Source organism: Oreochromis niloticus, linkage group LG17 (genome assembly GCF_001858045.2).
Source record: "Oreochromis niloticus isolate F11D_XX linkage group LG17, O_niloticus_UMD_NMBU, whole genome shotgun sequence".
Classification (NCBI taxonomy): domain Eukaryota; kingdom Metazoa; phylum Chordata; class Actinopteri; order Cichliformes; family Cichlidae; genus Oreochromis; species Oreochromis niloticus.
Window position 1 is genome coordinate 26,614,407 of NC_031981.2, and position 140,126 is coordinate 26,754,532.

General features: G+C 40.8%; 3 protein-coding genes and 2 long non-coding RNA genes across 9 annotated transcripts; 2 read left to right on the forward strand and 3 right to left on the reverse strand.

Moving 5' to 3' along the window:
* Positions 1-10,341: 10,341 nt before the first annotated feature.
* si:ch211-191a24.4 (MARVEL domain-containing protein 3) lies at positions 10,342-16,492 on the forward strand. 2 transcript variants are annotated; one of them, XM_005462031.4, is made up of 4 exons: positions 10,342-10,621; positions 10,985-11,063; positions 13,041-13,153; positions 14,705-16,492. In XM_005462031.4, the coding sequence occupies exons 2-4, from the start codon at positions 10,990-10,992 to the stop codon at positions 15,361-15,363; spliced, it is 846 nt and encodes a 281-aa protein (XP_005462088.1). In that variant the 5' UTR covers positions 10,342-10,621; positions 10,985-10,989; the 3' UTR covers positions 15,364-16,492. The 2 variants fall into 2 exon arrangements, with proteins under 2 accessions (XP_005462088.1, XP_003457349.1); XM_003457301.5 differs by having other exon boundaries at positions 10,346-10,621; positions 10,988-11,063.
* Positions 16,493-18,506: 2,014 nt separating this feature from the next.
* On the reverse strand, positions 18,507-38,390 carry LOC100702044 (PH domain leucine-rich repeat-containing protein phosphatase 1). The gene is given in 19 exon segments (XM_005462032.4): positions 18,507-19,984; positions 19,987-20,301; positions 20,868-21,105; positions 21,190-21,384; positions 21,487-21,606; positions 21,884-22,014; positions 22,349-22,511; positions 22,762-22,962; positions 23,080-23,210; positions 23,212-23,236; positions 24,592-24,687; positions 24,789-24,849; positions 24,931-25,133; positions 25,477-25,704; positions 27,344-27,490; positions 29,761-29,909; positions 31,239-31,364; positions 32,740-32,936; positions 36,504-38,390. Coding segments are annotated over 19 exon segments (5,130 nt in total). The 5' UTR covers positions 38,080-38,390; the 3' UTR covers positions 18,507-19,156.
* A 39-nt stretch (positions 38,391-38,429) lies between these two features.
* LOC100700685 (tensin-3) lies at positions 38,430-100,336 on the forward strand. 4 transcript variants are annotated; one of them, XM_025899939.1, is made up of 27 exons: positions 38,430-38,509; positions 44,555-44,728; positions 45,307-45,357; positions 45,441-45,563; positions 45,673-45,737; positions 47,132-47,215; positions 47,470-47,582; positions 48,455-48,515; positions 48,611-48,686; positions 49,181-49,310; positions 49,515-49,580; positions 54,986-55,090; positions 60,146-61,105; positions 64,795-64,922; positions 66,158-66,266; positions 66,353-66,421; positions 90,197-90,344; positions 92,151-92,578; positions 94,244-94,327; positions 94,475-94,603; positions 94,842-94,937; positions 95,135-95,212; positions 96,483-96,560; positions 96,653-96,821; positions 96,917-96,985; positions 97,951-97,980; positions 98,344-100,115. In XM_025899939.1, exons 2-27 carry the CDS (start codon positions 44,579-44,581, stop codon positions 98,483-98,485), a joined length of 3,741 nt encoding a protein of 1,246 aa, XP_025755724.1. In that variant the 5' UTR covers positions 38,430-38,509; positions 44,555-44,578; the 3' UTR covers positions 98,486-100,115. The 4 variants fall into 4 exon arrangements, with proteins under 4 accessions (XP_025755724.1, XP_005462092.1, XP_019202316.1 ...); XM_005462035.4 differs by lacking the exon at positions 38,430-38,509 and adding an exon at positions 39,922-40,069 and having other exon boundaries at positions 98,344-100,336; XM_019346771.2 differs by lacking the exons at positions 38,430-38,509; positions 66,353-66,421 and adding an exon at positions 39,922-40,069 and having other exon boundaries at positions 98,344-100,336.
* LOC112842712 (uncharacterized) lies at positions 66,662-70,705 on the reverse strand. The gene is made up of 2 exons (XR_003214688.1): positions 67,754-70,705; positions 66,662-67,620 (listed from the first exon to the last, which is right to left on the reverse strand). It is a non-coding gene; the product is annotated as an uncharacterized LOC112842712 (long non-coding RNA).
* A 19,338-nt stretch (positions 100,337-119,674) lies between the features above and the next one.
* On the reverse strand, positions 119,675-138,153 carry LOC100701499 (uncharacterized). The gene is made up of 3 exons (XR_267502.4): positions 137,613-138,153; positions 121,031-121,122; positions 119,675-119,890 (listed from the first exon to the last, which is right to left on the reverse strand). It is a non-coding gene; the product is annotated as an uncharacterized LOC100701499 (long non-coding RNA).
* Between the last annotated feature and the right edge of the window lie 1,973 nt (positions 138,154-140,126).

Sequence of the window (140,126 nt, forward strand, 5' to 3'; positions counted from 1 at the left end):
GCTGTGTTTGTTGCATTAGTTGCAGTGTCCGTGATGGGGGTGGTCATTGTAGCAGTTGCCGCAGTTGCCGCAGTTGCAGCAGTTGCAGCAGTTGCAGCAGTTGCAGCCGGAGGCAGGAGTTGTTGTGGTTGGTGCAGCTGTTGTTGTGGTTGGAGCAGCTGTTGTTCTGGTTGTTTCTGCAGTTGTTGTTGTTGGAGCAGCTGTTGTTGTTGTTGGAGCATCTGTTGTTGTGGTTGGTTCTGCAGTTGTTGTGGTTGGTTCTACAGTTGTTGTGGTTGGAGCAGCTGTTGTTGTGGTTGGTTCTGCAGTTGTTGTGGTTGGAGCAGCTGTTGTTGTGGTTGGTTCTGCAGTTGTTGTGGTTGGTTCTGCAGTTGTTGTGGTTGGAGCAGCTGTTGTTGTGGTTGGTTCTGCAGTTGTTGTGGTTGGAGCAGCTGTTGTTGTGGTTGGTTCTGCAGTTGTTGTGGTTGGTTCTGCAGTTGGTGTGGTTGGTTCTGCAGTTGTTGTTGTTGGAGCAGCTGTTGTTGTTGTTGGAGCATCTGTTGTTGTGGTTGGTTCTGCAGTTGTTGTGGTTGGTTCTACAGTTGTTGTGGTTGGAGCAGCTGTTGTTGTGGTTGGTTCTGCAGTTGTTGTGGTTGGAGCAGCTGTTGTTGTGGTTGGAGCAGCTGTTGTTGTGGTTGGTTCTGCAGTTGTTGTGGTTGGAGCAGCTGTTGTTGTGGTTGGTTCTGCAGTTGTTGTGGTTGGTTCTGCAGTTGTTGTGGTTGGAGCAGCTGTTGTTGTGGTTGGTGCAGCTGTTGTTGTGGTTGGTGCCGCAGTGGTGGTGGTTGGTTCTGCAGTTGTTGTGGTTGGAGCAGCTGTTGTTGTGGTTGGTTCTGCAGTTGTTGTGGTTGGTTCTGCAGTTGTTGTGGTTGGAGCAGCTGTTGTTGTGGTTGGTGCTGCAGTGGTGGTGGTTGGTTCTGCAGTTGTTGTGGTTGGAGCAGCTGTTGTTGTGGTTGGAGCAGCAGTTGTTGTGGTTGGTGCTGCAGTGGTTGTGGTTGGAGCAGCTGTTGTCGTGGTTGGTTCTGCAGTGGTTGTGGTTGGAGCAGCAGTTGTTGTGGTTGGAGCAGCTGTTGTTGTGGTTGGTTCTGCAGTGGTTGTGGTTGGAGCAGCAGTTGTTGTGGTTGGTGCTGCAGTTGTTGTGGTTGGTGCTGCAGTGGTTGTGGTTGGAGCAGCTGTTGTTGTGGTTGGTTCCGCAGTGGTTGTGGTTGGAGCAGCTGTTGTTGTGGTTGGTGCTGCAGTGGTTGTGGTTGGAGCAGCTGTTGTTGTGGTTGGTTCTGCAGTGGTTGTGGTTGGTGCAGCTGTTGTTGTGGTTGGTGCCACAGTGGTTGTGGTTGGAGCAGCTGTTGTTGTGGTTGGTTCTGCAGTGGTTGTGGTTGTTGCAACAGTTGTCGTGGTTGTTGGAGCAGTTGTCGTGGTTGTTGCAGCAGTTGTCGTGGTTGTTGGAGTAGTTTTCGTGGTTGTTGGAGCAGTTGTCGTGGTTGTTGAAACAGTTCTCGTGGTTGTTGGAGTAGTTTTCGTGGTTTTTGGAGTAGTTTTCGTGGTTGGTGTAGGAGTGGGTGTGGGTGAAGTACAGTTTGGTCCACTTGTTATCTTACCAATGCTCTGCATGAAAGGTAGAAATTTCAGGCTCGAAGCAGCTGCACACACGTTTGTAGATGCACAACCGTAAGCTGGGAAACTGTTGGGGCTATCCCACACTGCAGATCAAAAATCACAGTTTAAACATTTTCAGATTGCTTGAATGTGATCAATTATAGGAAATTACCATATCTTCCTCTGAAAAAGTAACTTATCACCTGTTCTATTACATTTTCTATTTGCTGACATATGATGCTGTAACTTTACACCCTGGTGCAGCGACTCTCAGTTTCACTCAAGGACCTGATTTTTATTTTTGTGTGTTGTTACTGCCATTCAGTTCATCCCATTTAATCCATACTATTCAATTCTACTTTTATACAAGTATGGAATTTAAAACAAGTAATGGTACAGAGAAACTTTTTTTTTTTATGGACAATGCTTTTTCAATGCTACACTTTTAATAATCTATAGAACTTTCTTCTGACAGGCATGTTTCTGTTACTGTGAACCATGGTAATGTCTTTATTTTTATCTTTTAAGCTTTAAGATATAAAATAAGAATTATTATAAATACTAGTAAAATACTTCAAATTTTACTTTTACCATTTTATTTTTTATCACATAAAAAACAAAAATAGTAGAAAATCCTGAAAATAGACTAAACATGAGATCTAGAGTTAAGGACAGTATTTTCCGTAAAGACTCACTTATCGATTGAAAGCATTTGTCCTCCACTCCCTGGCACTTTAATGGAGTGTTGCACTGAGAGGTGGTACAAACGTTACATAGTAGGCCGTTACTTGACTGAGGAGTAGGATCTGAAACAGAAAAGAACATCATTTAATTTTAGTACAGAGAACATTTCAGCAAATATCAAAATTATTGTTTCTTATGTCTTTCTATTACAGTTTCTTTAATAAAACACTTATTGATTTGTGCTTACCAGGCAGAGTGTCTGAGTTGCAGTTATCCGTGTTGCAGCATCTGGCAGATGCAAGAGCACTTTGAACACCCAGGTGAAATGAAAATGTCTGATTGCCCGTAGCTGGACACAGGGAGGATGGTGCACATGCCTTGTAGAATTCTGTTGCCATAGCTCCAGATGAGTTAGCTGCAAATTCAAAGTGTATTTTATTAATGTTGATGGAAAGACACATAACTTCACAGTCACTGAAATTTACTGAAGTTTATCAGATAATCTGAAGAAAAGATTACCTAAAATAGTAGCTGTAATGCACATCATATTTGAAGAACATTTTTCTGATTTTGAACACTTCTGACCAGTGCAGGTTTGACACCAAAGGGCTCCAGCTACAATCAGGAGAGAAACACAGAAATGATATTGACATTTTGAAAATAACAAATATGAGGTATTTTGAATATTTCTAAAAATGTAAACATGTTAAATACATTTAAACACATGGCTTAAACGATAACATGCATTAACATCATTAACATGGCTCTAATAAACATTCCTTCAAAATAAATAAATAAATACATTTTAAATTAGCCTGAATTATTACAGGAATATGGGTTACCTGTGCTGGCGAGTGCCCAGAGGAGGATCAGAGACAGGCTCAGCTTCATCATGACGATCAGGTCAGTACTGCAGCTCTGTATCTGAGGGCTGTGATGCTGAACCGTGAGCACCACTTCAGTTTATATACTCAAACAGGTGACCTCAAGGTCTAGGCATTTGAACATTCACACAATAATCTTCTGTTTTGCGAAATTATGAACGCACACCTTACCACACCGGTTTGTTTTGGTTTACTTTTGTTTGAAAACAAAAGACGGTGAACAATGACGTGTTTAATTAAATTAATGAAATATTTTCTCTCTGAATCTATTTTAATTGTTTGTACAGTTCATTTATGTACTTCCTTATTTTATGTCGGACTGGGAATGCCTGTTTGTGCTTTGTTAATGGCTGGCGAATTTTACAGAGTGCCTGAATGATCAGTGTTAGAAGTCCTGAAATTGTTTGGCACTACTTCACACAACATTTTTTGCACACCTACACAAACCTCGATTGCAGTTGCTGTGTTGCCCAGAAATGCTTTTGCATTCCTTTTAAGGTACATATCCTGCAAAATGGTCAGTTAAGCATTCTGTCTTTTGTATTCTTTGTACCTCATTCCTCCTTTATAAAAACTGTAAGAATCGGAAGTAATGAAACTTCTTTGACTCTATCTCATTAGTGTAAAATCTTTTTAAAAAAACTGTTGTTGCTGTAATTTAATAGAGAGCCATGGGTAGAGCTTTGGCCAAAGCCGTGTTAAGAAAATTGTTTCATGTATTGACACAGGGTAGCTAGCTTACCTGGTGATACTATCGTTTTAGAATTTTAGTATTTTACAGGAAAGAGAAGGTATAAAAAGTAGAAAGTAGAAAATGTGACTACTGAACCAATGACAAAAGTTGTTGTCTTTTGCTCCAAAAGCTATCAATGAGGTATAAGCAACTGATTTGTAATCTATGCTCTATCTGCAATAATAATGTGTTGATTGGTGTTTATTTAATGTGCAGAAGTGTTGTACATTGAAAAAGTCTTTGTTTACGATCTTCTTTGCGAATGTCTTTGTCTATTGTGATCACGTTAATCATTTTGATGACTTTTAATTCCCTGAGATTAGAAAAAAATGTGTTCATCTTGTTCCATGGATCAGTAAACCTAAGATAAATGTCTACGCTTGAATTTCTACCTTGCTTCAAGTTTCTCTGGCACTTACCGATTTACTCTTGGGTCCTCATTTTGTTCTGCTGGTTCCAGATGTCAGAGTCCAAATGTCTCATGGTTTTTCAATGAGAAGAATGTTTTAATGAGTAGAACAGAAGTTTTTATAAACCTCTTGAGCCCAAGTTCTTTTTTTAAGATGCATTTTTAATTTCTCCTGGTAATTGTGATTAGTAAGAGCTGATAAGTGTATAAACTAAGCTTCCTCCCTGAACAGGACTCATTACATTGTTACATAGTTGCTCGTACTTATTGCCCTCATATGGGGACAATGGGTATTGTACAGCTTAAGACAAAGTCAACATTGTTTAAAAAAGCGTAAAACACTTTATTGAGCACAAATAAACAATGTGCAGAAAACCCCCAAAATAACTTCCCCAAATTAGGATACAGAAGGTTGATATTTTATGAGTATATACGTGTACTTAGTTCTGTTGAACCACAACGTCACACAATTAATAACATTATATTATTAGAACCACAGAACTGGGAACTGTTGTACCAAACCTGTTGAACCTGCTTTTTAAAACTATCATGTTAATAACTCTTTACACAACTAGCCAAAATGTCAGCACTATGAAACTGAGTTTATTAGTCTGGGTGCGGTAATTGTTGTTTTGACACAACACAGCAGAAGCCTATGAAGCGAGATCAGCATACCTGAGATATCTCTTCTTATTCTCGTTGCCTCAACACTTCAAAACTGGCAGTCACGCTAAGCCATGAGAAGTTGTTTAATAATTGACAAGTCAAGAGTTTCTCAATCTTCTGCATTTTTACACCAAAAAAAATATGTTTGTTTGTGTGTGTTTGTATGTGTATGCATATGTGCCTGCTTGAGTCTCAGCGTGCAGGCCAGGAAGGGGACAACTTTGCACCTTACCTTTAGAGATTAGCCTGAAAAGAATTCCATGATTGCTAATTGCATATTAGCAATTATGAAAAACTTCAGGGCCCTCTTGTTGTACTCCAATCCTTTTGTGTGTGTGTGGGCGTACAATTTAGCAGTAAGCCAAGCTCCCTTCCAAAGAACGTGGGAGTCGAAACATATTGTCAGGTCTCTAGGAACTTTACCTTGAAAAGATTGTCTTTGAAGGCATAAATAAGAAAGAGGATTGCCGCACACAGTTAAAGCCTTTAGCAAATGTACAGCTGATTGCCCCAACTAAAATGGCCAACTTCCTGTTCTGGCTTAAATCTGTTTGTTAAGTGGTGACGTATGAACCCTGCTTCCAGGTCTAAACTCTGCGTTTATTAAGGCTGTTGTGTTTTTAACATGTTTTAATGTTTGTATCTTGTTCTATTTAATCTAAACAAGCCCCCCAAAATAGTCAGTGATCACTGACAGCCTCTCTCGGTTTTTATTGTGGCTACTCATGGGCAGCACGTTTTAAAGCTGAGTTTTCAAAAGCTTACAATGTAACTATAGCCCAGCCCAAGCAGCAGTATATTAATCACTAACCGCGTATTGTGGATGGATTATCTCAGTTGTTCTCCCGACTGAAGTTTGGTCTGTTTACAGCATCCTGCCATGTGATTGCATTTGTCCCTAACCATCTGGAACCCTTGCCTTAACTTTTATCAAGTAGGAAAAAAAGGTAGTGTTCATCCTCCTTCTTCACTGTGCTAATGTGTTTATATTAGGCTAACCATGGCTGTGTAGCTAGCCACCACATAGTACATCATTATATACCAGCTAGCACAACTTTAGTAACCCTACAAAACATCACTACTGTTTAGTTTTCTGTCTTTATTTATGTCAAAAGTGACAGCAGAGCTGTGTGTTTCAAATTTTCAGAAAGTCCTCAGTCAGAAACAGGTATGTCATCTTTGGATGGGAACTAGTGAGCTAGCTCCTTTGTTAACTTCGAATTCTGTTAAACTACATAAATTCTGTTTTCGTGGATGCCTGTATGTTAAACGTAATTATTATAGCAGCCACGCTGATCATTTTATTAAAGATGAAAGAATTTAGACAGTTGGTAACTCACAGTAATGCCACAGTGTTTGTTTGATTTTGGGACCTGCAGCGGAGTTTGGACCTGAAAAAAGACCGGATTGCATGTCAAACTAACAAGCCCCAGAAGGGGACACTAAACTCAAGTCAGAATACTCCTCGCCTGCCAGTGTTGGGCAAGTTACTTTCAAATAGTAATTCAATTATAGTTACTAGTTACTTCTTCAAAAAAGTAACTGAGTTAGTAACTGAGTTACAATATTCTAAAAGTAATTAATTACTTGGAAAAGTAACTATTGCGTTACTTAAAAAAAAAAACAAAGAACGTTTAACCCTCTGGCGTCCAGGGTATAATTGGCCATTTTTTTACTACTCTTGATTTTCTCTCCACATTTTACCTTTAAAAACTATTTACTTTGCCTTGTTTGGTATCATTCTTTTTAGCGCAACCTCACGTGCCTGAATTTACAGTTATGTTCTCATTTTGTCATACTGTATAACCAGAATTGATCTAAAATCAGACAAAAAACATAAAATCAGAGTAGAAAAAGTTATATTTTTACTGTAACAACCATAAACATGTTTAATGAATCATATTTTATAACTTCAAATGCAAATATTAATTGTCAATTTTAAAATCCTATGCACAAGTTTTGCAAACAACAAAGTTATTTGCATCCATTTACCTTTTACCCTTTTTTTAAATAACCATTTCAAACTATTTACAGAACAATCAGCTGTTCTTCAATAAGATGCCACACAAATTATTTGTGCCACTCCAAAAAAATCATTTCTGTCCACTATAAAGGAGAACATCACAGCCTGATACCTGCAGGTCTGACAGCAGCAGGTGTATCACTGCTGTTTCTACCTGGAGACAGCAGTCGCCTCATTGTTCTGACACACAACACAAAACTATCCACAACACTACACACTAACTACACAAGACAACACATTAACTACACACTCCAAACATGCTAAACGTCACAAATCTCACATCTCAAAACTCGCTCTCTCTTTCTCTCTCTCTCTTTTCCTGCTCTCTCTCCCTCTCTCTTTCTCTCTCCCTCTTTCTCTCTCTCCCTCTCTCTTTCTCTCTCCGTCACTCCTAAAACTTCCCCTGTTTTGTTTTGTTTTTTTGCTCATAAGCAGAGAGTGCTTGCTAGCGCTAACGTGGCGAAACTATTGAGGAAAAAACGCCGCGTATATATCGTTTATCATGACTCTGGTTTTACGTGGCCTATCGACACAATTTATAAACTAGCACCTTGTTGCTTTGTCTTTAAGTGGTCATGTGATCGGCTTACCACGACTACTTTATTCTTCCTCAGTCAAACAGCAGCACTCATGCGATTGTTTTGCCTCCTTAGCTCCAGGTGTTGTGCTAGACAGTGATCGTGATTACCGTCCGTGCGGGAGCGCGCAGCTGCTTAAAGCTGTAGCGCCCAGATTACTTACAGCTACTTCCTGCAGCTGATATAAGATGCGGTGAACTGAACACGGCTTCAACTGTTTGTTGAAAAATAGTAACGGACCGCGTTACCTTGTTAGTAACTGTAACGGCGTTGTAACGATAGGAATAGTAATTAGTTAGATTACTCGTTACTGAAAAAAGTAACGCCGTTAGTAACGCCGTTACTTGTAACGCCGTTATTCCCATCACTGTCGCCTGCTACCTGTAATAATGACCCATAAAGTAGCTGAAAAAAAGAATTTTTCGTTTTACTTTCTCATGAGGAGAATGATCTCAGACGTAGGCCTGAGGAACCTTTCATTTGATTCGTTCCTGTTTGCATCGCCTCCAACTGGTGCAGAACGCTGCTGCTCGCATGCTGACCGATTCCAAAAAGAGAGACCACATCACTCCGGTCCTCTGCTCTCTCCACTGGCTCCCAGTTGCTTTTAGGATTGATTTTAAAATTTTACTGCTGGTTTTTTAGGTTCTTAACGGTACTGCACCTCCTTACCTGGCAGAGCTTCTCAGCATTTAGTGCCCCAGGAGATCTTTGAGGTCAGCAGACTTGATGCTTTTAGATGTTCCCAGGTACAGATTAAAGACTAGGGGAGAGAGGGCTTTTGCTGTGGCTGCACCCAGACTGTGGAACAGTTTACCCCCTCACATCAGATTCTCCACAAGCCTAGGAACTTTTAAAACTGCTCTTAAAAATCACCTCTTTTCATTGTCTTTTAGCAAGGTTTAACCTATTGTTTTAATTTATTGTTTTATCAGTGAGGTATTTTATGTACCTGTGTTTTATAGTATTTTATATTTGTATTTTATTGTACAGCACTTTGGTCAGCCTTGGTTGTTTTTAAATGTGCTTTATAAATAAACTTGACTTGACTTGGTTCACACGTGGTTCTGCTTTGTGAACTCTTCCATCATCACTGGGAAAAATGTTTGTAATGAGTTCTATAGGCCAGTCATTGCTGTCCTTTATCATCACAGTGTCATTCTCAATGTTAGGATTTGAATTTAGCAACATATGACAACCTATAGGTATGTGTCTCTGTTTTTTTTCACTGACTGGTCTGTGTCTCTCCACTTTGAGTTCTAGGAACCTGAGTTCAGCTTTTGTAACATGAAAAAAGATTAACACAGTTTGAATGGGAAAAATACTAGGGTGTTCGGGAAAAACACAAACAAAAGTTGTTAGTGATAATATTTGATAATCTACATTTTCAGATACAGATTCCAAGTAGAATATGTTTATTTCCAAAGATCTGCAATCACAGAAAACATGCAAAGTCTTTGAGATTCACAAGAGATGTGTGAGTGACATTGAACATGTGTACTAGCCTGTGGGTGGCTAAAGCAGTTTGGCAGATAGTGAAATTACCTCATTGTGGGACATGAGGCTTCAAGGCTATGGCTGAGATGTTGGGTGATGCATAGAGGAGAGATAGTGAATATACTGAACAAAAGATAGTAAAGATGGAGCTGCCATGCAAAAGTAAAAGAGGAAGACCACAGTAATCATAAGTATATGTTTCTGAACTCTGTACTTTATCACCTTTCTAAAGGCTTTTTATTAAGCACCTTATTTATTGCATGAGGCCTTGGGGATCTTAACCATGACAACCACCCTCTGGTGGTGGTCAGAGGGCCCGGTGGCGCCAGTGTCCGGCAGCCTCGCCTCTGTCAGTGCGCCCCAGGGTGGCTGTGGCTACAACGTAGCTTGCCATCACCAGTGTGTGAATGTGTGTGTGAATGGGTGGATGACTGGATGTGTAAAGCGCTTTAGGGTCCTTAGGGACTAGTAAAGCGCTATACAAATACAGGCCATTTACCAATATATTTCTGGCATGATTTTTTTAAAGCAAAATAAATTACTTCATTTTCAAGCTATTTTATTTATTTTTTAATTTACTAAGATTAAAAATATCCCTTTCAAGAAGACAGGAAACAATGTAACAACTTAACGCAAACACAAATTCAGATGGGGCTCATCACATCCAACTGAATACAATATCATCACATGTAGTAAAAGATCAAGGATTTAAACTGATATCAAGGCCTTAAAGCTGCATGTGTTTTTACAATACAAGCAGATTACCATCTTAGGGCAGTGGCTTACAGAAACAGAAGCTGACTGCTGGAGAACTCTGGCTGATCACCTGACAGCATCAGCTGATCATCTAATCACAGCAGTTAGAGAGGGAGAATAGAGAAAATACACTGGAACAATCACATTATAGGGTTATATTATGCCAGTTTATGATGTATACTTTTTTTCAAATGTTCTATGTATCTATAAATATTTTATTACTAGAAGATAATAAAAACCGTTGCATGTGAGAACACATTGTTAACAAAAATTAAACCGCCTGTCTTATTCACATCGAGTAAAAAAGTGCTCCAAAAGTGCCTTTAACGGCATTATAATGCACAAAAAAACTAAGTGGTCCCGGTAGAAACCTTTGTATAGTCTGATATCGTGTGCAGGGTAAAAACAGATCTTTTAGTTCCCCCTTCTGGCAGATTTACGTACGTGCACGCAGATAGAGACGACAGCTTTTGGCCAATGGTATGCCGCTCGACGTCACCGCTCCAGCATGCTGGTAATGACAGGCCAACCCCCCCCCTCAAACAGCGAGTAAACAGGTGGCGTGAGAGACGGGACAGACAGCGCACGAAGCTCCTAGTACCTTTGACCTCATACCAGAAACTCCTCTGTTCACCTGTTGGTTCCTCTTCCGCCTTCTCCTTGTAGGGTGGAGTTGTTTCTACCTGGATCCTGACAACAGAATAACTATTTTTGGATTCAGTAATGCCATTTCAGGCTGAAGTGCTTTTTATCGACCTCACAGTAAGTTTGTCTTTGATAACGCTTATCGAATCAATCATTTTGGCTACTTTGCTGACGTCACGCATAAGCTTGTCTTTGGTTTGGAAGTAGTACCTGCTCTTCGGGTGCTTGGCGGGACATATAAGCGGTCATGTAAAATAACAATAGTTTCCATAATTTTCACTTTGTGGTGGGGTCAACTGTAGGCTATACTTCTATGCCAACAGGAGCTAAAAACATTAGTCTTTTCTTTTTCTTCTTTTTTTTATTTAAAGAAAATAAATATGTTGCACATTTAGCATAAGTTTGCTCCTATAGTATACTGGACGGTTTTCGTGCTGTTCAAAGGTCGTTTGTGTGTTTAAGTGTGCCACTTTCGGTCAGCAGGAATGAGCCAGCAGCCGCGATCAAACCGGGGACACCGGGAGAGGAACGGAGACCACCGGCAGCACTATGACGACAGGTGTGCATTGCACTCACCATTGTTTTAAACCCAGACTTTGAAGTGAGGAAGACTGGGGGCAGTTGTCTCACCTTGTCATTCCTCAAATCAGAAACGAGAGTAATTGCACTTATTCTGCACATGCTCATTAGGATTGTCTCTGCCTGTGGGAGAAGTGCAGGAACTTCCCTTCACTTCTCAAGGGTAAAACTAATTTTCAGATAAGGAAGATGTTTTTTGAATGCACAGCATGTTTTTTCTCCTTCCTGAAGTTTAGATGAGTCTGAAGTTACATTTGCAGCAATTTTATGTTAAAGTAGTACTTTAGTAAGTAGCCGTGGTAACATAGGTGTTGTTGTTTAAAATACAAGATTGTAAACATGGACGGCATATCAGGGACACCTTGTTTAAGATAAGAGAAACACAATGAAATTCAAAGATGGCCACATAGCACAGACACAACCTGGAGAAAGATCATGCATACTGGAAGTGCATCGTTTGGTCAGATGAGATGAAACTAGACCTCTTTGATCATAGAGATGCTGCATATGTCCAGAAGGTGTACAACCCAAAGAAACACAGTGGTGCGAGTATTATGCTGTGGGGATGCTTCAGTGCATCTGGAACTGGGAATCTCATCAAGTTGGAAGGAATCACGGGGAAAGAAGGATATATGAAGATTTTTTAAAAAACCTCAAACAGCAGCAAAACTGGATCTGTGTCGTTGCTTTGTTTTCCAGCACAACATAATTCACTCCTGTGCAACATAGGATAGAGTTGTTTTGTGTGTGTGTGTGTCTACACAAATACATTAACTGAAAAATCATCCAGCTGCCAAACAGACACATTTAAATTGATCTTAATAGGAAACTGAGAAAGCTTGAATATGTTCATCGTGAAGTTTGGGTATTTTTTTTGCTTAAAATGACTTTAACTCAATTTTCCAAACATTGTTGAGCCTAGTCAAACAACTTTAAACATTTCCAGGTGTGGTCTTCTAAAGTTTTTCTTTTGGTCTTGGACCAGACTTGACCCACACCTATGGGTGAGTTAGAGTTTGCAGTCTTGTTAATACTGATGAATTTTGTGCTTCTGTTCACACCAGAGCACAACCAAACTCTGCTCTCCATTCTCACCGTCTGGTTTTATTAAAGCAATCGCAAATTTACTCGTGGTTCAAGCCCCAGAGACGTAAGGTTTTCAGAGGAAGATTGACTTGTAATTCATTACTGTTATATTGCTTTGTTGTTCTTTTCTGAGTACTTTGTCCACTGGTGCCGTCATAAAATCTGATAGAGTCTTGAGTTCAGATTTTGCAGTGTGGCAGAACTCATTTTAACACTGCTTCATACGCATCTTTGTAATAACTGCCTCTTCACTTTAGTTGTCAAATTGTGGTTCACTGTTTTTAGTGTAGAAAAGATTACACTATTACTATACTTAGACTATTTTTAAAAAATGAGCTAAAATAACAATAACTATACACTGAGTCATGTTCTTGGAAGCAGCTCAGGGAAGGACATTTCACAGCTGACTGCCCCTCCCTGAGCCTAGTTCTGCTGAAGGTTTCTTCCTGTTAAAAAGGAGCTTTTCCTTCCCACTATCCCCAACTTGCTCATAGGGGGTCATTTGATTGTTGGGGTTTTCTCTTTAACATTGTAGGCTCTTTGCCTTACAACATAAAGTGGCTTGAGGCAGCTGTTGCTGTGTTTTGGCACTATAAATAAAACTGAATTGAAAAGGAATATATAAACTGCATGCTGTAGAAGGCTCTGTCGAAAGCTTCACAACAACATTAAATGAACCTTATTTTAAAGTCATTTTCTCAGTAGGTAAAATATTATATTTATTATTTTGTTATAATGTTTAAAAGGGACTGAAAAATTGACTTAACCATTTACTTTAGGGAGAAAAAATACTTGTTCTTGTTTCATTGACCTTTCTGTCAGTGGTTAGGATTACTTGGCTGATGATTTCCTCCATCGTTATCTTTTTCAGGTCTTCCTCTTCACCCCCATATTACCCCCGAGAAGATGACTCGCATCATGTACGGGAGGTCCCTCGGGTGGAGAACAGTGACTCCAAATGTACCAACATTTGCTCCAGAAGAGGTAGGTCAGGATCTCAGTGGAAGTCCAGTACTGTGCAAAATCCTCAATTCTTTATAGTTTGCTAGGGAAAAAGAACAGTGATTTATTGAAACGTGTCCACAAATATGTATGGAAGTGCAGAATATAAGGCAAAACCAGTTTCTGCAAATCTAATGAGCTTAAAAGTCAATATTTGGTCTAAGCACAAAACCTGACTGTTATACATACTATATACTCATATGTCTTTAAAATTGTTAGCTTTTGAATATTTCATAGATTGAACTAAAGTGTTAGCTGCTAAAGTGTTTAAAGATACAGTGTCAAATTCGTTCTTTTTTTCTTGAGTTGGATGCCTTTCTTGAAAAAGGATTCCTCTGAGAATGGTCAGGTATGTCAATGTCCAAATAAAAAAATAATAATCCTGAAAGCCTAAAAAACTATTGCTAAAGAGCACTAGAGAAAGAAATTTTGAAGGCAAACTATAAAGAAATGAGGAGTGGCTCAAGACTTCTGCACAGTACTGTGTGTGTGTCAAATCAAGCTGCGGCTTCTAAGGGCGGACTTTAGTTTCAGTGCACTTCATTCTTTCTATGAAAACTGAACTGACCGGTTTTCATGTGTTTACTCCATTTTGTTTTCAGAGGTTAGGCAGAGAAACACTGTTCTAAAGAAGGAGGAAGCTGGGAACTTGAAATCAGAGCAGATTAGTTTACTCCTGTGGGAATAACAACTTTCAATGTAAAGCTGAAGTGAGAAGCCAGGAGAGAAAACATTAGTTGAGTTTTTGCTTTCAGCTCTCATGTCAAATCAAGTCTAAAACTGCAGATGAATCTTAGATTTAAACCTCAGCTGAAAATCTTATACTACCAACGGGCTCAAAGAGAGGTCCAGATTTTTGCTCTGTAGCTTGGAGCTACACAGACTTGCTCACCATGATCATTAAAATCTTTAAAACAAATCTAACAGCTATAGTAAGAAGCTTCAGTGCAACATTTTGAAATACTCAAAGCTCAGAGTGAGGAAGTAGCAGTGGTTGACAAAGCATATATATAAAAGCTGGATATCACATATCTGTTTTAGACTGAGTCTCTTAAAGCCTCTCACACTAATCCTTGTTGTTGTTCTTTTTTTTTGTTCTTTTGGAGGAATAAGTGACCGTGACGATGGCAGGTTTAAGTTATGAGTTGTTGCTGGTGGGCTTAATCAAACAGACAACAGCACAGATACCTGCTGATTGGTAGTAATTGGATATTTAAATACTAGGATTTCCCCCAAGCACAAACCTGTGGGATTGTTTGCAGCATACAGAAATACATGACATTTTTTATTAAATACATTTGGTGACCGTGGGGACGAACCTGCAGGCACTTTTGGAAACCGTCTCAAGTGGCAGTAGAGGAACTGCAGTATTTGCAGCTTCCATGATGGCTTCATTTTTAATTCCTGGAGGTTTCTTCTCTCTTCACATTCAAAAGGAAAAAAACCCATTGTAACATTGTTGTAAACATTGTAACATTTGTTGTTGTTTTCTCTGTAAACTGAACTCCAACGTCTGTTCTGTTTGCTAACAAGGCATTGTCCTGATCTGCGCTGTGCTGACCAACGGTCTGGTCCTGATATGTGTGGTCGCGGCTCAGATGGTTACGTCGGGAATGTCCTCGGCAGCCAGCATGGGCGGCTTTAACATCAACTCCAACATCAACTTTCAAGGTACTGAGCTGCAGAAGTTACGAGACCTGGACATGCAGTACAGCCAGATGAGGGCGCCGAGCATCTACGGCGGCATCCCCTTCAGCCTCACCTTTGGAGTCCTGTCATTGCTGTTTGTGGTGTCCGGGAACAAACCCCCACACCTGATGTCGCGGAAGCTCCTGGTCGGAGCGCTGATCTTTCAGGCGGTGGGCGCAGTGGTGTACGTGGTAGCTGTCGGTCTCTACTTGCACTTCGTGATCAAAGTCAACTCCACAGATGTGTGCAAGCAGCGGGAGATTCTGTACTCGCGGAGCGGGTACACGTGGATGAACTGCGACGTGAGTGGGGCCGATGCAGCAGTGGCTCTGTTTGGACTCATCACTGCCATTCTGTACATTGCTGGCACAGTGCTCACTTTCCAGACCATTCGCCACGTGAAGCGTTACCTACAGGAACGAAAGCGGAGGGAAGCGGAGAGAAAGCAGAATCGAAGCAACCCACAGAGGGCCCCGCTGAGGGCCGAGACCACGTCTGTGTGAGGGAGGCTTGTGTCCTGTGGTTAAGGGGACACAGTTTCTGCGACCTGCGCTGCACATCTGAACTGCTTCAAAGAGGATCGGCTCCAAATGTGTCAGACAGACAGATCACAAGAAACATTTAAAGTTACATCCCTTCATTTACCCCAAATGGACACAGCTACTTTGTAGTACAAACTACTTGTGTGTTACTCCCCAAAACTGACAGCTCACACAAGCTCACAAGTTTTCTGACTCATTGGGGCTTTGACACATTTGTGTAGTGAATGAAAAATAGCCTTTTATATAGATATATATATATATATACACATATGTAGATACACAGATCTTTGGCTGTGAGAACTGGGCACTTTGCTGTGGATCAGGGGACATAAACAGTACTGTGAGGTAGCACTAATGTGCTGCTGTGGCTTAGATGAAAATGAATAGCTAGAATACATTTGTGATTGAAACGGTACAGTTGAACACTATAGCTATTGTATGACAACTAAAGCTTCCTAGTACTAAATGAATGTAACGTTGTTTCCTCAGGCACTGTAATACATGGACGAATATTAAAGCTTTTCCACTTACGGAGAGAACTAGAAATGAAGTGAAGACTCAGCCATCATTCATCAGCCCCACGTTGTTAGTTAGCTCAGAAAATGAAAAATGTATTATGTTGGCTTCTTGTGCACGTTCTCTCACTTTTGTCGATTTTTAAGTTTTTGTATGCATCTTTTTTTTTTTTTTTTGTTAAATCTTTTATCCATATGTAACTTTGTTCTCAAAGGTGTCACTTGTCTCAGGTCATGCTGAACATGACCAGCTCGAGTATCTAAGCCTGTTTTACTGTTGGAGACAGTTTTTTTTTTTTATTGTAACATGTACACTGCTTAATGTGTTTTCTACCAGTTTGCAACATTTTATCTACTTTAATTAAACTGATTATGATTCCATTTAAAAGCTGAATCGACTGTCATTAGAGGGCAACAGAAGTCTGTTCAGCATCTGCTGTCTGTGTCCCACTGTTCTGTGCCAGCCATGACATCACTGCTGTAACAAAATGCAGCGCACACGTACAAAAAGACACCAGTAATGCAACTGCTCTGACAAGACTGCGTGACAAACGAGAAATTCCCCAGTGATGAAATGACCCAACTTCCAAATTTACCATGTCAGACAGCCTGACCATCAAAGCAGCACTAACAGTCATTTGTTAGTGCTAAAAGTCATTTCAGCTCTAGACCAGCGGTCCCCTACCCCTGGGCCGGTCTGTGAGTCGTTTGGTACCAGGCCACGAGAGTTGAGGCTCAGGTGTGAAATTTATGGTTTTCATTGTTTTTATCGTTAACTCGGTCTTTTCCCGTGTCGTAGTTGTGTGTCTTATTTTGAAAGAAATATTTATGCGTTACCATGGCGACCAGAGAACATTAAGGGGCAGAGAGGAGGATGTTACTCTCAATGTTTATGGCGCATTTCAGGAGGTGCTGTAGTGATGTGTCGGTCGCGAACGAAATGGCTCTTAGAGCCGGATCTTTGACGTGGACGACGCGAGCCGGCTCCTTATCGCGAGCCGTGGGTTCCCCCCCTTTCTCTCACCCTCTCTCTCGCACTTTTTTCCGCTTCACTCCGCATGCCAGCCTTGTGCTTTGCGCTGGGATGAGGGGGGAGGGGCGGTAGTAGCACAGGAACAGAGCGGGAGGGAGAGACAGAGAAAGAGAGCCAGGGACAACAACATCACATTAGAAAGGTATAGTAATCATCCACAACTATTTTCAGTTGCGGATGATAAAGGATTCAGAAGGTTTATTCATGCAGGCCCATATGACAGAGAATGTGCATCTTCTTTTTGTTTTCATATTTTAATTTATATTTAATTGTGGTTTGCAGTGTTTTGTGTTGTTTAATTTTAAATTTGTTTAAAAGGTAAAGCTGAAAATTTAAATAGTTAAAAGTTGAACTGTGACTAGTTGGTTTTTGTATTATATGATTTATTTATTACATTTTATGTGGAGTGAATAAATAAAAGTATATTTACGGTGGCCCCTAGAGACAAAGCACGTACAAACTTCAAAACACGTACAAAACACAACAGAAGTGCTCCAGGATGCTAGGCGCAGTGTTGAGCTTTTGTTACCTAGAGGCTACACAAGCCAGGAAGTACCAACGACCGGATTTCGTGTGTGGTAGTAACAGGTAAATGAACTTTTTTTTAAAAAAATTATTTGAATATATATATGAGTGCTTGTGTATAAATACACAAACAATACACATATGCTTTCAATTGTGTAATTTAAGTGATCTAGGTAGCTCTGTTTTGAAGTTCAGTTAATGCTAGAAATGTGTTTTGGAGTTTGTACGTGTTTTGTCTCTAGGGGCCACTGTATATATTTATATATAAACATATATAAATAAAACCACTTTTTTTTTACAATAGTAATTCCTTTTGTGCATAATTTTATATTATTGTTAATAATAAATTAATTACAGCAACAAAACAACCTGAAGAACCGGTTTGGAGCCGAAAGAGCCGGCTCTTTTTAGTGAAAAGAGCCGGAAATCCCATCACTAGGACGCTGCTAATAAAGTTACACAGTGAATTCTCGTTTATTATTATATTTACAAAATACCACAGTTTTTGTTTTGGTCGTATCATTTTATTTTGATGTATTTATCCGCAACACCTTAATGGCCGGTCCCTGTAAATATTGTCTGATATTAAACTGGTCCGCAGTGCAAAAAAGATTGGGGACTGCTGCTCTAGACAATTCTTGACTTAATCTTCCTGTAAGTTAGAAATACAGTTTGCGCTGACCATGTGTCCTTGGGCAAGATACAAAATACCTGAGTTACCCCAATGCATCAGTGTGTGAATGTAAGAAAATGAATATAAGTGCTGCGCGCGTGCGTGCGATTAGGTGAATAAGGCTTCTAGAAGAAATGCACAATAAGTAAAAGTTGAATTCTCGAAATACAATAATTTCCTCTTTTCAGTGCAGCTATACACACACGTTAAATTAATAAAAAGAAATGAATGAGAATGTGTGGACTGTATGCAGGTGACAACCAGAAGCTTGAGAAGCAGATGTGTAAAAACATAAAAGTGAAACTCTGTGGATGGTTCTGAATGAACAAGATTTTAACCGATAAACACAAGTCCGACATTTTTTGGTTATCTGAAAACTTTATTATATAGCAAAAGTAGCTCTCTTGTGCGGTTTGCTGAAAACTAACACTGTTCTGAGAACATTCATTAAGCTGTCAACCACTGATCGGCATGTAGTCAATGCAGCACCACTGGACTCTGCACACCCCGAAAAACAAACATCTGGAATATCAGCCTTCACAAATAATCATCTTTTCTCTCAGAGAACATTAGCACGCTTCAGTGACGAGGTCACTTAAAAGTATTCAACTCCTAGGGGAGTTAGTCCAGAAGTTTTGCTAACTCCAATAACTTTAAGGCCATCAGCCACAACCAGCAAGGAGAGAAACAGTCTACTCCAAGACAAAAACAGACAGGTCCAACTCTGAGTACCATTAAACATAGAATCAGTGAGGCTAACCCAAAGCAAAGTGCTTCAAATCAATATGTGGAACAAATGAATTACAGGTGAACATTTCATCAACATGAGTGTTAGAAAAGTTTCATTGGTTTCAAGGTGAAGTAAACAAAACAAAAGCTGTAAGGAAACAGTCTCAAAGCCGGGTCAGAGTATCTTGAGGTCTTGGAGTGAACTTAATGCTGAACTTGTTCACAAAGACTCTGCGGTCTTGTGTGAAACAGATTGACTCCAGTTGTGGAGAGCAGCCGTCAGAGGGGTGTGAGGAAGTAGTCTGCAGGATTCTGGTAGTTGTGTGCTTGCTGGCTGTGTGTCTGTAGCTGCTGTTGCTGTTGCTGGATGATCTGCCGGACTTCTTCTTCCAGCTCTGGGGGAATGATGAGCTGATCATCAGGGTCTGGCTGGGCGGGGGCGTTGAAGTAGCCCCCCTGCTTCTTGACGGGAGCATCGGCAGCCTCCTCAATGAGGTCCTGGCTCCTGCCTTGGCAGGCCACAGAGCCATTACCTCGAGCCTTCCGGCCCAGAGTGCCTGACCGAGCCTCCCCACCGAGGTAGGGAGAGGAGGGCGGGACGGGGGAGGCAGATGGAGAAGGGAAGGCCAGAGGCAGAGACTCACTCTGCAGCGTGACAGGGGCAGGGCTGTCTGTGCTTTGCTGAGACTGAGCGCAGTTGTGTCGTAAAAGACAGTGGACGTCAGCTTCCACCTCCACTCGGCTGCCATTGGAGAAGACACCAGCGATGGGCTCCTCATCCTCGCTGTCAAGCCCGTTATCAGACAGTGCTCCAGAGAACTGCCTGTGGAAGCTGCTCCCCCTACAGGTGGGCCTGTGTGTGCCAGCTCGCCCTGGGGGGTTCAGTTGAGAGGATGAGGGTTCAGTCTGCGTCAGTGGCTCCTCCGAGGACGCCGTTGATCCCACCTCGCTGCTCATCTCAGATGTGCTGAACTCGCTGCTTAACTCGCTCACTGTTCCTGAGGAGGCGTGCGGCGGCGGGGCAGCGGCACGCTGCCGTCACTGCTTCCCGAATAAGGATGTGCGCCGAGCTGAGCTGCTGGGCCAGGGCTGGGTGGCGGAGGCGGTGGCTCGCAGAAGCAGCAGCAGTCTTCAGTGATGCTGAGCTTCACAACGACGGCACTGAGGCTATCGGAGCAGCCGTAGCTCTGGGCCAGAGTCACCAGCTTCTTTGCAGCAGCCAGAGCGTCTGGTAAGTTCCTTACCGCCTCCACCGCCTCGCTGGGAGACAACATGTCCCACAGTCTCCGGCTGCCCAGGAGAAAAAACTCGTCCTGTGGGGTAAGCGTCACCGTGGAAACATGGGGGCGGGGTGTCACTGATGGGCAGAGGAAGGAGTAACCCATAATCCTGGTGGAGTCTGTTACACCGCTGACTTTGTTATCCTGCAGAGAGGATAAGGACGAGCAGAGGCGTTTGTATTTTCTCCCGGACAAAACTCGACAATAACAACATTTATTTATGGTTTTGTAGTGTTGAAAATGAACTGCTGACAGTTTCAGTAATAAATCAAACAAAACCAATTTTCTCTTGTTCCAAAGTAAATTTTTCTTTTTGTCTGTTTAGATTCAGTATTTGTGTGCTTTATATTGTTGGTCTCACCAAACTATTTAAAAAAACATTACAAAACAGTCTGCGAATAGATTCGCCACATCAGTAGTCCCAAAATGACAGATGTTCTGTCCACAGTGGTTTAAGACAGGGAATAGCTTAAGCCAGACAACATTTAGTTCAATTAAACGGCCAGATTCTGCTTTTCTTTGTTATTTTCTATTATCCATTTATATAGTATAAGCATGCAAATTCTGGCTGTTCATATTAACCATGGCTAAAGTTTCAAAAATGCAAAGCAACTCCAGTAGAGTCCAAAAATACAAATATGGAGCTGGAACTGAGAATCACAGGTGGACTTGTTTCAGCATTTTGTGCAGCATATGAAACGTGTTGTTACCTCAGTGATAATAGCGTTATGCTGTCGAACCCTCTGGTACTCGGCCTCGTCTTTGACAGTGTGGATGTGTGAAAGTTGCATAGCTTTGCCATCTCGGCACAAAACAGCCTGGCACCTGCCGATGTTGGCGGCTTTCAGAGTGAAGCAGCCGCCATGCTCACTGGAAGCTACCGGGTCATGTCTGATGTGACACAGAGCTGCTGACCCACCCATCCTCTGGCCTGCTGTGCCCAGTTTCCTGCAGGAGATGCGCACACAACATCCTGAGTGAGGTGAGGCTGTTTCCTTCCGAATCACATGTTGTTTGGAGGTCAGTGTTTACCTTTGCATGGTGAGGAAAGTGTTGGTGATGTAGTCCTCTTGCCTCTGGCCCCTGTGAAGTTCCTCTGCGAGCACATCTCCCATGGTGCATTGCAGCAGATAAGGCACCTCGACATTCCGGTCTCCATCAAAAACTCCATACAGAGCTTCGTTAATGCCACAGAAGCTGTCCAGAGCCAGAGCAGCCACACACAACCTGAGGACAGCAAGAAGGAGGCAGTTTAGAACAAGAACAATGACGCAAAGCAAGAGATGGGGCATAAAAAACAAAAAACTGAAGCACCAAAAAAAGACTGACTTGTTTTTAACTCCAGAGGCCTCCGTGTAGCCGTGACTCCAGACTGCAGGGACTCCTTGGCTCTCACTCCCACAAGGAGCTGAATGTGAAGGATCCACCCTCAGACATCGGATATTACTGCTGAGAGAGGGAGAACAGGACAGGTCAAGCAGTTGTAGATGTATACATATACACTGCTTTTTATTCTATTTATTTATTTATTTTTATTTTTTCAGCCTTATTGTATATTGGTTTCTCTTCTTCTTATTTTAGCACCTTTGTGGTCCAGCTACCCAATTTCGCTGTGCAAGAAACTGCACAATGACAATAAAAAGCTCTAAGCTCTCTAAGCTCTAAGCTCAGTTGCTCTTTTATTCCCAAGCTCAGGCGGTGGTGTTTTTATGCTAGTGTTTCATACTTTAGGTGTTCCAGGCTCTTGTGGTCGAGGCTGAGTCGAGGATTTCCTGTGAGGTCGAGCTCCTGGAGTTTTGAAGGAAGGATCTCTGGCAGAGTCACCTCAGTCAACTCGTTGCAGCTCAGATCGACACACTGAAGAGAAACACAGTGTCAGTCCTGACATGTGCACACAACAGATTAAATTAAGTGTCTTTGTCTCATTTTTCATCCTTTTCCAATTTGTTTTATAAACTGCATAAATTCAGTTTTCTTTTTGCAATTCTTGAAGAATGATGTCTTATAGAAACATCTTATTTTCTTCTTGTTTCTCTTCTGTAACACTGGATAATCCACCCAGCATTTACATTACCACAGCTACGTCCTCCTCTCAAATGTTACTTGTGGCAGGTGAGCATTAATTCATTGAGTGGTATTAGTACACTACAGCTACCTCCCTATTACTAGGTGAAAAAGAGTTAAGAGTTACCTTAATCTCAGGCAGCTGGAGGACCTCAGGGAAGGCGCTGATACAATTGGAGTGGGCAGAAAGCGTGTGCAGGCGCTGACAGTTGAGAATGGTCGTGGGCACTGCTCTCAGCCTGTTGCCACTCAAGTCCAGCTCCTCCAGCTGCTCCAGTCGAGCTAGTTTACTGCAGGACGTGGAGGTAAAAAGGAGCAATCATGACCTGCACCAAAGCTCAGATTTTATACAGGATGATGAAGGATGTGTAACATTTACTTAGGAATAGAACATCTTGTAAAAGCAAAGGAATGTGAGATTTGGTGGTTAGAGGTGGAGTGAGTGAGGGAACCGTACAGTCAAGTCTAACATGTCCAGATGTAAAGAAGCCTTTACGGTCACATTTTAAAGCTCAGTTTATATCAAGTGCAGTATTTCACCTGGCAGTGAAGGTTTGCAGCTGGTTGTAGGCGAGGTGAAGCACTCTGAGGTGGCCGTGTCCAGTCAGAAGAGGGATGCACTTGTCGGTCAAGCTGTTATTAGTCACATAGAGCTCTTGAAGGCTGCTGAAGGCATCCTCTGATAGGCTGGCTGCAGGGAGGTTCTCCAGCTTATTGGCTGACACATTTAGGTATCGCAGGCTGGGAGGAGTTTCCAACAGAGGGTACAAATTTAGTACAAGATAAATAACGGATACATGGGATGGGAAGAAACACACAAGAAAAGAACAAAAAGAGGGAAGAAAAAGATGTGTCCACCTCTGCGCTTTGATGAACAAGTTGTGTGGGAGCTCAGTTAGATGGTTGTGTTGGAGGTCCAGGACTTCCAGTTGTGATCGCTCCAGCCTCTCATCCAGCTGACACACATCGTTCCAGCCTGCCAGCAGCTTTTCTCAGGCTCCCACTGGACAGCAGCCTAAAACACAAACAGCACAGCCAGCTCAGTGTGTGCGCTGTATATCTGTTAGTGGGACCACCATGCTGAGCCCCCATCTGATTTCCCATGGAGGTTCAATGAGTTCACTTTGTATTCAGTTAATCTATGCTTGAGATTCATGTAGCATGTAGCTGGAAACTCATCAAGCATGAATGAACCCAAATAACTCTGACTGTGAATGCAGCATTACATCATACGAATGAAAGAAAATCTGTCTGTCCATCTGTTTTTCACCCATCTCAACAACTATTCATAAGATCTGCCTAACACTTCGCAGGTGTGTTGCTCTAGGTCTGAATAAATGAAGTGGTGAGTTTAGGTCCGTACCAACTTGATGAGCAGTTCTTATACTACGGCTAAAAGCTCTTCTCTGTTAACAGTGTTTCCCTTGCTCTGCTGCCTACTCCACTCTGTGTATGGAGAGGTACACACACACACACACACACACACGTTTGTTTTGTTAACTGTGTGAAGACATTCACTAATAATAATGCCATATTTACCCATAATTGCAATCATCACAAATAAGTGCAAAATAACTAACCAAATATAATTCTAATAATAAACTTTAAAAACATGTTTTAACCCTCGCACAGGCCTCTGAAAAGGTGTAAAAATTGAGAGCTGGCGAAATTTGGAAAAGTTAAAACTTCCAAATTTTGAGAATTCCAATCAGCAGAAATGTAAGCTGGTTCTCACAGAGGAAGCTCAACACGTTTTATTTAAATGCATCATTATGATGTCTTTGGTTTCCTGTGATAAAGCCTCTAGCCACTCATGTGGTTTGGATGAAAAGTTCTACAGAAAACTGCAACCCACAATCTCCTCATTTCGCATAGCCACGTTTTAAACAGAAGCACGCATGCACAGCCAGACAGACACACGCAGTCAGTGGATCCTTTTAGCTGTCCTCCTTTCTAAACAGTAAATTTATGATAGTATGTGATACATTTAAGGGGCATGTTTAAATTGTAGCTAAAAATGTTAGGTGATATCCCTCCCTCTAGTTTCATACAGAGTCACAATTTGAAAAAAAAAAAAACTGCCTGAAACAGAGATGTAGTTTTGTATATTTTCATTAGTTTTTATTTTCAGTAATTACTTTCTCTTCAGTTTAGTTTAATTTTGCAAGTTTGATTCTTTAAGTCTTTTTAAACATAATTTAATATAGTTTAAGAACCACACCACAGGCACATTTAAGATCAAGTAAGTTCTAGTAATGCATTATTATCAGCTGTTACATCCAAGCTGCTTCCCATCCCTTTGATTTTTGTCATTTCCCCACCTGTTCTTTCATGAAAAGCATAAGAGTCATGTGTCTGTGCGATGCTCACCGTACAGGCAGCTCAGTGACACAGTTATGGCTGATGTCCAGCACTTCCAGTCTGCTGCTCTCCCACACCCAGTCGGGGACACATCCCAGCTTGTTCCTTTAGGAAAACAAACAGAGTCAGCACCCAGCTTACAACAAGCACATGTTCTGTTCTTCTAGATTGTAAATAGGACAGTGAAGTATTCTTGGTTTTAATACCAGGATAAATCCAGCACAGTCAGATTCTCTGGAACAGGCTGCACCTCCAGCTGCTTCAGCTCTAAAAACACAACACAACTCTTTATGGCACGAATGTCTTTCTGAATTAAATATCTCTCTAGAATAAAGTAAGTGGTCGTACTGTTGTGTGCAGCATGCAGGCTCTTGAGGGCGTGGCCACAGACTCTGAGGAGGGCGAGAGTGTTTCTGTCACAGCGGAGGAGCTCCAGCTTGCAGAGAGAGCTGACATCCAGCTCGTCTAGACCTGTATCCCTCAGGTCCAGATGAACAATGTGGGCCAGCTGCTCCACATCTGCCACTGTCGCCTTCTGAAGCTGGTTCAGCCTGTTTGAGGTAGACAGCACAGAGAGGAACAGAGAAGGGGGAAATAAAGGAAGAGGGCAGAAAGGACCAGAAGAAACAAACACTTTAAAACCTCTGACCCGTTTCACATTTCAGAACCTGAGAAGAAGTTGTTAGGCATTCGTAGTACGATTGACCGAAATTATAATTAACTGACAGGTTCCCTTCCTTCACTGTCTACCTCTTTATTTTGTACTTCAAAAGACTAAATTAAACCTTTGTTGTCGTTTCAAAGACCACCAAACATAAAAGGGGAGTCATGCAGAACTGCAGTATTTGTCATTGGTACTTCTATAAATGTAAGCTACTGCACGGACATTCTTACCTGAGATCTATGTAGCGAGCAGACAGCCACTGCAGGCCAGCCAAATCCAGGACAGAGAGCTGGTTCCCTGCCAGACAGAGTCTCTCCATCCCTCCAAGTTTCTCTAGGACAGGGGGCACACAGCTGAAACCATTGAAGGATAAGCCGAGGTAGGTCAAGCCCTCCAGAGAGCCCAGCTCCACAGGCAGTGAACTCAGAAGGTTACCATCCAGGAGAAGAGTCTGCAGGCTGGCCAGAGCCAAACAGAGGGAGGGGCGTTTAATCAGAATAATACAGATACTGTGTGTAAAAAACATACACCAATACTGTGGTCCCTCCTTAATCAAAACAAAACAAGAAAGACTAACTATTATCTGGTTAACTCTGACTGCCCTAATTTTTAAAAAGGAGAAGAAAAAAAAAATGGGGGAGGGGTGCAGGGAATATAATGAAAGTCAACAAGGCGTCTACTACAAAAATATTTTCAGGTGATGACCTGAAATGAGACATGAGTCTAAGAAGAGCCAACAGCTTCACAGTTCCCTCAAGCCTCAAAGACCCTTTTTGTGGTCATCATGAACCCTGTGATCTTTCAACTCATTATCATCGAGGGACGCGGCACAACGCCTGCTGGGACTTATTCAGTTTGTTGAGTAAAGATAAAGACATCAAATGTAAAAACAGCACAAAGTGTTTAAGTCAAATACTGCAGGTGCAGCAGTTATTATACACTCACTGTATAATAACTGTTAGGTACACCTGTTTAACTGCCTGATAACATAAATGCCTTTAAAGATGGTCAAGATGACCTGCTGAGGTTCAAACAGACCAATAAATTGGGGTTGTCAGTACCAGACAGGCTGGTCGGAGTATTAAGTACTTCTGGAATTTTCCCACACAAACTTTTACACAGTTTACACAGAATGGCTTGAAAAAAAGAAAATATCCAGTAAGCAGCAGTTCTCTGGGTGAGAATGGTCAAATGGCTTCAAGCTGACAGGAAAGAAGCAGTAACTCAAATGACCACTTGTTAGAATCGAGGTATGCAGAACAGCACCTTGAATCAGATGCGTTGCAGCAGCAGAAAATCATTTGCCTGAGAGATGTAGGGAAGGTACAGAGCAAGACAGACAACAAATCCAAAAAATCTAAGGCTTTTCAACTTTAGCTTCAGAAATCAGCTGATAACCAGAGAGTGCGCAAGTTACTTGAACAAACACAATATAAAAGATCCAGCATCAATCTCTAAAAGGAGAAGCAGGCAAATGTTATGGAAATATAGTGTTAAGGCTGAATGAACAGAATAATCTATAACATACACTAAGAAAAGACTTCAGACACTGAACAGGACTCTGACACTTATTTACTGACTTGTCTATAAGTATAAACAATCTTCATTTGAGACTTTTTAAATATTAATTTATATTCAGCTATGGAACATAGCCGAGTATTTTACATTAAAAGTAAAATACTGTTTCCAAATAAACACACCGATTCCAAGTTAGACATAAAAATTGTGTTTTGCGTGAAAAGAATGAATCTTTTGAAATTCCTAGAAAAAACTAAACTAAACAACTAAAAGTTGTAGAAGAAAAAAAAAGCCAGCATATGGGCAGAAACTCCAAACTCCCACATCACACAGAGACAGTGTTAGTGTCACTGTGTACAGTGACCACCTGGACAACACCTCTGCACGCTCAGGACAGAAGTCTGGTGCACAGCCAGCTGTTCGCTTAATACAGAGATGGATTAATCAACGCTGATGTAAGGGTACTGACAACAACTCCAGACTGATGTCTCTGTCAGCAAAATGCAGGTCAGTGAGGACACATCCCATTTTAGGCTTCATCCTTATGAAACTGCAAACCTTGGATCATCATTTACTTACTTGTGCATTGTTCCTAGTTCTGCAGGCACAGAGGAGAGACGATTTCCAGACAGGTTTAGCTCCGTGAGGGAGGTGATGTCACACAAGGCCAGAGGAAACTCAGACAGAGCGTTATTTGACAGACTAAGGCTTCTCAGTTTACAAAACCTAAAGAAAAGGGGAGAGAAAGAGAGAGAAGTATTCAGCAAGAGTGTGTGAGAGAGAAGGAGGGAGGGGCAAGAGGAACAGGGCCAGACAAAGAGAGACAAAGATATTCATCTCCGAGCTATAATCAGACTCTGGCCTTCTTTAAAACACAAAAGACACACAGTGAACAACTATTTTTACACAACAGCTGCCAGATTAAAAATGGAAATCAGCACAGAAGAAGCTAATACAAAGCTTCAAGGACACAAAGTATCAAGTTTTCAACAGAACAACGCAGCCTGTGCTTCAGGTAGGAGCTTGTGTATATTCATGGTGCTCTTTTCCTCTAAACTAATCCAGTTCACAGAGCAATCAGAGTGACAGGCTGATCCAGGCCTACATTCTTCTTAGTTAGACTCACCTGCCGACCACAGCAAGAACACAGTGCCTAAAACACTGCATGGTATGCATATGTTTGTGCAAAAACAATGACGTGTAGAGGTTGGCATCAGGCAAATGTCAGGTTTCGATGTCATGTTGCCTTGACAGGCATAGATGCAAGAAGCCAAAATAAAGACAGACTGAAAGGAAAACGAGGCTGTTCAGATGAATGCTGCTAATCTCTGACTGTACATAATAGGTCAGTCAGTGCTGGTCACTTTACTTACCCACTTTACCATGAAAAGTAAAGCTGATCCCTTTACAAAACAATCTAGAGACAGTTTATGCTAAAAGTGTAATCTATATTTGAGGATCAGGGCATTTTTACTTATCTAGAACTCAACATGCAAATTTTGTACAAAAACTTAAGAAAAGAGAGATTTTACTCTCATACTGATGTCCTCATTAGCACAAAACTGTCAAAAACAATGTGCAACCCCCATCGTCATCATTTTCATCCAAAGTGACAAGTTTTCGTGCTCTACGTTGCAAATCAAAGCTTACAGAATGGTCAAATGCCTTTGAAATTGCTGCCAAGATAACCAAAAGACACAAGGACCAAGTCTAAGTTGCTGAGAATACATCTCATTGATGCTCAGCTGTAAAAAGAGTAAAGTGAGAACGTCTCTAAAAACTAGGAATGCTCTTATCTGTGCACTAAGGTCTAAGTGATTTTCTAGAAATAATTAAAGGGCATTTCCAGATAATCAGTCAGTTTGTGGTGTTATATGTATCAATCCATTATTTAAACAGAGCCAGTTCAGGAGCAGCACACTACCATGGCAAAGTACAGTTGGGGAAAACCACTTTTTGATCCCCTGCTGAGAGACGTTAAGCATTATACAATTACCTTATTCTGAGTTTTAGTCAGTGAGTTTCTTTTTAAATTTACTTTATAAAAACAAAACCTGCTTTTAGTTTTTTTTATTTTAAAAAATTTAAAATAAAAACAGCCTCCAAAAAAACTATAACTGAGTAAAGCAAGGGACTAAAGAGTGAGCCAGGCAAATTTTATTAGTGTTTTTCTGATGAGTTTACAGTGTGAGTTAATAGTGTTTTATCTGTTCAGCTGATATGTTACATCTTGCATCTCACTGTGTAAACAAACTGTAAGGTTTGGTGCTTTCTCTGTGATTCATGAAAGCACCAAACCCCACTTTCCCACTTCTGCTATACATGATAGCAGAAGTGGGAAATAAATAGGGTCAGTTTGTTGTTTATAGATGAGAGAAACTGATCAAAACTTCCATGATGAACCAATTAAAAAGTAATTAAGAAGTAAATTCAATTCGTATTTATGACCTGGAAGGTTTTCCTCCTCGATACTAAACAGGTTTCAAGACCTAATACTAAGGCTTTTGTAAAAGCCTGTTTGTACAACAGTAAAAATGTGCAAGACAATTTTCCAAATTTAGCCACATTATACTTTGGCTTTTTTTCACACTACCTTCATCAAAAAATATTGAGATAAACGAAAGTCAGAGAAAGACTGCTAAGCCTCATAAAACCGTGACATCCGCAGCTGACGTCACCTAATCTGACCTGGAAAACACAGAGAAGCCTTCTGCCCAAGAGACCAGACAGCTGATGTCAAATCTCTCATCACTGCTGCAGCTCTCTTTTAATCACTCAGACACACACACCCAAAAACCATCATGCTTCCACCACCCATGGATAACCAAACACACACGCACACATGCATACACGCGTGCACACACACACACACACACAAAAGAAGAAACTACACAAAATGTTTACTACCAGATCCTCCCCGTGCCGTATCATTAAACACAGGAGGAGATGTGCTCTGAGAATCAGTGTGTGCAGGAGAGCTGATGAGAGAAACTGACCTGGTGAGTGCTGGAACACCTTTGTGAGGGGACATGAAGTTGTTTTTGAGGTTGAGGTGGGTAAGGTCCTGGCTGTAAAACAGCTGAGCAGGCAGCTCCTCCAGGCTGCAGCATGACAGGTCCACCGAGTTCACCCTCTGAGAGGCAATCTGACAGAGAGAGAGAGGAATAGGACCATACGATACCTTGTAATGACAACAGCCATGCAGTTACTTCCATGACACATCAAACTAGCCTTAATTGGGATCCATTAAGTTCATTTCAGACTAATTTTTATTCTTGTACTCTATTAAACTAGCTTTACATGACTCACAGTCCAAAATAATCCTTATTTTCATTATAATAGGCCTTGGTGCAGCCCTTAAGCCTCTGTCTTGAACACACGATTTTAGCTCCTCTACTTTTCAGCTAACTCTCTTCCCATTGGCTACCCCTCATAAGCAGAAGGCTTGAATAGTGAGTGGGGCTGCTCTGCTTACACCCATCTGTTTGCCTGAGATGACCTTTTTAGGAATATTTACTGAATATTTACTAAAGATTTATTAAAGAAAAAAAACCCAACAAAATAAAACAGTATGAAACTGTTTGAGTATTTAGATCACACTGATTACTTGTACACATGCTAAACTCAATCATTAAATTCTGATATTGTAACAGTAACAATGGTGTGACAGGAAATAATGAAAAGCAGAATCGGTCCTCTTTAAAGGAAACATTCAAAAGTCTTTCAAAAACGAAAGCAAGGTGCTCATACGAACACCAAAACCGGTTTTGTGTTACTGGAATTAGTTTTCCTGTTTACACAACACTCCAAAAGTATGTCAACTATGAGGCTAATGCTCATATTTGTCAAATGAGTTCACAGATCAACCTTTGACTCCTCTCATCCACATGCTTAACTGTCCTTTTAGCACATAACTGAGACACAAGTTGCTCAAGATGGTGATCACTGTTCGGTGGTATGCAAGTGTAAATGGGTCCGTATGAGCCACAGAAGCACTCTGCTAACCCTAACCCTGTAACATCTCTAAACCAGTATCTGCCACTATACATTAATGAAATTAGAATTATAGATTTAAATAGCAAGTACTTCTGGAACCAACAAGCATGAGCTGCAATGCTTAAACATAGTCTACTAGCCACACAAATCCATAGTTTTATAGTGTTTTAATGCTAAATTCAAACCTTAAATTCACACACACTAGGAGGGCACAGATGATGATGTATTTTCTTTAAAAATGTGGACAGTGTACACATACTTGCTTCTTAAGTTTGAAACTCAATATCCAGTATTATTCTTTAGCAGAAGAGATACTAACACAAAAAGGCAATTCTGCACTTGAGAAGCTGTAGATTTACACTTGCATATAAAGCACGTTAGCAAGGGAACTACTAGTAACCAGTACAGACAGAAGCAATGATGACAGCAAAGTGTTTGAATGTTCAGATGTGCCTCTGACTACACTTGCACTTTGTACCTTTGAGGCTGTCCTCTGCCAGCGGAGGTACTCGGTGTAAGAGTCATAGCTGATGTAGTAGGTCTGACTCTGAGGACCAGCTGAGCTGAAAGCCAGACAGTGGCTGTGTCTTCTCACTTCCTCCACCTGCATTAAAAATTACATTCAATTAAATCAAAGTAATTAATTAATATAATCACAGCTGTCTCTCCAATGACATTCTCATAATGCAAATGAAATGCAGCCCTAAACCATGACAGACCCTCCACCATGTTTTACATATGGCTGTAAACACTCACTGTTGTACCTCTCTCCTAAACTCCAATTTAAACCAAAAATTTCAAATATGGATTCATCACTCCATAGCTTGTTGCCACTTTTTTTCAGTCTAGCTTTTTTGATATATTTTCTCCCCGTTTCCCTCATTAAAATGCATTCTTAACCTTACTGATGCAAAAATACCCTTTTATACTTGTCACACCTATGGGATTTTTTTGTAGATTCAATTGAAGAAATGGGAACCAATGATGTGCTTTTGCAACAAGTACTAATGCCTAAAGATGCAATATAAACTTTTTCTTTGCCAAGTTGTCTATCATGTGTAGACAACACTGGTTTATCCTTTCAGCTTGGTGCCTTTTTTAAGCTTGAATGATTAGGTCAGTATTAAGTGCCTTAACAACAACAACAAAAAAACTCATTAATTCATGAAATGGTCAGGTACAAGGACTAGACTGAAAAAGAGTAAAAGACTTTGAAAGGTTTTCAGAAAGCCCAGTAAACTATTGTTCAAGGACACTTTAAACAATTTCTAGAAAGTCTGGCTTCTGGGAAGCGAAATATAAAGAAATGAGGGTGGCTCATGACTTTTGTAAAGTACGTTATAGTTTCATAAATGTAACAATGAAGCCTTTTCAGTAGGTTCCCCAATCAGTGGACAGACTAACGTCACTGTTAAATTACAGCTGTCACAGTAGTCCTTGTTCTGCTTTGTAGTCCTGGTGAGCTCTGTGTAAGGAAACCAGCTCTACACCAACTGCAAGTCCACGTTAGCATGGCCACCCTTGCTGCGGCTCTACAGAGCAGAACAAAAACTGCCATAGGCTACTACAGTACAAGATGTGGATTTGCAGTCTGTCTCATCACAGGACAAGAGACTGAAGAGAGCCAAATACCATCAACAACCAACCCAACCTGAGACCTGAGCAGCTTGCCCATGCAGGAAAAACATTCAAGACTGGTGGGGACTGAGATGCTTAACAGTGACTGAACTTTCAAAATAAGATTGAGAACACATTGCTTATGTTGCTGTTGTGCACAGATGTTTTATGTGGGAAACACTAGTCTCTGGCCAAATCTCAACAAAGGCTTACAGTCAAGCTAGAAAGAAGACATCCTGATGCAGCAGGAACAAAAAGACCTCTGGTCTAAACCACAGAGTATTTTTGTCCCTGATAAACAGATACCCAGCCACAGTACTTTCTTGTTGTGTGTCAAAGACATGAAACGTCTCACAAAGTACCTTTCCTCCGATGAGAGGGAGGATGTGCATCTTGCCAGTGTGGGCATGCTTCACAGACGAGACAATGAGGCAAGTTCCACTCAGAGTGACCTGACGTTTTGACCAGCGGTTCACGGGCAGTGCCAGCTTCCCTTTCCGCACGTTGAACACCCCAGACAGCTGCACGCGCTCAGAACCTCCCACACTACGAGGCTTACCTGCAGAGGGAAAGAAGACAGTATGACAGTAACAGACTTTTCATAACAGCTTTATAGAGGTTACGGTCTTTGTTGTTGTTGTTTGCTCTATGGGATTTTGTGAATCAACTCTCTCTCAATGGTCTTCTCTTTCACAAAGTGAGAGCTGTGTGGTTATGTAAGAGAACTGTAGCTCAATAGCCTGTGGGCTGGCAGAGAGAGCAGTCACTCAGGCATCATTTGTTACATTAACCCTTTGCTGACACAAATTAGCTTCAGTAATGAATTGGAGCTACTTTTGCCAGTATAAGCCAGAACACATTCCAGGTCTTTTAAAGCACTGACTAAATTGTCCAGAGTTTTTAAAATCTTGGAAAGTCAGAGTTACTTTATATGCTCTTAGCAGTGAATAAGAAAAAGGGAGACACATGAAGAGTCTGAGCCACTGAGAGGCCTGAAATCAGATTACCTTGTTATGTAATGTCCTACAATGCCAGCACCTACATCCTCCCTACTGCCTCCTCCAGTCACCTAGGTTTCACCAGCCCTAGCTGACTCATCAGTAATGCCTCAGTGAACCTCAGTGCTTTACAGATTTCATTCAGTACCATTAAAGTGCAAATGATTTAAATCTGTCAGGTACAGAGTCTTAAATTGAATCTTTTCTTTTTTTAAATTAAACCTGTTTTAGACTCTTAATTCAGGCATGTAAGTGTTTGGGCTACTTTTTTCCAATTCAGCTTCATACACATCATGATTTATTGTGTTCTAGCATATCATAGAATCGCTGTATCATCATGTAAAATATACCTTATGAATTACTCACTGACTCCTGCCTTTGCTGGAGATTATATTCTTTATCAAATCATTTGAAAATCATTTACATCTTTAGACCTCGATATTTATATTGGATTTTTACATCACCAAACACTGGCATCAATTTTAAAAATCCTATATCAGTGCAATATCTTCCAATTTTATGCTTTCCGTGATCAGCAATAACACTGAGGTTTGTATCTTATTACAGTATACCAACAACCCTGAAAAAGTTATCCAGAACTTTACTGTCACTGTATCATCTCCAATTTCAACTAATGGAGCAATCGGTTTTTTAATATCAAATTTTATCATCCATCATCAGTTGGTTACCAAACTCTATACTTTTTAATGGTACCGACTGAATTACGTCTCTACCCTCATTAGCACCAAATTTTAGTACCAGTAACATCTGATGGAGATTACAGGGAGAGTGACACCATGATGTCACTTCTGCAGTGGGTTGAAATCAAACAAAAACAGTGCAATAATGGCAAGCTCAACGCCACCTCAGGTATGGTTATACTTTTCAAAACCCGACGCAGACATTTTTGGGGCTAAATGCAAGCCGGCCCATGGCAACACACCTAATCTGAGGAAACTCCTGGTCAAACACAAAATAAAAGCTAAAAGCTAAAAAGTGTCGATTAATTTTCCATCTGCAAAATGTTATATATTAATATTATAACATATGTTCTTATTATATATTGTAAAATATGTTATGCTTTCAATGGACGAAGATTATATACTTAATTTGCTGCTTTACACACCAAACATTTCAGTTTACTGCTAAATATCAGATAAAATAGGAGCAAATCCCACGGAAGGTGGAGGTAGCATGTCTCAATCATAATTAAAATAAATAATATTATTTTAACTTATCATTCAACACTACTTGTGCTTGAAATCATTTAGGAGACTGACATATAATTAAGATCTACCAACATGTCCTTTTCCAAATTCTGTGCATTTCCTCATTACAGACAGAACAGTGAGGTCTGACTTTACAGACACCAATGCACTGAAATGTAGATAAGCTAGAAACTAATAAAGGAGAAGAGTTTCTCTGAAAGTGAAACTAAATGTTGAAAAGAAGACAGCCAAGAGTTACTATAGTTCATTTCATTAGCCTGCAGCTTTAGAAGACAAGATGTGTGTGAACTGTTGGGCTTAAACTAACAAACCTTATGACTGGTTGGTAAAATTGTTGTCATTATTTGTAGATTGATCAGTATCTAGTCCAAAAAATAATATATGATTAACATAAACATGAACACAATGAACAAAGCCCAGTTTACACTAAACAACTTTGAGGAATGTGCATTGTGTGTGTCCACCCTTTCCTAGGCGGAGGAGGTAAGATGTTGGTTGTTAATATACACACACATACATGCCCTTTCCGTCCGTCTAGTTCTCTGAATGGGGAACATCCTGTCTCTCATAAAGCAGGCAACAGCCACACCCTGCTGATGCTAGACCTCAAATTTTTCTTGCTTGTGTCCCCCCAAAAAAGCATCTGACATCCTGAGCCACCTCTCTTGTTAAGTTGCTGAATTTTAGCCAAATCTGAATGAGAGTTGTAGTTTCAAGTTGGAAATGCCACTCAGACTTAAAAAAAAGTCTGTAAAGTCTGAGTATTTAACCTTGAGAGAGTAAAGCAACAACCTCTGGATGCTGCAGTTTTAGGCTAAAGAGGAGCCTGCAGCTGCAACTGTCTCAGAGGTAGCCGAAACACTGAGGAGGTGAAATTTGAGTTCCACTAAGGTCACTTTTCTCTTAGCTCTTAGCGTCAGCACAACGTGGCAATGTGCATTTGGCTGCTGGGATTTCAGATGAGTCAAACTTCTTTGGCTCAGCTCGGGACATCAGAATTAACCAACTCGTGCTGTGCAAACACATATGGGACAAAAAACGTAGAGCAAAAATGTCTTCTCCTGAATTAATAGAAGGGCCCTCACTGTCAGCTGCACAACTCTACGTAGTGTTATGGGGGCAGGGGAATCTGTCCAGCTGCATTTTCAGAGTACAGAGAAACCAGTTTTATTGCATGTCACGAGTGTATGGTATGTGTAACGGTCTGTTTATTTATTTATTTTTATTTTTTTTTTCTTTTGTGTGTGTGTGTGTGTGTGTGTGTGTGTGTGGGGGGGGGGGGGGGGGGTCTCCTAAAAATACAAGGAATTTTAGCATATATTAAAGTCCAACCATTTCCTCCCGACTCTTATTTTGCAGCCTTTGCTGATGATGTCAAAAATGAGGTCAAAAAACAATATCCAGTCATGCTAATCCCATAAGAGATCATGCCTGTTTTTCCATCCTCTTACCATGACAGTGGAAAAAACAGGATCTTTTATCAATAACAACAACAACAACAACAACAACAACAGCAACAACAAGAGGAGGAGGGAAGAAGACAAACTGATTCTATAATGCCTCAGGATTTGGTCTTTGCTGAAAGAGCACACCTGTTACCTCCAGATGTGTCTCCCTGCTTGAGCCGGTTTACAGGCACAACACAGCTTATTGTGCTGCTGGGACAATTGAATCCACTTGTTTAACAGTCTGAATGACCAAACACAATGACAGCATTCACGGTATGTTGAGAATAGAAGAACAATGACTGTGTAGAGACAAGCCACCACTAAAGTGGCTTGTAGTAGTTTGTGGTGCTCTGACATCTAACACTGCAGGATGTTTTAATAAGAATTGGGACAATTGTTGTCTTTACTGAGAGAAGATACCTTTCCTTCTCACTAAAAATAAAGTGCTCACCAAAGTAGAAGCGGATCAGGCAGCCAATTTCAGGATTCATCCCCTCCTCCTGCACTCGCCATGGATCTTCAAACCCCAGATTAGTTAGGTACTCATTTAAGATCTGCAGAGGTCTTTCATCATCCCCAAGCCGCCTCACAGCTCCACCGTGCAGCTGGATGTAGAGGGTCGGCATTGGGCTTGTATTGATGGGCTCAAGCCATCCTCTGCTCCCCCCAGGGACCTCTTGCTCAGGCTGGGCAGATGCTTGGCTGGTCAGAGGGCGAGCCTGTGAGCTGCTGGAGCATTTAGAAGGAGGTTTGATTAATATGTGTGTATCTGTGTTGTCATCAGCCCCAGCTTCAGTGTCAAAGTTTGGTCTTGTGGATTGGTTTGAAGTCTTGGGGATGTCTGGGAGAGAGATAGCTGAATGTGAGGGAGAAGAGATGAGGTCTGTTTCATCAGAGGAGCTCTCAAATGGGTCAGGTCCCTCTGGGGCACTGTCACAGTTTGGGCTCAGAACAGAAGAGTCAGTGCCCAAACCCAACCCATCGCTGAGTGAATCCCCGTGCTCCATGCTTCTTGGTCCCCCTGCACTGAAGTCCTCACAGGTGCTGCTCTCTATGTCAGAGCCTGAGTAGACGCCATAACAGTCTCCAGTACTCAAATCCACGCCAATGTCATTCAGGTAGACCTCAGATGAAGAATTACTAGCAGTTTTGTCATCAAGTAGCAAGTTAGAAGGCAGTTCCACATTTTTTGTGAGTTCATTCTCCTCACTTTGGAGATTTTTAACATCCACACTGTCACTGAGACTTTTCATGTCATCAGTATGGCCATTAGTATCTTTGCCAAGATCACTGAGGTCACTTAAAGCAGTAGGTTTGCAGTTAATTCTCAACACAGCCCCGGCTTTACTTCCTTCGAGCTTACAGGCTACCTCTTTAGAAGTAGTGTCCACTGTACACAGCACTGGTCGCGGGTAGGAGGGCGTGAGCCAGTCGTGGACGTGGATGCAACCCCGCCGGAGGTCCGATCTCACCCATGTTTTATCAGAGGCCTGAAGCTGCTTCGACTGCTTCTGTCGGAGGAAGGTTTTTCGATCAAGACTGAGGGTGCTCAGCGGCGAGGATGAGGGAGCTGGGCTGGCCGCCTCCGCAGACGACGCTCCGGTCGAGCCGGTGGTCGGCGGAGCCCCCAGAGACAGATTCCTCTTGTGCCTGTGCCGCCTCCTGCTCAGCATAGAGTTTACCGAGGTGGAACTGTTCACCGATGTCAGACTGTAAATGTTGGCCGTTTTCACAGCGGACATGGTTGCGTTTTTGGCCGCTCCACCGATAGCGTTGGCAACTTGGCTTTGATAGATCCCGTTCCTTATCGCAATCTGGAGAAGGGAGGTGGCCGCAAGCCCCTTCCCGAAGAGTTTCGCCTCTGCGCCTCCTCCGTCATCCTCCCCGATAGATGGTCTCTTTCCAGAGTGCTGCGGCGATAATCCGCTTGGCTTCAAGGAGTTACTGTCACTGCCAGAGTCAAGTGTTCCCTGCAGTGTCGAAGAAGACGAAAGCGCTCCACATTCGTTTTCCTTCACACTTTCCATTCTGTTAGCTTGCAAGCGGCGTAGAGTAGTTAGCAGCAGCCCGCAGGTAAACGCTAGCAGTTAGCTTAGAGCCGCTAGCTCCCCTAGTCACTGCTGGCTGGTAAACGTGAAAGGCTCAACATTAGCTTAGCATACTAATGTACAGCGCAATTGCTCTAAAGAGTTAGTACGCTACATCTTCTCATGACATAGGACGCCCGTTAGCTCTCTAACGGGAGCTTACCGGCTGGTGGAGATGAGAAAACGCATTTCTAGCTGGTCGCCATGGAAGCTAACGCGAGAAGGCGCGACCACTACTGTACAGACTGCTTACGAATGGTCAGAGGCACACCGTGGACAGGGCGGGGTCTCATCGGATATGAATTATGACACATTCGCTTGCTACCAGAATGCTCGGAATTTTCCCAGTGAACGCACGAAAAGCTTCACGGTCAGTCAACGTAGTTAAAATGACTGGGAAAATCCTATTTTCCCCAACGCTGTTTTTTAAGGAACAAAAAGACCTGACAGTTAAAGCTCTGCACCACACCCTAAACCTTTACTCGTGAAATTAAGAAATATTTACTTGGCTTTTTATAGTTTTATTTAGTTTTATTTTATTTTATTTAATATATGCTTTTATTTTATTTACAATATGGATATGAAATTATTTTTTAGACGTCAATATTTGTAAATCTATTATATGTTTGGGGCTTTGTACAAAACAAGCTAGGCATTAAAGGATCTGACGATATTTTGAAGACTATCCAGAAGAATACAATCAGCAGACAATTGCCAGTTGCAGTTTTTATATGATTTGCAGAAATGTTTTCATCTAACCCACTTTAGGACCTGCTTCGTAGGAGCCAGTGAAGGAAACATAAACTGTAGTTGATTTTGTGTTAACACTCCAGGAGTGTTACGTTTCAACAGTAAAAGTGTCTTTTTACTGGTATTAATGATCTTTAATTTTTCAACAGATATTTATAATTGTTCTGTCGAGGATATTTGTGCTTAACTGCCATAGAGGTCTTATCAATCAGTAACACGTCATCTGGCGCCATCTAATGGAAAATGAACGTTATTGTTGAGATATTGGTGACACCAATATATGTCATCATAGTCGTTGTACTTTTTTCATTATTCTTATTGTCCTCCTAACCTTGTTTTACCATAACGATCAGTTATCAGTCTCTGGTAAAGCACTATGAAATGCATTTTATCTGTATGAAACTGGCTATAGAAATAAATTTGTTACTGTACAATAGCACCACTACAACGGGGAAAATTGTGTATTTAAAATGGAATTGCAGTAAAATGAAAGCATCCACTGAAGTAGCCACATCATTGCTAAAACATTGTCCTATTTATCTAGTGGTGGGTCTTGCGTACATTAGATTTAACATTACAACTGTTCAAGTTCATGCAAAACAGTCATTTTCCACCAACTATTGAGTTTTACAAGTCAAATCAACCTAACTCAGTTTATTTCATTATCATTATCACATATGAAGGTTCAAAGGGCTTGACAGACATAAATCATACAAGCAACAATTTATAAAGTGAAGTTACAAGATAAATCATATCTTAGAGGACTCCACTCTCTAGTTTAAAAAATGTGTATAGTTAACATTAAAATGTTGGGAGATTATACAGTAGATTTGAATAGAGTTACCCTGGAGTGCAGATAACTTAGAACAAACATTTTTGTCAGCTCCCATGTGTGTTGCTGGCTGTTTTTTTAAGAGTACTGCGATTGGATTGTTCCAGCTGTCTTTTTCGCAAACAGGGGTGGACACACAGTGAAGTCACACTGCAGTCCAACAGAGGGCAAAGTGCAAGCAGTGCTGTAACAGTGCAGTTTATCACGCTCTCTCTTGCTCTCCATTGCTCCCTCCTCCCACCTCCTGTGAAGTCTCTCTCACACACACACACACACGCACATATGTACACAGACTTTCACTCATCAGGCTGTACATTTGACTTCTTGTTTGCAGCACCAGAGGCCGAGGTAAGCTTTTTCCTGTTCTCTCTTAACACGTTACAGTAAGTGTGCGGCAGTATTAACCAGCACCCTGCTTTCCCACTTGAAAGATTTCCTTGAATGCCGGTGGCCTATGATGCTAGTCCAAATCACTTTAGTGGTAGCATGTGATGGATGGTAAATTCAAAACGGGGGGAGGGAGGGCTAGGATTACCAGTGAAAAATGTCTCCCACGCAGATGCAGAGATTAACCCACTGACACATTAAGACACTGAACCCCAGGAGACGTGTTTCCACTGGGCTTTAGTCCGTCTTAAGTCATTTAATCTTATATTAAGTCTTAAAATCTTGCCTACACTGCCAGTGGGGCTGTGATAATTGCACTCATTTCCAATGCTAATAACTTCCTTTGACAATTCCTTTGAGTGAAGTGACATGATTTTGATACAAATGTTGCTGCAGGATTCAATTCAGTGTATCTCTTGGTGGGGGTGGGGGAATGTGTAAGTGAATAAAGAATCTCTGTGGGGATCAGTTGGACTAAAGGGAGATTAGCTTAAAGCTCAGGACAAGGGGACTTTAATGGAGAGCACAGGATTGGACAATAGATCCTGACCACCACAACCATGGTGGGACATCGCTGTCAATTTCACTTGTGGTATTTTGTGCAAACACTTTCAATTTCAAACAATCCATTTGGCTGAGTTAACAAATCGAACCCTGGCTCTGCTCCTTCTGCATTTAAGAGGGAAGTCTTTCGCTTGTGAGGAGAAAAATAGAGAAATAAAGATGGCTAATCCATTTTGAAATGCCTTCCTTTAAAAGGGGAAAGAGAGGCTGTAATTGGATGTGACCAGTTTGGGCTCCCTATGGCAACGTGTGTATATGCATGCGTGTGGTTAAGTCGCACACTTCCGTTTGTTTTGCTTCCACAGGCGGAGCGCGGACAAATTTAGATTGCAGCAGTCTTAAAACGTTGGAAAAACAGCCCAGAAATACATCATTGGAGAGCAGTCACTCATTAAGATTGTTTGCCCAACCCTGTCAGAAAGGGCTCACTCGAAAACAGCAGTGCAACAAGTCCAGTTCACAGACATTTAAGATTTAAACCACCATGCTGTATATGTATGCATGCATTATGAGGCAGACGGGTACCTGAGCACAGACGTGTAAAAGCCCCCCCTCCACCCCAGCTCCGCGTCTTTTTTGTGTGTGTAGTAGTTTGCAGTAGTTTAATGATTCTTGGTTACCTTTATGGCTGAGTAGTTGTTTTATCTCTTTATAGTAATTTTGTAACTCTATCTGATTTGTATCTCATTTTAAGCATTAGCTATCTCTTTTTAGTCCTTTTTTGTCTTTGAGTTGTTCTTTGTCTCTGTCTTTATGTTTTTGCATCTTCTCCCCTTGGTTTTTGGTACTCCGGCTTCCACCCACAGTAGAAAGACATGGAGTTAGTGGGGTTACGTTAATTGGTGACTCTGAATTTCCCATAGGTGTGAATGAGAATAGTCGTCCGTCTCTAGGTCTTGGCCCAGTAACAGGCTAGTGGTCTGTCCAGGGTGTACCCCACCTGTTGGCCTGTGGTACCTGAGATAGGCCGTAGCAGCCTATTGCTTCTCTTTAGTCGTTTTGTGTCTCTTTGGAGTCATTTTTGCATCAATGTCAGCTCATTTTGCATCTCTTTGCAATTGGTTCATGTCTGTTTGCACTTATTTTGCATCTCTCTGCTGTCATTTAGTGTCTCTTTGTAGCTGTCTAATCAGCTTCCAAACAAGAAACGCAAAGACTCACTTCAAAGAGAGACTGTTTGACTGTAGGTCCCTTGGACCTCAGGGCCAATTTCCAGTAGACCTGTTCAATAATTTATCTTTGGCACAGGTGGTATAGAGCTACACATTTGCACCATCCAGCTTTATGTTGAGGCTACAGTAAAGCTATCAGCTATCCTAGCATGTTAATTTCTTTGATTGTTGAAGAACTGTAGATTCTCAGGTTCAGCCTTGAGCAGCTTGTGATTTACAAATCCTGGTCCTTTGCCGATCTTTTTTGCTTACTACACTCAAAATTGGAGACAACATAATAAAAAAAGGTGTATCATTCTCCAAAACATCCTGAAGACTTTTTTTTGACTCAGTTCTTGCACACGCAACATAACTTAGAGCTAAAATTTGGGGTGCTAAATTAAAAAATTGTAGTTCCTTTAATGACGTAGGCTGCTGCTGAAGTAGATTATTCCAGTGTGTGAATGTGTGTGTGAATGGGTGGATGACTGAATGTGTAAAGCGCTTTGGTGTCCTCAGGGACTAGTAAAGCGCTATAGAAATACAGGCCATTTACCATTTATTCCTGTATGTTGTTTCAATTACAATGACTGTCTCTGTTTACTTTGCTGTGGTCACACGGTCAAGATAAAAGCAGGTCAACCACTGCTCTTGTCACACTAATTTCTCTTCTACTGTGTGTGGGTATCACTCCTGTAGACATACATGGGCATGAATGTAAATTCCATGCTCCATATACTCATATAACCCCTCTGAAAACACAGAATTATCCGAATTTAAGAATGGGCAAAGAAATCACATTGTTTTGGATCTCAATTATATTGTGCGGAAAAACATGAGAAACTTTTTTTTGAACAGAAGGCTAGATTAACCTATAGACTATCCAATGGATTTTAAAGGGTAGACCTTCTTTTTTCTTTGTTCTAATTTTAATATAATTTTGTATGTGCAGCTTTTCAACTGGCAAACATATTATATATATAAACATATATATAAACATATTATTTCCACTTTAAACCAACAGTCAAACGATACCTCTCTGCTATCGCTTTTAACATGTTTTTATATTTTTTTTTGGTATTGTCCTGTTCGCTGCCCATTTTCGTTTTGTTGTGTCAGCTGCAGCACTGTTATAAACAAAATAAGGACATAACATAATTAGCATTGGGCTACTAACTAGCAAAATTACCCACCTATTCCTAGTAAATGTCAAGCTACAGTTCACCTCGCCATGTCTACATTTGGTGAACCCAACCTAGTATCACTATCTAATAGTTACTGAATTGTAAATATGACATGATAGTAGCCTTTTTTGTCGCTGTTGGACTTCTAGACATCTTGTGTTCCAAAGATAAAAAAGATCAAAATGGCCACTGTGACATGACCGTGTGGTTTGGGAAGATCCATTTTAAAGCCTTGAATTGAGCAGTTTCAAACTTTTAAATGAGAGGTGATGAGTTCTTACTATGAAACAGCACATTCATTGGTTGAGCATATCTAGGATGATTCTTCTCTGAAATTCTTGGAAATTCATGAAAATTGACATAATGTTCTCTCTTTGACCTGAAAGTAAGAGTAAAACCCATAAACTTAAAATATATACTGAGGTCATAGAAGATGGAAGCTGCCTTTTTGTAACTACAGGTTATATCCACTGGTGGCCATTTACAAGCCATTTCCATTTATCTTCAGTCTTAGCTCACGCTAGCTTAGCTTATGCTTAGCTAAGTCTTATACCAACTTCTAGCTTCTAAAGCAGTTTACACTTATGACAGTGGTCTTATCATGGGAATGCTGGTCTTTATCACTGTCAATAACTTTAAGTGATGAAGAATTCTATAACTTGTTACAATATTTGCATTAATGTGACAACATTTTGATATGTGACTTGCTGAGTTGTTAACATCATATATGGTCTAAAAATGGTGTCAAAAGTAAATATCTGAAACATGTTATTAAGGACAGAAAGCTACTTCTACATTTTATACTAATATTACATGTGTAATATAGTATGAATATTAGTTGCTGTCCACATAGTGAACTGTTAGTTAGCAAAAAGCATTTTTAGTAGTAAATCTCATCAGGTTCAAAACATTTATTTATACACTTGAAATAGATATCAACATGTTTAAAAACTCTAAGAGGTGCTACTGTCTTTCTAGAATTATCAATTTTAGTACCCACTTGTTCCTATTTTAAAGAGAAACTGAGTTAAATGACTGACTTTGTCAGCTAAATAACGGAACAGAAAACAAAGTAGCACAGCTAGTCAAAAAGTTCCTGCTGATATGACTATTCTTTTTTCGAAATATAGGGTCAGTAATGCTTAAAACTTAAAAAAAAGACCTCTGACAAGCTGTTCCAGTCATGAGACTGAAAACAGCTCAGTCACATTTTCCATGTCTTGTCAGAATCATAGTTTTCAGGTTTAGTGCTGATGAGTAATGAGGTTAAGATTTGGTGTTTGTGGCTCATTGTTAACTCTTCTGTGGTCGCAAGATCAGTAAGGCTTCCAGTGACTAAGCTTTTGGTTGTCCATGACCTCACTTTGTTTTAGCAACACATCATGTAAAAAGGCTTTGTAAGACTGATCACACTTGAACTCAGTCCCCTGCTGTGTAAGCTGAAATGGGGAAGTGCAGCCGATGTGACACAAGCAAGTCTCACTTCTCTAAATCTTCTTTAGCTACTCTTTTTTTCACCCCCTGTATCACTACTTGGGTCTTTGCAGGCACCCGTGTGACTGAAACTAACTATGGAGGAAGCACATAGAATGGATCTGACCTACATCACTGAACGTATCATCACCATATACTCCCCTCCCGGGTGTCCAGAGAAGATCTATCTGCAGAACCTATGGGAGATTATTCCCATGCTGCAGTCCAAGCATGGACACAACTACATGGTGAGACAAGTAGATGAGATAGCAGAAGAATTTTATTTTTAAAGGTAACTGAAAAGCAAACCAAACTGATTCAGAGATTTCAGAGACAGTGACCTGCTTTTATAAAAAAAAATTAAATATCATTTAAACAATTATGAAGCTTCCCATTCGTACATTCAGTTGTTTTACTAATTTCTTTATTCCAAAACAATATGGAAAGCATCAAAACAACCACAAATAACAAATCAAATGCATACTATGAGAAACTTAAAACATTTTATTTAGTTTATCATTTTTTCTCATTAAACTCTTCCTTTCATTGTAGTATAATTTGTCTTATGTTTGGAAGTTTTTTTTCTGTCCTTAAATGACTTGATATGTTTTATAAGTTACATCTAGCTCTATATTAGGATATATATTATAAAAGTTCCTTACTTGACCTTGCTTCCCTAATCATTATTTTCCCCATACCTAGATGCACACATTCAGGTAACTGTAAGGTTAAATATTAGTTAATTGTTAGACCACAGAAAAATCTTGTATGCAACCAGCAGAAGTGATTTACTTATTTTATCTCATGCAAACAACCCTTTTTTCAGCTCATCAACCTCTCCCGGAAGCATGACATTCTGAGCAGAATCAACCACAAGGTAATTCTAATGCACTCAGTTTAAATGTCACTTTGTAAAACTGTAAGCAAGTACTGTAGCGCAAGCGGGGCTTTTTCCGTCAGGTTTTGGACACGGGATGGGTGGATCTCTTGGCTCCTAGCCTGGATCAGATCATCGGTGTGTGCACAGCGATAGAGAACTGGCTGAATGTCCATCCAAAGCATGTCCTCGTTTTACACTGCAGGGTAAACATCACTGTAATCACCGACACTGGCATGTACTCTAAAGGCATTCATCCAATGTACGTAAGCGCCTAAACTTTATTTATCCTGATCTTTTGACTATCCCTAACAGGGAGGAAAAGGTCGACTTGGAGTTTTGGTGGCATCCTACATTCACTTCACCTCCATCTCAGCCAGGTAACACTGACTTTTTAAACAGCAGGGAAAGTTTCTGCTGTGCTGGATATTGGTTGTGCATAGGGACTAAATAACTGCACTGGCATTATGTAAAACAAAGCAATATCACATGGCTTAGGTCTCATCTTACACTAGTCTCCTTGGGGTGAAGTTAATATAAAGGGATCTAGATCACCCTAGTCATCATACTGGGTTCAGGCCATATTTGTTTGTAAAATGTAGCCTGCTGTCAGTTTTCAAGGTTTTTCAAAGGAGTTCATCCTACAGCAAGATAATAGGCCAGGGGTGGGCAACTCCATGCCTCGAGGGCCGGTGTCCTGCAGGTTTTAGATGTGTTCTTGATCCAACACAGCTGATTCAAATGGCTAAACAACCTCCTCAACATGTCCTGAAGTTCTTCAGAGGCCTGGTTGCCCAATCCTGGTCTAGGCTTTATATGAGAGAAGTGTTACACATCTCCAGGGCCAAACCTTAAGTTGGTTTTTGGATTAACTAGAGAGAAGGATGAAACCAAGCAGGTCTAAAACATTTTTGAGACCTTCTGCAACAGTGTTAGTATGAACCTTTTTTTTTCATTTTGGTGTTTGGCTGCTGAACTCACTCACATCTTATGTTCTGAAATAAATCAAGAAACTATGCACAGATAGCTGGATCAATAAACTGTCTTTTAAAATGTGGGATCAGGCCTAAACACAGGCCTCTTTTCTTCTTGAGAGTATAACCTTAAATTTTGATACAGATATTGAAGTTTTGCAAAGGATTTATTCTAAATTCTCATAAAATGGACTTCTCAGAGTGATGCAAAAAGAATATTTTCATATGTTGTTGTGTCCAAAAAACCTTTCAGGCTCTGGACTTCCCATGTTGCTAATGTTATCTCTGATTACATCAAAGTGAAGGAAATGGAGCTGTGAAGTATTGCGCCAGTAGTGACATTTACTGCTGGACATGTTTGCAGATCAAAGAGTGCTGACTGAACAATAGACAGAGGGAATAGTGGCTGATCTGCTGCGTGTCTCCACCAGGCAAAGGGCAGCACGGCTGACAGCAGAGACTTTGAACTGTGATTATGTTTGATTTTTGGGCCGGGATCCTGTTTCTGTTGGACACCAGTGAATACATTTACACCGACTCTGAGCAAACACAAGAGCCTTCATAGCATCATCCTATAGCTTATGTGTGATTTTATGATCCACAGCTGAACTATTAAAATGATGTTCTTGTTTTGCCACATCTTATTATGGCATGTTGGGAAAGTTCAATTTGAGGCAAATCACTAAAAAAAAAATGCAGAAAAAGAGGAAACTTCAGTCACGTTGACAGTGCATGTGTTCCATACTTGAACAGCTCACTCTGATATGTATATAATGTCTAAAAATGTGTCTGTCTCTCAGTGCAGACCTTTCCCTCGACCATTTCGCCATGAGGAGGTTCTACAATGACACGCTCTCTGCTCTTATGACCCCTTCACAGAAACGGTAAAGATTTGCATGACTGATTCCTGGAGGTCAAAGTTCAACTGTGGTTTAACTCTAAACCTCTGCTCTGTGACCAAAACATCTGCCATTGATCTCAGACCGCATGCTCATTGATCACCTGATTGACAGTTTTGTGAAACAGTTAACATAATAACTGTGAACCAATGGAACCAGGGAATTCAGTGAAAATCTAACTATACTGTCTTCCATTTCTAATAATGTTATAGATACAGACTTTCTTTCTGCTTTTTCAGGTATGTATGGATGCTGGGCAGCATATTAAAAAGCAGACTAAAGATGTCCCCTTCTCCGTCTTTCCTGCTCTGTGTTGTTCTTTATAGTCTCCCCAAACTAAGACCAGATGGAGGTAAGCAGCACAAACAGTTTTGGTATTTTAGCTCATGCAATCTTGATTTTTTTTTTCTTTTTTTTTTTTCAATTAGTTGTGACCATATATTTAACCTGGGATAGCTGGGCTAGCAAAGCACATTTGCAGTTCACTATAAGATTATGGGACGCAGATATTAGCTGATTAAAAACAGACTTAAGACACACCCCAAAAAACTGAATGTATAACTCAACAAGGTAAACTTGTGCATTACTTTATGGCTTATTAAAATTAAAACAGGTGAGCTAAATAAACATTAAAAGTGAAAAAGTAGCCATAGAAATCAAAACCTTTTTTATACCAGTCTGTTTATTTCAGCCATTTTGACATGAAAATCTATGGATTTTTTGTTTTGGAGCGAGCCTCAAGTGGTTATTTCACCAACTGCAGTTTGTGGCATTTCCTTGCAATGGAGAGGAAGGAGAGCTGTGATTTGAGCCTTTATGAGCCTAGCAAGATACCCATTGTTTTAATCTAGAGATCCTCAACACCTCGATCAGATCTTTACACATAACATGACACAATTTCAAAATTGAGCAAGGTAGTGAAAACCAAGGCCTTGCATGTTATTGTAACAGAAAATGAAAAAAATTCGGTAAATGGATTCTCAGGGTTCTCTGAGTGTTCCTAGTGTAAGGCTGTGTGCCCAGCCTGTACACCAAAGACTGCTGCTGTCCACTGTCCACTGTGAAGTGCTTGAAAAGTGACGGTCTAAGTCTTTACCTTGCTATATAAAGTGCCTTGGAGTCACTGTTTTTGTGAACTTGCTTTATCTGTCTATCTTTAGTCAAAGTTTTCTTAAACTACCCTATTTAACTTGAATTATAATATCTCTGTTGATGTTGTCTCAGGATGTTTCCTGTTCCTGAGGGTCTACCAAAGTCTACAAGCTGTTTGCACGTCTCCAATTTAGTAAGAAATACATAATTTACACACAGTAAACACAGTAACCGCGGAGCTTACATAAAGCATAAGGTACTAATATGTGCATCTCATGTTCATCTCAGCCATGTTAATGCAGCTGAGACAGATCGCCTCTACATTGTGCTTCAGCCAGCCCAGCTGCTCAAAGGGGACATCATGGTGAGTTGTGATACTCTGTATGTTTTGATTTTTATCAGCTAACTGATGAGCAGATGTTTACACAAGAGTAAGAAGCTATTGTTTAACTCTGTAAACAATTTTTTGAACATGTGGACTGATTTTTGAATATATAACCCCATATCTAACCCCTCCGGCACTATTACTACTACTAATAATAATAAACATTTCTGTAATTGGAGGACACATCTGTGTTGCATTAGTTGAGTATTACACTTGCAGTTATATGTATTTATACGGTTTTAATGGTTTGTGCATCTGCATGTATGCATGAGTGTATATTTTTTTTACTTGAGCACCAACAGGACAAGTTAAACAGAATTGACCATTCTGTCTAATACCAGACCCAAACCTATCTTTGTTTTAATCTGCCTAAATTTTAAATGTAACTTGTAAAAAACTCTTTACAAAAAAAAATGAGCAGTCATGTTTTATTTTTTATTTGTTTTTATTATCGTCTCACTGTCTGTTTGTAGGTGGTTTGTTATGACAAAAACAGCCGGTCAGGCAGTCGTCAGGTTGTCTTCCGGCTCCAGTTTCATACGGGCCTTATATCTGGACACACCCTCACTTTCTCAAAGGCGGACCTTGACTGTGCCAGAGAAGGTATTTATGACCTGCTACCTCAGCCTACACACTGCCAGGTGCTGACTTAGTGCCGCACCACTATCAAGCTTAATCAGTAACTGATAAATCTATCAGTCTAACGCTGGAACCATATCAGCTCCGCAGGTGTGAAGGACACATGGAAATATGCACAGAATGCCAAGTTAACTGTCCAGCTCTCTGATCTCTCCCTTAACATTCCAGATGCCCGGTTCCCAGAAGATGGAAAAGTAGAGCTGCTATTCTCTGAAAGTCCTGAAAAAATTGCAGGTAGGCTGTCTCTCACAAAAAACTTTCCTTTGATGTGTTCTTCAGTAAAGCTTGTATATGCATAATCATAATTCTGGTTAAAATATGATACAGGTGTTACAGTTTCTGGTGGATATTAAGAATTCTCCTTGAGCCAGCTAAAGTCTTTTGATCTTGTTTAGAAACATAAAACATTTTTATATACCCCACCACTCATTAAAAGCAGATTGTTTGGCAGCTGCCATTTGTAGAATAACTGCAGTACTGTTCAAAACTCTTGATCCACTCCTCATTTCTTTATATTTTTCTATGAAATAGAAAAAAAGATACAGCACTTTATTGAAATATTTGCACAAGTATGGAAATACAGGATATAAGGAAAAAACTGAGTTTGTGCAATTCTAATAAGCTTGAAAATCAATATTTGCTATGACAGCTTATTCTTCAACACAGCCTGAGCTCTCTTAGGCAAGGTTGGGTGTAATTTCTTAAGTAGTCTCAAGGAATAGTTATCCTCTTCAAGGACATTCAAAGCTCTTCTTTGAATGTTGGCTAACTTTTGTTCTGTTCTCTGTCGAGATGAGCCCACAGTGCTTCGATAATGTGGAAATACATTATCGAAGCAGTGCGGGGAGGCCAGTCTGGGGAGGCCAGTTCATGATTGAGAATATTCCGTTTTTCTATCCAGGTATGCTTTTACTCCACTGGCAGTGTGTTTGGTATCATTGTTGTGCTGAAAAACTAAGCTGTTGCCAATCAGATGCTTTTCACATGATACTGGATGGTTGATCAAAAACAGCTGGTGCTTTTCTGTTTTCATATTTCCATCGGTGTTGTCAGAATCTTCAACACCACTGGCTGAAATGCAGCTCCAAACCATGACAGAGCCTCCACCAATGAATCAGACTTTCTTCTAAAAACGTTCTAAGGCTTTCAGATGCCTGGAAAACTATTACTCTAGAGCACTTTGGCTCCTTGGAAGGAAAATATAAACCAAGATAGAATGTACTGTATCTTAAAAGAAATGTATTTGCAGGTCTCAAGCAAAAGATTTCTTGTATGCCTGTGTAGGTTCTCAGTCATCCAGCTCATCGTAGTCTAAGGAGCTTGGAAAGAAAAAGCGTCTGGACTTCATTAAGTTGCTTGAAGATGTTTCACCTCTCATCCGAGAAGCTTCTTCAGTTCTAGGGTCAAATGGTCAGCAAAGATGCACAGAAAAGAAGATCAGACACCAACTAGGGAGGTTAAGAAAGACAAACGCAACAACATTGTCATCCCCTATGTAGCTGGTGTATCAGAAAAACTCAGGAGAGTTTTCTCCAAGCACGACATTCCAGTGTATTTCAGGCCCAGCACCACACTCAGACAGAAACTGGTTCATCCCAAAGACAAAACTCCTAAACACAAACTTAACGATGTAGTGTATGCTGTACAGTGTAGCGAGGAATGCCCAGGCCTCTACATCGGAGAGACCAAACAGCCACTTCACAAACGCATGGCACAACATAGAAGAGCCACCTCCATGGGACAAGACTCAGCAGTCCATCTGCATCTAAAGGATAAAGGTCACTCTTTCGAGGATGCTAATGTTCACATTTTGGACAGAGAGGACAGATGGTTTGAAAGGGGAGTAAAAGAAGCCATTTATGTCCACTGTGAGTGACCATCTTTGAACAGAGGTGGTGGTTTACGACACCAACTGTCTGCCATCTATAATCCAGTTTTGAGATCCCTTCCCAGACGCATTAACACCCACTCACATCCTGGGCCTGTTGACCTCAGGAAATCACATGATAGGGTGGGGCTAGGTTTCACAATGAGCTCTCCCGAAACCTTGGCTGATTGTGACCTACACCCATTTTCATACCTTGGCTCATGTGATTAGGTAGAGGATCATCAGGGGATCCATTGTCCCTCTCAGTGGGTTACCCCCAAAGAGCTTAAATCTGGGACTCTCCACCATTTGACCTTAGAACTGAAGAAGCTTCTTGGATGAGAGGTGAAACGTCTTCAAGCAACTTAAAGAAGTCCAAATGCTTTTTCTTTCCAAGCTCCTTAGACCAAAAGATTTCTTCTTCATATAAGACTTGATTTGACTCACGAATGTACCAGTGCCAAGTTAACGCTGCATGACAGTTGTCCTAGAAGAGCATAGACATAGTGGGTCAGTACCGCACATGGGTATTCGTGTCAGGGTAGAAAGAGATTACTCATATGAAAGCATTAGTCAGACGCAGATTCCTAGAAGTCAAGCATACTGTTAGATCAAGTCAAGTCAAGCTCACCTGCACTGATTTAATTGCCAAACCACATTTGTTTTTTGTTTTTTTTTATTTTTGGCTCAGCTTGTACCCTTGCAGTCTTTTAAATCTCACTGGCCGATGGAGAAAGAGAGATGAAATATTTGGTGTCTTACAGAAACAGAGGAAGTTTTTTTGTTTTTTTAAATGGTATTTGATTGCAGTCTCTTTCACAGGCATTTATAATTCAGGTCACAGAACACACTGCGTATCATCACACTAACTATGAGAAAATATGTCCTGTTACTCTTTAAATGAGTAATAACACAATAAGATACAGAAAAGATTAGATTAGATTGTTAATGCCAGATCCAGAGTCAGTGTTCTTTAATGTTATCAGTCTTGGAGTCATTACTCCAAATAAGTAGCACATTACACATTAGTTATTATTTACTAATTATTACTTACTAATGTGTAATTATGTGTTAAATTATTCAGTTACTTCCTGGAGAAAGTCATTTCTTACACTACTTTAGTGTTATTCTCTAACAGGACATGAAATGCACTGTTGTATAATTATTAGCTAACAGTACAAAAGTTATGCTAGAGTCCCACACACTGACACAAATCTCTATCCCGAGGACGAGGAGGCACAAGGTCTTTCTTTTAGTGTTTATATATCAACACAAAACCCAACAGCAAAGTTGAAAAGCAGCACAGAGAGCACTTCACAGCCATCCTCACATCGACTGTACTGGAAATGGAGGCTACAAAGTCCTACTGCGACCTGTTACCTGTTCAAGTTTAGGCGATAGCTGGGGTCTGGGGTCAGCATACAACTTGAATTAAATTGATAATCCAAAAAAATGAAACATATACTTTTTTCATATATTACCAATAAAAGTAATAAAATAGTGGAAATTTACAACGAACATATTGATGAGAGTTTCCATGTTAAGTTAGATGGTAACTCTGTATTTACATTTTTAATGTTTGAATTACTAAAAATGAGTAATCTTTGTATTGATTGTGCATTTTGTTGTGTAACAGCTCTTTGCTTTTGTATGTGTTTGTGAGCTGTCATGAAGTGTGGAATCAGAAGAATGCAAATGCGATACTCGGTAACCAGCAGATTAAACCGAAAACTAACCTTTAATTAAGTCTGTGATACAGTAAAGCAAATGTCCACAGAGGGAAAAGTCAAAATCCAAAATTCTGCAGAGAACAGGGAGCAGATGAGGAGAGCTTAACAGATGATCTGAAAAAGAACAACAGAAATTGGCTATAAATACACACTTAAAGGAACCAGGCAGGGTTGAAATTAATCAAGACGGTGATGCGAAAGAATCAAAAATGCAAGACAGAAGACTACCTGAATAAAAGAGGAAGTGAGAAACAACAACTGAAATAGAGATAGACAGAGACAAGAACTTTATAGAATTAATAACCTGAAGGCCCACACAGAAAAGCACTGAGGGAACAACTTAAACAACTTAAACTCTATCATAAGGACTACATAAAATTTATACTTCCAAGGGTTCCTGCAAAATCTCATGGTGATGGTGATGGTGATGATAAAACAAGACACTTAGACAAGTATTGCAACCAGATATACAACACGCCTACTTGTAACCTGCTTGATTGTTGTGCAGCTGTCGATGCTGTATAGATAACCTTTTAGAGTTTTCATCTTCAGTTTTTCAAGCATCAGCGCTGCCAGCCAAACAAACCATGTTTAGTCCTTTGCTCCAGAGCTGCAGTTAGCTAGTCAAATCACGTTATAAATATGTTCCAAGAGGAAATGAAGAAGAAAATGAGCTCTGTGCTGTGCTGTACGGTTAGTAAAGGATAGCTAGCTTAGCTCATGCTAATGGCTCAAAACTCAAAATCAAAACTATGCTGGGTCTTTTTTTGGATGTTCCTATGGCAATCATGGCAGCAATGATATGCCCCAAAATGTCACTTATCACACCCATCTTTAAGCACTGAAATATGTTAAATATATCTTAACTTCAGTTAGCTTGGCTTACAGACTGGTCAGTCAACAACCTAATGGCAACATTTGGACTTTGTTAAAAATGGTTTTCAGTTATGGCTCTCCAGGTTTTCTTTGGATTTTGGCCACTTTGCTATTAATTTTAAGTGAAAACAAGTGGCAACAGGTCCTTTTGAGTAATGAATCCAAATTTGGAATTCAGGTTCATGCCAGTGACCCCAAACACACTGCCAGTGCAGTAAACGCATACCTGGATAGAAAATCACCCAATGCAACACTGTCGATCATAGATTGGCCTCCCCAGAGCCTGGACCTCAACATTATCACTTGAAAGTGAAGCAAAGATCCAAAGAAGAGCTTAGTAATGCCCTTCAAGATGCCCGGAGAACTACTCCAGAGACTACTTAACCAAATTATACCAAAGCTTGCCTAAGACAGTTCAGACTGTGTTGAAGAGTAAAGATTTTATACAATATCTTATACTGACTTTTATTTAGGGAGGTTAGGTCAGTTGATTATTTTAAATTGGCCATAGGAGTGAATGTGAGTATGAACTGTTTTTGTCTCTCTGCGATACCCCTCAGATATTCTGACTTTTATTTTCTTGTTTGGTGAAAAACCTTGAAAAATCCAAACATGTTGCCTCTCTAATAGATGCAACAAGACTATATTCATATTATTTGGATTAAAAGGCTGCACTAGGCTTCAGTGTGTTTTTAATTCAAGCAGACAAGACAGGAATCAAACTGAAGAATAACACACTCTGACACATTGCCTGTGAATGAAATGTTCAGTCAGCCAGGTGGGGGCAGTGTTGGACACCACACCGGCCAAACTGGCCATCATCAACTGTGGTCACACTCCTTTCCTCTCAACAGGAAGCAATACACAGAGTTATCACACACACACACACACACACACACACACATCTGACAGGAATTCAGATTGTAGATACTGTGCACACAGGAAATACATACAGCTGGACTCACAAACACACACATCCAGACACACACAGATCTTAATGAGCTGATAGAAATCAGAGTCAAACCCCAAAAAAGGCTCACAGCAATATTTGAATCAGATTTGCTGCGGGATCGGCTGTTGGGGATTTGCCCTAACACCAGTGTTTGAGTTTGTGTGTCTTGTTGTTGTTTCACTGACTCCTGACCAGCACTGTTTGTCATGTGCAGGCAGAGAGCTGTGGCACAATGGACGGTCTGTGACAGTGGACTATGACACCTTGGACCCTTTGGTTAGACGAGACTCTTATCAGGACACATCTTGTCTAGAAACAGGTGAGGTGTATGTTAATATTTCCTAATCAGAAATCCCCCACATTCTTCTCCTTCTTTCAGTTTCTTTTCCTGTTTTTTGGAATTTCTGTACTTCCTCTGAATTTATTATTAGCCAGGGTTGAACAGGATAACATTTTATCTGAATACCCCTTTTGGGAGATAGATTAGCTTGTCTTCACTGCTTTAACATAGTATATATAAATAAAACAAGAAAAAACAATAAAGCTATGTCTGTGATCGAGAAACGGTCGCAAAATAAAAGTAAAAATAAATACTTTTAAAAAAAGGTTACACATATCTAAGCAGGTAGTGAACCAGTAAAGATGCAGTTTCCATATGGGCACACAGATAGCTTTACTACCTGCTTTACAGCCACCCTGTCCAATGTTACAAAATCTAGGATTACATTATCCCTCTATATTGTGCTCATGTTCACACAAAGGCTTTTGGTGAAATAAAGCAGACCAGTCTAAAGCATAAAAAATATCTGGGTTAACTTTGTCCAAAGTGGGAATTTGTGATTTATGTTATTCACCCATTCACACACCTTTTTACAAGCCCTTGTTTCTACACCCAAGTAGAGCATTCACACTCCACAGCAGCAGAGAGTGCTTAGGGGTTCAGTATTTTGCTTTGGGACACTTCGGCAGGTAGACTGGAGCAGCCAATGATCAAACCACCAACTTTCTGATTAGTAGATAACCTGCTCTACCTCCTAAATGCAGCCACACCAATAGCAATAACAAAGACTGTAAAGAATATTTTGCGTTGAAAAACAAATGTAAAATAAAGCTTACAATTGGTGAAATAACCCTTTACTAAAGCAAGCATCATAGTCATGTTCAAGTAGCCTAATAGTAGGGAAGGACACAGTTGATGTGTCACTGCAGTTTAATTTTTTGGTTTTATTGACTGGAGATTATTATTTCATTCACCATCACAAACCCAGACTTTTAAGTTATAGCATGTGCTATTCCAACTCTTTTAAGCTTTCTCCATGCCATTTTATGTGATTTCTGCATTATTATACTGAGCATAGAAAAGCAAATAGAAGCACTGGGTTAGCTAAAGCATAAGGCTCAAGAACTGTAGATGTAGAGAAGAAATCAGAGCTAATTTTGAGTTTTTAAAAAGTGATTGCAGTGCCTCCATAGTCAAGCAGAGTTAAGCCAGCTTCCCTCGACAGCAGCCAACTGCAGCCACAATTACAGCTACTAACAGTAATTTAAAGCAGCATGCAGGTATCTGAGGAGCTTTAAAAAAATATCCTGTTTGAGATTAAGCGAAATTGATCACTTTCATTTAATGTTTTTTTTTTTTAAGTAATGTCCAATGTTAGATTTCACTGGGCGGGGACTGTGACCTTGTTATCCAAATGGAATGGTGTAACTTTGTGTTGTTACTTTTTTAAAAGAAAACTTCTCTGACTTTGATGAACTCCCCTTCAATATTATCTTCTTTTCCATCTCCAGTTTTTAACATAGCCCATACTCTTAAATTGTGTCCTTGTAATCCTTTTATGGCTATTTGCGCCTCTACCATGTGAGCTGAATCTTCTACAGAATTGAGACCCTTGAGGTTTATCTTTTGAAACTGTAGGGAGTCCGAGGGAGTGGGGCAGCAAATCTCCACTCAGTCCCTTCAATGTGCTCTCACCTAGTTGTTTCCCCCTGTATGCCATATTGCTGCCGAGAGCCTTTTCCCCAAGGGACCAATGTATGGTGCCCTGCTTTGTTGATATGAAAAATAAGGAGAAGAATGTTGCTGTCCCCACTCCAAACCTGTTGTGCTGCCTTTGGACTAGAAAGGTCTTTTGTTGACACTTGCTGAAAACTACTGGAATATTCCAGAGATACTCTTTAAATAATATTTATGTCAATTTGAAAGAGAAGGTGATGTTTGCTGTCTGAAGGTTGTGCTGAAAATGCAATAAAGTGGTCCAAGGAACATAGTTCTTCCAAGCAATCTGGAGATGGAAGAGACCATGCCCGCCAATTTTGCATCAAGCATATCTTTTGCTTTTAAGGTCCAATCCCAGAATTTTTTATAAGGTGATGATATGTCAAATATTTGTGTATCTGTGTGTTTTGTAGCTTTTTTGGTAACCTTTCCATTACAGTACCTTTGGCTGTTATGTAGTAGTTAATACCCTTAGATCCCCGAGATTGTCTGTTTGGCCTTTGCTGTAACCAGTCTTGTGGGTAATTGCCTGGTCATCAGTGTGACAGCTTACAACTGTTGTGGTCACAAAGGCCTCTTTGACATTCCTGGGAACGGGTGTAATGCCAATCTTTGAGAGCGCAGCCAGACCAGAGCTGTGTGCTTTGGAGGCGGTTGTGGGTTTTTAAATTTTTTTTATATGAAGTTACCTTTAGGTGGAATAAATGTTCACACACAGGAAATAAACAATACAAAACAAGACCTCAAAATCGAGACAGCTGAAACAATCACTTGTAAGTGGAAGGTTAAGGTTTTGGTTCCAGCTGTTTTATGCCATTGCTAAACCTGCCCATGGTCAGCCATGTAATTTAGATAGAGCTTTTACAAGCAGCATGTAAACACACACGCTCAGATGAATGCAAACAAATAGCCATTACACGTTACACATAAGCGTAATGAAGGTGCAATGCCGCTTAGCAGCACAGACACTTGCAAGAACATTGTTCTTAATCGCAGGTGGTTCTGCTTTGCCCTCCCACATACTCCTCCCCACTTCATCTCCTCACCTTCTTGTACTCTCTCCCTTCCTCTTGTCCCCTTTATCTAATCTCCTATCTCACTCTTTCTACCTTCAAGTTCAAGTTGCAGGTTGCAATTTGTCCAAATTGTCCCCATCCCCCTTTTCCAGACAATCTCTCCAAAGCCCGCCTCCATGTTTACATTCCCCTCTCCATATTTGGAGAGCTCAAGGTCCTTATGCTTTGTTTGCTTTTTGTTTTTGTTTTTTTGGTGTGTGTGTTTTTTTTCCCTTGAAAGTGCAATATGTGTGTTGTACACACTTTTCCACCTGTGTGTGTGTGTTTGTGTGTGTGTGTGTGTGTGTGTCTAGTGAATGATCCACCCTTCATTTTCCTTTCTCTCCAGTTTCCCCTTTGGACATAAAAATGCATGAGTGCACTCTCTCTCTGCCTACCTGTCGCAGCCTGGACAGGATGCAGGGGGGAGGGCAAAAAAAAGGAGGCAAAGCAGAGCGAATTACGTGTTGACGGCAAAGGCGGGGATTCATAGTGCAGGGACTGAGTGCAAGAGTGACATGAGAGAGGGGAAAGAGAGAGTAGGAGGGGGGACACTGGAGAGCTCTTAGCACCTTAAGAGAAAGAATGTTCTTTGCTTGTCTTCGTGTGGCAGCCTGAGAGACAGTGAGGACGACAAACACTGGAAGAAGAAGAGAAGCTAGCCTAAATCTTTTTTCACTTTGCTTTCACTTCCATCCTTTTCATTCTACCCTCGTCCATGTGTCTCTTTCCATTCTGCTTGTCATCTGTTCCTCTTTTCCTCTTTCTGTGACTCCGGAGGTTAGGCTTGAGCAAAGCATTTCCATTCTGTTTCTAGTCTGCAGTGGGGCCAGTGAAAGTTTACTCCTAGCAGTCGAAAAAGTAAGCTCGACTTCATTTATTTATTTATTTACTTCTATTAAAGTGATGAAGTTCTGTAAACTGTGGAGTTATGCAGTATGTTTGGGAACTTTGTGCATCTCTCTGTGAGAGAGCTATTAGACCAGCTGTGAGGGTTTACCATGGATGTCTGGTATTTGAGTTTTATTGCCTCTCTGGACTTAAGAGGCTATCCTCATACAGCTCTGGTATGCACTGTACGTATTGTTGTATTTACTATACAGGGCAGTCCTGTCGAAGTGCAGCAACCTGTTTTGGAAAATAACTTGCTCTTTTAGTCATACAGTACTGTTTAGTTTTCTGTGTTTCACGGATACAATTTGCAGATATTTTCATTTGGTCTATAACAATGTCAAACACCGAGCTTACTGTCATATGATATACAGTGTTTAACAAATGTATTGGACTGCTTTTATGTTCTAACCATAAATACTTTATACATAAAAGTATGTTTAAAGTATTGAAAAAATAATATGATGCTATATTATATGCTTCAGTGGTTAATCCACCAGCATGGATAAGCTCTTAAATCAAAATAATATTTTTAATGCTAAAATAAAACTATCAGTAATGATTGTTACACTGAATTACACTCATTCTGTATTGCAAAGCACTCTTTTGTTGTGAAAAGCGCTACCTGAATGAACCTTACTTACCTAATTTGTGACTTCTCAGCAAAGTATAAAAACATGAATTCGGTCATTATTAGTTTTACACAGGTTTTCAACAGATTTCTAACATATTTGTTTTTTGTTGTTTTTATGACAGGTGGTCTAATGAATTTGTTAAGCACCGTATATGACAAAAATTAGCAATTTGTCCCATTTCTAAAGCTATATCTAAATAAACTAGTTCCAACTAGTTTATTTAGAAATTGCAGCAAGACAAATACATTATCTTGTTGCTACACCCAGTTAAAGGATAGAAAAGCTGTGTGCGTGACCATGCTATCGGTTGTATCTGACCCAAGGTAGACGTCTATGAAAGACACGTCCTTTGTGTGACACATCTACCAGCAAACACAAAGGGGCTCTGTGTTATCTCCATGGAGTGTGTCTGGCGTAATGAATCATGTACAGTAGTTGTGCAGGCACAGAATCCCAGGTAGCAGGAATATGTTCAATTACAAAGTGCTGTTTTCAGCTTTAAATACAGTTTTCCGATTGCAGCTTTGACCATTTTACACTGAAACATCTCATCTGTGTGCTGCTGACGTAATACAGTTTAGCAATTTGGTTTTTTTTAAGAAAAAAAATCTGCTTCAAAAGAGGTAATTAGCCAGTTGTCTGTTGTACTCTCCTGTAATGGCAGTTAAACGTTAAGAACTCCAGTGGCATAAAAAAATCAGAAATATGAATGCCATATTATCTCTGACTAAACTACTTTCTATTTTATTTTACTTAAAAAATTGATGGCATAATTCTGTTTTATGTACCCACAGCTCCCCCCCATGCCCTGGACCCTGGAAACATTGTTTTGAGTGGCAGAGAGAGGAAGACGAGCAGTGAGGAAGGAGCTTCATTCCCTTTAACTACCCACAGTCGTAGTTGCAGTGACCGAGCTCCGTCTGCCAGCAGTGATTCAGGCTTGTCTGTTGCCTCACAGGGGCTGACTGGAGCCAGACTGAAGAGAGAAGCCAACCAGGAGAAGTGCACCCAAGCAGGGAAGCTGGTCTCTGAGGTGGACTTTGAGCTTCCTCAGCCTCTTCAGGAAGTCATGACTGAGCTGGCTTCAATTAGTGGAAGAAAGGAGGAGATAGCTAGAGATGAGTCTGGATTGGGACACACAATCAATGGAGAGGCTTCGTCCAGCGAGAGGGAGACTGACATATTGGATGATGAGGATGAAGCAGACAGTGGTGCAGTTCCTACTCTAGACATTCCGAGCTCAAGTAGTATTTGCTCCCTCTCGTCCGAAAATCTGCCCAAAACTCAGAATCTAGCCCAAAGTGAGTACTTGACGCACTCCTGGGTACAGCAGCAACAAAAGGCTGCTGTCAGTGATAACTTCATTACAGTTGATGGGGATGGGAAGTCGAGCAGGATGAAGAAAGGGAGGCCACCACCTCTGGCTTCATCTCTGGCTGCTCCAGACACTCCACCTCGAGGACTCAGCAGCAGGGAAGCAGTGCAGAGAGGGCTGGTGCATGAGAATGATGCACATATCACAGATAGAACACAGAACATACACTCTGCTAATACCACACAAATGTCATCTTGTCAAGAAGAGGAACTAGCGTCCTTATCCACAGACATTGATGAGTCCATAGAGCAGCTCAATCAGCTGATTCTGGATTTGGATCCCACCTTTGTTCCTGTTCCTACCTGCTGTTCCCCTTTAACTCGCTCTGCTTCCCTACACAGCAATGGCCTCAGCCACAAGGGAAGAACTCATCAGTCAGGTAAAAGCAAACACAATGCATGGCACATCAGCTATTACACGTATTACATCAATCAAATTTTTAGAGGTTGAAATTTGTGTGTTGGAGTGAAAGACCACCACACAGTTGTAACTATGTTCCCCTTAAGATTAAGTTTAATACATTCTGTAAGCAAATAAATGGAAATTCCACTTATTGTACACATGGAAGTGTGGCGAATACTAAATATTGATTAGCATCAGCGTTGACTTTAACCTTAACATCTAACCTGATTAGAATAGGTGATTTTATAAAATTGTTCTCCAGATTCTTGGCAATTAGAGGACAAATGATGGACATCAGAATGATGGACAAAAACAATTTTAAAAAAACCAGATGTAGCAAATACGGTACACATTCATACCACTGTAGGAAAAAAACACACCTGTGCCAATTACTTGTGGACAGATGAAACTTGTATTTTATATATCGTTAAGCTCAGTTCAGTCTGAACACATGGAAGCTTGTATAACCCTGCCTGCAGGGCCGATGCACTCTTTGGTTGTGAGCTACATCTGCATTTCTTACAGAAGGTATGTTTGTAAGTGTATTTCCTGAGAAGGAGGAAGCATTTGAGTAAACAGCCTTACATACTCTTACTATGTAAGCAGTGTAAAATCAGGCCCTCACTGCTTGCTATGCAATGATGTGTTTGCCCTCCAGTCTGTCTTATTTTGAATGGAAATATACAGAGGCAGAAATAAAAGGTTACATAAATAAGGTATGTGTGGTAACAGACATACTGGACCTCTTGCCAGTGAAAGGAATCAAAACAATCCTTTTTCATAATTTAATTTTATCAAAATTCAGTCGGGAAATCAGATGCTCTTGGATAAAGTTAAGATATTATACATTTGTTAGCAGACAGTTTAGTCTTATTGCAGATTTAGGACTAAGGTTTACTGATTTACTTGTTGTTAAATAGTTACAGACTTTGATGTGGCCCTATCCCCACAGGTTAACTCAGCAGACTACTTGATGTAAGTTTTGATTGGGTTGTTTATATCTGGCATGCTTAACTCTAAAATCTTTGTGTAACGCAATTGAAAGTGGTTGCACAGAGGTTGAACGTGCAACACCCTCGACCGCTAGGTGAGCAGATGGTTGCCGCAATTACTTGCAATCAGTCACTGAATGGGAAATAATTCAATGCAATCACTGGCTAAACACTGAGTTGGTAGTCATTTTCTTTCTGTGGTGAGTGGGTTTTAAGTGTACAAGTGATGTTATCATCCACCAGTGGCTCATGTAAGACCACCCCAACACTTGAGAGCTTGCAAGGTTGACAGCTCCTAAAGCGTTCATATCAGCTCTACTTAAAACGTGTGTTTGTAGCTGATAAAGTATATCAGTAGGCTGGAGGTTGATCTTTCTCAAGAGCATATTTTGAACAGTAACTAACACTTCACTTGCTTAATTACTGTGGAAATGTTTCGAGGTAGGAACTTGTGAGCAATCAGGAATGCTTTTGAAGTTGCGACACAACACTTTGCTGTCCTTCTCCCTCTCATCATCTTCAGAAGAGAATAGCCCTCTCACAAACACGGTGGGCACGAAGTGATACTCGACACTGCTCCCTCGGCAGCCCCGCTGGTGTGTGACAGACAGTAACTGGATTAGTTTCAGTTGGTCCACTTTAGCTTTGCTTTCATGTGATTCTGAGATGATGAATGCTCACAGTGAAAGCTGAGCTCACAGTGTTCCTTGTCACTGTTTATACATGAATCCACAACTGAGGGTGATCTCATGTACAGTATATCTGTATTATGACTCATCAGTCTGTGGTTGCTGTGTTATGGTGTGGTTTTGGTGATTGCTGTTGAGTAAGACTGTTTTATAACTTACAATAATCCCAAAATATTTGCCGTTTTAAAAAAATCCGCCTTTACTTTGTGGCCACAATTGCATGTAAAAATATTTTTCTTCTTTGGTTGAAACATATAGAACTGTGTGTAATCTACTGATGTAATCTCCACAGCATAAAACACTGATTTCTGGACTCAATGTCAGTGTTCTGCTGCTGTTTTTCGTACCTAGAAGTGATCATGCTGTGGTGAGAGGAAGGAGTGTACTCAGTGTGTTCTAGTGTTACTAAGCACTGTTAGCAAGCTGCAGGCAGTGCTGTAAACTGTAAACATATAAATATAAAGATAAAAATTGTAGAATTTAACTTTAACAGTGCCTGTTTCAGTGAAAACAACCATGATCCTTCTTTTTCCTTTCTTTAGCTGTAGATGTTGCTTTTTAATGCTTCTAAATGTTGCATTTTAATATGGGAACCTATGGGAATTGACTCACTAGGACAATGACCCGAAATGAGTGTCTGAGCCCTCAAACTCATCAGGAAAAGTGTTTACAGAGGTCAAGACAGAGACTTAGACTTTGTCCTTTTGCAACCAAAAGTTATCACCATTCACTTTGTTTTTCCAACTCGGGAATTGTTTCTTACTTTTTTTTTTAACTTTTTGTGTTCTTTAATGTAGACACTCCACGAATGTCAGTTTGTGGCACTACCACTTTGACTTTAAATATCTGTCAACAAATTTGGGTAACTGATTTGTAGTTACAATATTTTATTTAAAAAACAAAAAACAGGGATACAATCCTCTATTACAACACATGACAGAAGAACCTAGTGAATGATTGGTTGGTGGCGTGGGTTGCTGATGAGTTTTGCACATGGGGAGGCAAGCACTGCCATTGTGAACAAAGCTGTGGCGTTAGATCTGGTTTTGCAAGACTAATACTTTGTAAGACTTTAAAGCTGTTCATTGAAAGAACCAAGCAGTGCTGCCTTTTTGCTCCATCCAGATGTGCGTAGGTTGGATGTTGTTGTTTCTTAAAGTGATCTGATTTCTGGAACTGCAAGGTTAACCATAAGGAAAGGGGAATGTGCTAAGCAATAAGCCGATGGTGAGAGGCTTCATACAGTCTACATTTGGTTAGTCAGCTCAGGACGTATCTAGTTGTTTTTCTAAGCTGTGTGCACTCAGCGAGGTCAATACTAAGCTAACTGTTGCAGGCTCTTAGGATGATTTAAGTTACAGTAATATTGTAGGGATCTCATACTTCCTATTCGAAAGGTTGACTTTTGGTTCTTTTTGAATCTTTAGCTATCAACTACACTCTCTTCATAGTTCCATACAACAAATGTTGTACTTCCTGAGAAACATCATTGAAGTATTTCTGATGTTAGATAAGATCCAGCTCAGGGGGCTATCCACTCATATCTGAAAAGAGAACAACTGATTGTTTCAGCAGATGTTTTCCAGACAAGCCGCCCCGATGTTCCACCATCTGGTCACAGTGAAGTCTTGCTTAGTCATATAAGCTCTGCCCTTATGATAGTCTCCCTGCTTTCCTGATACATGTATACTAATAGAAGCTTTTTGTCAGAGGCAACACGTCAAAGAAGAATCACCGTCATCAGCTTTTCTTTCTTAATTTTCAACCGGTCAGAATAAAGTGCAACTACTGTTCAGTGTTGTTTGTATTAGAATAGAAAAAACTTTATGCATATGTAATGGAAAAGAAAAAGGCATGACTGAATTTGAATGTGTGGTTGACTGCATTTCAGATCATAATCTGACTGTCTGTTCTCTCCCTTTCTTCCTCACACACCCCTGCCCTCCCCAACCTCAACCCTCTTTATCACTTTGCTTTCCAATCAGGTTGGATACAACAGAAGCAGGTCACTGATGTTACAAATTACGCTGGTCATCATAGTCCAGCATGGAGAGAGGGTGGACATCAGAGCCTAAGGAGTTCGCCAGGCTACAGTCCCTCCTCGCCCTCTCAGGTAAACACACTTTTTAGGTTTGACTTTAGTAAAATATATACTACATACTGGGATATATCTGTAAAAACAATTTTATTTAAACCTTAATACATAAAATAACACATAAAATAACAGCACAGCAAACCTGCCAACGATCTAGCCTCAGTTAAGGAGCTTAATCTGAAATGAGATGTAAGCTATGGTAAGTGGGTTATTAGAAATGTAGCATTAAATAAAACTGATAAACTATCAAGAATGGAGCTAAAATATTTGAGCTATAGCATCAGCTAGTGTGACACAAAGGTAACATCACATTCGTATACCACATTACTATGAATGTAATATGCAAAGCTAAAATATCACCAATGGAACTAAGCAAAGAGCAGCAAATGATCATCGGCTAATTTGAAACAACACAAAGAAAATATAAGCAGTGCTAGAGAATCAGCAAATCTAATACAGTAGGTCAGAAAGTCAAGCAGGGGTAAGCTAAAAGCATGAGCAAATTGGCTATAAAGCTAGCATTGCATGGGAAATTAAAAGTTATTAAAGTTTGAACATAAACAGGGTGTAAAAAAAAACAACCAATCATCCGCTTTCAAAAGGCTACATTCTTTGAAGTAATCACCCTAGAAACATGCTATAAATTTTAAAATGGATGCCTGAGTAAAAGTAGTCAATGTGTCTCCTTCTGAATGCAAGGCGTATGCCCAATCAGTAGTCAAACTCATCCCATTCTTTTACAAGCACATCTGGGGTTATTCCAGTGACTGCTGTTGTTATGCTACCTGCTGGCAACCGCATGAAACCGCATGAAACGGATGAATGCCCTCTTTCCAAAAGTACATGTTTCATTCGTCACTAGGGAACGGCCAAAATACCCATGTGGACAGGGCCTTACTCAATTACATCAAGAAAACTAGATGTAGCACTTTCAATTTTGTTACAGAGAAGGAGATAAAGAGATCCTGATTGTGCAACATTGTCTACATCTTAATGTTGATGTTTCTTTGTCTTTGCTGTTATTTTTATCTTTACTATCAGTCTTTTAGTTTTGCACTCAGTCTTACAGCTGGGTGGAATGAATGGCCCAAGTGTTTACACCAAAACACAGGCTGCAGCCACACACAGATCACAAGACTGGTGTCTGCTTGTGTGTGTGTCTTGTCACCTTTTAAGACTTTGGGGGAAAAAATGGGCTTTTTACTTTTCTCCCCTTTTTCATACCTCTTTCTTACTTCTTTCTTTTTAAAAAGCACGGACATCTCTATAAATCCAACAGTGTGGACTATCAAGGACGGACAGTTAGCCCTGACATCGTCCCTCCCACTCCAGCCTTCCCAGTGTCTCCTCCAACGCCTTATGGTAAGAGATAATGTCAGAATGAACACTTGTGCTCGTGGGTGTGTTCGCATTAGGAAGTCTTATCAGTGTTCTCCTTCTCTTTCCAGTGAAACATTTCTCAGAGTTTTCCCAGCTCAGGACAGGCAGGCACTTTGACCAACACAGCTTGACACAAGGTACATTTTGCCAGGAGTGTGTGAGAGACCAAAAACATAGATGAGTGTGTTACTGACAAAAGCACTAAATCCAAACACTTGAGCTCCTGATTGCTGTTGGACAAGGTTCAAGAGTTGGCTGGAATGTCCTTCTGGCATAGGATACCAAAAACACACACTCATACACATACCTACCCTATGCTTTGTTGCTATTGGCTGCATATGCGGGCACGGCTTTTGTTTTTGGTCATTTGTGTGTGGTCAAGGTAGATATATGGCTGATTTCTAGACCTTTGTCTTCATTATTTTCATCTATGTCTTTATATTATTTAAACCAAAAGGATTTGGATATCTTGTCATGCAGGATAGTTGATGCTGGATATCCGCTAATAATAGTTTCTCGGTAACAGAGGAAGAGACCACTGCTGGCAGGATGTCCACTCATGTCCTGTTCTGGGAGGGGACAGGGGGAGAGGGGAGGGTCTTTTGTTGTTGGGACATCCTGCTTGAGGAGATGTGTACCACATAGCTGCTGGAGGAATTTATTGTGCTGTCAGAAATCAGTAAAAATGAGCATTTCATCATACTAGGGCAACATGGTGATGTTGTCTCAGGGCCAACCGCACATTATATGTACAGGAGTTGCTCTGCTATTCAAAACTATGCTGTGAAGGGTTAGGGTGAAGCTCCTGGTGCACAGTTCCTGTGCTGATGGCAATGCCAGAGGCGGTTTGGAACACTGGTTGCAATGGTGATATCCTATTATAGAGACAGTGATTAAAGTGATATTTATGGTGGCATTTTGCACTGTATTGCAGGCAGATTAGTTTGAGCTTTCAAACAGCGGGTCTGCCTGTAAACACGTTTTTCAGAGCAGTGGCAGCAGGATGGAGTAATAGCTGCTGAAAGAGTAATCATCAGTTATGTAAAAAAAAGGCTTTTTTTCTTTAGTGCATGTGTAAGGAAGAGGACTCCCTTACTACATTTATTTGTATTATATTCTCTGTATAGCACTTTAGAGCACACTTTTCACTTTATTAAAAGCACCTTATCAAGCACTTTATTTAGCATTGCACTTTAGGCATGGATTTGCACAGTAAAACATTTGCACACAAGAAGTTTAAATATTTATTGATTATTTATTGGGAATTTTAAAATCAGTTGGTAGCCTTGATTCAGATCCTGCACAGCTGCTCCTCATCAAGGAATGTGGTGGTTGTCTGTCAGGAGAAAAGAATGGTGATTGAGATTGTGATTAAGGTTTACCAGTAAGGAAAACTAATGCAAATGTGTGTGTGAAATCTAGGAAGAAAAGTGGCGCAAATAAGTGTTTGTAAGATAATGATTACTCACCTTGCTTGCCTGTGTCCTCTTCAGGGTGTTTGGGCAAATGTTTCCCCGGGGGTCCAGACACCATTTAAAGGTTCCGGGAGAGACCATTGGTAAAGAGAGTGTGGTGAATCTTTTTGTGCTTGGGTTTCTGGGTTTTTATAATATTGGGTTTGGTGTAGAATTAAAGTGTGAAATATTTATTAATATGAAAATGTGAAATGTATTTATGTATTTATTTATCCTAATTGATATATTGTATACTGTGGTGGAAGGTTGGGATTTAAGAATTTACCTAAGAGTGGAATAATGGTTTAGTCTGTGACAGCTGAACATATTTAAGGCTGCTGGTTGTCATTAGAGAGGGATATATTGTGCTGTGAAGAAGCTCGGAGTTAATTGTTGTAAGGAGAGCTGTATGGCAAATAAATACTTTTGTTCCACTGCACTTGCCTTCGTCCAACTCACTGTGTTTCCAGCCGCTAAGGGCCGCCCTATTACAAGTGGTGTCAGAAGTGGGATAAGGATTTGTCACGTCAGGAGCAAAGGTGGAAAAGCATGCAGCATCAATTTCAGCAAATCCAGCTACAAGTTAATGCTGTAATTGATAAGCCTGATCCACCAGAGGCGCCAGCGCCCCCTATAACATCTGAAGAACAAGAACATGGATTCAATGGTGAAGACATTCCAGTGGCCAGTGGGTCCAGGTCTTTAATTGAACCAAAACTTTTTCCTCTGTCACCAGAAGATGACATTGAACATTTTCTGACTACATTTGAAAGAATGGCAAATGTGTGTCGATGGCCCAGAGATGAGTGGGCTATTCGTCTGGTTCCCCTGTTGACAGGTAAAGCCCGCACAGCCTACATTCTTATGGATGTAACAGACTCTGAGAACTATGATAAAGTGAAAGAGGCAATTCTGGCAAAATATGAGATCACTGCTGACACCTACAGATGCCGCTTCAGATCTATGAAAGTTGAACCAGGTGAGACGCCACGTGAACTTTATGTAAGATTGAAAGACCTGTTTTCAAGATGGATTAAACCTGAAAAATCAACTGTAGAAGAAATATCTGAGCAGATAATTCTGGAGCAGTTTTTAAGAATGGTTAACCCAGAGCTGGAAATCTGGATACGTGAGCATGACCCGAAGACGGCAAAGGAAGCAGCTAGCCTCGCAGAGGTTTTCACTTCAGCCAGAAAAGGAAGCAAGAGCACCTACTTCAGCCGGGACACCCACTACGCCCAACCAAGTAAGTCCATTGGGGGTGAACAGGGTTCTGGTCAAGTTCAGGCTAGAAATCTTTCTAGTTCTAGACAGTTCCCTTCCCATAGACCTCACAATGTGAAGAAATCCTTTAAGTCTTCAGTTCAGGATATTAAATGTTATCACTGTCATAACTTTGGCCATACACAACAATTTTGCCCTGCCCTTAAGTCAAAACCATCTCTTTTGTGTGCAGTTCCAAGACCAGCCACAGAGCCAGTAGGAAAGAAAGCTTGTACTGTCCCTGTTTTAATTAATGGGCGCAAAGAGGAAGCTTTGCTTGACTCTGGGTGCTTCCAAACTCTTGTACACTCTAGCATAATTTCAGGAGAAAAGCTAAGTGGGGTTGGGGCTACAATAAGTTGTGTGCATGGAGATGAACACAGGTACCCTACTGCTGAGGTTTACCTGACAGTGGGAGGTCAAACCTACTTGTTAGTGGTAGCTGTGGTTCCCAGTTTGCCATATTCAGTGATACTTGGTAATGACATCCCCACTCTCTTTGATCTAATACATCAGTCAGATTATGACCCTCAAATGAGTGCTGAGAAAGACATTCTAGGTGATGAATCTGGAGGCTCACTTCCTCTAGATATGACAGTTGAACCATTTAAACCCTGTCATGTAGTCACAAGAGCACAAAGTGCAAAGGAAATGATGCAAGAGCTACCCTTTTTTGAGGAGTCTCTCAAAACAGAGCCAGGGAAGATTAGAAAGTCTAGGGCTCAGAAAAGAAGAGAAAAGTTCAAAGGCTCAGAGGAAAAAGGTACAGCATTGTTTCCTAAGCCAAATAACCAGCTTGAGTTTGATGTTCCCTCAGATTTAGGTGCACTCCAAAGAAGCGACCCTACTCTAAAACCCTGGTTTGAGAAGGTAACAGAGGTAGAGGGGGCTAGTCAAGGTCAGGTAAGCTGTCTTGCAGATACTGTTTACCTAATTAAAGGAGGCATCTTGTACCAGAGAAAGGGGATATGCGAAGCTGTAGCACTCCCACAACAGTTCAGAAACAAAGTTATGGATTTGGGTCATTCAATTCCATGGGCAGGTCATATGGCTTTTCACAAAACATTGAATAGGATCAGCAGCCGTTTTGTTTGGCCAGGGATGTATGTCCAGGTTTCTGAGTTTTGCCGTTCCTGTGAAAAATGTCAGTTGACCTCAGGCAAAGGAGTAGCACGAGCCCAGTTGCAACCACTGCCAATTATTGAAACACCATTTGAGAGGCTAGGCATGGATATTGTGGGCCCTTTAGAGAGGAGCTCCACAGGTCATCGCTACATATTAGTCATATGTGATTATGCAACACGGTTTCCTGAGGCCTTCCCACTCAGATCAATTAAAGCCCGTCACATTGCTAATTGTCTGCTGCAGCTTTTCTCTAGGGTAGGCATACCAAGAGAAATTCTGACAGATTGTGGAACGAACTTTCTATCCAAGTTGTTGCAGCAGGTTTATACGCTGTTAGGGATAAAGGGACTTAAGACCACCCCTTATCACCCCCAAACGGACGGGCTAGTGGAGAGATACAACCAGACTCTCAAAAGTATGCTGCGCAAGTTTGTCTCTGACACAGGTGCTGACTGGGATCAATGGCTGCCATACCTTCTGTTCGCCTACCGGGAGGTCCCGCAGGTTTCCACTGGCTTTTCGCCTTTTGAACTTTTGTATGGCCGCCAAGTGAGAGGCCCCCTGGATCTGCTTAAGGACTGCTGGAGGACCCCAAAGCAGAGGGCGAAAACATCGCAGCCTACGTCATCACCATGAGAGAGAGGTTGGAGAAAATGGCATCATTGGTGCAAGACAATATGAAAGCTGCACAAAAACATCAAAAGACATGGTATGATCAGAAGGCCAGGGATAGGGTCTTCCTTCCAGGTCAGAAAGTACTGTTATTGCTCCCCACCAGCGATAACAAGCTGCTGACAAAATGGCATGGACCATATGAGATCGTCAGACAAGTGAGTAAAGTCACTTATGAACTGAATATGCCAGAAAGAGTTAAAAAATATCAGACATTTCATGTGAACTTGTTGAAGGAATTCCACAGCCGACAAGAGCCGGTCCATCAGTTACTGGTGCGTTCAGTTAAGGATGAGGAGGTGACTGAGAAGTTCTTTCCAACTAACATTCAAGTTTGTGCTTCAGTTGACCTTTCTCATTTGTCTCATACTGAGCAGGCTGATATTAAACCACTTGTGGACCAACAGCTCTTTCGAGAAACACCAGGCTTCACATCACTGGTTCAGCACAAAATACGGGTGAAGGAGGATGCACCCGTTCGACAAAAGACCTACAGAATTCCAGAACGGTTGGTGCCAGTGCTGCAGAAAGAAATAAAACTCATGTTGGATCTGGGAATCATTGAGGTGTCAAGTAGTGAGTGGTGCAGCCCAATTGTTTTGGTACCAAAGAAAGATGACACCCTGAGATTCTGTATTGATTTCAGATATTTGAATGCAGTATCCAAGTTTGATCCCTACCCAATGCCCAGGGTGGATGACCTGTTGGAGAGAGTTGGATCAGCAACGTACATTACGACACTCGATCTGTGTAAAGGATACTGGCAAGTGGCTTTGGCACCAGAAGCGAAAGAGCTGACAGCCTTCAAAACTCCTTTTGGTATGTACCAATTTAAAGTCATGCCATTTGGGCTTCAAGGTGCACCAGCGACATTCCAACGATTAATGGACCATGTACTGAGAGATGTGTCAGCATTCTCTGCAGCATATCTGGATGACGTGGTGGTGTACAGCCAGTCCTGGGACGAGCATGTTACTCACCTACAGAAGGTGCTACACTCCATCAGAATGGCTGGACTGACTATTAACCCCAAGAAGTGCTCCATAGCCAAGAGAGAAGTGGAGTACTTGGGCTTTGTGGTTGGCTCTGGGAAGATAAAGCCGCAGGTTGGAAAGATTGAAGCAATTCAGTCCTTCCCAGTTCCGACAACAAAAAGGAAGGTGAGAGGTTTTCTTGGTCTAGTAGGCTGGTACAGGAAATTCATACCTTCTTTTGCAGAGCGATCCACTGCACTGAATAATCTCACAAAAGGCTCAGCCCCCAACAAAGTGCGTTGGACAGAGGACTGTGAGCAAGCATTCAGAGACCTCAAAGAAGCAGTTTGCATACATCCAGTTCTACACAGCCCAGACTTCAACAAGCCATTCATCTTGCAAACTGATGCTTCGGGAGTTGGCCTTGGGGCTGTCCTTCAGCAAGAGGTGGATGGTGAAAGACGGCCTGTGGTGTTTCTGAGTCGGAAACTACTCGACAGGGAGATGAGGTATTCGACGGTGGAGAAAGAGTGCTTGGCCATGAAATGGGCTATCGAGGCCTTGAGGTATTATCTTCTGGGACGTCACTTCACTCTAGAGACGGATCATCGTGCCCTCCAGTGGTTGAACCGCATGAGGGATGCGAATGCCCGCATTGCAGGATGGTACCTGTCTCTGCAGCCTTATGACTTTACGGTCCAGTATAGGCCAGGGAAGTCAAATGTGGTTGCTGACTGTTTGTCTAGGATGACAGAGGACTAAAGCACTTCGCGCTTAGGAGAGGGAGGAGGAAATGTAAGGAAGAGGACTCCCTTACTACATTTATTTGTATTATATTCTCTGTATAGCACTTTAGAGCACACTTTTCACTTTATTAAAAGCACCTTATCAAGCACTTTATTTAGCATTGCACTTTAGGCATGGATTTGCACAGTAAAACATTTGCACACAAGAAGTTTAAATATTTATTGATTATTTATTGGGAATTTTAAAATCAGTTGGTAGCCTTGATTCAGATCCTGCACAGCTGCTCCTCATCAAGGAATGTGGTGGTTGTCTGTCAGGAGAAAAGAATGGTGATTGAGATTGTGATTAAGGTTTACCAGTAAGGAAAACTAATGCAAATGTGTGTGTGAAATCTAGGAAGAAAAGTGGCGCAAATAAGTGTTTGTAAGATAATGATTACTCACCTTGCTTGCCTGTGTCCTCTTCAGGGTGTTTGGGCAAATGTTTCCCCGGGGGTCCAGACACCATTTAAAGGTTCCGGGAGAGACCATTGGTAAAGAGAGTGTGGTGAATCTTTTTGTGCTTGGGTTTCTGGGTTTTTATAATATTGGGTTTGGTGTAGAATTAAAGTGTGAAATATTTATTAATATGAAAATGTGAAATGTATTTATGTATTTATTTATCCTAATTGATATATTGTATACTGTGGTGGAAGGTTGGGATTTAAGAATTTACCTAAGAGTGGAATAATGGTTTAGTCTGTGACAGCTGAACATATTTAAGGCTGCTGGTTGTCATTAGAGAGGGATATATTGTGCTGTGAAGAAGCTCGGAGTTAATTGTTGTAAGGAGAGCTGTATGGCAAATAAATACTTTTGTTCCACTGCACTTGCCTTCGTCCAACTCACTGTGTTTCCAGCCGCTAAGGGCCGCCCTATTACAGCATGGATGAATTAACAAACAACACCAAATATCTTTTGCTCGGGGGTCAGACAACAGTTTCCTGTTACCCACATTAAAATTAAACTGCAGTCTGGGAAACAGTTTGCCTTGTCTGGACAAAACAGTGACGTACCTCATTTGAAATATTTTTTTAATGTTTACAGTCATTACTGTAATCACAGTCTGACCTTAGGCTACTGCTGTGGACAGCATCAGGCAGCTAAAAAACAACGGTGCACCGAGTCAGACACACTAACGCTCCAGTTACGACTACCAAGGTATTCACAACAGATCCTCGTGTGTCATATGTGCTGGTATTTTTATGAGGCTCATAGAATTATAGTGTACATTTTAGTATGCTAAAATGTTGCTTCTTTGCCAAGAGTTTATTGAGATGCTATTATTCATTCTATATCTCTGGAGTTAGAAGGCAGTGAGCACTTGAGCAAAAGTATACAAAGATAAAAAGCAGCTACACATAGGCAATATAGAGTTAGAAAGATAATAAACCAGAATATGAATTTGAAAGTCTTACCTAACCATAAAAATGATCAAACTATAGTGTTTAAAAGAAGAAAAAAAAGGCAAAACTTTCAAAAAACCTGTTAAACAGGTAAAGCAGTCACAGAATTTGCCAGTTACACTTAATGCATTTACTAGCACTCTAATAGCACAAAAGCCAAATCTAAAAGTATAATATAAAGCAAAAAACAACAAAAGTTTTCTTTCTAAAAGCTAAATAGCCAAAAGAGAAGAGCTGCTGCATCATAAGGCTGAACCGAAACTATAAAGTTGGGGACCTTACCCACCCTGAAATAATAGTAGGGTAAAACGACTTGATAGAACTAGGGTTGATTTGAGAGTTAGGTGGTACTTATTCCAACATTGCATATAACATATGGGATGTCGTTATAAAAAGTGTTTTAACCAGTCAATGCATTGCTTATATGTTACTATATCAGTGCCTATAGAGATTGCTTACCAAAACAGAGATACCCCACACATGCTATATGCTTCAAGTCTGTTGAGTAACAACACTGATTTTTAAAATGGACAGCAGACTTTCCCACATCTAAGCCTTTGGGAAGCCAACATTACAGTACCAGGCAATCATCAACCCAGAGATGAACTCTGCTGCGGTCTCTGCACTTGTGTACTTTCATATCCTCATGATGGCAAGCTCAAATTCAAGTGTTATGTAATGATAATTTCTGTGTGTACTTTTTGGATGAATCAAAATAAACACTGATATATATACAGAAGGTCTCAGCCAGCGGAAGCAGGCTTTAGCCAAGGAATGTAGATGTAGTTACGAGCTGAGGTTTAACAGAGTCAGATGGTTTGCTCAGATAGACACTTGACTTTCTGAACCTCAGGGGTGAAAGGTCAGGAGAAAGTCAAAGGGTATAGCACAGAGGGGAGCACACCTCTTCAAACGGTTGCTTTTGTTGTGCTTAGTGAATAGGAGTCAGCTAAAGGGCCTTTAGCTAAATATTTTAACTGTCATTGTGTAGACATGCAGTATGTTTTTTTTGTCAGCAGTTTTTACATTTTTTTTAAACACTCTTTATGATCCAGATGTCAACAAAAGACTGAAAGTTGCCTTTGCTTTGAGAGTAATTGACAGGCTGTAGTATGCACAGGGTCATGCAAAATAGCTTGCATAATGAATAATGTGATCATTTCACTCACTACACATGTGTCTCATCGAAGTTATGTTTATATACAAGATGGATATACAAAGCAACTAAAGTACTTTGCTTAGTTTGTCACACTCGGGGTGTCCCAGTGCATCTCAGCTTGGAGTCTGATAGTCAAAAGAAGACTGTTTTCTCATTTGAAGTAATTTATATTTGGCCATAAAACTCGACATTCTTCCACATGCAGAGCAACAGCCAGATCCCATTACAGAACAGAGCAGGCATCACTGATAAGAGATATGATAATGATGAAATCAGGAACACCAAAAAGCAGCGGGAGGTGGGTTTCAAAGTGGCTTGCAGGCTGAGCTTGAGTGACTATGCGGCATGCCTGAGCTAACACAACACTCGATAACTCTTTTTGATGGTGTTTAAGGTGTGTGTAGATGAATAATTGAAGTCAGCAATTCAAGTCAACTTCAAGTGTACAGAAAATTGAGCAGTAAAACTAGCATGCAAATTACAAATAAAAAAGGAAAAAGAAAAAACAAACAATAAAGATAAAACTAAAATCCATTCCATCTCATTTCCTGTCAAAACCAGGCATGCAGTGCATGCTTCATCTAAAAAAAATAAACACAATTCAATTCATCAGGAGCTTTATGGTGTAATTTACGAGGTGCTAAGACTAGACACATGGCAGGAGACACTGTCAGTGTGTCTGCATGCCTTTTCCTTTGCATTTGTAGTGAGCAGATGGTGGGAGTGGACACACATGCCCTGACAGAGAGCTCATAGAAAGTCTTCAAACCCCACCACCTCCTCCTCTCTCTCTATGGTCCATAAAAGGCCACAAGTGACCTCTGACCCTTCTGGTATCCACTCTGATTGGGGGAAAGTGCTCACAGTAGCCCAGCAGGAACAATGCTCAGTGGTCAGTAAGAGGGAGGGAGTGGGGGGTTGGGAGGGCGTGGGGGATTCCCTACCTCTTCTTTCTCCCTCCCTCTCTGTTTCTGTCCCTCCCTTCATACAAACCCAGAAGTTGTGCGGAGTCACAACACGCCAGGAACAAACAGGGGAGCTCATTTTTCCATCTGGGATACGAAAGGAATTGGGCATGGCAGCGAAACTATCCAGCCCCTGAACACACACACACACACAAGAAACCTCCAGTGAGTTGAGTTCAGATTGCTTTGTTGCATACAGAAGTGAAAAAAGGGAGAGAGAGAGAGAGAGGAGGAGGAGATTCTTGGTCACAGGGAGGCTTTCATTCACGCAGGGAGGCAGAGCGTAGTAGAAAGAGATAGAGGTTTTGGAACAGGAAGGGGAGATCCTGGAAGTTTGGGGGTAAACAGGAAACCTACAAACAGCAGGACAACTTCTGAGAGTGTCACCGTCATGACTGCATCTCTTGGTATGTACGTGCACACACACACATGCCAGAAAGCCTGAATGATTGTGTGTGATTGAATAGTTTTGTTCACAAGTGTGCGTACACACTGGCTGCAACCACCTACAGTCATGATACATCGGTGAGCTTTTAACAGGTTTCCTTGTGTTCTTTATTTTTATTCTTTCAGTTTTCCTTATATTCTGTCTCATGTTTATGAAACGTTATCTCTCCCTCAGTCCCTCGTGGAATTTTTAAGGAGGCGCACATGCAGAGAAACACTTCCCCTCTCTTCTCTCTAATCCAGGTCTCTACAACACTTTCTGGAATTTTTCCCTTTTCAGCCACCCCCATCCCTCCTTAAAAACCCCTCATTCTGTCTCTTTTTGTGCATGAAAAAACGATTTAGCGTGCAGCCCGTCTGACATCTCACACTCAGTGGGATGGTGAGGTGGTTTGTTCCATTGCCGTGCTCATGATGTCATCCCTTTAAAGGCTATTATGGCCTGTGTTGTGCAGTCATGGAGGCTGATGTATTGGTGGTTAACCGAAGGAGGCCCCGTTTCCCCCTTTTTTTCTGCCCTACTGACCTGGGTTGAACTGAAAAGTGTTTGAAGATTTTCATTTTTGTTGGGGTGCTTATTGCTCCTAGCATTCCCCCGGGATGTCACACTCAACAAAATAAGCCACAAGTAAACTTCAGCAAATTTTACTTTTCCTCCAGGAACAATCTTTGTCTTGCTTTTAATTTCTAAGTTTTAAAGTCAGGTTTTGAACTTGGAGTAAGTACAGCTGGTGTTTTTGATATTTTTATAATACTGGATAACTGAAATTGCAAAATGGTGCATCCTTTGAATTTGATGCATTTTACTGCTATTTCTGGACATTTGATAAGCAAAAATATATGAAAAGCTTAAGGAAATGAGATACAAATTTACAAAACTGGTCACCAGGACTTCTTCACTGCAGTGGAAATAACCCGTCTACCAGTTTTGCAGCAGAGAAGGATAGTCAGGCACAGACATAACTAGAGAAGAGTGACACATTAAAAGAAAATCACCTGCTTTGTTATCAAAATCACCCCTTGAAAGGCTACTCGGAGTAACCCTTTTATGAAATGGGTGTTTTCTTTGCCATATTTCAGGCCAGCTTATAGAACAAAATGACTGAGTTTACATCAGAAGTTAGTGAGGGGGATCTCTACCTATGCAGCTATCCTAGAAAAAACTATTCTAATTATCATCAAACAAAATCTTTATTTATATATACAGAGGTGCCAAAACTGATCATTAAGGGTACTTCTTTATGGTGGAAAGAGTTCAGGTCTTGAGTGTACCATATGCCTCCAGAACAGCTTCAGTGTGTCTTGACTTGGATTTTCCACATCTCCGTAGAGAAGAGATGGAACACTATTCTTCCATCATTTTACTGGTATAGAGTTTTGCCAAACACAGTGGTTCACAGTCTCCCATAGGCAATCAACTGGGTTGAGATCCAGTTTTATGATTCATGTGATTTGGATTTCACATCATTCACATGATTTGGATTTTCAGTCAGTCTTTCTTCCTATATGAACAGGGAGCATTGTATATCGTGAAAGAGAGCACTACCTTGGCCACAGAATAAAGGTGATCACTCAGAACAACTTTGGGTTGATTTGTAGTGCAGTTTTGGTTCACATATCCCTTCAGGATAGACAGGAAACTGCCCCCAACAGCATGATGACCAGATCCCTAAATAAAACAGGTCAAAAGCATTACTATTTTCCCTTTATTTTGATACCCACCTGTGGTTAATGAAAACAGTCCAACATTTATGGGTAAAGAGACAGATAGTCTGTCAGGCGTAGGCAAAGAACAGGTGTAATTCCATTACAACATGTTAAATTGCTTTAAACTGCAGACAAGAGTAAAATACCAAAAAGCACGAAATGTCTCAATAGAAACATGAAAACTCAACACCACAGAGAAAGAACAGCTACAAACTAACAAATAAACAGAGTCATCTCTTTATGATGATTGTTATGATGCTGTTATGGTTGATGCATTGGTAATTGCATTGGTAATTATGACCATGGTTATGATGCTGTTATGGTTGCTGCATTGGTAATTGCTGGCATGATGTCAACACTGCCCTGTAGTCAGGATAAAAGAGAAAAAAGTGGTTTCAAAGTTTTTGGCACAGGGTCTTTTCCAACTACTGCAGCAGTCTCAGTTTTTGAAATCTGTCTCCTCCAGTATCCAGACATCATTGCCAAAACTATGTCACATGGAACATTTATGCGCTGCTTGGGAGGTGGGTGCTTTTCTTTTTGTTACCACTGGCAACTTACAAAAGTCTCTTGCATGACATGCCAAAATAAAAGCCACGGCCACAGAAATGGTTGAGTCTTATGGTGAAGTGGATGTGTCATGATGTTTCCTCTACAAGGCTGGACTCTTACTGATATGTCGATGTTGCATTCGGAATATGTTTTTGCTGCCCTCAAATGGCCAAGTATTCTGACTTTAGCCCTTTTACTGTTTAGTTGCTTTTTCAAATACTAATAACTATAACAGTTAACTATTTTCAGTTAATTAATTCTAAATAATCACCAAAAAAGGTATTCACTAAAGAATTTGGCACTATTAAGTAGTAAGAATTAAGGTTAAAGGTTAAAGTAGAGCAACTGCACACTAAAATTAAGTACTATCACTAATCACTAAGTTTTTTGTTTGTTCTTTTAAATTTTCAGTTCAGTTGTATTTACATAGCGCCAAATCACAAAAACAGTTACATCAAAGCATTTTATATGGTAAGGTAAAGACTGGACAACAATACAGAGAAAACAGAGAAAACCCCAACAACCAGATGAGTCCCATGACCGAACACCAAAGTGACCACTTGCTGCAACCAGTTGGGGCTGAAGGGAGGAAGACAGAACAGGACTAGACAAAAATATCAAGGAATCTGCAGATAGTTGTTGTTAGCATAAGTGGCTGCACAGTGTCAATAACAGGTTCAGAGTTTAGAGAAGTTTAAAAAAAAGCTTCATTTCCCTATGCGACAAATTTATTGACAAAGGCTGTTCAGAGACACTGTGCAGATGTTTGACTTTTGCTGTGGTGCAGGAAAGCAAGGGCAAAGATGGAGAAAATCAAACCACAAGATGGAAACTTTTGACAACAGAGCAGACAGAGGGCCTGTTCAGGACACAGGCACCAAGATGGAAAAACCGAAACAAGGATTTTGTTCCTCCAACCATTAATCAACAACTGGTCCGTGTTAAAGCTCTGGCTATGTGAAACTTACCAGAGCATACATTGTCTAGCATGCAAATGCTGATGATGCAATCATTTTTAGTACATCTGCACTTTGGAACCATATGACAAAGCAGGAAGTATGGAATCTATAGGCAGTCCATATGACATGATATTTGCACAAGGGTGGAGTTTATGGCCAGAGGTGAACAGAGTAAGGTTTACCTTTCAGAACAACTAAACAATCATATAGACTCTTATGGAGCAGCAGAAATGCTCACAGAAGAGGACTTACATCGAGTTATTTTTTATTCATTATTTTGCTGTAACCATTATTTCCACACAGACAGGTTAAAAAAAAGTGCAGCATTTTATTTACTTGTTTTAAATTAATTTGAATTTAATTTGATTTAAACTGAATGAATGGCTGTATTAGACTTATCACCATGCCTATTTGACCTACAGTGATTTGAGACAGAAAAAATCAATTGACAAGTTGCTTTTTAGTTACCATCATACTACTACATGTCTCTACTACTACGGTGTTAGAAAGGCTGCAATCCAGGAAGATGAAAAGTTTGCAAATGCAACTCGGCAGTGGTAAAAAAACAATTCCCAAATCGGTCTCTGCTATTCAAAACTACCAACATGTGTGGATCCAATACCAGGGGAAAAAAAAAACCATGATTACTTCTCCAGACGGGTCAAGTTTGAGGAATTTCACTTGAACTGATCAAATATCTGGGTTGTTTACATGCTTTACTGATACATGAAGAATACTGATATTCATCTTCATCTTGAGGGAGCTAAAACTGAATAATATGAGCATGTGATGATTGATTTGCATAGTTATGTCATCATATTATGAGTGAAACCATAGCACTCAATCTGACTGTGGTCCATAAAATCATTGTCATCATGACAATTCTCTAATAAAACCTGAGCGATGGTCTAGTCCTTTCAAACACAGTCTTGATTACTGGACTTTATTTACAGTGTTGTTATTCTTCACTCCCTCTCTTTTGCCATTTTACTGAGTTGATAAAACTGTCAGTCTGAACACTAACAGAGAGCAAAGGAATCTGTTTCACATACAACCTCCTACTAGTTTGTCCTCCCCACAACTTGGACACTAAGTTTCTGAATAGCTGAATGGGAGGAGGAGGAAGGAAGACACTGCCGGACCTCAAAGTTATTGAGTTTTTTTTTTTTTTCAAGTAAGGCCTTACCAGACAGCTGATTGCATTCTGATTTAGGGCCAAGTGATACCAAGGAGAAAGCTGCATGCCCTTCTCTCCCCACACTCAGACAAACAGTTGATCCAACTGCAGAAAAATGGGCTAAATTTGTTTAAAGTTGTTTTTGGAGATACTTTTGGCAGCTTATCATCTTCAGTGATGGTTAGGTCCTGGCTAAATTGCCCATGCAGTAAGGAGACTTAATCATAATTGTATTGTTCAGTTTAGAAAATCAAGGAAGAAAAACAGAAGCAAATGTTTTACATGTGCCAGATGAATTGGATGTGGAACAGATGTGCGTGACAGTCAAAGTTAATTCTGGCCCAGTTTAAGGACAGTTGTTGTACGGTTCAGCTTAGGCTTACGTATAGATTGCTATGGATCATTTCTGGCCCAGATCTAGTAGAGGTGCCATCACTCCATGCAATATGTGAGCCAAGTGAAAGTGGTCTTGATTCTCTTATAGCTTTGCTTGACTAACTCTTATCCCATATCTAGCAAACAGGAGTGGGCTGACCATGAATGGGTATCCATACCCTGACAGGTAGTCCACGCTGTAGCCAATCAGTGTATTGAGGTTTCCATGTGATTGCTTTGGTTGCTGGCACATTGCTGTGGTTGTCATTTGAAGGGAAGAAACTGACTTGTCTACAAACACTGATCTGTAGTGAAAACTGCAAAACAAACAGCAAATTGACAATGTTTGGTTTCAAAGTAAAAGTAGTATCTTTTGAAGCCCATTAGCTAACTTTTAACTTGAAGGCAAATCTTCTACATTTCCCAAGTGCTACTACCGCTCGTCTAGTAGTTAGTGACTGTTTGGAGACAAACATGAAAAATTATAGGCAAGCATTAAAATCTGTTAGCACCAGAAGCAAAGATTAGCAGGTTTTTAGCACAGCAACCAATTTCTCCCAATGAGAGTGAGCAACTTCCAGGAACCATTCCCAGCCACTCGGTGAATACATATTTTTCCCCAGTTACCGGTGGTGGTGTCACATCCAGTATGTTAGACAAATCTCAAACAGTGTGCATGGCATCACGTGAGAAACCTCTATACCAAATATCCAGAGTTATGTTGTTTCCCACTTTCCTTGATTCCACCAGATGATTTTGAGCTTGTGTTCGTGCATTTAAAGAAAATATTCTAAAAAGATGTTGAAATATACTCTATACTGAAACTATATACTGAAATTTGGCTTTTAGATAAAAAGCAAAACATAACAAGAGCCAACTTAGCAAAACCTGACTTAAAATACATCTGTGTGGAGATTCTTCACAGAAATATATTAAACAAGCTGAAAAGATATTTCCATCATGCCTTCTGCCTTTGTTTAAGAGGACAGACGTCTTGTTAGAGATGTAGTAATTGTTGTTCCTTCTTCTGTAATGAACGAATACTCCTCAGCTGGAGATTTAGCGCCAGCAGTTTTTATTCCCCCAACCTAAACATCATCAGTTTGCAGATGGAAATGGGGATTCATGTGCTTTGTTCAATATGCTTTAAAAATTGCTGTAGTTTTTGCACATATATACCATCCATTGTAAATATTTTTGGTAAACTACAATAAGTTTGGTACTTACATATGCTAATGTTACTTTGAACTTATTTAATAGATTTGCTGTTGATTTCTAAACAAATGCAGATTTCATTTTTGTCTTTTAAGTCATTGTAAGTATTTTGCTATTTATCATTAAAATTCTACTGCATGCTGTCAGGTATCGATCAAACAGGCAAAAAAGTTTGAGAAATGCTGTGTACGCACAGAAAAAGTCCATCTGTAAGACTGCAGCATATTTTCAGCCTTCCTGTTGCACACTCACAGTTGGAGTTGTTTATAAACAGGAAACCAGTGCTTAAATCATCCAAAAACTCACGTTGGCAGATTTATATATAGAAATTAAGCTTTAACTCGGGGTTTGACTTGTTCTCATTAAAATGAAGGTTTCTGCTGTCAGGGCTAAACTTTTAAATTTACCGGAATGAACAAGAACCTTACTTAAGCTAAACTATTTTTGACATTATTATTTCTTCATAATACATAGCCTCACTGGGTGTATGGGTAGCAGCAGGTGTCTTCCTCCCCCATTGTTTCTCTGAGAGGCTGCAGTCTGTGATCCCAGTGAACAGCTGTACTGTAACATACTGTGAAACTCCAGACGTGCCAGCCTAAGTCACTCTGTGTGTGTGTGTGTGTGTGTGTGTGTGTGTGTGTGTGTGTGTGTGTGTGTGTGTGTGTGTGTGTGGATTGAATACTTGCACTCTGCATTCCTGTGGTCAGCATGCCGTTTGTCCAGCAGAGCTGCATGCATCCTTGTGTTTATGTATGTGCGTAGGCTCAGCCTTCTCTGCTAATAATGCACCACACAAAGTTCTTCTTTGTCAGATAAAACATTAGCCCGCTGTATCTTTCCTAATTTATTCAGCAGGCCCTGCAGTCTCAGGAAAATATCTCCAGATCAGGTTTTATTTTATTGAATAGAATTCATATTTGTTCTAGGTAAGAAGGTATACAGTACACGCATTCACAGTCTGAGCCATCTAACCATCACTCACTGTGATCAGAAAAGTGTGTGTATGCCTGTGTATATGTGTGTGTGTGTGTGTGTGTGTGTGTGTGTGTGTGTGTGTGTGTGTGTGTGTGTGTGTGTGTGTGTGCATGCATTTGGAGTTGGAGGGGTGGAGGTGCTTGGCAGTTGTGCCCACATGGGCTTGTGCCATCTGGAAAAGGTTTTGCATGGTTTAATGGTAAACTGAAGAGGCTTTGTTCAAGTGAGAGCAAAACAGTGCACAGGAAAACGCTGAAGGAAAAAAAAAATATCATCCTAAAGTTTCAATGCATAGTTTGTTCAGCCGCTCAATTGGTTACCAACCAAGTTTAGCATATCTCGCTAAGAGCTGAAACTGATGAAATGAACAAATTTACAGTGCAACAGGAAAGGAACTGAAACACAAAATGTCATGTGAAAACTTGAGCTCTTTTGGTCTGGACCAAAGTGATGGACCCACCAATATAACTCTGGTATCTTGAGCTACTGTTTTAGGAACAGAAACGTTTTTTTCATGCAACACTTTAAGCAGCTAGAAGTTACATGTTTCCTGACTTCTTTTTAATAAAGCACAACATTCAAAGACTAAAACTATTTTTTCTGTTCAGCAGTTCAGGGTAAATAACTGTATTTTACCATCTTAATCAAAAATAAAAATGTACTTTATGTTTTTTTCTCCTATGTTGTAAAACTGTAAATTTGGAATTGGTAATTACCAGTACAGTTCAATTAGGGAAGTTTAAGCTAAACGTGGTCTAATAATATGTGCACTGTATGGTAGTTAACAAGAGTCTAGCGTTATTAAATGGTGATTTTAGTCAGAAGTATACTTGATTATTGATTAATTTATTTAGCAAATTAGCAAAAGACCATTTTTCACCTGAACATGAGCAAGGATGACACAAGGAATCTGATTAAATCATTAGTTCCAGCAAATAACTGAGACTTCTAGCTGCTGTTGATAGTAATGACTCTTGTTTACTGTGAGCGGAAACACGAAACAGTGTGAACCACAGGTTGCTGAGAGTGGAGGTTGGCTCAGCAGTTTGGATTTGGCAAAGAGTTTGTTGCTTTTTCTGTTTCCAATGAAGAGGTGACTATCCTTCCCAAAACAACATCTTCTTCTTTTAACCCACACTATTAACATAAGTTGATGTCTTACATGCCAACAGATTTATTTCTTTTTTTTTTTGAGCATCAAATTATTATCATTTTACTTAAAGCATCAGAGTGTACAGTATAGCGCAAACCTGGATGGTTAGACTGTCCATTTAGTTTGTTGTGGAGTGTATTTGACTCCAGACTTCATTGGCAACATTCAATCCATTAATTTATACATTTTTTTCTATTGTATGTCTATGTCTGCCTTTATTTGGATGATAGCTGTGATCTTCCTGGACTTGGATGAAAGCTGTCTATCAAAATTCAGTGGACAGATGTTTCACACATAATTCCTTTCAGCTGCTCTTTCCTGGAGTTATTTTTCTTTCTGCTTTACCTTCTTCCAAGCATCTTTAAACTGGCAAGATTCATTATACATCTATAAATGTCATCTTCCAGCATCTTTTGCACTCAAGCAGCCTCTTGCCTACACACTCTGTTACAGTTAGCACTAAGCCTGCTCTTGTTATACCTTCTGCACCTGTGTTTTAGCTTATGTTTATTTATTCAGTAGATGCTTCAAGTGAATCCATGTTGAATGAGACACAATCCAGATAAAAATGTGTTCATGCACTTCAGTCTATCCGGAGAGATAAATGCAGATTAACTCACCTTTGTTGCTTGGAAATTGTGCTCTGGGTTCTGTAGTTTTGATGTATCCAGTCTGTTTCTATGTAATTATACATAAGGTTATATCCTATGATTTGACTAATAGAATAATACAGTTGGTCTAAGGTGTTATATTTTTGTATCTTTAAAACAAGCGAGGAGATTCACCAAAGCCCAGTACTACTTGAACAAGCTTTATTTTGAACTGACAATCATGCAAAGATGGACAAAGCAAAGGATCAGTAATAACAGATCAGATAAGAGAATTTGGTATATATGTATATATATATATATATATATATATATACATATATATATATATATATATATGGTAAGAACAAGATCCGGGCCATCAACACCTACGCCCTGCCCGTGATCAGGTACCCTGCTGGGGTAATAGGCTGGCCAAAGGAGGAGATAGAAGCCACTGACATCAAGACAAGAAAGCTCCTTACCATGCATGGAGGGTTTCACCCCAAGTCTAGCACCCTGAGGTTGTACGCTAAGCGGAAGGAAGGGGGCCGAGGACTGGTGAGTGTCAGCACCACAGTCCAGGATGAGACAAGAAACATCCACGAATACATCACGAAGATGGCCCCAACTGACAGTGTGCTCAGTGAATACCTCAGGCAGCAGAAACCCAAGAAAGAGGAGGAAGGCGAGGAACCATCATGGAAGGACAGGCCCCTGCACGGTATGTACCACCGGCAGATAGAGGAGGTGGCTGATATCCAGAAATCCTACCAGTGGCTGGACAAAGCTGGACTGAAAGACAGCACAGAGGCACTAATCATGGCAGCACAAGAACAAGCTCTGAGTACAAGATCCATAGAGGCTGGGGTCTATCACACCAGGCAAGACCCCAGGTGCAGGCTGTGTAAAGATGCCCCAGAGACAATCCAGCACATAACAGCAGGGTGCAAGATGCTAGCAGGCAAGGCATACATGGAACGCCATAACCAAGTGGCCGGCATAGTGTACAGGAACATCTGTGCCGAGTATAACCTGGAAGTCCCGAGGTCAAAATGGGAGATGCCCCCAAGGGTGATGGAGAATGACCGAGCTAAGATCCTGTGGGACTTCCAGATGCAGACGGACAAAATGGTGGTGGCTAACCAACCGGACATAGTGGTGGTAGACAAACAGAAGAAGACGGCTGTAGTGATCGATGTAGCGGTTCCGAATGACAGCAATATCAGGAAGAAGGAACACGAGAAGCTGGAGAAATACCAAGGGCTCAGAGAAGAGCTCGAGAGGATGTGGAGGGTGAAGGTAACGGTGGTCCCCGTGGTAATCGGAGCACTAGGTGCGGTGACTCCCAAGCTAGGCGAGTGGCTCCAGCAGATCCCGGGAACAACATCGGAGATCTCTGTCCAGAAGAGCGCAGTCCTGGGAACAGCCAAGATACTGCGCAGGACCCTCAAGCTCCCAGGCCTCTGGTAGAGGACCCGAGCTTGAAGGATAAACCGCCCGTAGGGGCGTGCTGGGTGTTTTTTTTTTATATATATATATATATGCTCTTAAAAATACATATCCTGCAATGCAGTCTTATAAGAAACTTATAAAGAAATATATTGCAAGAAGAATCTGTTTTCTATTTTCATACGTAGCACAGGTTGTTTTTTTCATCTTTAATTTGTACCTGCCTGAAAGTGTGTAGCTATGGATACTGTGTAGCATAACTACTGCCATTAAAAGGTGTAATAGCAGGCTGTGGATGCAGTCACCGAGCTAAGTCACTAAGGTCAGAGGTCAGGTTGGGGTCAGCTGGTGTTGCCACACGTATGGCTGTTCTGTAATTAAGCAAACGTGCTGGGATGAGGCGCGATGAGCCACAGATGTGAAAAATGACAGTGAAGATAATTGACCGTGGGAACGGTGGGGAGATGAGAATCGGCTGCATTCTGGGAATCATCCCCAGAGAGGAATATAGACAGTGACTGTGGGAATGGCTGCTGCCCTCGCTTCAGTTTGCGTGTGTTCAACACAGCCCGGGATTATCTTTGCTGTCTGAATTGCACATTATTGCTTATGTGTGTATGTGTGTGTGTGTTTGTGTGCGCCTGCTTTTACTTATGTAACTTTTTGTGCACTGAGCTCTTGACCTTTAACCTTCCAGAGTTCAATTTAAGTGTCAACTGTTACTGTTTGGTGTATCGGATACTGTGTGGGAATGTGGTGTTTGTCAACAAGTACATTTCTTTACGTATTTATACATCTTATATTTCTGATACTGCACCACATTTCAGTAATTGGAGTCGCACTTATTCCTCTACAAAAACTGATTCACGGAAGATTATTTCTTAATTTTCAGGCAACATACCAACTGTTTCATGGTGTTAGGTTTTCAGGAAGAAGAGTTCACTGTTTTTCCTTCATTCTTTTTAATTTTTCAAAAATAATTTAGATATTTAAATTCTTTTAATTTGAATTAATTTGAAGAGGTCCCTTTTGGCTCTAAGTATCTGATGTGGGTGCTTTTGCAATAAGTAATGATATTATAACACTAATCTATTTTTTTTTTTGCATGAACTACTTCTATCTTTAACTTTTATTAGTATATTTTCTGGACTATGATGCACTTTTCCTTGTAACATAAAAAATAGCATCTTTGCATATGTAAGAACCCATTTATTTTCTCCAAGACCTGCAGACAAATAGCTGTAATGAATAAGCATTCAGGTAATGACTCTGTAGAAGTCACTCTACAACACAACAAAAGTCCTTCAAAACTCTGTAAGAAAATGAAGCCATTTTAGCAGAAGCAGAGGTCTGTACCTAGCTTCTATTCAAATTTTCTTATTTATCAGATGCGTTTAGAAATTCAGTCACCAACTGGCCAGAGAAGTGCCAATTCAAGTGGCACCAGTTTATAGTTTAAAGCATACAAAAGAAACTTTTTGATGTGAGTCATTTCCACAGCAGCTGCCATTACATTGACATTTTACATTTAAACTTTAGGACATTATGCCATACAGAGTGTTGGCACTGTAAAAATGTATGTGAACATTAAACTATGGGAAATTCATAGCATCATGGCAAGAAGCCATAGCATTTCACTAGTGGCTGATGAAAAATACGCTCATTATTTGCTATATTACTCCTGGATTTACCTTAGAAATGTTCCTTTCTTCTGTCTGTTTTTTGTTTGTTTTGTTTTTTTGTTAATATGCACCAGAATCCAGACACGGTTAGTTAATAATAACAGGACTTGTCACCCAGAGAGTTGATATTGTTTTTTAGGTTACCTTAGGAATTTAGGGACTGATAAAATGTAAGCTAGTTAACTTTAAGTTTTACTCTTTAAACTGTTGCACAGTTTATTCTGTTACACACACACACACACACACACACACACACACACACACACACACACACACACGGTATACTTTACACACTGGGCCTTATTTGTAACAAATTCTTTGAATTCATTAACTCACTGTCAGCATGTAGGATTATATAATCCACTTGAGACGATGCCGCTTGTCCAGTATGATCACAAACAAAGCTCAGTCCAAATGCCTCCATCTTCCAGTACTTGAATGGAGAGAACGAGCGGAAGGGGGGGGGCAGCCGGCCAAACAGGGAGCTCTTTATAGTGACTGACTATTTTCACGGTGACTCATCGTACTTCACAGTCCTGTCTGCAGCCTGAGGAAGCCTGCCCTCATGTTTGCTGAATGACACACTGCATGTTCAGAATGCCCTGCTGGGATGTTTAGAGTGACCTCCATCCCTCCTGGAACACACACACAGACACACACACACTGTCAGTTCACAGAAATGTACTTTCTTGGCAGATTAGCTCCGATAACCTCTCACTAACTCTCTTCTATATGTGCGATTTGAGTTGTAACTGAATGTTAGTCCCAATGGTTACACAGAATGTTTTCATGCTGAAAAACGAAGCCTAAAAAATGGTCAGTTTGGTAAAGTCGGCACTACTGAAATATCAGTCATGTGTCCTTTACATTTAGCTCTTTTATGTAGCAACTTAATTAAAAACAGAAGCCATGTGGGCCTGTTATGTGTTCCTCTTTTTCTGTGATAGTCTGGCCATTTAGCAGTCCAAGGTGATAGTCCATCCCAGCAGTACTGAACAATTGCTAATTCACATTGTCAATAGTCAACCAAGAAAAGCCATAGGTTTGACCTTACCTACATCTTTAGTAAAACAACTATAGACTGGGACATTTACAAATACAGTATATATGTTGGCCAAACTGTTGTGAACTGCAGCCTCAACTGTGTGCATGTGTCTGTGCAACAATGTGATTGGCTCATATATTTTTGTAGTTCAGCTGTTGATTGGATCTCTGGGGCAAAGGAAAGGAGAGCCAGCTTTGTCTTTATCAATGCAGAATTCTCCCAGAGATTTCTAACTGGGATTTGTTGAGTGTCCAACAAAATAACCAAGTGCTGTTCAAACCTTCTGTTTGCAAAAGGCAGCCAATCAGAATAAAGTTGGCTTAAAGGTTGTGTGATCTTAGTATACTGTGTGACGTGAGCTGCGCAAGATTCAGTTTAGGACAAACAAGAATTATTTTGAATCATGAATCATGCAAAGCTAGTCTACTAGAGTCCAAGAATAAAATATAATAACGGAAATCTAGGCAATCTAAGCAAGTCTCCATAAAAACTGAGAACAAATAAATAAATAATAAATACTTTAATATACTTTAAAGAATTATTCCTTAAATGAAAAACAGTTTCGGTCAAACCTGAACAGGTGTGTTTCAACTCTCAGTCTATAATCCAAACAAAGGTAGGGTCCCAAACAAAAGCTTAAACAAGCACCAGTTAGCAGTGATTTTGTGGGGTAGTTTCTTGAACTACGTAAAACCCTGGGATTGTTTTTCTTTTTGTTTTGGACACTAAACATAGTAGAATAGCAATCACTTCATTTTGTATTCCTTATTTTTTTTCCAGATTCCCGAAGTTTCCTGGACAGCATGAACCACGGCAGCAGCTCCACAGAGGGAGAGATATTCAGATCAGACGTTCCTGCTTCCTGTCAGAGGATCTTTGGCTCCATGTGCTCAGTGTCATCAGGCAGCCCCCTCCCACACGCAGACAGGTACACAGACACTTCCATACCCATACTGACCAGGTATGTTTCCAAAAAGCAGTTTAGAATGACCATATTAATGCAGAAGTTTTACAGCTGCAAATGCTGTGAGTCTCCACTCCTACCACACCCCAAAAGCACAAAGGTGTTCTTTTGAATTCAGATCTGGTCCAGCCACAGAAGCCCATATTCATGCTCAAGGAACCAGTTTAGGATGAATGAAAGAGCCAATATAACATGATGCACATAGTCAATAAGGATACATGCTAAATTTAAACAAACAGATTGTGGCTTTTGAGACATGATTGATTGGTTGATAAGAAGCTTAAATTCTGCCAAGTAAACATTCCCCACCCCAATCCACCAGCAGCAGGAGCAGAAGCTAGACTGTTGATAGAAGGCATGCTGGGGTCATGGATCTCTTCATGCCAAATTCAAATTCTAAAATCTGCAGCCTCAGCAGAAATCCAGATTAGTAGAGATTACTCTCTTGTGAACTTGTGCCTTTTAGGGCCGCAAAAATGAAATGTGGGCTTGATAAAAAAAATGTGATAGATCTTGCATAGTTGCACGGCAGTTAGCGCTGCCACCTCACATCAAGAAGGTTTGAAAGTTGCTGCGTTAATAATTCATCATCTTAATCATGTTACGTTGTTAAACTGATCATGGGATAGTAATAATAATAAGATTAATTATTAATTTTAACCTACACTATATTGTCAAAAGTATTCACCCACCCATCCAAATCATTAGAATCAGGTGTCCCAATCACTTCCATGGCCACAGGTATATGAAATCCAGCACCTAGACACGCAGACTGCTTCTACAAACATTTGTGAAAGGCTCTGTCGCTCTCAGGAGTTCAGTAAATTCCCGCATGGTACCGTGATAGGATGCTACCTATGCAACAAGTCCAGTCCAGTCATCAAATTTCCTCGCTACTAAATATTCCACAGTCAACTGTTAGTGGTATTATAAGAGAGTGGAAGTGTTTGGGAGTGACAGCAATTCAGCCATGATGTGGTAGGTCACTTAAAAACCACAGAGCGGGGTCAGTGGATGCCGAGGTACATAGTATGGCGAGGGTGCCAAATTTCTGCGGAATCAGTCAGTACAGAACTCCTTCATGTGGCCTTCAGATTAGCTTAAGAACATATGCGTAGAAAGCTTCATGGAATGGGTTTCCATGCCAAAGGAGCTGCATCCATGCATTACATCACCAAGTTTTCTGGAGTGATGAATCAGGCTTTGTCATCTGTCTCTCTGATGGACAAGCCTGGGTTTGGCGGTACCAGTAGAATGGTATTTGTCTGACTAACAGTTTGCGAATAGCCCTTTCCTGTTCAAACATGACTGCGCACCAGTGCACTAAGTAAGATCCTTCAAGACATGGATGAGGGTGTTTGGTGTAGAAGAACTTGACTGGCCCAGAGTCCTGACCTTGGGGATGAATTAGAGCGCAGACTGTGAGCCAGGCCTTCCTATCAAACATCAGTGTCTGACCTCACGAATGCGCTTCTGAAAGAATGGTGAACTACTCCCATAAACACACTGCTAAATGTGGAAAGCCTTTCCTGAAGAGTTGAAGTTGTTATATCTGCAAAGGGTGGGCTGACAGCATTTTAAGTGCTGTGGATTAAGAACAGGATGTCACTCGAGATCATAGGCCTGTGAAGGCAGAAGCCAGTACTTTTGGCAATATAGTGTATGTTGGCTGTAACACTTCACACTGATGCATTGCCTGACTTTGTGTTTATCTTTTGTCTTTTTTACGTGTATGCCTTAAATTCCACATCATAACCTTCTCTCCTGCAGCTCCACTCCTCCTCCAGTGTGGCACGACCATAACTCCCTGAACTCCCCGTATCCTTCCCAGCCATCACCTCCTCTATCTCTCAACTCTCCCAATGCCCACAGTTCTCCTCATGGGCCTGCAGTGGCCCACAGGGGGACGGACAGCACAGACTTGTCCTCATTATTGTTGGGGAATGGTGGCCTGGAGGAGAGCCTGCTGGAGGCAATGGAGGGCCTTGGTAGTTTTAACCTGCTCGGAGAGGAGGGCCTTGCTCCACTGTTGCCTGAGAAAAGAAGGGGAGGTGAAGGGGGAGAGCTTAGCTCCCGCTCCCCTTCACTGAGTGGATATTCTAGCCCTCGTAGTGGAAGCAGTCTCAGCATCCCTTTCTCATCTTCCATGACCCCTGACCCCCTAAGAGGAATCAGTGGGACTTCGTCACCTGGAGCAGGTAAACTGTCCCACATAGATTCTCTGAATGTGGCACTGATAATTTATTTTCTCTGTTCCCGACATGAACATCTCAAACTATAAAGATAGCTTTATAAAACTTCATATGGAAATTTCTCACCACCCCAAACCCAGTCTTACTATTAACAACTTTTTGAACCAGAACCACACAAATGCAGCAAGCATCCCAAACTGAAGATGACTTTCATTTCCTTGACCAGATACATCAGACTGTACACTGCACCAATTGGCTTTCTTGAACGGTCCTTGTCAAATCAAACATCCAAAACTATCCTTTTGGTTTATTGAGCTGGGGTTGTTACAGGATATGGTAAACACAGGAGAGATTTATATTACAAAGTTGATCCAGTGGGACATTTTATGCTTCCACCTCAGGATTGAAGGTGGATTCTAATATCAAAAGAATCTTTGTTTACATTAAAGTAAAACAGAAAATGCTTCACTGAGGTGACAACAATTGAAGGAGAAAAAAAGGCTAAATGCACACATCAGGGAAAGCACCAAATAACAATAGTTGCTTCAAGGTGCTTTATATTGTAAGACAAAGACCCTACAAATAATAGAAAGAAAAATCCAACAATAAGATGACTCGCTTTGTGCAATCACTTGGCGACAATGCAAAGGAAAAACTCCCTTTTAACAGGAAGAAACCTCCAGCAGAACCAGGGCTCAAGGAAGAGTGGCCATCTGCTATGACCACTTGGAGGTGAGGGAAGTGAGACAGAACAAAACAGATGCTGTGGAAGAGAACCAGAGATTAATAATAGCTACTAAATGAATGCAGAGAGGATTGTAAACACATAGTGTGTGAGAAAGGTAGTGAAGAAGAAACACTTCTGCATTAAGGGAAAGCCCCCAGGAGCCTACAGCTATTGCAGTGTAACTAAGTGAGGATTCAGGGTCACCTGATCCAGCTCTGACTATATGCTTTATCAAAAAGGAAGCTGGTTCCACAGAAGAGCGGCCGAAAAGCCGAAGGCTCTGCCTCCCATTCTTCTTTTAAATGTCATAGGAATAGAGGGAGCAACAGTAATAGTGATCCAGCAGTCTGAGAGCAGTCTGTGCTCTGTTGGGGTGATATTATGGTACTATGAGGTCTTTAAGATAAGATGGGCACTTCTCCTCATTTACAATGAGAAGTGTTTTTCGAAAGCTCAAATATGTCAAAACAGGCATCACTAAATTGAACAGCTAGCTAATTAAGGTGTAAGAGTGTTTGAAATGTAATAACAAAGAGCCCAACATAATAATGTGTATAATGTAAAGCTGTTTTCAGAGTCAAATCTGGGAGACAGAATTTGTTTCATTCCAATTTGTTTTCAATCTAATTAGCTAATTTCATGTTTTATATTATAATATGTTAAAATGATCAAGGCTATTTAGGAACATGATTCAAACGCGACCACATGTTGGGTGTTAACTTGCCATTAGGTCACTAGTTAGGTTTTGTTATAGAAAAGTTAAAAGAAAATTTTATTCACCTGAGTTTTAAAGTGGTGGCACCAAAAATCACGAATCAGGCTAACTGAAGATATTTTTGTCTGTGTGGCTACACGGTGTACTCACGCTTTAACTGTGAGTCTGGTCATATTTGGCTCAAAGCTGGTGTGAAACCTAACAGAGAGCTTTAACCTGTGTCTTGCAGACTCTGGCAGTAAGCAGGACACTGTGAAGTTTGTTCAGGACACTTCCAAGTTCTGGTACAAGCCCGACATTTCCAGAGACCAAGGTAAATATTGGTCTTGGACCACAGCGGTTAATGGCCACTTGTGAGAAGATAATACACCCTTGTGCAAAGGTTTCCTCTATGTACAATGCAGACTGAGTCTAACTTTAGCTTATCTCTGCTTCCTCCTTCTGTTGACCTACTGAACAGCCATCGCCGTGCTGAAGGACAAAGAGCCGGGCTCGTTCATTGTCAGAGACAGCCATTCATTTCGTGGCGCGTACGGTTTGGCCATGAAGGTGGCCACACCTCCTCCATCAGTGATACAGAGCAAAAAAGGTGGGTTGAATGCCATGTTCTGCGTACACAAACTTTCTGTGAGCTGCCAAGAGAGCACTGCAAAAATGATATTTAAAGGTGCAAACCTCAGCACTGTGACTCAGCTAAATGGGAGTGTGCTTCCTTGTATTTTGGACTTTTATCACTATTTTAATTTACAGTTCATGTTAATTAAATATTAACCTTTAAGGTCATTTATAGATATGAATAAACTAAGCCATGAGGCCATGTTTTGCAGGAGGAGATCTGTCTAATGAGCTGGTGAGACACTTCCTGATAGAGTGCACACAGAAAGGTGTTCGGCTTAAAGGATGCCCCAATGAGCCTTACTTTGGTGAGAACACTGCACACGCTATGATCCAGATTTTTATAAAAGTAAAACAGCTTGGAGAGCAGCATGCTTCCTCATAGCTGTTTAAAGTCCATCCCAGGTCATAACAGACAAGCACCATGCTGCCCCCTACTGGTCAGTATACTGGAGTGCAGCTGGCTCATCTCAATAGTCATACGCATGATGATTTTTGTTGACAGGAAGTCTCACAGCGCTGGTGTGTCAACACTCCATCACGCCACTGGCTCTGCCCTGTAAACTCATCCTGCCTGACAAAGGTAACGAAATATGAATTTATATGACAGAATGGGAACACAAGTGGAGCTGGGAATCGATTAACTCAGTCAGTTAAGCACAGAATATTACAAAAGGGGCACTGCAAAGAGAGATGCTTTAAATACAGTACTGTGCCCTAATTTCTGTATATTTGGTTCAAGTGATCCAGACTTTCTTGTCATTTTCAAAATGGTCTTGATCAGTAGAACTGGAGTTCTCTGGGCTTTTTGATTGGCTGTCAAAGTTTTACTTTGGACATTGGCTGCTTTTTCCTTCATTTTCAGCCCAGGCCTCGTCCCTGACCATTGTCAGAGCAAGTTTTTTGTTTGTTTGTTTATGAAGCCACTTAAATCATTCTAGCATAAAAAGTCTCTGCTTTTCCAAAATGTTTTCATTCTTTGTCTGACATCTCTATATGAAAAAGGACTTCACAAAGCAGTGCAGTAAATGCCTAAATACATTTCCAAATGGAGTGTAGCAAAAAGAAAAATGCTTTGATACATTTTGCTGAAGAACTCATGGGCCATATCTCACACTATTAAATTTCTCTCCACACTTTGCTTGGATGGAGCTGAATCTGCTGATATAGGCTTACATTTATTTCCACCTATATTTTCTTATATATTCATTTTGTTTACTTTTTCCAAAATATGCAAGACGAATGTTTTCAAATTAGTTCCTTGTCTTTGAAAGTCACTCGGATTTCCAAATCATGTCGAAAGATTATCTGGAACACGCTTGTCATAGTTATTAGGAACTGAATTTTATGAATGGATTTTATGTTGTTTGCAAATAGCAAGAGTTTGATTTTTAAAAACCAATTGTTGTTTTCCTTTTTGCATATTTTTGTGCAGTTATGGTTACAGGTTCTCCCAGCGTGTCAGTACGCTTGTATTTTTAGTTATTCTTTTACACCAAGCTCACCCTGAATCAACTCCATCAGTCAAGACTGACTATGGCCCAAAGAAAACTGGACGGGCTACAATTGGGCTAAAGAATGTTGCCATGTACAGTCTTTGTATTCGCTTTCTGACATCTCGACATGTGACTACGATATATTCAAACAGCCCAAGCTGAGAAAAATACTTCAGTTAGATGGTTTATCCCCACGCTTCTGAATATTCACAAACTTTTACACTACCATGTACTAGAGATGAAGCAGGAGTTACGTACCTCGTGTCTGCTTGGTTACAAATGCAGTTTGTGTTGTTAATGCACTGGTGTAATTTGTGAGTTTTTCCAAGAGAGCTCATCACTATCTTGTGTTTGCAGACCCGCTAGAGGAGCTGAATGACTCCTCTACACAAACAGCAACAAACTCAGCAGCTGAGCTTCTCAAACAAGGAGCAGGTACGACACTTTAAATTAATTTATGCGCACAGAATAATCATTTATTATCAGCAGAAGCTTGTCAGACTTGTTCTTTCTTTGTGTCGTTGTAGCGTGCAATGTGTGGTACCTGGGCTCTGTAGAGCTGGAATCTCTCACGGGACACCAGGCGGTCCAGAAGGCGACCACAGTCACGCTCTCCATGGATCCTCCACCTCCCTCCACTGTCGTACATTTTAAAGTCTCAGCGCAGGGAATCACACTCACTGACAACCAGCGGAAGTGAGCATTTTGTGTACCTGCAGGCCAAACATACACAAATACACACAGATTAGAAATCTGATGTGTTCACACAGACTCTTTGTTTGACCCTGCAGGTTGTTCTTCAGGAGACACTACGCTGTCAACACCGTCATATTCTGTTCTCTGGACCCACAGGGCAGGAAGTGAGTACTGGACATGGATAACAAAAATGCAGCTTTGCACACACTTCAAGGCATCTGTGTAACAAAACAAAGAGAGGTTTCTCCAGGTTCAGTCTGTACTCATGAAGTAGGTGTCTGATACTTACAGGAGTATGGCTGAAAAATGGCTTTCAAACAGTGGAAAAAAACGCTTCTTGGGTCACTGTTAACATCCCTTCATGACCCACTTTAAAGTCATTGTGTGAGAAACATAGGATGCTAACTGCTACTAAAGACAAGATGAACAGAAAATGTGCTTTGGAATAACACAACTAATATAATTCAGCCATGGTAGCAGCATGCATATTAGTGCATATCCACTTATGCATTTCCATAAACTGCATATATAAGATGGATATAACATCCAAGTCTAAAATGTCTCTAAAAATGATTGAAAAAAATATATGATTTGTTATTTAATTTTGTATTTTTCTCATATAAATGGATAATTAAGCCATGCTGTTTCCAACTCTAATTCTAAAAAGAGAACAGAAGGACCATAGGTCACTTCTTGCAAAGAAAACAAAAAAAACAAAAAAAACCCCAAACAAGTAAAGCAACTGAAGTTATAAAAGCCTAATAGTCCAACATTACTGCCAGGGTAAGATGGGTGCGGATGGATACCTGGGAAGAATGTGTATTTTCCAAATCAGGAAACGAATTTTTAAGAATTCACAGAGTTTAAAGAATCGAAACAGACTCTGGCCAATGTTTACAGGAAAATGGGTACAAAAAAGTGAACAGGTTATATTACTGAAGAATGGGAGACGTTTGATGGAAAAGTGGTAAAAAACACATCCTCAGTTTGTACCTGAAATGTCCTTTTTCGTATCAATGGGACTTTAATTTCATTCATCAGGGTTACCTTATCTAAACTGAACTCATTGAATATATTGTGTCGAAAGCTGACGCAAGTGTCATGATTTTAATTTGTTCTGTCAAAACAGGTGGACACGAGACAGCGGCTCCACTGCAAAGTAAGTCAGCTTTAGAAAGGGTCTTCTTATGCATGTTGTCAGTTAATCAGAGTGTGCATCATGGTTAGAAAAATCATATGAATTTCTTTTGTAAATGTACTAAAGCTGATTAAACTGTAGAGCAGGTTCAATATCAATATCAATCAATATCAGTGGTACTCGTTTTAAAAATCCAGTTGTTTTGTTTAATCTTTGAACTATTGCTAAAAATGTCAAACAAATGGGGTCTTACTGTACTTTTGGGAGGACCACAGCTCGTTTCCATCTAATCCATGTTTGGCGTTAAGTCTCTGTTCTGAGAGGTGAAAAGTTTCCCTGCTGTTGTGTAAATTTCTCTTGTGTGTCTCTCTCGTTTTCTTCCAGGATCTTTGGATTTGTTGCCAGAAAATCTCAGAGTGAGACTGAAAATGTGTGCCATCTGTTTGCTGAGCACGACCCTGAGCAGCCGGCGAGTGCCATTGTCAACTTTGTCTCGAAGGTCATGATCGGGTCGCACAAGAAGTAGCGAGAAAGAGACTTGAGCAGTGGAGTAAAGAACTTGGACTTATAGGAATCCTGCCCAAAAGTCATATAAATATGAGAAACTTTGAACCCTTACACTCCAGCGCCTTCAGCTCCTATTCCTACCTGCGGAGTACATTTGTCTTTTGCACTGCAGGATGTTAGCACCGGAGGGAGCCAAAACTATGAAAGTATGAAAGTCAGTTCACATTTTGGCTATTTTATTGAACCTTTATTTTGAAACTTATTCTAAACGCACTTATGACATTGATCATGCTTGTGGCAGACAGTGCAAACTGCCCATTGTAGCACACTTATTTCAAATCAAGGAATATTAGATAGTCCGCACACAAACACATATTTCTAAACACAATTCCAATTCTGATTTTTCTGTGTTTCACTTGTAAAAAGAGTCAAAACAGGTTTCATCATCAGCTTTGTGTAAACTAATTGTTATGTTCAGTGAAACCAACAATATTTTAGCATGACAGGCAATATTTTGGTTTCCCTGTACTTAAGATGAATCATTTCTGTCATGTTTATGTATTGGTTGAGATATTTATCCATTTTAAAGATGTGTCATTGTCTTTATTTTCCCAAAATATATGTCATATATTTTTTGTATATTAACACATATTGTACATTAGCATTAAAGGAAGTGTACTTAAGAATTTATGGAGTTTTCTTACAGATGGAAAAATACTGTTTTACACAGTGAGCTATTACATATACAGTTGTTCATGTGTCTTTTATTGATCCGGTTTGTGTGCAGTTATTATGCCCTAAATTTTCTCTTTGGATCTTTTGATAAATGTCGATGAATGTCTGAGGTATTGTTATTGTTTCCATGTTACAAAATGACAGTTTTTTTCCATTCAATTACTGGAGCATGTCAAAGATTAACTTTTGTTTGTTTCTGTCGCTCTGATGTAAAAAATCGAGTGTACCGTTTCAGTCCACCGCAGCTTAACAGTTTGATCCTGAGAGCAGACACATGTCCCTTAACAGTTGTATCTGCCCATTCAAACTCTGCCCAATCAGACATGCAGTACGTCCCGGTGTGGTGACCCCTTATGATTAAGCAAGCTGAAAGTAACTTCAGATAACTGATCTCAATGTCATCACATTGGCTCACTCATTTAGGTCACAGTATTTAAGCTCCTGTTGCCTGTCTAAAGTTATGTATCTGCAAGCCGTTTTGCAACCCACCTTCCCCTCAGATCCTTCTTTCTAGCTCCATCTGAGTTAATCACTGTCATCTTCCCTGTGCTGGTTTCTTCATGTGAGAAGTCTTAGATCAGAGCATACTGCAAAATTTAAATCACTGCAGGTGGAAGTGATTTAAATGGGGACAGTGCAATCAAACTGGAGAAGGTGGAGTGGTAAATGGACTGATTCTCACACATTGCTTTTCTACTCCTGAGCACTCAAAGCGCTTTATATACTTGCCTCATTCCCACCAGCACTTGTTTCTGTGCTTTTTCTATCTAACATTCACACTGTGATGGATGCATCAGGGAGCAACTGGGGCTTAGTATCGTGCCCAAGGATATTTGGCATGCAGACCGGAGCAGGAAGGAATTGAACTTTCAAAGGAACTTTCAAATTAGCAGATGATCTTCTCTACCTCCTGAGCTACAGCTGCCCGAGTCTGGATGAGTGTCAGAAATGTACAAAAGAATGGAAATGCCATTCTTCTTTAACTATATTGTTACTGACTAAAATTTCTTTTTTTCTATTTTTTTTTTTTTAGCAAAAATTAGCTAACTGTGATGATTATTTTGAAGTTCCTTTCAAGATTAATTTCATGTCCTTCCTTTTCTGAACTTTACAATATGATAAAAATCCCACAAGAGCTTCCTCTTCCTCTCATTCTTAGGAGCAATAATAATGTTCCCTCTGCTTGGTTTAATCAAGTTTTAATTTGGTTTTTAACACTTTGAGAATGACTTAGTGACTGAACAGAAACCAGAAACAGTAAAAAACTATTAAATAAAGATGATTTAAATGCCATTTACAATTTATTATATTTCTACCAAGCCTTCTTATGGATGAGTTGAGTGCATAGATGAATACATTTGACTGCTGTTGTAAAAAAATGAAGAGGAATTTTTCACTGATGTATGTAACCCGAATTCAATTTGGTTTATGTTACTTATTTAACTATAAAGAGTGTGTTTGGTGTTTATAATGTGAAAAACGATGTTCAGTAATTTTGGGTGAGGATTTTAAAAACCATTGTGTAGTTTGCAGCATTATCAACAGATGGCAGCAGTCAGTCGCCATATCTTATACTGAATCCAGAACTCTCAAGTATTGCTTAATTTTCTGATGTTTCTTGGTTTCGTTTTTCTGACTGCACTCGTTTTCATAATAGAATACTGCAGACCAAACTGAGCAGGTCTGCAAATGCGCGAGGAACCACTCTCCTGAAAACCAGCCGATGCCAGTGTGTGTCCAAGCTTGTGTCTCAAGAAGAAGAGTATCTTTGGGACACTTGTCATAAAAGGGTGCTATACATGCCTGTTAGGTCTCAGGGGGCCTCACAGATTGGCTGATGTCTGTCTGTGTCTGTATGTCGCGCCTTGCTTTAGGAGGCCAGATCATCAGATACCGGCTCTATTCAAGTTCTTGCTCAGTGGGGAGTGCCGAGGAACTGGAAGTGGGACACGCTGCCGTCCTGCAGTCCTGCCTGGCTTGGAGGGACAGCATGGAGGGTGGGGTGGGGGTTGGGGTAGTTATGGTGTGTGTGTGTGTGTTGGGGTGGGGGTAGTTGCTGGTGGTGGATGACCTCACCATCATGGGAAACTTTCCCACAGCCTGCACACAAAGAAGGCCGTCAAAAGGTAAAAAGGATGAGAAAGAATAGAAATTTAACACAGTGTGTAAAAAAAGGAGGCAAAGTGCGGAAGAACAGTTAGTGGATGAGAAAGAGGCTGTTTCGAAGGGGGACTCGTGTTCCCTTTTCAGCAATTCAGAGATTTGGAGGCTTGATAGAGGCTCTGCTTTCACTCTGACAGGCCTGACACAGACTCCGCTCACAGCAGCGACCCTCAACCCGGCTCTTATTCCCTCTTTGCTGAGTCACCTGCCGCCATCTTGTTTCCCAGCTGGACATCTGCTTGCACTTCCTGTTGCACTTCCTGTCAGACAGCCCGCCGGCACCTGGTCGCACGGTGGTTTTCACAGTAGCCACCGCTGCCGCCGCCGCCGCTGCTGGACGACACCACATTCCTGGCATTGCTCGCCCCGAATAGTGTTTGGAAATCCAAAGACCAGCTTCCGTTGGGGAATGCCACCCTCACAGAGTCCCTCTCAGCCTCTGATCCCCAACCTCGTCTCACTTTATTTGAGTTAGCTATTTAAAGCCCATGCTAAGTGTGCTGCTGGCTGCACAGGGAAGCAAACACACGCTCCATCTCGCACGGTAAAACCACACCACAAATAATCCCTCTCCTATTTTTATTTTGAGCAGGGCTGAAGGGATACAGCCTGCAGGGATGACTGGAAAGATGGACTGATTTTGTTTATGTGTCATTTCATGATCATCCCTGGCTGATTAGACGGTATATAATAACTAAGCAGCTAATTACGGGGGAAAAAAGTCAAGTAACCAACATGACTAAATATTTAAATATTGACTTTTTTTAATTTTTGTTTTTATCTGACAGCTATGGTAACATTTTGAATAGAGATATTGTATAAGGAACACATTCAACTTAGAAATGTACAGCATTGGCTTACTAAGTTTTCTGATCATTCAAATGTAGAATTATATTTAGAAACTTGTCTTTAATCAGCTTGGGGAATCAGTCATTAGGCATTTTTAGAGTGGAGTGTGCATTTCTTTGTGTTTTAACGTAACAGGAACTACCAACCATCAAATTACTTGGAACCCTTTATTACTTTGACCATTTTATTGGTTTTTTTTTAGCTCTTACTTTCGAGTGGGCACTCTAGAAAAGAACCTGGCATAGGTGTGTGGTGACTGCTCAAGGTGTAAAGATATGTTGACTGCTGCTGAAAGGGTAACTGCAATTTACCCTTTGAATTAAAAGCAAAACAAAACAACCTGTAATCATTCAGTCACTAGACTAGCTGTGTAGACGTAACAATGAAACAAACATGGCACATCAGTAAAGTCCAGGTTTTACTAACAGTTCCTGCAACTGAGGACAAACAACCCTGCTGTAAATGTAAAAAATTGCTAGCACTGACTCTCAACTGTCTGGGGCATCCCCAGACTGTGTAGATGTAGAGAGTAAATGATTAAGCAGAAATTAAAACTAGTATCTTTTATAGGATGTTAGGATTCTTATACTGGTAACGTGAGCACAAAGCATTCCTTAGTCAGGTTTTTGGCAGCATAAGTGGTACAGTGAGCTGAAGACCACCAGAAGAAGCTTGCTGTAAGGTTACTGGCGTCTTGCATGCACATAAAGAAGACAGTCTTGTTGTAATGTTTTAGTGTGTGTCTTAAAACAACATCCACAGTCAGCATGAAATCCAGTAACCTTGACCTATTATTTGCCACTTAAGCAATTTTTAAACATGAACTTCAGTATTTCAGTATTTTTTTGCAGTATTTTCCACAGCTGTCTTTTCTTGCTCAACAGCTGATGACCTCTTACTATGGGAAATACTCCATAAGGATTCAACAGTTCAGCTTCCTGAAGCTGCATGAGGCTGCACATTTGGTAGCTGTAAATTCAGGAGGCTATAAGCTGTGCAACCTGGCATCACTCTGACTTTTTACATGTAAGCTGGCAGGTTAAAGGAAGGCTGAAACAATTGTGTCTCACATTTTCTTACACCTCTTAACTACTAGAGAAGTTACGGTCTGAGGCCCATACTGAAAATGTAGTTATAAACCCAGCAAACCAGGTCATTGGAACTACATATTGTTTATTCAGTGGCTTACTGGCAATGCACCCTTTGCATTCCCATTTGATGAACACAGAACATGAATGCATCATAGATTTATGACTCTGAGACATCCAGGCGGCAGTATTTTGTGTGTGTGGCACACTTTCACAGATTTCACACAGCTATGTCTCATGAGCTACACACACACACACACACACACACACACACAAAGTGATATATGCACTTGCACACCAATCAAGGTTTGTGGCCTACGTGAGCTCCGGCACATGCTGAGAAAACAGTGCCTTTATGGCTGTCCTCCTCATTGCTTTGTCTCCAGTATAACTGATTGAAACACACTGTTTCACACACATACACAGGCACGCACGCACACACAAAAGGTTTGGTACTTGGGTATCAGCGTCAGTCTTAATGAACCTGTCTCCAGGGGGCGGGGCTGGGGTAATGTCCCACACAAAGAGCTCCCGCTGGGCCACTGAGCCAACCAGAGGCCAACAGATTAACTTGCATTACATCAGCATCTCCACAATACACCTAATGAGGGAGGGATTATGTCCATATGCCCAAGTGTGTAAATGTGTGTGTCGGCTCTCCTGGCACTATTGCATCACTAATTAAATGCGATGACTCACTTTTGCTGATTCAGTGTCCATTGATAAGTGCAAATTTAAGAAGCACACACAGATGTATATCTTAACATATATACTGTGTGCCCCTGAAGCTGCATCAGAGGTGGGAAACAACAAAGTGCTCTGCTACTAGGCATGGGAATCGAAAAGTACAATTTTGATTCCATTATCGATATCACTTCCTTGTTGATTCGTGTATCAATTCTCATTGGGTTCTCATTGGCTCCGCTTTGAGTATCACCACCATCAAGCAGCAATAAACACATTCATGCAAATGTTTGTGCATGTAGGAAGTATTTGCCCTCTTTCCTGTGATCCGTGTTGGGGATGTTATTCAGAAAAAGTAATTATTTCTCATACTACACAGAAAACCTTTCTTGAAAGAAATTCAGTGCATTACTTACATTAATTACATTACGTTCACATTTTTAGCTAAAATGGCCTGTAACACATATTTCATAACTTCATAATTAGCATTTAACGAAATAAAGCTGAGGCTACAGTCCCACACATCAACACATATCCTAATGAATACACACATATAATATGGTCTTTCTCTTAGTATTTATGTAAGAACGCAAAGCCACTAACACCACCAGCAAAGATGGAAATGATCGCCACAGTGATTCTAGTTTAGAAATATGAACAGATAGAAATGGAGGCTGCAGCCTGACGGCTCATCACTGCCTTTTAATCACAGAAGATCAGGCTCTGCTGTGCGGGAGTCTGCATACGATAATATACGAAAATCACTTTGAGTTCTTGGCGAGCTTAGCGTTAGCGTGCTGTCTTTGCATGGCGCTCGCAAAGAGTTGAAGTTGTGTTAGCAGCATAATGCAGTTGTTTCTGTCCTTGATGCAGTTTTCACTTTACCATCACGCCCTTGTACTTCTGTGTAATGAAAATTAAAATATTTTTCATATCTGCACTGAAGATTGTGCCACTAATTTCCTCCTCCAGCAGAAGAACTGAAATCAGCTGATTGTAGCGCACAGGATCGATAGGCGAGCAGATTAACAATGATAAGGAATGTGACTACGATTCCCATGCCTATTTGTTACTGTACTTAAAAAGAGGTATATGTTCTTTACTTTAGGCATTTATTTTTATGGCAACTTTTAACTTGTATTCCCTAAATTTTAACACAATCATCTGTACTTGCTACTGCTTACACTTTCATAGCAAACTTGTTATTTTAGGTTTGCATACAAGGGAAGTTTTTGTTTCATGTCACTGCATGCCTTCCAGCCCTCAAACTGAATTCAAACTAAAAGAAGGGACAATAACAAAGACAACCCTGTTGGTGTAGCCATCACTGGTACTTATCGCACATACCAAGATGATGTGTTGTACTATACTCTGCGCTTAAAGTGTGCCGGAATGATCTGGAATGTTATTTTTGGTGCAGGTGTCCAGAAGTTGTATTGTGGTAATTCAGCAGCTACTTAGCTTTGGAGAAGATGAGCGAGCATAAAGGGAAGAACATTTTTTCAAATGACAGGTCATTTTAAATGCAATATTTCTAACAGCTCAAAACATATCAGCAAACACACAAACTGTTTCTGTGTAGTTTGTTGCAAATCTATTTATTAGCTAAAGATGCAGCTTCTATGTTTCCCAGGGAGGACAAGAATATGAGATAACTTAGACATCGAGAACTATGTAACAAAGACAGGACAGGAGAAGAAGAACTTAAAAAAAAGAGTTATTTTTAAAGGTGAGGATCCCTCAGTGATATTTGATAAACTGAAAAATTAAAGCTAACTAATTAAAGCTTCTGTGCAAATCACAGTTTGGCCATAACGAACACCTTGTTCGAACATAAGTGTCCATAAGTGCACGTGGCACCAGGACGCTCTAGGCCGCAGGTCGACGATCGATTTTGTAATCGTATCACCAGACCTGCGACCATATGTTCTGGACACTCGGGTAAAGAGAGGGGCTGAGCTGTCAACTGATCACCACCTGGTGGTGAGTTGGATCAGGTGGCGGGGGAGGACGCTGGACCGACCCGGTGCACCTAAACGCGTAGTGAGGGTGTGCTGGGAACGTCTAGCAGAGGCCCCAGTCCGCGGGATCTTCAACGCACACCTCCGGCAGAGCTTCAACAGCATTCCGAGGGAGACTGGGGACATTGAGTCCGAATGGACCATGTTCAGCGTCTCCATCGCCGAAGCTGCTGCATTGAGCTGCGGCCGCAAGGTGGTTGGTGCCTGCCGTGGTGGTAATCCCCGAACCAAATGGTGGACACCAGAGGTGAAGGGAGCCACCAAGCTGAAGAAGGAGTCCTATCGGGCTTGGTTAGCCTGTGGGACTCCGGAGGCAGCCGACAGGTATCGACAGGCCAAGCGGAATGCGGCTCGGGCAGTGGCTGAAGCAAAAACTCGGGTGTGGGAGGAGTTCGGAGAGGCCATGGAAAAAGACTTTCGGACTGCCTCGAAGAGATTCTGGCAAACCGTCAGGCGTCTCAGGAGGGGAAAGCGGTGCTCTACCTGCACTGTGTATAGTGCTGGCAGAGCGCTGCTGACGTCGACTGAGAAAATTGTCAGGCGGTGGAAGGAATACTTCGAGGACCTCCTTAATCCCACTGACACGTCTTCCAAGGAGGAAGCAGAGTCTGGGGATGAGGGGAATGACCCGCCAGTTTCCGGGGGCGAGGTCACTGAGGCAGTTAAACAACTCCTTGGTGGCAGAGCCCCTGGTGTTGATGAGGTCCGCCCCGAGTTCCTGAAGGCTCTGGATGTTGTAGGGCTGTCCTGGTTGACACACCTCTACAATGTTGCGTGGAGATCAGGGGCAGTACCCCTGGACTGGCAGACCGGGGTGGTGGTCCCCATCTTTAAGAAGGGAGACCGGAGGGTGTGTTCCAACTATAGGGGGATCACACTCCTCAGCCTCCCTGGGAAAGTCTATGCCAGGGTGCTGGAAAGGAGAGTTCGTCCGTTAGTCGAACCTCGGATACAGGAGGAACAATGCGGTTTTCGTCCTGGTCGCGGAACACTGGACCAGCTCTTTATCCTCTCAAGGATACTTGAGGGTGCATGGGAGTTTGCCCAACCAGTCTACATGTGTTTTGTGGACTTGGAGAAGGCATTCGACCGTGTCCCTCGGGGTGTCCTGTGGGAGGTGTTGCGGGAGTATGGGGTGTCTGGCCCATTGCTACGGGCCATTCGATCCCTATACAACCGTTGCAAGAGTTTGGTTCGCATTGCCGGCAATAAGTCGGACTCGTTCCCGGTGGGTGATGGGCTCCGGCAGGGCTGCCCTTTGTCACCGGTTCTGTTCATAATTTTTATGGACAGGATTTCTAGGCGCAGCCAAGTGGCGGAGGGCTTTCACTTTGGTGGCCTCAGAATCTCATCTCTGCTTTTTGCAGATGATGTGGTTCTGTTGGCTTCATCAGGTGAGGGCCTCCAGCTCACACTGGAGCGGTTCGCAGCCGAGTGTGAAGCAGCGGGAATGAGGATCAGCACCTCCAAATCTGAGGCCATGGTTCTCAGCCGGAAAAGGGTGGAGTGCCCACTCCGGGTCGGGGATGAGTTCCTGCCCCAAGTGGAGGAGTTCAAGTATCTCGGGGTCTTGTTCGCGAGTGATGGGAGAAGGGAGCCGGAGATCGACAGACGGATTGGTGCTGCGGCTGCAGTGATGCGGACGCTGCACCGGTCCGTCGTGGTGAAGAGGGAGCTGAGTGTAAAAGCGAAGCTCTCAATTTACCGGTTGATCTACATCCCTACCCTCACCTATGGCCACGAGCTGTGGGTAGTGACCGAAAGAACGAGATCGCGGATACAAGCGGCAGAAATGAGCTTCCTCCGAAGGGTGGCTGGCCTCTCCCTTAGAGATAGGGTTAGAAGTTCGGCCATCCGGGAGGGGCTCAGAGTAGAGCCGCTGCTCCTCCACATCGAAAGGAGCCAGTTGAGGTGGTTCGGGCATCTGACAAGGATGCCTCCTGGGCGCCTCCTGGGTGAGGTGTTCTGGGCATGTCCCACCGGGAGGAGGCCCCGGGGCAGACCCAGGACATGCTGGAGAGATTATATCTCTCGGCTGGCCTGGGAACGCCTTGGTGTTTCCCCGGATAAGCTGGAGGAGGTGGCTGGGGAGAGGGAGGTCTGGGCTTCTCTGCTTAGGCTGCTGCCCCCGCGACCCGGCCTCGGATAAAGCGGATGAAGATGGATGGATGGATGGATAATTAAAGCTTGTGATGAAGTCTGCTGTAGGGGACTATGGTGGCCTGCTGCATAGTGAATGTGGTGTTCTAAATGAATGGCAGGAGACATCTATTTAAATTTAAGTTAATAAAGCAGATGAGATTCACTCACTAAATTCCACCTGCATGATAGCCATGATAGATAATGTAACATCAGCTCCTGTCCTCCTCAGCCTTCTGTCACCACTTCATACATACCACCTGCCCAACATGAGCTGATGTTGAAATGCTTCTTATCAGAATTTTGATAATGGATTTTTTCCCAAACAACAAACAAAACAAAACAAATATTTCATAGATACTCAAATAGATTATGTTTAAGTATGTTTTCAGTACTTCCACACAAACAAAAGCAGGATGTGTTCGGTGACAAGCACCAGGTTCTGTTTGCAGACTGTCATTTGTTTATCTAGCACATTTCATTACACATTAAATGTGCATTAAACATAATCTGCTTATCATTACAAGATTTTAAAAATCTTTTTAGCTCTATAAGGGAATAAAAAAAATTATAAAACAAAACTTTACAAAGAAATCTAATGTTTTATATATATAATTCTCTGTTGAACTGGGAGTCAGTGAGGTGACTTCAATTCTGGGGCTATTATGTTTAAATTTCTGTGTATGTGTCTTTACATTATAATATAAAGTGCATGGAAGAAACTGGTACTAGTATTTGGCATTATATAAATAAATTTGAACTGAACTGAACTGAGATCACTGTCTAAAATGATGCCAAAGTGCCTGACCTGCTCGCTGTGTTTTAGAGAAATAGATGATGATAAATGATAAATATGGACACATTTTCTATCTCTGACTTTCTGGACCAGGACCATTATTTATGTCTTGTCTCTGTTCAGTTCTAGAAGGACATTATTATCTTTATCTTAGTACCAAGCAAGAGTATGTAGAGGTTAAAAAGAGTAGAGCTGAGGAGAAATGACCCTTTGGGAACCCCTGATTAAATGTGTATTTCTGCAGATGCAAAGTGCTAATTAAAACATAACAAATTCTGCACTTAAGGCATGATGAGAACCAATCAAGAACCTGACTTAGTTCCCTGACAGACTGTTTTTGTTGGACTGCCTATGCAATTACTGGCTAAGTCTATCCATAACCTTGGACAGACATGTTAAATTACAGATTACAGAAACTTGGTGGCAACTTTTCTGATCATCTGTGTTTCTTGTTTTGTCACTATTTTCTGTGAGTAAATTGCTATGCTAACTGTTAGAAATTGTGGACAACATTTCAAAAATCCTGTATGCAATTGCCACAAAGTGCAAATTGCATACAGGACAGAACCATTATTGTTAATACAAATTTGCAAGCGTCTGCACAAATAGCATGCAAATACAAAGCTAGCAAAGAACCCACAGTGATGTATGCAGACATTAGCTCAGCAGCCAGAGCCTGATTTTACTGATCTTATCTGACCTTGTACATGTTTCTATGGTGGAATCAATGTGGCGATCTCACTGAAGGGATTTGTGTGGGACTGAATCCTATGATTTATATTGTTAGCTGTAATTATGAGACAATGTGTTTCAGGTCAATTTATGTAATAATGAGAAAGAAACGTAATGAGTAGTGTAACGAATTACTTTATCTAACAGTAATTAATGTGCAGCATTACTTTTAAGAAGCGCAACCAGTAATTTGTAGTACATTACTTTTTTTGAGTAATGATCCCTACACTGCTGGCACTATAGCAGCCATATGTGACACAGGAAAAGTATGGAAAGATAAACATGTGTGTAGTCTGATACTTGCATTAGGTTGGAGTGTTTCCTAAAATCACTCTCTAAATTAAAACAGCCTAGCACCCACGCTCGCATCCACACCTGTGGACAATTTAGAATCACCACTTCACCTACTGTAACAAGCCTGTCTTTGGACACTGAAACACCTAAGGAAACCCACAGAGCAGAGAACCACACAGAAAAGCCCAGTTTGACCAGAAGATTCTTCTGACACTAACTATTGCTTCACAACTGTAATTTTAAATGAAAATAACAAATAAATGAACTGTTTTCAAATTAGGCTTCGCAGGACTGTTGTTTAGCTGGAGGTTTTTAAGATGAGTCAAGCCAGATCTTTAGCTGATGTTATTCTCGTCATTTCACTTTGTTAACCTCTGTAAGTCATCCAGTGTTACGGGAAGATGAGTCACCAAAACACTACAAATAATCAAATACTGAAAATTACCAAATGTGTTCCTGAAATGGCTAATTTGTGTCAGAAAGTCTTATCAGAGGCTTCTGGATTAGAGCTCATCTAACCTACCTGGAACAGCTAATCATGTCAGAAAGAACTGATGAAATCTCTTTTCTCTTTACTGAACTTGAGCCTTCAGCTTGAGCCCAGCCAGTGTCAGCTGTCAGACGCTTTGTCCCCCAGTGCTATTTGGCCCTCCTCCTTCAGACACTGCTATGATGTAATGCTGCAGTGGGGGCTTTTAGAGGTGGAAGGCACATGGGCTGTGTAACAATGATGCCTGAACCCTTGACCTCCTTCTCGTGACCCTCTAACACTAAATCAGCTGGTAGGTGGAGCTTCTTCTCAGCAGACCATCCCTAATATGGCAACTAGCCGGCTGTTAGCATTAGCATGTGCTTGACCTCCAAGCCAGAAGGTTGAGGGAAGACCCTCAGCCAACACTTCCTTTCCTGAGTCCTCACATGACTGCATACAATCAGCTGCATTTCCACATAAAACAGGAAACAAAACAGAAAAACAGGTAACTTGATGCACATTCACTCATGTGAACTCACACATTTTTTCAGCCACAAATTCAGGAACACATGCACGCATAGGCAATCCCACCCAGGTAGAGTTACCTTTAACATAAACATCTACACCCAAAGAAAACAACACTCCCTCTCAGGGACACATTCCTGTATCCTGTATCCTGAGCTGTGCCACTGATAAGCGTCCTGTGTGAAGCAGATCATGGGCTGAGTTTGGGCTAATTCAGCACCTGGGAAACCGTCCGCTCTGGTCCTCCACCCCTGTCTAACTCCTTCTTTGGGAACAATCCCAGCCTTGTGCAACGTCAGTGACACTCTACACTGCACCATTGCCACTAATTGTTAGCTCACAATGCTTCCTGGTATTGTATTCAACAATGCCCACTCTGAATAGAGAGTCTAACCTACTTGTATTGTTGCTAATTAGTTTCTTGAGAGGAGTAGAAAATGGGGAGAGAAAGGCAGCGAGAAGATGTTGGTAATGGACTGCAGTTTCATTGGAGTTGCCAGTAAATAGAGTTGACAAAAGGCTTTGTGGGGTCGAGGGGCGAGGGTCAGAGGTGAAAAAGAAGAGGTGCACCTGCGCTCTCCACGGGTCGACAATGAGCTTATTCAGCTGCTCTGCCCAGTAGGACGATGGAGGGCAGGGGTACTGGCTGAGCACCGAACAGACTACTAAACACAGGGTTAAAAGACAGAAAGAGGGATAAGAGGAGTGAAAAGACTGTCTTACCTCTCAAAGTAAGGTCACTATGAATAAATGGGCTTCATTTCAAAACAATATACTGATGCCTTTTTAAAGACAATGGAACAGAGAAGAGGCAGGGAGATGACAAGCAAAGGAAGTTGAAAAAGAGTACAAACTATAACTAACACCATGGAGGTGTATGTCTGCCTTTTGAGTCATGTTATTGAATAATGATCACATCATGATGCCATTATGAAACTGACCCTTGACCTTTTTGACAGAAAAAAATCTCACCATTTCATTCTTCGTGTTTCTTGAAATTTATGGTAAATTTTGAGAATTTACTCGTGAATTCTTGAGCAAATGCTAAAAGTGTGAGTAAAGTGGTCACATACTTCACCATTTAACCTTTTACAATCAAATTCAGATTCAGAGTAGTTCATCCTGGTTTATTGAGAATGAGATCGAAGAAAATCTGCAAATGTAAAGCCTCTAGAAACTACAAAGAAAAAACACAGAGGACAAAATCTGAGGAACTCAAAGAAAAATGACAGAAAAAGTCAAAATGAGGGGAAAGAATTAAAATAAGGAAAAAAGACACAAAGAAGAAAAGAAGAAAAGGGCGGGATATGAAGTCATTGGTGTTGAGTGTTTCAAAAAATGTGTTACTTTATTCACTTTACAATGTACAACAAAACAGTAATGTCACGTGTTACCGTAGTGAATTCAGTAATTAAATTACAGTTACAAATATGCAGTGATGAGTCAACTTGTAGCCTACCTTCACATCTACATCTACAGTAAAAACACTGTGGCAATGATTTGGGTTCGTTTTCAAGTTTGATCTGTGTTATCGACAGAATCATATCGTATGTGTCCCAATGTTGGTCTAGTTATTTGAAAATAGTAATTAGTTACTAATTACTGATTACTTCTCCAAAGAATGTAATCCTGTTACTTTACTGATTACTTATTTTCAAAGGTAATTAGTTACTTTATTAGTTTGTTTTTTAAAAACACGATACACAACCTGAATATGTAATAAAGCGATAGGCCTTTCAGCCCAATTCTATTTTTCTGCATATTCCATCATATAAAATTGAATCAAATGAAAAAGCCTCTTTTTCAATCTTTTAACTTTATGCACATTGCATCAAGCAAAAATTTTATTTTATGCAACAGTCTTTGACTTGAAGAAATTTGTTTAACATTTAAACCTATTTTCTGCATATTCCAGCATATCAAATAAAATAATGTTTTGTGTTTACACTCACTCTTTCAAATAGATGCAAGTAAAACACAGCAGAAAATAAATAAAATCCAAGGCTCAGTGGCAAGTCCTGTCACTCTTAAATCTATTTTCATCTGTTTAGCAGGAGTGGGGCCGGTGGAGGTTTGCCTGGTGCCGCAGCAGTCTGAATGTGAATTTCACATTGCCGGACGAACCAAAGTCAAATTCATCGTATAGTTCTTTGAGTACATCTGGAGTCATTGTTATGCTGCCTAACAGTACAGTATGTTACCTACTCACTCACTGGGCAAAATAATTAGTCCACTGCGCGTCGTAGCCGATTCAAAAGAACGAGGCAAAGCACTTTCCCGGGTACCGACAGCAGCATATTGCCCTGCCAGTTGTTACAGTCGCTTAAATCGCCTTTCTTTGGAAGTTTGATAATGATGCCTTTTGTCCAATCATCGGGTACACGCGATGTTGAACAACATGTGTTTAGGAGTCTTGTAAGGGCATCTTCCAACTGGGCTTCAGCATTTCGGGGAGGATCTCGTCCAGGCCAGCGCCCTTTCCACTCTTGAGAAGTCGGATTGTAGTTTTTACTTCGGCGATGCTGATTTGTCTTATATCGACAGGAAGAAGGTTCATGGAGGGTGCCAGGTCTTCGGCCTCGAACAGGTGGAGTGGCTCGGGTTGGTTCAAAGTATCGCGGAAGTGTTCGATCCAGCATTGCAGTAAGGAGGACTCATCCATTTTTGTCTCAAATTGAGATGCCGCGGCCACCATGAGCCCCGGTTTGGGTATTGTTCCGGTCGGCTGCTTCTTGGTCTTCCATACCTTTAGCTTCCATCCACTTGTCATGCCGGCAGCTGCGTTTGACCTGTGCCAGCCATGGCCCTCTCACACTGCTCTGCAGGAGCATGCGGGTTGGAGGCCACCTGGTCCTGAACCGACTTTGCCAAACGACGCCGATCGATAAGGTCCCATGAACGGTTGGAGATCCAGCGTTCTTTGAAGCCACCCTGTCGGAGACCAGTCTTCGATTCTAGGACACCGACGACAGCCTCCTTTAGCTCATCCCAGAGCGTAGCCGAATTTTTGTTGTTTCCTTCCTTTCCTTCCTCGGCGAGGAGCTGGAAGCGGTTTCTCAATTCGAGTTGAATTTCCGCTGCCGTATTTGCTCTTCTGTTGGAGCATATACTGGAAGAACTGTGACTTTCACATGCCCAGCTTGGAAACGAGCCGAGATTAGGCGGTCTGAGATGGTCTTCCAGCCCAACGATGTTGTTGCACGTCGCGAGAGGACAAAGCCCTCACCGTGCACATGGTCTTGGGGATGGCCAGAGTAGAGCACCGTCTTTCCATTGCTTACCATCTTCCCACTTCCTGTCCACCGCATTTCAGAGATGCCCAAGATGTCCATCCGGTACAAGTTGAATTCATGTAGAAGCTGGGCCACTTTACCCGTTTGGTACAGAGTCCGTACATTCCATATTCCATAACAAGTAGTTTCTTTTGTTTGGGTCAAGAATATATTGACGCATCGGGCAATGGACGACCCCAGCACTGACCCATCAGCAGTGTATGCTCAGACCCTGTGCACCAGCAAAGACTCTTCTTTTTTAAGCTCAGAAAATATATATCACACCTTTCAAGTCATGTGTTTTCTATCGAAGTCAAGTCATTTGTCATAAAGCCTTTTGTTTTCTATTCTGAAGTCATCTTACTTCAGGCAGATTTACAGTGTTTTTGCTAGTGGCAAAAAAGTAAGCTGATAAACCTCGCCACACCCCTGCACAGTTCTGCACCATCCAGTTAGTCCCTTATAAGGACACAGAGCTTTAAAGCCAATGTTTCACTGCATTTAAGAAGGTGCCTTTGTTGCAAGGAAGTATTAGTGAGCTTATTTGGTGTTTTTACTTAAAGTTAGAAACTCAGCAGACTAAAAACAGAGCAATAGGTATCGTGTAGCCATTCCCTGTTGGCTCTTGTTAATATCTTTTCTTTTCCACCAGATGACTCTGCCTCTCATTTTCTCAGTTGTTTGCTTAGTCCATTTTTGGTATCTTTTATTATCCCATGGCCTACTTTTTCATACATATCTCACTCCAAGGAATCTACACTAGCTTATATAAATAATATAACTCTTAACTACCTTTTATCCTTCAAATTCAAACACACACAAACATACACACACACACGTTTAAACATGTATTCAAAGGAGGGAAACACATACTGAGACCCACTGCTGTGTGTGTTATATATTGTCACAAAGTCCCAAGGCCATGTTTTTGTTTCCGTTGTAAATGTAACTGAGTAAATTCAGGCGCTGCTGACGGGGGAGTCATGGCACTGGAGACCTCTGCAGAATGTAAAGCCTTCAGTTTTGCATGGTTACACTTACTGGGAAGATTATGGGTTACAGGGTGTGTGATATATCTGTATCCCTGTGTCTGTAAGATGAGCTGTGTGCATACATGTACATTATGCTGTGTAAATTACATAACGTTCACATTGTGGAAAAGGAAAGATATTGCAAGCATACCTCATAAGCGTTATTTTGGTATATGCTTCACATTAATCTCCAGAAACTTATGCTGGGCGACATTGCTGAAGGTGTCAAATTTGAAGTCTAGCAAAATTAAAATTTGCTTTCAACATCCCCATCATTCACATAATTAATAAATAAAAATGCAAATTTAATGCAGGACATGCAGTAGTCTGATAAAATGATAATATAGCCCTTTTACGTTGCAGCAATTCTGTGTTTACATACTTGCAATGCCTTCAGCTGCACATCCCTGAGATCCAACATCTTGTGGTTATGCAAATTCTTATTCTTCTAACAGTGATGTAAGATGGAAATGATGCAAAAAATAACGTAAAATTGTTGGACAGGAAGATGTCAGATCAAAAACTGCTTTGTGGCTGTGCTGGTTTGGGCATGTTGCCATGATTACAGATGAGATTACTGTAAATATGACTCATGATGTGACACTTAGATAACAGATTTACAGTATGAGTCTGACTTGTAACAGATAAGATCATGACACAACTGTAACGTTTTCCACGGAAATTTATTGTCCTTGTGGCGGTATCTTGTGGTCACCCCATTAGTCATGTGAACTGTCAAAATAGCCCTAAAGCCATTTATACTCATGTTAGAGGTAAAGGGTTAAAAAACCCAAACAAGTACAGACGGCAACACAGGGAGGCAATTAAAGGAGGAATGCAGATATTCCTGAGATGAAAATAGACATTGTGACAAAGGGAAAGACAAGACTGTATGTCCATCCATCCTCCAGCAACCCAATTTTATTTTACAACCGGTTTCGGGTCACGGCAGCAGCAGTCTGAGCAGGGAAGTCCAGACTTCCCTCACCCTGGTTACCTGTTCCAGCTCATCCGGGGTACACCCAGTCGACTACATGTATAATATATTTTTATATATATTATATGTATTATATGTATTTCTTCTGGGCGTGGCCCTAATACGCCGTCGTAGTTGGGACAACATCTAATGAGGCAGAGAAAAAGCTGACTGACACAAAAGCATCTAGCTGTGCATCAGTACCAGTGCTCGTCTAAAGCTATGTGGCACTATTTGCCAAATGCAGAGGACTGATTGGTCGGATCTATTTATTTGCTTGTGAGAAATTTAAAAAAAAAAATCTGTCTTAATTCAAAAAAATTAATAAATGCTACAAATTCATCCTGCAGAACTTTGATGTTGGTAAAAATGGCTCCATTAAGAATAGGTGAGTCCAAAAAAATATAATTAAGACATAAATTATTTGCATGAAAGTTACATATCTGGTGTGTAAAGACTTTAGGATTAGAAAAAGAGTGGTGGTGAATGGGTGAATGAATGAATGCATAAAGTACTTTGAGTGCTCAAGTACAACAGCCCTATATAAGAACTATACCATTCATCTGTTATCACAGAAATGGATGCACAACCTGCTTGGACACTTGTAACTCCAGCCTGACCATGGTGCCAGTGCCAGGTTAATACCTTAGGCCTCTATAATCACCACACTGGTTGTGCTGCATGCAAACAGAAGTAACGGTCAAAGTCAAAACTTCTCTCTGTAACCTGGGAATCTCTGAGCTTCTGTATTGATATATCATTAAAATGGCAATAAAAACCAATACACGCTTGTCTTCAACCCCCGAAGACATCTGGGGTTGAGCGCACGACCGAGCTTACACCAGGGTATAATGGGCCCATTACTCTCCATTTTCCCAGTTTCAGGAAATTTTAATTTTTTAAATTCAGGAAATTTACATTGTTCCTACGTTGGAACTGCAAACCCCTCTGAAACGCATTAACCTGTGGCCTAACCTAATGTGCGGCTCCATAGAAAAATAATTATACATTGAGGCTCACAGCTATTGCGATAGGGTTCTCAAGTACCGTCGATTCCTCCTGTGCTTTTCCTGCATTAAAATTGTTTATCTTCATTTTAAAGTTCTTTTAATGCACATGCTAACAATGGTGTCAGCCACTTATGTTGTTATCAATGTAGACGCTACAAAGATTCCCTACAGAAATCTAAATCAGGTCTAAGAGTTACATGACATGGCTGATCTGTGGATAAACATGGGATGAATAGACTCACCTTTGATCTTTACCAGGAAGATTTAGTTTCCTAGTAAAACTCAAGGAGCAAGTATAGAGATGGCCTATCAGAAAGTGCTAACACAAGTCACCATGTCATTCAGCTTTACAAAACACCAACAAGTTACTAACATTGTCATTTAGAGTGAAGTACTCAAATTTGTCCACAAGTTGAACCTGACAATATCTTGAAATAGTAGACTCAAAGAGACAGTGGAGGGAATAAAAGCAGTAATGGGAGGGAGCAGGAAAAAAAGAAAACAATATAGGGGAATGGGCGAGGGGTGTGTTATGTGGTCGTAAGAGAAGGCGATAGTGAAAAAGTGACAGAGTGGAAAAGAGAGAGAGCGGAAGAGAAAGGTGTTGGTGCATTTTTAAATAGCCTACGTGGAACACCAAATCCCCTCACCAGCACAAATCAGCTGACTGACTGCCACTTGCCAAGAAGTAGGTGGGGGTGGGGGACCAGGGCTTATAACTCTCTCCACTGACACATTCAACATGCAGAGACGAGAGAAAGCTTTATCCTTGTTGGCCCTGAAGAACTCTATCCTGTTTAAACATAGATCAGATGGTGCACAGGGGCAAGAGGACAGAGAATGGCATGGAAAGAAAGAAAGATCAGGAGAGATCAGCTGTCCTTCTTTCTTCTTGCCATGCTGCCAGTATTCATACATTCACTTCTCTCATCAGACTTTGACAGTACACATCACTGCTTCATTCAGCTTTTGTCAGCGCTTTTACTCTTTATGGTTTGGTTTTCCAGAAGGGCTTCCTATACTCACAGAACCCTTTAGTGATTCAGACCTCATAAAGTTTGGAGTCTGTCAGTAAACACAGAGCCAAAAAGTAAAGCTGGTTGGTTAATTTGTGAGTTAATTTGTGAGTTTATGATAAATTTGTGGAAGCCAGCCCAGGGTTTTTTGTCCTTCCAGATCAATAACTTATAAGTGAAACACTTAAAAAATCAATTCTTATCTCTCTATAAAAAGAAATCAATTCTTTTTATAGTTAGTACTTGACCATGAGATGCAACTTGACTCTCACCCACCCAAACCCAACTAGATCCACGGGAAGCCCTAATCCTAACTGTGCCATTTCTAATTCACAGTCTAATTTTGGACGGAGATGTCTGATAGATGTAGGTTACTCCATCATTCTGTCATGCAGATCACTGACAGCCAGGATAAAATGGGACCTGTGTGCGAGTGTGTGTCTTTGAAAGACTGAGAGAGAGGGAAGAGTTATTAATGACACCCTAACCTATTTCAGTTTTTGTGAAGTTACATCATCTTAAGCCAGTTTTACAGATATGAATATTGTTGGCTTTGTTAATCCCTTAAAGGTCATTTGAACATTTAGACAGAGCTCGCTTTTATGTTAATATTCCTTACAGCTTTATTTGAACATTACAACAACATTAACAGAGCAATCCATAGTGCTCTTCATGGGACATAAAGACATTTAGGTAACTCCTCATGCCTTAAAGGCAATCCAACGCAGACTCTGTCCACATGGGAATTTGGGTAAAAGTATTTTTTTAAATGTATTTTGACCTTTGTCCACATATAAAGACTGTTTTAAGTCACAGAAAACAGTGTTTGAAAAACTCCTATCACTTATGTAAACTGTTTCTGCATTTACGTGGGGACGAAAAATACAGAGATTTTTTCTTGCATAGTCAAAGTTGTGCACCTTTATTTTTTTTTGGCACCAGTTCAAAAAATATAGATTCAATTGCACTGCTCAAGACAATTCACAATGGGTGAAAAATGAACTCTGGAACAGAAAAAATAGACTTGCATGATTGACTTTTTATCCTGTCTTCATCTCTCCTGTAGTGCAGCTGCTTTTCTGCCATCTCCCCCCAAAATAAGCAGTTTATGATACGGGCAGAGGGCCATGCTTTATAAATGGTCGTGCTTTATAAATGGCACTGCCTAAACTTTCTTTCCTTCTATGTCACCCTCCTCCAATCTCCGCACCACTCGATGACATTAGTGCATGGGGAGTGAATGAGCATGCCTGAAACACAGAGGCAAAGAGGTGTTTTAAAAAGGTGCATGCACTGAGTCACAATAAAATTATTTATCTATATATTTTGAATCTATGCCTCTCTTGCTGGCAACCAAATTTCTCTCATTTCTCCACACTTTTATTCATGTTCCCTGTCAACTTGCCGTTAAACATGACCAATAAAAACCATCAGTCTCTTCTTGGAAGCAGTTTTCAGAATTCAGATGTCATTGCTCAAAAGATAGGCTGAAACTTTCCTCTGTTCTGTCATCAGCTCACTTCTTGCCCTTTCTTGACCATATCTTTTCTCCTTCATTTCTTCCTCTTTGCTGTTCATCAAGTGATTTTTTTCCACCCTTATCCTTTGAGATGTTCGTCACCTGACCAAGAAGAAAAAGACCAGAGTAAGGTGTGTCACATGTTTGTGACAGATTCCACAACAGATCTGTTGTCATTTCAAAGGCTCAGCATAATGTTAAATTCAGAAGAAGCATGGAAGATGGATGGTCTGAGTTTTGGCTACGACCCCTGCTTCTAGTTGGCCTGAACAAAGCAATACAAAATGATTCGGTTTAAACAAACTAAATCCTACCAGATATATAAAACAGGGAAAATCGGACAGTTCTTCTCTAAAGTCCTTGCACTGGCTTCTGGTTGGGTAGATATGAGTTTAAAATTCTCACTCTTACTTTTATGTCTTTACGAGGAGAGGCCCCAACCTATATCACCAAGCTTCTTCACCCTCATTCGCCAAATCAGACTATTCCACGGACCTGTTTGAAAACAAAGGGGGATCGCACTTTCCAAACCTGTGGACCACTTTACCTCCCCTTCTACACACCATTGACTCTGTGACTTCTTTTAAAAAACATCTGAAAACTAATCTATTTAGACATTTGGGTAATGTTCTTGTGTAATATGTTGTTTTGTCTGATATGTTTTTATATTTCCAGTAAAGCACTTTGTGATAGAGTTGTCTTAAAAAGTGCTATATCAATAAATTCAACTTACTTACTATAACATACTCAAACATATATCCCAATGTTATAAAACATTTTAAACCCAACTGCAGATCATTCTGAAAATGAAAAGTGTTGCTTCTGGTTTCAGTTTTTTTGTGCCTTGTTGCTTTTTAGATCACAAGTTCTTTAAAGTTCCCGGAGCATTTAGTGGACAAACAACTCCATTTCATCCATACTCAGGGCCTTTAACCAGTAGCAGACTTGTGCCTGTGGGAAATAGTTTTCATTAAAATTAATGCTTTTAAATGTTTTCCTCTGTGCGGTAAATAATGGGAAATTCTCTTGAGTCAATTTCTGGCATGACAGATGTGACAGATTTTGAATGATGGCCCAAATTAAATTCCACTTCAATTAAAGAGTTAAGCTGAAGTGGCCATACCAGTGGGTTTAAACTTGTTAACAAATGTTGCAAATGACAGTCCAGGCATTCTCTTACAGAAAGACATTCAAAAGCATGCAGACATGCACCACACTAACGAGAGGAATGCTTGCACTCACATCCAAACACATACAGACTTTGAAACCAAGCAGGCGTCCTTCATCCGTAACCGAGTGGAGTGGTGTGCTAACAGCTGCAGCGTCCTGTGGCCCTGCAGCGAAACATAATAAAATGCAACTTTGATTACATTCCTTTGTGACCGATCACATCCCACTTTTCATTCTCTTTGCTGAGTGTTTTATGCACAACCCCTCAGTATTCACGACACCGGGCAGCAATCTAGTCCCTGTGGCGGTGACTCAGTCATGATGTATCCTTTTGATGTCCTGAGCTTGGGACCTCCCAACATTTTATGTCCCACCTGCCACTTAGGTTAGAGGTGGGCCTGGAGTGAATACATGCACAGCTAACATGTGTTTGATGATCAGTTCATTACTGTATACTGAAAGGAGTTAACCCTTTTAGAGCTTAAGGCTCAGAATAGAATTGATAATATTTCATGTATATAATACATTTTTGTTTTGTTCTTATTTTTTATAGCTGTTCCATAACAAAAATAATTTTTTTTAAGTGTACAACCAGAAATATTTTAATACGTAGGCAAGTCTTCATTATTCACACAAAGTATAGTTTGTTTAAACAGAAGTTTCTGCTCAATGTGACCATGATACTTTATAGTATCTTTATAGTATCTGTGTAATTTGGCAATCAATGACATCAGGGGCTTATGTGTGTAGTGTTTACAGAGACTAATGGAGGAACAGGCACTAAGTTTGAAAGATAGCCTTGTTGAATTTTCTTTATGGCTTTGAAGTAGGCTTAGATACAGTTAGCTTACCAGGACACTATGGAGGAAAGCTTGTGATTTTTGAATCTTGCTTGCCAATCGTCTTTTTGCAACATCTCATCATCAACAAAGTTCTGCAGATATCAAAGATGCAATGGGAAGCTAGATGGGAAGAAAGATTATTGACATTAAGGATTTCTTTTTCAAGATTATCCTGGGCCCAGTGAAGCAGCAAACCCACAGTGAGAAAAGTCATTTACAGAAGGAACCTGTGCAGGTTTGAAACCAGGAGGTAAGAGTGCCAGCATGTTGTGCATTGGGCCACTCTTGTAATGCTCAAAATGTCGTGAGGAAAGACCATCAGACCCCCAACTTCCGCTGACATGTCCTTTTTGTGTTTTTATTGCATTGATAAATTTCAGGTTCTCATTACCAGCAGTGTTCCTGCACATTGAGACAACAGATTGGGCAAACCTGCAGTCAGCTGAGACTGAAGAAGTCACTTAGATGAGTGACGAAACGTTTCTCCCACAAAACGCTACATCCAGATGAACAGAATCAAACTTTGGGGATCCTTTGTGTGTTCTTTGTGGGTGTCCAGTTACATTCAGCCATCTTCACTAGTAAAGATTTCAATAAACATTTTTAAGTTTAAGTAATTCCTACAATTTAAAAAAAGCAAATAAATAAATAAATAAATACAAACAACAACAACTAAATGAAGTCTTCCTGTTGGTCACAGCTTGCCTGATGCAAGAGCTCTGGGGAGTTGCATCATTTTGCAGCCATGATTCAACTGTCGTGTCACTGTGAGATGCACGTCTAAGTACTCAGTGTTTTGTTTTAATATGTTTTACTCGGTTTTTTTTTACTTTTTTCCATTTTTCCTTCTATTCCTTCCTGTATGCGAGATATCAGTGTACATCAGTACATATAATGCTTGTGTTTATTTTTTTTTTATTTCATTTTGCCAGTTTTTCCTCCTTTGTTCTCTCCTCTCTTTTTTTCCCGAAAGAAAAAGATAAAGTAGTGCACAGGCTTCTATATCATCTGTGTTGACTTGCTTTCTGTGGATTTCAGTCAACCGGCCTAACAATTTCAATCTAGTAGTTTCTTTTTTACCCTTTGACTGCACAGTTCAGGAGGAAGGGCTTGTGTCCGGCTATGGGCTAAGTCATTGGTTGTGACAGACTATGCGCCTTAGCTGTGATTGGCTGCTGAAACCTCCTGATCTGTCTCCACCAGTCCTCGCTAGTCAGGTGACCTGCTGGAAAATCAATGTTATCAATCTGTCCTCTCAATGTGCAGGAACACTGCTGGTAATGAGAACCTGAAATTTATCAGTGCAATAAAAGATCCTTCTTTCTCTCCTTTAGGAAAAATAAATAACTTCACCTCCTTGTTTTGGTGTAGATTTATTAGGATGCTCTTTATAAATGGACTGGGTTATGAGCTGTGACTGTTGCTGTTTCTTTTTCATTCATGGCCTCACAAATAAAGAATTTTTGTGATCACGAAGAGGCAAACACAGCTGAGGCACAAACTGCAGGTTTAAGACGTCACTGGTTTCAATGGCACTCATAAATGTTATTGTGTGACATCGTATCTTGTCTCCCTTGTCCTTTTTGTCAGTATTATGCCAAATAAAGCAAGCGGCTGAAGGGAAGAGGTTGGCAAAGAAAAAGTGTGATAGTCAGAGAGATAAAGAAAGTAGACAGGAGTACTAAAAAAGGCCTACAGTGAGTTGTATGTGAGACTGGACACTATGGAAATAGAAGACTTGTATTGATTGGCTAGAGAGAGAAACTGAGCTGGAAAGGATGTGCAGCAGGTTAGGTTGAGGACAGAGACGTAAATGGACTAACAAATGAAGAGAGTACACACTCAAGAAGGTGGAAGGAGTACTTTGAGGAGCTGATGAAAAATGAGAAAGATGGAGGAAAATGAATCGGGAAATGCAGAGAATTAGTACAAAAGACCTGAGGGCAGCTATGAAGAGGATGAAAACTGGAGAGGCGGTTGGTCCATTTGACATACCTGTCATACCTTCTCTGAGGGAAGACAGAGGACCTTTTTGCCCCATCCATTTTATGCCTAAGCCATTTTTGTGTGGGACAGTCAATCAGAACATTTGAATAAAGAGAGTGGGGAAAAAAAGTTTGTTTTGGATGATAAATGATCCAAGGGGCAGCACCAAGCCCTGTCACAAGGATTAGTATTAATAACAATGCAAAATTGATCTAGTCCAAAAATTTGATTGAAGAGCTGTAAATGTGCAGATTCAATCCCCTACAAAGTAATTTTTTATTCTTTATATGCTGTTGTACAAACACGCACACACAAAAATGAGTAAATCAGGAAAATCAGATGCTCCTCTGTCAACAACATCATCATCATGCAGTAGTAAGAGCCAACAAGAACAGTGTCAGAGACACCGCAAAGCGATTGAGATGTGACTGTGTTTGGCTGGACACCATGAAAAAGCCAAAAAGAAAAACAGTGTGTGCAATCGCTTAAAGATGTCAGTTCATGGTTTCATGGAAAGCCGGGGACTCCAACTCACCAAAGTGGAATGTATGTATTTCTGTACATACCAGTATTATATGCATAGCCTGCACATGCTCCACATGTGCACCAGAACCATAACTTAAAAGAAATTAAAAAGGCATGACAGAATAAAGTCAATTTTAAAATAGCCTGTAAATAGACTTAAAGTTTGTAAACTGAAGAATAAAGTAATGCTGAAAGCATAAAGAAACCACAATAATAATAAAAATGTATTAAAATGCCAAATCTATGAAATAAATAAGGAAATAATAACAAATAAAAGTAAAACTGACATACAGTGAAATACAGTCATTAAGACAAATAGCCATTACCAGCTGCTCTCAGGTTCCTGTTACTTATGGCTTAAAAGCTAAAAACTGCCTCCCCAAAAAGTTTTTGCTTTGCACTTTGGAGAAACTAGCAGAAATTCTCCAGTGTACCTGCCTGGCTACACTGGTTTATACATTGAAAACATGGGAGACATACAGTGTACACTTGTGAAAGACCATAAAGTGATTTTAAAAACAAGTAAAGTAATTTTAAAATCAATACTGGAGCAGACCAGTGTCAGTGCAGGGACTGCATTTTTGTGTTCTGACCTTCTGGTCCTACTAAGGTTACAGAGTAACAATATCCAGAACATTACGACATTACAGTAGTCAAAAGGTTCCACTTCTTCATGATGGACCCAGTAAAGTTCTAACATTGAAGTCTGGGTCAAAGACCACAGTTACTCAGCTCCATGGAAATGAAGTTTTGTGGTTAGTGTTTTATTCTGAGTTTGAGAACCTACTACTGAAATTTCTGTTTTAACTTAGTTCAAAAGTAAAAGGTTTTGTGATACTAATGTCTAAAATACAATTAAACAAAAATATCAAAAATATATCTTCAGAGACAATAAATTGGTTCTGTGTCATCAGGACATGTGGCTATCTGTTGTGTGACATTAGCATAACTATGGAAAAACATTTACTCATGCCTGGAAAAGGAAGTGGTCCTAAAATTGATCAGAGAGGCACCAACCAGCCTCCTAGCAGCAGAGGAAGAGCTGCTTTTTTCACTGTGGTTGGCTGAACAATATTAGTAACAGAAATCGAAGTAAACAGTCAGCCGATATCACAGTATGGGAACATGGTGCCATAATATATATTTCAGAAATTTGTAAGACAGTTTTAATTTGCAATTGTTACCAATGACATACTGTCTCTTAGAGAAGGTTATACATTATAGTCAACACTCTTCATCTGACGTCTAACATTTGTGGGGCAGGGTGTTTCCGATGCCATCTGACCATCCAACAAGCAGGTCAGAGGGACCGCAAACCTAGCCTAAGTGACGGTTAGCAGAGTTCCCAGTTTTGAACAAGGAGCTGAAGTCTGGAAAGTAATTAGGCATTTAATTCAGCCTATAAACAAATGTGGCAATAGAGTGTCAATCCGAAATTATTTCTCTGCTGATCGGTCCTGTTGCTCAACACTCAACACAGCTCTTCAAAGTCTTCCTGCAAACACTTCCCATTTGCACATGTGTGATGTTGGCATTGTAGCTCTGCCTGCCTCTTGGTGTGAACGCTGCGGCTCCGGACACCATGTACTTATGTGGCCGAAAGCGGCACTTTCAACTTAATGAGACCATGTACTGCCTGATTCATTTACTCTAAAATACATGTTGTGGAGACGAGAGCAGTGTGTCATTAGAAATCACTTGACGGGCACCCAAAACAGAAACAGTTTCTTCTTTCTTTCTTTTTTCTTTCCATCCACACAGAGAGGGAAATGAAGACAGACGGAAGTCAAGAGGCAGACAGAAGAGAAAAATAAGAAGGAGGAGCAAGGAGAGGAGGGTGAGGGGTGTCAAAAAAGTGTGAACTCCTGTTCCTTTGTGACCTGTTAAAATCACTCTGTGAGCATTCAGGGTCAGTGAGGACGACGGAGGGAGGGGGATCCGTCCTTTCTCTGCTCAGCTGGGAACAGCTCATGCCTCACTGCCTCACTTTGGACCCAATCTATATGCGCTTTCTTCTCCCCTTGTATCTGATTCTGAAAGTGTGTCAAAGCCAATCATTATGTTTGTTGCGGATATCGTTGACCTCTGTGTGTGTTCGTGCACGTATCTGTGTGTGCTTGGAAGGGAAACCTGCAGGCGTTTTTTTCTCATGCGCTGACTGTTCAGCATTGTACCAAAACCGCACAGCAGAGGCTCTCTCTGGGAAGCACAGCGTTTCTGTCAAATCTGTTTTGAGATGCATGCAGCTCCAGAGGTCTAATTATGCTCGGTTTGAAAGTACAGACACCCCAATGTCAAAGACAGACTCTATAAATCACACACAGTGATTAGTGGGAAAATATACTTTTTTTCTCTATTCTTTTGAGGGCTTGGCAATACAACATAAGCCATGACAAATAAAAGCAATAAACTATTTATTGTTGAAGGCTTAGAAATGGTTGCATTACTCCACACAGACAGGAATGGCATTTACGCAAACGAATTGGCTGTAAACGCTTTTTATTTGAAACCCGGGATATAACTAGAAACTTGTGGCTTTCCATGAAAGGATATGTATATATGCATGTCTGTGTGTAAGCATGTGTGTGCGTGTAAGGCTGACAATCCTGTGTGCATGTGTGACAGTGTGTTTTCCTTCTCACTCACTTTCTCTTCTACAATATGTCAAGTAGCTTCCAAATATTTTGTGTCAGAAATAAAGTTTGCATGAGGAATTTCACAGAAGGCCGTGGCAAAAATACATTAGACTATATGGTCAGGAAATATGAATCTGAATGTGTACAAGTTAGGTGAACAGGAACACTCCCGAGTCTTTCTTTTCCGTACTTGGGGGCCTCCAAGTGTGAAGCCTCCTACAGGAACCAAAAGAGAGAAAAAAAAAAAAAAAAAAAAAAAAAAAAAGAGAGAACATGATTTTACCAGCCACGATCATGAAGTTTGTGTGTATATATGGGACATGACAAAATGAGGTCCTGGAGACCATGGCAGAAACACAGGTTGTTTTGGGTACTTTGCCTGGTGTAAGTTTCTGTGGGTACATCTTACAGGTGAGTAATTCAGGTCAAAATGAAGGAAAGGATGTGACCTGACCCACTAATACTAGAGCAAGTACTCAGATAATAATGTGACATCAAGGAAAAAGAGTTAGAATAAGAAATAATTTATTCATACAACATCATCTTGCAAGAATGTTGCTAGATTCCGCCAATAATGGACAGTTCATGGTTAACATGGTTCTATATGGACACCCTGCACATACTCCACATGTGCAGTCACACTTTACATGCAACCTCTTGGCTGAAAATAACCAAGCTAATATCCTGTGGGACTTCCAGATACAGATGGACAAACTAATGATGGCTAACCAACCAGACATACTAGTGATGGATAAGCAGAGGAAGATGGCCGTATCGATAGACGTAACTTTACCAAGTGATAGCAACATCAAGAAGAATGAACACAAGAAGATTGTGGGCTGATAGAGGAGCTAGAGAAGATGTGAAAGGGTGGAGGTAACAGTGGTCCCCGTGGTAATCAGAACACTTGGGGCAGTGACTTCAAAACTGGGTGTCTCCAGCAGATTCCAGGAACAACATCTGAAATCTGTGTGTGTCACAAGATCAGGTACTGTCAGAACCCAAGAAGGCAGTTTGGCCGTGCATGCTCAGTTAAGTGGACTTTATTATATAGTGAGGGGTCATGAAATTGCATGTTCAACTTGGGAGGGATCACATGTCTTCTGCCAGAAAAGAGTATAAATTAGAGTGGAATCCAACAGGAAGATGTTGAAAATTTATGTTTTAGTGATCTCTACTTGGATCGAGCGTGGGTGGTGAGCTGAGTTGGCAGGTGAATTTCTAGAGTGGATAGGTAATGAGCTGTAAGTCAGTTGGAGTGCAAGCAAGTGTTCCTTTGATTGATGAGGAGGTGCAAAAAGGGACCAGATTTGTTGGAGCCATCACCAAAAAACACAGGCCAGTGGGTTCCAGACAAACACGGTCCAGATGAGATTTTCAAGTTAGTTACTGGTGGAAGGATTTACACACAAGGTAGCTGTGGTAGGGTGTGGTCTGTAGCGATGCTGCAGGGAGACTGTCACACCAAAGCTGTATCAGCTCATCACGCCTCCCTTGCATTAAAGTCTTTGCTGGGTCCTGACTGTGTTGTTGTTGGTCTGTACGTTCGGGGGACAGTCAAGTGAGGAACCGTGGCACCACCTGTCCATGATATACTCTGCCTAATGACTCCAATGCAACCAGGTGTGGGAGAAATGACTTGCAGTGAGATGGTCCACCTCTGGGTGGAAACCACCAACAAGGCCAGCACAGCAGTTTCACCTAAGAATAATGAACAGAGGGCAGGAAGGATGGGAGAAAAAGGAAAATAACAGAAAAGACTTCTGCCTTTCTGAGTTATTAGGCTCACATCTGCTTCCACATTTTAATTCTTGGACTGCGTGAGAGTAGCTTTTCACAGTTCAAAATAATCTTAATTTTCAACTATTTCTTGGTGAAGCTTCATCCAACTTTATCTGTTTGGGGGTGACTGTAGCTCAGGAGGTGGAGCAGGTTTTCTGCTAATTGGAAGGTTGGTGGTTTGATCCCTGACTGCCCCAGTCTGTATGACAAATATCCTAACCTAACTGAGCCCCAAGTTGCTTTCCAATGCGTCCATTAAAGTGGGAATCTTAGCTAGAAAGCACTTTCATAGAAAAAAAAAACATTGTATGAATGGGTAAATGAAGCTTTGAGTAGTCTGATAGAATAGAAAAGGATTATATATGAGAACCAGTCCATTTACCATAGTCTGAAGCCATTTTGAGTCATTTGAGAGCATTCTCATTCCCAACGCAAAAATACGGACAACTTGTCACGCCCCTAGGCGTCTCATAGTGAAGCAAAAGGTAACCTTCCACGTATACATAAACCTACTCGCGGTGGTAAGCGACGCTTAGAGCAGAGACTCCAGCTGTTCATTCCAACACAAACACATCAAAGTCTCACTGATAATTCAACAATAAAATAGCTTGATGTAGTGGTCATCACATAGTGTTTTCCCAAGTGATTCAGGATCTGAAAGTGAACAGATTTAATGTACATAATGCTTTATTAGGTTTATTATTTTTACTTGACACGAAAAACACAGATTCATTTCAACCCGCTCTCATTCCCAACGGGTAAAGACGACTTCTCACAATCGTCTGTATTTTACACATTGGGATGAGAACGTGTTGGTGTGAGACGACGGTATAAAGCTCCTACTGGGATACCCACTCTCACTTATGTCATAAAGAGCCATGGAAACCAACTGACTGGAGGAGTTTGAAGTTTGCATTGATAGACATGCGGACCTCATTATTTGAAACATTAATTTTGTGGTGTCAAACGTTTTTGTTGCGTTTGATGCTGGTTTGTGCTGCTATCATATTAAGAAAAGCTTCTAGAGGTCATCAGAGGTCAACCAGCCCCTCCTCCCCCACCCCACCATACCCACACTTATCCAAATCAAACAAATTTTATGTCTATCAGTTCTACTACATTTGTGATGGTTTGTGGTGCTACAGTTTTGTTTGTGGTGCTATCATTTAAAAACTTTCATTTCTGAAGACATTTAAAAAGGCCTGCCACTTGGTGCGTATCAGTCAGACCCGAATCAGAGGTTCTGTTGATGAGTTAGGTCCAGCATCAAAGAGCTTAACCCCCCACCCCCCCCAAAAAAAACCAGATAGTTTGTGTCTTTCTTTGTTCCATGAGATGAACATTTCCAAAAAATTGTTTGGTCAAATTGGTCATCAAAGGCTAAATTGGTTGACCTTGGATGACCTACAAGCATGGCACACCTAGAAACTTTTATCAATATCTTTTAAATGATAGTGGCTCAAATGACAGTTTTTGCAGCACAAACCAGCACAAACGTTTGGGGATGGGGGGTGAACTTCACTCTGATGTGAGAATGGATGGAGTGGAGCAGAGCAGTAGCACCAGTGATGACAGCAAGTTGATGAGAACTCGTCAGTCTGCAACCAAAGTTTTCTAACAAGTGGTAATTTGTGTAAAACCACAGTAGGACAGAGGCTGGCAGACCCCAAGCGTATCGAAGACCGATGGCAAGGAAGCTAGTTCTGGATAAAGCACTAGCAGCTCTGCTGCTCTGTTACAGCTGAACAAACACAAGAGGGCACGATTGAAATCTCCTTTCATTTAGCAGGCATAGGTGGAGTAACACATTAGAAGCAGTGAAAAACTTCCTTGGTGGAGAACAGTGAACTAGATTAGGTTGAGATATTTTCCTTGATAACATCAAACTGATTTTCTAACTGATGAGTTTATATGTGTAAAGCTATATCATGAAATGTTGAATTCTGCCTTCTTAAAGGTAAAGAATCTTCGAAAAAAGAAATTCCTCATCTGCATATACTTAAAAAGTTAATCACCCTATTAGTTTGCACTGATTAAAAAAAAAAAAAAAAAAAAAAAAAAAAGGAAAGAAAGAAAGAAAGAAAGAAAAGATAATCCTGCTAACACAGACAAACATACAAGCCAAACCAGTCACATAACATCCTAGGCAGAGGCAATAAAATGAAAAAAAGAGAAGTAAAAAGAAGTAAAAGTAAATCATCGGTCATCCTTGCACCCAAAGCAGTCAGTACTGGAGGATTATCACAGACTGACATTATGCAACTTACTTTTTACTTCTAACAGGTTCTTGCCATGTTTGGAACATCTGTGGAATTAGCCATTAACATGATTTAGATTTTGTTAAAAGTGACTTCTCCTGACAAGGTTTGTACAAACACTCCAGCATTCCGCAGCTGCACAATGCAGAGCAGGTGGCATGGAAACAAGTTATAGGAGGCTGGAGACAGTGATTTTAGTTTCACTTCTGGCATCTTTATTATCGCTCTCCCCCACACTCCCCAAAAATCGGATAATACTATGCATGCTTCGAGCCTTTCCTAGCATCTTCGCCTGTCATCTCTCCCACGCAGCCTTCCCAGCACTGTGAGAGGACAGGATATGACCGCGCACGAGTTACACAAGATTAATCTGCCACTTGATGGGAAACGTGTTGTTTTCGAGGTCTCACATGGGAGTTAAGATTTAAAAGCCGGAGTGAGATTACATTTTCGTTCTTCTCTTTTTCCATTGCTGACAAAAGGAGCCCACTTTATTTACTTTACCAACCTTTTACTGCCACTCCTCCCCACCACCATCACTGTCTCAACCAGCATCTCTGCTAAGCCATGAGCTGGGGAACCATTTACACACACCCCCGTTCCTTTAAACAATCTTCACAACTCAGCTTGATATATGTATCAGGTAGTTTTTTATTTTATTGTTTTATTTTTTACAAAACCCACACTAAGTTGCAATGTGTGGAACTTTTCCTTCAGGGGCTTACTTCAGGGGTGTCCAAATCCAGGCCTCAAGGGCCGGTGTCCTGCAGGTTTTAGATGTGTCCTTGATCCAACACAGCTGATTTAAATGGCTAAATTCCTCCTCAACATGTCTTGAAGTTCTCTAGAAGCCTGGTAATGACTTAATCATTTGATTCAGGTGTGTTGACCCGGGGTGAGATTTAAAACCTGCAGGACACCGGCCCTCGAGGCCTGGAGTTGGACACCCCTGGCTTACTTAGTCAAGATTAAATGAAAAGGAGTAGTGAAGCAGCGTGGAACCTACAAGACTTATTTTCTTCAACAGCCTCACATTAAAAATTGATCTGATGTGCAAGGTTGCAGATTCTCCTGTTTCTGGCATGTGACACACACTTTTACTTTTAACCTCTCACAAAGTAAAGACCAGCCTCAAAGCCAGTCCTTTTGAAAGAAAGCACATTATTTCTTTGTTTTTTTAATAAAAGACATGTGAGGTCATCAGACTTGTTCCACATTTCAGCACTACTCCAACACTCTTCAATAAATGTCAGAAAAAAAATGCATTTGACATGTTTGATTTGCCCAGAGGCATGACTGACTGTAAGCAGTTATTAATCAGAGTCACCAGTGAAGCCCAATCCTGGTTTGTCAAAAGTGTCAAAAGGTGCTGAAGTTGCATTTTTTGCTTTCACCTATTCAGGTTTATTAAGAGCCTTCAGAGGATTCATAGACATGTTTCCAAAGCTGGAGAGGAGCACAAATTTACAAACATGGCCCAAAAGCAGGGCTCCATTAATATTCCATGACTACCAGTGGTCAGTCACGACCTAATAGTGAAACAAGCTACAAAAGCTGACACTCAGAGGCACAGTTTTCACCGTTAAATCAGGTTTTTCAGGATCACGAGTTCTAAGCTGCACTGCAGAGGTAATATTTATTTATATAGTCCGAAATCACAACAGTCGTCACCTCCAGGTACTTTATATTGTAAGTTAAAGTCCCTACAATAACACGAAGGAAACCCCAACAATCAGACGACCCCCTTTGAGCAAGTACTTGGCAATAACGGGAAGGAAAAACTGTCTTTTGACAGGAAGAAATATCCTGAGGTACCAGGCTCAGGAAGGGGCAGCTGTCTGCTGCGACCAGCTTGCAGTGAGGGAAGAAAGAAAAATTAAAGCTTAGATATAAATACTGCAAAGTCATTCAGTGTTACATAGCATGAATTCCCTGATTTTATGCATTTTATATCTTAACTGTGGAAGTAGCAGCCTGCGGTCCACTCACATGTTTGTTAATTATTTGACAAAGTGATTTTTCTAGAGGCAGCGGTCATTGAGGAAGCCCTGGAGATCTATGCTGTCCCGTCTATATTACCGTATTTTTCGGACCATAAGGCGCACCGGATTACAAAACAAAACAGTCAGATAAGTCAAATTTTACTCATCTCATTCTTCTTGCTTCCTCCACTTTCGTACCATTGATTCATTAATGTTGAATTCTCTCGCAGCTGCTCTATTCCCATGTTGTTGCAGTATATTAATGACTAACCTCGTATTGTCGATGGATTACCTCAGTTGTTCTCCGGACTGAAGATTGGTCTGTTTACAGCTTCCTGCCATGCGACTGCATTTGTCCCTAACCATCGGGAACCCTCGCGTTAACTTTTATCAAGTGGAAAAAAGTTAGCGTTCATCCTCCAGCTTCACTGTTTGTTATGCTAACATAGCTGTGTCACTAGCGATCACGTAGCACATCATTATATACCAGCTAGTCCAACTTCAGTAACCCTACAAACATCACTGCTGTTTAGTTTACTGTCTTCATTTATGTCAGAAGATTTTTTTTCAGAAATCTCTCAGTCAGAACATAGTATATCATGTTTAGGTGGAAACTAGCGAGCTAACTTCCTGCTAACTTCTAACTCCATTAAATGTAATAAATTCTGTTTTCATGGATGCCTGGATGTTAAACTTAATTGTTTCTCCTTGTAAAGCAGTAATGCTAATCATTTTATTAAAGATGAAAGAATTTAGACAGTTTTTAATTCTCAGTGATGCTGCAGTGTTCGTTTGACTTTGGGACCTGAGGTGGATGGAGTTTTGGACCCAGATTACTCCGCGAGGCTCCTGACTACGGTAGCCGTAATGCTCCGAAAATCCATCAAGCAGTGCGGCTTCGTAGCTTACGAAAGTCGTACTGAAACATTTTTTGACAGATTTTTGAGCACTGTGTACCACATAAAATCGGTTCGAAGTCAGTAAGCACAACCAGAATTCATACATAAGGTGCACTGACAATTTTTGAGAAAATTAAAAGGATTTTAAGTGCGCCTTATAGTGCGAAAAATACAGTAATCACATTACATGCATACTATGCCTGACACCAGCTGAAATTAATCTGGGCCCACCCTTTGAACTATGCATGCAATGATCATATTAGTCAAATGAACTGGACAAGAGAACAGTTGGACCCGGATAGCCTGTGAGTATGGCCTGTAGAACACAGCAATAAGTGTCATGGTAACAAATTAAAATACATTCAGTTATGTTAATAACTGCTGAATGAAGATGAATACTGTCCATCTGGAAAGAATTTGCAGCGCTTCACTTGTTCCACATTTTGACTTGTTACAGTCTGATTCAAAAATTTATTACATTCATTTTTCACCCCAAAATTCTACATAAAAGACCCCATAGTGACAAAGTGAAAAAGGTTTGTTTGAAAAAATGTATTAAAATAAATAAAAAACTAACTAAACATGTACATAAGTTTACAGCCTTTGCCATGAAACTCAAAGCTGAGCCCAGGTGCATCCTGTTTCCACAACTCGATTAGATTCCACTTAGGGTCAATTCAGTTGACTGGATGTGATTTGGAAGGGCACAAACCTGTCTATGTAGGGTCCCATAGTTGACAATGAATGCTGAAGCACAAACTAAGCCATGAAGTCAGAGGAACTGTCTGTAGACCTCTGAGACAGGATTGTATCAAGGCACAGATTTGGGGAAGGGTACAGAAACATTTCTGAAGGTCCCAGTGAGCACAATCTGACTGATTAGTGTAGAAGGGCCTTATCTGGGGAGGTGACCAAGAACCTAATGGTCACAATGACAGAGCTTCAGCATCTCTCTGTGGAGCGAGGAGATCCTTCCAGAGGACAACCATTTCTGTAGCAATCCACCAATCAGGCTGGTATGGTAGAGTGGTCAGAAAGAATCCACTTTTTAGTGAAAGGCACATGCCACTCTGCCTGGAGTTTGCCAGAAGGCACCTGAAGGGTTCTCACACTATGAGAAACAAAATTCTCTGGTCTGATGAAACAAAGGAAAGATACAGCAATGTACAGAGACATCCTTGGTGCTAATCTTCTCTGGTCCAAGTTGTTGTGGACCTTAGACTGGGGCAAAGGTTCATGACCGTATGCACACTGTGAATGTCTAAGAGCTCAGACTTAAACATCTCTCATCTGTAAATGGTTGTACACAAATCCAGCCTGAAGCAGCTTTACAGGTTCTGCAAAGAAGAATATGAGAAGCTACCCAAACTAGGTGTGCCATGCTTGTAGCATCATAGAACTAAAATGATTTTAGAAGCAACAAAGAAAAGTATTGTGCTGTAACATCTTTTTGTGTCTTCCACACACAGGGGACCTCTGGCCTATTCAGGCTTGACTAAATTTGTTCTTAGGAGCCTGTGGCAATAACATGTGTAAATGTTACATACTATACCTTTAAAGAAGCATTCTAGTTTCATGGAAAAATTTTTTTTTTTTTATCAAATTGCACTTTACAGGTAGAAAATACATGCACACAAATACATGTACAATATTATTAGGAACATGGAGTTTCTAATAATAGCAAAAAACTGAGGAATGGATGTCAGAAAGTGAGTGCCATACATTATCTTACAGGTGGAACATTGTGGCTGCGCCACACCAAAATTTTCTGTTAAAGCCTGCAAGTCCCTTCACATGCAGATGATGGAAGACATCCATAAGAACATGGGTAGGTGGACCGAGCAGCTGTTAGCTGCATGACTGTAAGAGTTTAGAGACATTGTGGTGTAAAGGGCTCCACATCATGACCTAATCAGTCACCCACAATCCAAACAGCATGTCAGACTCACAGGTTTAGCAGGCGGTAGGGTTCAGACAGATCCACTCTGCAGCTGGTGCGAAGGACATGCTGCCTTTTACGTGATTCAAACACACACCTGCTCAGTGTCAGGTCAGGCCCCAATGTGTGTCAAAATACAAAGTGTTACACTCATACATAATGGCCTACACTCTGAGGTTTTTGACAGCACACTCCAGAGCAGTAACATTTTATCAGTAACAGAGGGTATTTTTAAGAGGTCTTTTAATTTGAAATCCATAACCCTCTTAATATTTAGGATAAGATGAACTTTATTCCCACAGTTGGGAAATTCAGATTGTTATAGCAGCAGAATGGACAGAGCAGGAATAAATAGATGGAGCATAACTTACCAACACACGCACCCATTGCAAATGTGCACCCGTGCAATCCTCCGAAATCCCAACACACACATTATATAATGTGAATAGAGCAAAATCCTTAGGTCACAACTTTACTCCTCCAAGGTAAAATTTCTAAGCCAGCAAACCTGAACATGACATCCTAAATCCTTGCATTTTTTTTTTTTTTTTTATTTTTTTTTTTAAGTTTAAGCAGTCATGGCAGCACAAAACTGCAAATCAAACTACAAGTCTCGTTCAGATTTGGCTGAAATGAGTGTCAAACAAAATTTGGGAACTACCGCCAATAAGAGCTAGCTGGTGATACCATATAGTAACATCAGAAACTTTGCCACATCAGAGTTCTTTAGCAAAATAAAGATCAAAAATTAAAAATGGAGTGAAAGGTACACACAGTGGCTGCAGCAGACGCTTTCCTTTTTTTTTTTTTTTTTTTTTTTTTTTTAAATACACTGCCCCCACCTGACAACAGACACTCCCTGCAGGTAGATGGGTCGTCTGTAGCTGCCCATGGACTGCTAACACACTGCCACAAAACCTTAATTTCCTCTTTACTTGTCATTAGCTCCCAATAATAACAACATGTTAAAAGGTCGTCCCAAATTGCAAAAAGCATACTGATGTTGAGATGCCCGTTTCCACACCTGTATTTAAAGCCTTTTTAGGGTGAGTCAAAGTCAAGTCACAACTCTGCACTGACAGTTTTAGTGTTTTCCCTGGATTAAAACGTGAGTCACTGCAATGTTTTTTGTGCAAGTCTCAAGACTTTCCCTCTGTAAGATCTTACATGGTGAAGTCTATTCATCTTATGGTCAACTTCAAGTCTTTGTCTGTTTTTCCTCATTAACCCTTTTAATTTAAATTGTTATCAAGGAGCATTGCAACAAGGAATGAGCTTAAGATTAACACATCTCTGTGTAACATCCACCAGGTGATTGGTGATCCAACTTGGGTTCGGTAAACATCCACTCCTTTTAATAAAATTCAACTGTTTGGAACACCAAATGGTGCTTTACCTTCAATGCCAAAATGAATGACACTTGACATGAAATGTAACGTCTTAAAGTTTCAGAAAATTTGCAGTTCTTAATGGTTGAAGAAGAAGCATCTGCAAACATTGTTGCTTTTTGAAACAGCATGCACTATAGGCTGAACACATACTGGCGACTTTGTTAGATAAACCTCGCTAGTTAGTACGAGGTTGGACCAACTTTTGCCTTCATCATTACACAAAACACCAGCATGAACAGTTGATATATGGCAGGATGGATCCATGCTTTCATGTTCCTTGCAACATATTCTGACACTACCATCTACCAATTCTGTCACAGCAGAATTCAGACTCATCAGTGCATACAGAACTTCTCTAATCTTATCTTCCTATTTTGGTAATCTTGTGCAAATTGTAGCCTCTTTTGTTCTTACCTAACAGGAGCGGCATCTAATGTGGTCTTCTGCTGCTGTGCAACAAGATGTGTCCAGCGATGCTCTTCTTAATAAATTGGCTGTAACGAGTGGTTATTTGAGTTATTGTTGCCTTTCTATCAGTTCAAGAGTATCTGGCCAGTCTCATCTGAAATCAATTTGACATTTTCATCCTGTCACTGTGTCAAGACTAAGACTCTGCCTTTGATTTAAATGCTGGTCAGAGAAGTTCAACAGGTTAACTGTGAACATGACACATTGATGAAGCTTTTTAGGAATGAGGCAGCAGACAAGTAGGTAAGTCAACAGATTTAGCTCAACAGCTTTTTTTCCACTGCAATATCTCAAAGTCACAAAGCACAGAGGGAAGTGAGGTGAGTTCTAAAAAAATCAACACACAACCCAAAAACCCCCCCCAAGGCAAAAACAGCACAAAGAAGCCAAACCACAGGTAGTGGTGTCTGGTCGGACTGGTGTCAAACAAGGGAATTCTTCAGCTTTAAACCCTGGTGACCTATCCAGGGTGTACCCTAAGACAGCCCCCCCCCAACGACCCTGAAAAGGATAAGCGGAAGAGAATGGATGGATGGAAACAACTGATTGTACACAGTTGAATAATTGCTGACAGGTGTGAACCAGGGGGGCAGGGAGTCCCCACCCTCCAGGAGGGTGTGTGAGTAGAGTCAATTTACTCTCTCTCTCTCTCTCTCTCTCTCTCTCTCACACACACACACACACATACACACACACACATACAAAGGAAATAGAGAGAGAATAAAAGCAAAAGGAGAGAAACAGACGTGGGGACCATGACGGGTTGTGTGGGAAAATTCCAGTAGATCATCAGTTTCTGAAATACTCTACATTTCACATCAAAAAATGTTAATAAAGTTTGATCAAATTTCCCATTGTAATTTTTCAATTGAGTTTTTCTGCACGTCAACTGAACCTAAACTCAGCCATTAAATGGGTTGCCAGTGAATTGATGGTTGTTAGGAAGTTAAAATGAATATCACTGAACAGTGGCTGTGGGGCTTCATTTGAGTTTGTTACTTGTGAAAAAATATTCAATTCATTTCATTTAAATTCAATTTTAATGACATAGCGCCGATTCACAACAATAGTTGCCTCAACGTACTTTATAAGGTAAGATAAAGACACTACACTCTTAGAAAGAAACCCAAACAATGAGACAACAGACAACCCCCTATGAGAAGCACTTGGCGACAGGGGAAAGGAAAAAAACTCCCTTTTAAAAGGAAGAAACCTCAGGCAGAACAAAACCATGCTCAGAGAGGGGCAGCCATCTGCTGAAAGAGCAGAAAGCAGAGAGAGACAGGATAAAAGCAAAACAACAGGAGAGACAGCCAGAGTTTAATAATTGTTAATGATTAAGTACATCAGTGTTGTATAAGCACACAGAGAGTGAAAAGAGATGAGCGAAGAAGTAACAGTGCATAATCAAAAGTACCCAAGCAGCCTAGGTCAATAGCAGCATAGCTAGGGGTTCAGGGTCACCTACAAGCCTCAAAAAAGCCTAATCTTAAAAGTAGAGTCCTGAATCCAAATTGGGAGCAGGTTCCATAAAAGAGGGACCAGAAAGCTGGAGGTTCTTCCTCCCATTTTACTTTAATATCCTAGGAGCCACAAGTATGCCAGCAGTCTGAGAACAAAGTGCTCTGTTTGGATCATTGTAAAATGGTTCAGCCCACAGCAGCCCCTGAGTTTTTTTGTGTAAATTTAATCCCAATGCCAATGCTAATGCTAATGCCAAACAGAACCCTACAGACTATGTTCATATGAAACGTGCACACTTAATGCATTTTAACCATATATGGTACATATTAGAGAATGTAACACCTGCACATGTGTATAGAAATAGCTTTCCATTTGCCACTCTAGGAGAATTTCTCTTGATACACCCCTGGTTGGGATAATAAGATACTATGAGGTTTTTAAGATACAATTGAGCCTGATTATTCAAGACCTTGTATATGAGGAGAAGGATTTAAATTCAACTCTGAATTTAACAGTGAATCCTTGAAGAGAAGCTAATATGGGCGAAATCTCTCTGTTAAGTCCCCTGCTAGTACACAGTGCAGCATCCTGGTCCAACTGAAAGGTTTTCAGGGAGGTTTTAGGGCAGCTGGACAATAATGAATTACAATAGAACAGTAGAAGTGCAGTAGTGAGCCTCAATAGTGTAGTGGTTAATACATTTACTTAGCAAGTGAATAGTTGGTGGGTCATTCCAGCCATGAACATAAATCCCCTTTGTGGTCGTCTCAGGAAGAACCAAATCAAGCATTTGGAGCAACCTGTTGAGAAAAGAGGGGAAAGGAGCTTTATCATCTACATAGCAATTACATGTATGCAGCATTTTTAAATAATATTTGCTAATGGAATCACGTATAATTTCAAATACTCTAATCTCTGAAATAAAAAATTTTGGACAACAGCGTTGAACGTGACACTGAGGTAAAGTAGGACAAGCACAGAGATGAGTCCACTGTG

Excerpts from the sequence above, each read along its gene's own strand:
- si:ch211-191a24.4 (XM_005462031.4), top strand. The coding sequence starts at position 10,990 with ATGAGCCAGCAGCCGCGATCAAACCGGGGACACCGGGAGAGGAACGGA. Across the intron at positions 11,064-13,040 it reads CGGCAGCACTATGACGACAG|GTCTTCCTCTTCACCCCCAT; the intron begins GTGTGCATTGCA and ends TATCTTTTTCAG. Across the intron at positions 13,154-14,704 it reads CAACATTTGCTCCAGAAGAG|GCATTGTCCTGATCTGCGCT; the intron begins GTAGGTCAGGAT and ends TTTGCTAACAAG.
- LOC100700685 (XM_025899939.1), top strand. The coding sequence starts at position 44,579 with ATGGAGGAAGCACATAGAATGGATCTGACCTACATCACTGAACGTATC. Across the intron at positions 94,604-94,841 it reads AGTGATACAGAGCAAAAAAG|GAGGAGATCTGTCTAATGAG; the intron begins GTGGGTTGAATG and ends CATGTTTTGCAG. Across the intron at positions 96,561-96,652 it reads GCTTCTCAAACAAGGAGCAG|CGTGCAATGTGTGGTACCTG; the intron begins GTACGACACTTT and ends GTGTCGTTGTAG.